General features: G+C 36.9%; 1 long non-coding RNA gene across 1 annotated transcript; it reads right to left on the bottom strand.

Annotated features, from left to right (window-relative positions):
- Positions 1 to 63,182: 63,182 nt before the first annotated feature.
- LOC140501257 (uncharacterized) lies at positions 63,183 to 114,350 on the bottom strand. Its single transcript, XR_011966118.1, has 3 exons — positions 114,282 to 114,350; positions 94,032 to 94,289; positions 63,183 to 63,561 (listed from the first exon to the last, which is right to left on the bottom strand). It is a non-coding gene; the product is annotated as an uncharacterized lncRNA (long non-coding RNA).
- Between the last annotated feature and the right edge of the window lie 29,829 nt (positions 114,351 to 144,179).

Raw genomic sequence — 144,179 nt, 5'->3', positions numbered from 1 at the left:
GTCCAAGATATTCATTATCAAATTAGTTATCGAATGATGACACATTTGGTAATACCGTCTCTTGAAAGTCATTAAGTCAAAATCATATAGGGAATGGATTTGCATTGGTTGAGGGAGTACTCACAAAAACAAAATTTTTGATTGTTGTGATAAAGAGTAGAAGTTTCACTTTCACCATTACATGGAGAGAACTCCTTTACACTGCAGTGTAGGTATTAAACCCAGGAGGTCTAGTCCCAGCCCTGGTCAGTGACTTATGGAACTGGGATGAGAGTGGGAATGGAATACAGGAGTTCTCTCTCTCTCTGGTGTATGGATATCAAGCACTCAGCTATGGCTCTCTTCAGTGAAGGCAGGAGGTCCTGCCCACAAAGATATAATTGCCGAAGATCCTGGTCCTGGTGATTTATACACCCAAAGGGAAAGGTTTTCCATACTGCTGAGCACAAGGTTAAGTGTCCTAGCTTTTACTTTCTTTGGAGAAGACAAAAGCAGCCTATTCCACCCTGTCTGTGGAGGTACAGTTACCAAGAAATAGACTGGTGTTACAGGGAGGTACTTGTGATTCAGGCCTGCCTTGTTATTCATCTAAGGCTTGCAGTTGGATTCTGATGAGAAAGAATGACTCTTAGAGACATTGCTGGCAACTTTATTAGTGGCACATTGACACCACTAAGCTTGAATCCATTTTCCACTAAAAACTCTTTGTAATGGTAGGAAATGGTAGGGGCTGGTGGTCCAGAAGTCATTGACACAATCAGCAAAAGTTACAGGAAGAAATAGAGAAACTGAGGAAAGGGGAGTAATGCTGGAGGAAGGCTTGTGGATGAAGGAAGATTCCTACTCAAGAAGTTAGGTGGTACTAGTAGGAGGAAAGAGCTGATCTCTGAGCATCAGATGAGGGTGGAAAAAACTACCGTGTTAAGGGACTGGCAATGATTACTCTGCTGACTAGGGATATGAGTAGAGCTTTTTAATTTTTTTTTTATTTTGTTAATTTTATTCTGAGCTTAAGAAATAAAGTAAGCATTTCCATGACATAGTAGAATAGAAAAAAAATGATTTTACATGAAACTGCTAATCTATTATGTACAACTTGCTATTGCTTTGAAGTATATATTAAAGTTATCATGCAACTTTTCCCTTGTTTTTCTTCCTTCCCCCCACCATCCTAGAGATGGCTACCATTAGAGGAAAATATGTATATGTAAAATCATTCTATGCATACTTCTATGTCTCAGTTCTTTGTCTGAATGCAGATAGGGTCTTTCTTCAGAAGTCCTTTATAGTTAATTTGAGTATTTATAATAATCAAAATGCCTCTTAATACAACTTCTGAAAGTTGTATTGAATTAGCTTTCTTTTTAAAAAAAAAAAATGAATTGATTTATTTTGAGTGGAGCTTTTTAAAGGCCTCTTCAGAGAATTTCCCTCTTCCATCTGCATGTTGGTGGAAACCTGTCTCCCAGTGTAGTCCAACGTTTTAATCTTGGACATCTCAGGGAGTTATGGCCATATGAGAAGAAAATGGGTAGGGGATGATCTCTTATTGGATACACAGTCATGGAAAGCCAAAGTGCAGGGTGGAAAGAGGAAGGACCAGTAAGTCCAGCTAAAAGATTTCCACAAATCAGAGTTCTAAGATTGATCCAGGAAACAAAATGGAGTTTAAGAAACATGAAAGGATCCCCCAGTAAAGCATATTTACATTAAAAAGATCCTTGATATCTTAATATCAAAATAATGATATGTAGAATTTGTGTAATGCTTTAGTATTTATTTGTGAGCATATAGGTGGATAGAGTGCCAGTCCTGGAGTCAGAAGGACTCATCTTCCTGAGTTCAAATCTGACCTCAGACGCTTACTACCTGTGTGACCCTTGGCAAGTCACTTAACCCTATTTGCCTCAATTTCCATATCTGTAAAATGAGCTAGAAAAAGAAATGGCAAAGCACTGTGGTATCTTTGCTAAGAAAACCTCAAACAGGGTCATGTAGAATTGAACATGACTGTGTTATTATTATGTATGCATTATGATTTTAAAGTCCTTCAAATACATTATTTCTTTTATTAGTCATAACTTTAAAGAGAATGAAATGAGCTTTCTAGGGAAGTCACTCATCTATTAAGATTTAATGCCAGTTGTGTAATTTAGGTCATTCAATTTGACAAGCAATTATTATTTACCTACTATGTATACAAAACTATAATGTACTGAGGATAAAAAGGCAAAAGAAATAAACAAATTAACCAAACAGCTCTGGCCTCCTAGGAGCCAGGCTGCTTTGTCTTAATTAATTAACTAATAACTCACTGAATCCATGTGCTATAAGACTAGTAGGCTTGAGAACCTTTTCTTTTTTTTTTAAAATGCTGCGTATACTCTTATCTAATACATAGCAGGAATGCTGTACCTGTTTGACTAAGTAATTGATTAGATGACTAAAAACAAAGCCAGTCAGCTGAATTAGTTTCCCCCCAAGCAGATGCTTCTTTACTTTACTAAGTAGGAAATAATGGTCCCTGCAAAAGGTCATATTTAAGCATCTACCCTGTAACCTGTATTCAAATATGATATGTTATGGTGCAGAAAAAAATGATCTTTGATGGAAGGAACTGGGATTTTTGCAAAAGTGCGTAAAATAAAATAAAATGCCATATTTTACAAAATGTAATTTTGATGGAAATGCTGGTTTCATGACCTGAGAAAACATGATAAAATAGATTTGAAAAGTACTTAGGAAACGATTAGGGAATCATGGACTATGATGAACACTTGCACATTTTATTTTCCTTTATTATTCAACAATTATGGTATTTTCCCAACATTTTTAATGAAAATAGTATTTTATTTTTTCTAATTACATGTAAATGTAGTTTTCAACAATAATTTTTATCAAGTTTTTGGGTTCCAAATTTTTCTCCTTCCTCTTCTCCCTCCACAAGATGCCAAGCAGTCTGATATAGGGTATATATGCACAATCATGTTAAAAATATTTCCACATGAGATGCATTATGAAAGAAGAGACAGAGCAAAAGAAAAAAGCAGGGGAAAAAACCAAAGAAAGTGAAAAAGTATGCTTCAATCTGTGTTCAGATTCCATAGCTTTTTTTCTCTGGATGTGAATAGCATTGTCTATCATAAGTCTTTTGGAATTGTCTTGGATCATTGTATCACTGAAAAAAGCTAATTCTATCAGTTGATAATCACACAGTGTTACTGTTACTATGTACAATATTCTCTTGATTCCACTCCCTTCACTCAGCATAGCATCAGTTGGCATAGGTCTTCCCAGGTTTTTCTGAAATCTCCCTGCTCATCATTTCTTATAGCACAATAGTATTACATTATATTCACATACCATATCTTGTTTAGCCATTCCCCAACTTCTGGTCATTTACTCAGTTTTCAGTCCTTTAGCACCACAAAAAGAGCTGCTATAAATATTTTTGTACGTGGAGGTCCTTTTTTATGAACTCTTTGGGTCCTAGTGGTGGTATTCCTGCATCAAATACGCAGTTTAATTGCCCTTTGGGCAGAGTTCCAAATTACTCTACAGAATCATTGGATCAGTTTACAACTCCACCAATAATGCACCAGCGTCCCAATTTTCCCACATCTTCTGCAACACTTATCATTTTCCTGTTTTGTCATGTTTGCCAATCTGATAGGTGTAAGTGGTACCTCAGAATTGTTTTAATTTGCATTTCTCTAATCAATAGTGATTTAGAGATTAGATTTAGAGATTTAGTGATTCATATGACTATAGATAGTTTTAATTTCTTCCTCTGAAAACTGCCTATTCATATCCTTTGATCATTTATCAGTTGAGGAATGGCTTGCGTTCTTATAAATTTGACTCAGTTCTCTATGTATTTGAGAAATGGGGTCTTTATCAGAAACACTTGCTGTAAAAATTGTTTCCTAGCTTTCTGCTTTCCTTCTAATCTTGATTGCATTGGTTTTGTTTGTGCAAACCCTTTGTAATGTAATCAAAGTTATCCATTTTGAATTTCATAATGCGCTTTGTCTCTTGTTTGTTCATAAAATTTTCCCTTCTCCATAGACCTAACTGGTAAACTATCCCTTGCTCTCCTAATGTGCTTATGGTATCATCCTTATGTGTAGATCACATACACATTTTGACCTTATCTATTCCAATATTTTTAATTAAACATGAAAGCATGAAATAATGCACAGAAAGGAAGCCCTGAAATTGGAAAGACCTGGGTTCAAGTCCCAGACGGGGGTGGGAGGATATTTTCTATGTCAGGGTATGTCTCTTGCCCTCTTAGTACCTGAGGCAATTTTCTAAGAAAAGAAGTTACACAGCAAATATTGACCTGTGCTGATGGAGAGAATTTCTTCTCTGGAAATTCCCTAATCAATGAAAGCACAGGTCAAGCTAAAAAAATAGAAACAATCAATTTTGCTTAGAAACTAGTCACATAAAGATTAATTCAATTCAATACATCACATTTGTTCTTTCCTTTGCCTTAAGTCCTCAGCAGGATTCTTTGTTCATTCATTCTCATTTACCTTTTCTTACATGATTATAATCAGATTTTTAAGATTCATTGCCATTGTTCCTTTCCTTTACTCTAGAAAGTCTTCTTTTATGGAATATCATGAACCAGGGACCACTTTGGAAAAGAAATAAAAGAGAACCAAAACCAGGGATTATACTGTACTCCATATTCTCTACACAAAGCTAATGGCCTTCTAAAACTACTACATTGAGCCTCTGCATTGTCTGTTCTTATGGATTTAAAATCTAAAGCATAATGGTGCATCAAGGTAGGCTTTTCTATTGGTTTCCATCAAGAGTTTATTTATTTTTTCCTGCAGAGGAACAAAAGGAGGGAAGGCAGAGTTTTTCCTTGCATGTGGTAGAAAAGATACATTAGAAACCTCCCTCATTTGAAGAGATATTAACAGGTATTTCAGCCTTTGCTTATGAGAAAATGGATTTCATTTTAATCTTCCTCAGTGAATAAGTTCTGACAAACTGATGGGGTTTATAAAATGTTAACTGTTCCCCACAAATTAAATGATTACCTAGCATGCATCTTCATAAAGAGTTACAAACTGAAACTAGACTTCACTTTAAGTTGAGTTATCAGAATGATTATCCACTAACAAAAGAGTTCTCCTACAGATATAATCATGGCCGCCTTTGTTTTTGGTTGGATGGTACAGGTTGGTGAGCTGAGGAGAGATGGTAAAGAATTACCAGTTGTATAGATCACTGAATATCAGCTTTATATTAATTTTGATACTTTGTAGATTATACTACATCTGAGGTGAAGTCTTTTTCCCTTCATTTATTAAAAGTCAGCAAACCCTGAATATAGCCCCAAACAAATCAAGCCGTATGTAAATCACCGTAGTAGGAATAGCATTTTAGTTTTATAAAGAGAAATTTATTTTAAAAGGCTAAATTTCTGATTGATGGTAGAGAAGGCTGAGAGCATGGCCATTTGAACAGGGAATAATAACAAGAATTGTGATTTATTACCCAGATCCACAGGCCACTGCACCATCAGGGCAGGAGAGCAGGAAAAGTGAAATCCAATCATGTTCTCCTAGACCTCTCAGCATGGGCTTGACTTGCTCATTAACCAGCATCAGGAGTTTCATAGCCTTCAACATGGGAAAGGTCGTTTCCTCAAACCAGGAGGCCAAACTCCGTGGTTTTTCTTTCCCTTTATTCATCAGCTGGGGATATGCCCTTTTTGGGTCATCATGAAGTTGCTGCCTTCCAAAGTGGGTTTACATTCCCTCTGGGTCTTCTGTCCATTTCAGCTAATATGCTTTCCTGATGTTTGGTTCCTGGGTACAAAAGGCAATGGGAAATACAGGCATTAATATACTTAATGCCTTTCCTCCTTTGTAATTATTCAGACACACACACACACACACACACACACACACACACACACACACACACACACACACACACACCCTCCAGAAGTAGACTGACAATGAAGAGGATAGCTGAAACATAAATAATTTATTTGTATGCTGCTTCAGTTTGAGTTTGTTTGTAAATCCTGAAGAGTTTCCATGAAAACAAATCCAGTTCCAATGCCTGTGGGCTTGTTCTGTGGCTTGGAGCTAAAGTCGGTGACACTTCCCATCTTCTTTCTGTCTTAGATCATTTCTACTCAAACTACAGAAACTCAAGCCTTGTGGTCACTCTTGAGCTCTCAAGGTCAAGATTCCTGTTCCCAAACCAGCGGAGCCTTTAAGTCAGAAGATGATGGTAATCTTTATCCTGAATTTCTTAAAAGTTACTTATCACCATGTCACATCAGAATCTCCTCCCCTAAATCATTTAATGTGAACTGTCGCTGATCCTGGTTGGGAATTGAGTTGGAGAAGGATAAATATTTAGGGTGGCCCTTCCTCAAGATTCTGAGATGAGCCAAGTTCAGAAAAGCAAACATATTTTTTTCATTAAGAAAATGACCTTGGCAGATGCGTGTAAGATGTTTGATAGAGACAGTAAGACAGTACTTGCTATTTTATTGTAGCACAGTCTATGAATCAGCAGCTAATGGTGGCTGTCTGTCAGCTCCTATCAGAATTCTCATCCCATAGCAACTGGCAGATGGAGTCCCAAAGTCCTATTCCAGTTGTGGAATGTGTACATCTTCTGGATAGAATCACCTCTGTCAGGGCACAGCTGGGATGTTTGGATCCAGGGCAAAGAGGGAGTCATCTTTCAATAGCCCTTAGGTAGAGAAAATGGCACTGTGTTACATCTGTTTATCTTTGAAAAAATGATAATAGACAAGGTTATAGATAAATGAGGGCTGACATTGGACTTCAGCAAAAATTGTTTTTAAATATATGTTAGCCTCTACAAATTTCAATTTTAATAAAATGGGTAATTGGTGAAGAAGCACACTAAGCAAACCCAGGCTTCTCAAATAAGTAGCTTATCCAAATTTGTGAGCTGGGGAGAGGTAGTTTTTGGCTGCATCTATAATGCAAGACGTAGATGCAAGGATACATAGCTCTCTTTGCTTTTCCCATTTGAGTAACAGAAGAAAACACTACCCTGTCCACCCTGGGGATGGAGGGATATGTGGTGCTTATAGCTAGGAGAAAGAAAAGAAGCCTGAGAAGGGAAGAACAACCAGAAAAGAAGGTAAGGAAACAGTTTTTATTCTCATTTTGTATTAGTAATATGGTGCCAAAATATTGGAGATCTATAAAGAACTGTTTCTACCTGCCCTGAGCAAAGAAGCATCTATTGCTTATATTACCTGGCTATGAGGAGCAGAAGGAAGGAGTGAAAGAAAATGAAATCTACCAGGAAAAAGAATGAAGGAGTAAGCATTTATACAGTGCCTTCTATGTTCTAGGCACTTTACTAAGTGCTTTTTTTTTTTTTTTACATATACCCCATTTGATCCTCACAACAAACCTGCAAAGTAGTTGTAATGATTATCTCCAATTTAGAGTTGAGCAAACTGAGAAAAATAATATTCTTGTTTCTATTTTTCAGTCATTTTCAATTGTGTCCAAACCTTTGTGACTCCATTTGGGGTTTTCTTGAGAAAAACACTGGAGTGGTTTGCCATTTTCTTTTCCAGCTCATTTTACAGATGAAGAAACTGAGGCAAACAGAGTTAAATAACTTGTCCAGGGTTGCACAGTAAGTGTCTGAGGCCTAATCTGAACTCAGGAAGATAAATCTTCCTGATTCCAGACTTGGGACTCTATCTACTGTGTCACCTAGCTATTTAAAATAATACTAATTATCATCATTATCATTATCATAGCTAGCTTCTATATATCATCTACTATATACCAGACACTGTACTATATGCTTTAGAAATATTTTCTCATTTGATCCTTATGACAGGTCCCAGGAGAGAAGTGCTATTCTCATCCCCATTTTATAGTTGAAGAAAGTGAGAAAAACAAAGCTTACTTGACTTGCCAAATATTACACAACTAGTGAGTGTCAGAAACTAAATTTGAACTCAAGTCTTCCTTACTCCTGGCCCAGAATTCTATCCCTTGCACTACTAGCTGTCTCTACATAACTATTCATTCACAACATACATATTCATCTCCCTAATAAACAGCAGGAAGCAGTGACTCGAAACAGGACTAGGGCATATAACCTAGGATACAACACCCTTAAAGTTCTGGGCTTACACGAGTCATATCTTGGGAGACTACCTGAAAAAGTAAGTTTTATTTGTCTCATTATGCCACCAGCTACAATTTGTTCAGGAAAACCTTAAACTAGAGCTTCTTTGCAGCTAGTGTCTACGTTTTTATGAAAGGTAACAGATCCTGTAAAAGTACTTATGGTAACAGTGATATCAGCCATAGGACAGTCTATTTCACCATACAAAAAGTACATAAAATGCATAAATAGATTTGTAATAGCTTATTAGAAACTGATACAATTTTCTTCTCAAGTGAATCCTGCTAGGAAGCATAGAATAGTGACAGATCTGACCTTAGAGCAAAGAACACCTGGGTGAAAGTCCTGCATACTAAGCTGTATGATCCTGGGTAAGTTACTGGATCTCTCTAGGTATTTCTCTAAGGCTATAAGATACAGATAAGGTACTGACCTGTGCTGGAAGGGTGAGTTTCCTTATTGGAAACTTTCACTACCAATGCAGTCCTTGTCCTTGTCCCACTAAATCTGTTTTCTATGAGGGTCATGTAGTCCATCCAACTAAATGTCACTCAATGTTTTGAACTCCTCTTGAATGGGAACTGAAATTAGTGTTGCCACTGGAACAATTCCACTTATATCCTAATGACCTTTCTCCCACAAGTTCCTTCCTACACAGTCTCCTCCAGACATATATTGACATTTTATAGTCTGAGCTCCACTGAAAGGGAAATAAAATTTGTAACTATAAGATAGACAATCTCCTTCCCTTCAAGCATGGACTTCTCTCTCATTCACTATAATAGTGAGGAACAAGGTAAATAACTTCTATCTCCCTATTCCGTGATTTTAATCTTTCACTGAGTTTATGGATGCAGAGAACATCTTTTCTCTCTAAGAGGTTCTCTGCTCAGAAAATCCCTCTTCTGTGGATAGAAGACTGGGTCTCTTAACTAACAAACTTTGGATTCCTCATGTGGCAGTTAACAAAACTGGTAAGATCTAAGAAATGTTCCTTCTTTGACCAGAAGAATGGATTATGGGATGATGTTCCCAGAAAATTTCTGACCAAAACTAGCTAGGAGGTGCGTCTTTAGGAAGATCATGAACTTGCCTCTGGAGCAAGTTGATGAGCACCTGTAATTTTCATATCCTTTTAGATAATGATCTATCCTTGCTATCTCTTGAGCCTGAAAAGTTCACTCTCATGTCTCTGATGTCTGTGCTGTGCTCATGAGTGGGTAAAAAAGAGAGACAATAGTCAGCCAGGAACTCTTTTCACAACACGTGGATGAGTGCAGAAAGTGTCTATATGCTTTTACCTCATTGCAGCCATTGATGGATTTAAGAGTTGGGAAGAGTTTCTCTCCTGTCTTCTCCAGAAGAAAATCTAGGAGTTGGGAAGAGTTTCTCTCCTGTCTTCTCCAGAAGAAAATCAGGAGGGGAAAACGAACAAGAAATCAGAACTTTTGGCCAGCTCCTTTTATAGGTAAGCACAAAGGGTGCTTCCCCCAAAAGAAGTTCATCATCCCATGAATCTAAACTAAACATCCTTCTTGGACTCAGTCCCAATCATTAAAACTCATGCCCAAATAGGTGCCAAGAAGTGACTCCAAGACAACCAATTCTTCTTTGGCCAGCCCTAGTCATGGAGGCTTAATTAAAAGCTGTCATTTTTCCTCTTAATAAGCTACCAACTGGATACAGACTCATCTTCTATGGGAAAATCAAAGGTTCCAGAGGTTTGTGTCCAGGCAAACTTATTAAATTTAGAACTCCCTTAATCATATTTGCCCCAACACACACACACACACACACACACACACACACACACACACGAGAGAGAGAGAGAGAGAGAGAGAGAGAGAGAGAGAGAGAGAGAGAGAGAGAGAGAGAGAGAGAGAGAGAGCTTACCCTCTTAGTGCTAGGCACCATGCTAAACAATGGGGATAAAAGGTTAAAAAAGAAACATTCCCTGCCTTCAACTTGGTCAATCAACAAGCATTAAGTACTTAATATGTGCCTGGCCCTGTGCTGAACACTGAGGATACAAAAGAAAGGTGAAAAATGTGGTCCTTGTCCTTAAGAAGCATACAGTCTAAAGTAGGTAGGAAGAAGGAAAGGAAAAAAAAGAAAAGAAGGAAAGAATGGAGGAAAAGAGGGAGAGTAGGAAGGTTGGAAAAGAGAGAGAAGTGGAGGGAGGGACAAAGGAGGAAAGATGGAAGGAAAGAAGCAAGGAATGAAGGAAAGAGGGAGGGAAGGAGGAGGAAAAAGGGAAGAGAGAAGGTAGAGAGGTTAGAAGGGAGTGAGGAAGATTGGAAAGTAGAGAGGAAGGAAGAAAGAAAGGAAGGAAGGAAATGAGAATTTATTAAGTGCCTACTATCTATATCATCTATATCTATATCTATATCTGTGTCTATATCTATATATCTATATCTATATATACCAGGTACTGTGCTAAAGTATGTGTATATATGTATATACCAGCTACTATGCTATGCTAAAATCTGCAAAATTTTCTCATTAGTGCCTCACAGCAACCCTGGGAGGTAGGTGCTGGTATTGAGGTTAAGTAACTCACCCAGGTTCGCACTGTTACCAAGGAGTTCACATTCTAATAGGAGAAGGCCCTCCACCCAAGGAGATCTCACTTGGGGGACAATAAGTGACTGGCTTTTACACACACTTTTGGGACTGATGGTTGCTCAAACTATCATTTCTATATTATTCTTTTAAAAAAATATTTTTGTGTTGCACTGATCCTGTTTCCTTATTCTAATAAAAATTTTCTCACCTAATATTGTGAAATATGTGCTTCCAAGTGGAAATTAGTCTTACTGACCCAGAAGGTTGTGGGTAAGGAGCTCCTACAAAATGTCTCTGGATCATGCATCACCAAGGAATCTCTGATACAAGGGTTACATTAAACACTCAAAGGCTCCATGATTTTGTTGTTGTCCATTGATGATGATCAAAGGTCCTCCATATGCTCTTCATGCCTATCCATGACAAAAGTTCATCATCTTTTGACTTGAGTGATAAGGCTCTTTAAACTTACCCCAGCTGATCCTCAACTGTAGACATGCCGTTTTTCCCTGGGCCAGTGCACAAAACCTTCTCTGTTTTGTAAACGATCACAGCTTATGCTCTGCAGGCCTGACCTTCAGGAAGCCAGAATAACCTCTATGCCATGAAAAGTTATCAGAGTGGAAGAACAGAGAAAGAGTTACATCTATATTTGTTTTCTTTTTTTTTACCAGACCTAAGATTCCATCAGCATCAAGAGCTCCCAGTGAGGGAGCCCCCTCAACCAGTGGGTAAGTATTCGGGCTGTAACTTACAAAATTAGAGAGCTGTCTGAGCACTGAGATGTTAAAGGATTTTCCAAGGATCACATGGTCAATGTGTGTCAGAGGCAGGATTCGAAGCCTGCTCTTTCTGACTCCAAGATCAGCATCTCTTTATCCATTATGACACATTGCCGCTTCAGGTCAGTAGAATTGCATAGCTTTTCCTCTAAGTTCTAGTTCTCAACTTGTGTGTGTGTTGGGTAGTTTGGTGAAGCATACCAACTCCTCAAAATAATGTTTCTAAATGCACAAAATTATATATATATATATATATATATATATATATATATATATATATATATATATATATATATATATATATATATATATATATATATATATATATATATATATCATTACCAAGCAAAGAATTATGTTGAAATACAATTACATATATGTATTATATAGAAATCTATATAAAATAATACTTGAGTTTCAGGAAGCATAAGCAACTCTCATATGCTAGCTATTAATAGTACCTATTATAAGCTAAATACCTGTGGATATAAATCTCTCTTATCTATCTATGGGTCATAGGGTATTCGGGGAAAACTGCTACCTCTGGTGTGAGGGCTGCTGAGCACTTTGCAGGGCTTTTGTGTCCATCTGACTCATTCAACTCTAAGCTGTGGCTCCAAGAGGTTGTAGCATGTGCAGTAGTCACATTCTAGTAAATGGTTTCAGAAGGGCTAAACCAGGTTGAGCATAACCAAGGGGTCTCAAACTCCTAGGTGAGTTCAGTGTCTCCCCAAGCTTGTCACGTTTTCCCCTGGTGGGACAAGCAGATGAGAATAATTTGTTCTGATGGCTATGAAGGCAGCTAAAGCAGGTGCTTTGGAGTGCTTAAAGCTTGGTTAGATATACATGATACCAAGGTCATCCACTGCATCCTGAACCGTCGCCAGTCACCTTGATTTTTGTCTTTCCTCTAGACTTCGATGATTCTGAAAGAAAGAGTGAAACCAATGACTTCATGCAACTCTGCCTCACTCAAATCCAATTTATGCACATCAAAAGACATTATCCAGTGATGTTACTTTGTTCCTTTTGGAGAACAAAGGACAGTACCCAACCCATCTATCTATCTATCTATCTATCTATCTATCTATCTATCTATCTATCTATCTATCTATCTATCCATCTGTCTTTCTAGCTCTTTCTCTCTGTCTATCAATCAATTCATCCATCCGTCTATCCATCTATGAAACTAAAAACAAAAACATAGACTCTAGGTTAGGAAAACATGCTCAAAGTCTCTCCTAATGGAGCTATCTAATCCTGAAACCTTGCAAGAATAACTTTTATGTGCTCACCTATATTTCTGCTATATGCTGCCCCAAAGGATACATTGACTTGCTTTGCAATAGCACAATGATTTTACTGTCTCAGATGCTTGACTGGTTCACATCATCTCCCCTTTATAATCCACTGGAGCTTCATGTGAAACATCCCTGGAAGGTTCTGTTTGGTTTTGCTTGCTGTAGTATCACACTTCTGTAAACATAGCTAGCGAAGTGAAATTTGACATTGAAGACTATCTACCTCCTGTCCTCTGTGTTCCCAGCTGGGCCTATTAGTCCAAAGTGTAAACAAGCAGCATGTTCATAAGCCTAAGTCCTGAAAGGTACACACACATACACATACACTCACACACACACACACATACACAGAGGGAAAGAGAGAGAGAGAGAGAGAGAGAGAGAGAGAGAGAGAGAGAGAGAGCGCTACAGCCGTCACTGGATGGAAAAATCAATAAAATCCAGCAGAGCTGTCTTTTAATTGGCAAATCCCCAGGTACTATACTTAGCTTACCAACAGGCCTTGTTAATAGCTAGCATATGGGAATTGCTTACATTTCCTGATACCCAAATATTAACAATCCATTTCAAGGTTCTCTGTGCTTAGAGCCTGTGTCATTTCCCATGCCATATTTCACTGACACAAAAGGACAACTTTGAAAGAAGATTAATCCATAGCTCTCTTTGGCAGAGTTTGATGAGTCCTCTATCTTAATGGCCTCTTAAACAATTTACATGAACTGGTGGGAAAGCCACCCCTCAGCATTTTCCCAAGTTGAGACTTAGCAGCAGGACAGAGGGTGGACCTTTTGGGGATATTTATTTAAAATTCATTTTGTTCAAGTTGGACAAACCAGACTCTAGAATATAGCATATATATTGAATATATTGTTCTTAACTCTGTAATGATGTTTTGTTTGTGATCCAGACCTGTGATTTCATCAGGAATGCTGGAACTCTAAATGAAGAAACCATTTCTATCAGAATAGATCAGGATCACTTCTATTGTGTAAGTTAATCTTAGCTGTCTGGGACACTAAGATGTTGAGTGACTTGCCCAGGGTCACACAGACAGGATACACCAGAAGTGGGACTTCCAATGCTGGGTCTTCTTGACTCCGGGGTCAGCTGCTGCCTCTAGCTTAAAATACAATAATAATACTACTGATAAGAATTAATGATAAGAATAATTACATTTTTAAGAGTGCTTATTTTGTGTCAGGTGTTGGGCTAATCACTTTACAATTATTATTTCATTTGATCCTTACAACAACCCTGGGAGGTCGATGTTATTATTATTTCTGTTTATAGATAAGGAAAGTGAGGCAAACAGAGGTTAAGTGACTTGCCCAGGGTCACACTGTGACCTAGTGTCTGAAGACTCAGGTTTTCCTAATTCAAGATTCACTGTGCCATCTAACTTCTAATAGAAGAATACAACTTGCATTTCAGATAGAAAAGAAGCAGGGGAAAGCAGGAAAAAATAGGTATTTACATGATAATTTTGTGGTATAAGTAAGTTGTGCATAATAACTTTGCAGCTTCATGGACAATCATCTTTTTTATTGTACTATGTTATGGACATGCTTATTTTATTTCATATATATAAATGTAATTTTTAAAAAGGAAAAAAAAGAAGTCATTGTGGATCTAGAACTATATCTTTGGAGCTTGAAGGGACCTTGAAGGTCACCTAAAACAATGCTCTGCTTTTATAGGTAGAGAACTGAGACCCAGAGAGGATAAGTGACTTTCCCAAAGTCATCTAGTTAGTGAGTGGCAGAGCTAGGATCTAAACTCAGACTCCACTTACAGCACATTTTCCTAGTACCACGGTGGTTAGCAGAGATGCACAAACCTCCTCTTTTTGTACTTCCCTTCTCCTTAGAAACAGAGAGGCAAGAACCCAGAGCTGGGATAAGGAATTTGGGGGACTTTGGCACATTTTGCACATTGTGACTCTTAGGTACTACTGGCTATTAGTGATTTGCAACCTTCCCTGCACCTGTGTGACACTTCAAAAAATAAATACATACTTGTCATGGAGAGTAGAATTTTCTGGCATTAAAATGTGTACCTTTCTACAAAGCAATAAGGGACTTTTTAAAAGTTTCTTGCTACTCTCCCTCCCATGCCTCCCCAACGTTGTGTTCTAAAACAATGGTGTTAAGTCAAAAGAGAAACAGGGGCTACTAAAGCATAGGTTGTGTTTGTACGTCTTTCTGGAAGAGGACCATGATATCAGGGAGGTGATGAGCTGACTTGCCGTTGACTTTGATTTGAGTGAGTGAGGTCTGTGCAAGGTCACCAGCCTCACTTTCTCCTCCAGAGCCATCAGCATCCAGTGGCCTGAAATTCATCAGGACCACTGGAGATGGCCCAGGATGCAATGGGAGACCGTAGCCCTTTTAGTCTAAGGACTTTTCAGGTACAAACTTTGAGTGAGTTAACACCCTTTCAGTGAATAGGTCTCTTTAAAAAGTGAGTCAAGGAATGGTCTCTTTAATAAAAATAAGTAAAATAAATCACACTAGAACGTGAAGACCTTCAAGGTTGCTGGTCAAAAGAGAAACAATAACTACTTACATTCATTCCAAGCCAGGAAGGCCCAAACGTGACCATTAAGCAATGCTTGGGCAGGGACCTAGTGTTCAATCTTTGACCTCCAGAGTGAGTTGGATTTAAGACTTGGTCTTTGAGAAAGAAATTGTAAGGCCAATGCAACACCCATAGCAACTACTATGGATATGCATGTGTATTTCCAGGGTAAATTCGCAAAACATAAACTCTCTTCCTCAAAGAAAAAGCCAAGACATTTATTCAAAAACCAGAAAGCCTAATCCATCACAGTAGCAAAGAAATCTATATACATTATCAGGCCTCCCCACAAACAAGCTCCCTTAGGCAAGATCACTCCCTCTCTCACTCACCTTAGCTGCTCTGCTCTACCAGTTGTCTCTCAGCTTTGCCTCACTCTCTCTTAGTTGCACCCTTCCTGCTCTACCCCTTCATCAATCTCCTCCCACCATGGACTTCATGTGATTCAAGCTGTAGGCTGAGCCAAAGCTCAAAGCAGGTCACATGGGCCTATTAAGGGGCAGGGAAGATCTTCAAATTCCCATACCATTACTGAAATCTAGCCAATAAACCCAAGTTAACTAGGCAGCTACCCTCAAGGAACTTGAATTCTAATGGGAAAAAACAGCACCTAAAAGGGATCCATCCTGAAAGGTGGGTGGGGAAAAGGGTGCTGGTGCCCATAGTGTAAAAGTCATGGGCTGAACCAAGTGAAGCAGCCATGGCTGGCATGAGAAGTTTTCAAATGGAGATCTAGGGAGGAACTGACTAAAAAATGGAGGAGGCTATAGAAGTGTTGCAAAGATGGAATGAGCTCTGTTCTCATGGAGTTTACATGCATTCTATCTTGCTCAGGCTGATAGAAATTCAGTCATGTGTCTAATACATTAAGAAAGCAGTATATTGAAGCAGGTCGTTGTGGGACATTCACTGAAAGTTTTTTGTTTGTTTTTATTTTTCTATTTTCTTCTAATTGCAAAACCGGCAGCAGCTCTTTTACAAACCAAAGGATGCCACAGAGCAGGTCCTTTGGCAAATAGAACCTGACTTTGTTAGCTATAGAGGTGAGTTCGCTTCTGGCCTAGCTTCCAGTCTGCATTCAAATCATGTTGCTCTCTACCATAGCTCTTCTAGGATTATCTGGGGAGATCATTTAGCCAGGTGTCAAACTGGACAGATAGTTGTGCTTGTGGGGACTCACCACAGCAAAATCATCACTGGCCATAAAGAGAACAAGGTCTCACCTAGGTCAACAATATCTGTCTTTGAGAGATTTGATGAACTTCAGAAATGTTCTTGAATGACTTCTCAAGATATCTTTGAGAAGTAAAAAGCATGAACTATTATCCACATTTGATATAGAAGCAAATTGACAACCACTGAGGTTAAGTGCCTAGCTCAAGGTCACATAGTAAGGCCAGGAATAGAAGAAAGTTCTCTCGATTTCTAATTCAGGGGCACTTTTTCACAGAGTCATGCTACCCTGGAAAGGAAGTGTGAATAACAACCTTAGGGAATTTTATACTCGTAGGTGCCCTGGAATCCAGCATCACTGAAAAACAAAATCCAAAAAACTGATGTTTTTTGTGGCCCACTCATATTACTCCCCAGAGTCATGGCATTTAAACTCAGCACTTCATTCATTGCTGAATACAGAAAAATAACTGAAATGCAAACAATTTCCTGAGGCTATTTCTTGCTGACTCAGGCAGAACTCACTGAGCCCATTCTGGTTGATTCATCAGATCATCTGGGCCCTGAAGCCTGACTTTCATTAGAGCCACTGCCTTTGTTTCCACTTCCATTTGGGAGCTCAAAGGGTCTATTAGGGATCTCACCCAAAGAATCTGGGCTTGTTGGATTTTCTTAATCTGCCAGGATTGAAGAAGCACTAATTGAGGGTTAAGTAACATTCAAGAGATTAATATCTTACTTACTTAATTAATTAAACTTTAGTAGTGAATTAAAAGCCTAAAACTTGATGTCAGGAAACTTGGGTTCAAATCTCACAATGGATATATGGTCCTGGACAAGTCACTTAGTCTCTTAATATCCCCAGACAGCCCACCATGACAACAAGCTGCAGAGGAGACACTGATCTGCTTCGGTAGAAAGGTTTTCCTTACTGAGAAGTCCTCTACATTGACTAAATCCTAGGTTGAGAACAACATATATACACACACATATAATGTATATATACACACATGTATGTATGTATATGTGTATATGTATATATATGTATATGCATGTATGTATGCGTGATGGTTGAAAGATGAAAAGACTGAGGAAATAAAGGTTCAAACTTCTAAGCATATCAGTTTATTAAGCAATGCATGCCAATTGCCTAACAAATCAAGACTGCTAGTCTTCCTCAGCTTTGTCACTGGTCCCTGAATATAGGAGAAGACAGATTTTTATACATTAAAAACAATTAATCAAATTAGACCAATTGGTTTAAAGAAAACAACCACTATACAAAATTAGGTCATCTGATTTCTAGTTGAAGGAAAGATTTGGGACTTTCCAAGTTGGGAGGGGGAGAACAAACAAGGACAATTTCCTGAAGTCAAAAAAAGAGGTGTCCTACTCCCCATAAATGTCTCTATACAATCAAAGAACACAGAAACAATTACTGATTGATCAGTACAGGGTCAGTTTTCAGATAAGTCATATGGTTTGATTGAGATGTACAATTGTGAGAAAACTCTTTCCATGAGTCTGTGGATCTTATTGGGTTTCTGGTCAGTATAACCTGCGTCTAAGCAGCAAACAGAGGTGGTCCAACTTCCCAGTCATGCAGGGCTAGATTCAAACAGTGCAATAGTTTTCTCATAATTTCCATAACTGACTAAAGTTTTTTCACAGGACAGAAACTAGACTAGACCCTTAATTGAATAGAAAGGGAACTGAGCTAGCTCCAGAATTAAGTCACAATATGTGGTTCACTCAGTTCTCACCAACACTTGATGCTTCAGTCCCCTCAATGTATGTATTTGGAGAGGTGAGGTAAGGAGTGATATTGCCTGCTGTGGTGAGTTACTGAAGAGCCAAGAGACATGTCTGAAGGAAGTTTTTAGGTGATGTGTATTGGAATTTCTTTTCAGAACTTGACTTTGGAATATATCAAGGTATGGCACAAGGAATAGAGCACTAAGCCTGGAGTCAGGAAGACCTGAGTTCAAATTTGTCCTCACATATTTACTGGCTGTATGACCCTGGACAAGTCACTAAACTTACTTTCATCACCGTGGTTGCCTTTTGGGACAATTTCTCATTTTCAATATCTTTCCTCAATTGTCCTGTCATCTTCTTATGGGATTGTTGGACCAGATTATTTAAATTACCAGAGTTCCAGAAAAGATATCTATTTCTGCTTCATTGACTACAATAAAGGTTTGTGTGGATCACAATAGTCGATGGGGTCATAAAGTGTTGGACATGACTGAATGACTGAATAGCAGTAACAACACTGAGACTGCTTTATGAATGAGATCCAAAAGGGAAGGAGTAGGGTTGCAGTGACTATGTTAAAGATGTGGGCATTTGTACCTAGAAAAGGAAGATTCTGCAGGTTTGGGGAAACTCTTCCATTTGTTTTTCTGAGATAAATGAAGTCTTTTAGGTCAATCACATGGTGAAATATTTTTTTCTTCTTCAAATACCTAGACAATTACCTACAAAAACATAGGACATACACAATTCTCAAATAGATTATTTGTTAATGTATGGGAAAATATGCCTATTGGTCTGAAAACAAAGTAAAATCTTGAGTAACACCATTTTGGATCTCAATTTCATATTTTACTCTGACACAGTAAATGTACCTACAAATCTTGACAAAAAGTAATAAATTTTAAACAATTCACCCACTAGTTCCATTTCTGTGATAAAAAATAACACTTTGGTTGGATTGGTTTCTAAAAGTGTCAACCACACTTAGGAAAAGTTCCTGCCAAAGAAAATTACCTCATGAGATTCATATATTTACTTGTTCAGGAATTGTGCTGGTAGACATGTCAGGCAGCATTCACATAGAATTTGAATTGTCTGAAACATTCTATGTCCCTTTTAAAGTAAAATCACTCTGAAATACAAAGCCTCTTATATGTATCCCTAATTGAGCTATAAGTGTCATTCCAAATTAGAAATAGCATTGATGATAAAATAGAAAGATCAGTCCTCCTGACTTAGAATGAACATTGTATTATGGGAGAGAAAAACTAGAAGCATCATTATATAGTAATTCAATTATCCACACTAATTGAAAGGACTGGTCATGCAGATAATCTAAACACCATTCATATATGGCTTATGATACTATTCAGTACAATTTGACTGTATAACATTTACCTTCAAGCAAATTTAATATGTATTTCTTAAGTACCCACTATGTTCACAGCCCTGTGCTTGAGTATGGGGTGAAATAAGAAATTTATATAAGACATAAAGTCTGTGCTCATAGATCTCAAAGTATCTTGTGAATTGTATTTTTTCTTACTATAATGTTATAATCATTTTGCACTGGGCACACAGGAAGTTACAGCATTTTTAGGCAGCATTAAAGCTTTTTAGGTAAAAAAAAGGAAAGCTTGCTTCAGATATTCCAAAATTTAGTGTAGGATGTAGTACTTATGACACTATCAACCAGCTCCTACTCCTAGAAATTTTGTTAATTAATAAAAGAATTTATTCTGTGGAGTTTGGATTCAGTCAAAGGGTCACCTCGAAGACCTAGAGGACCCCATGTGGCCTTGAGGCCACAGGTTCCCCAGTCCTATTAGATACTCTTCCTTCCCTTGAGTTTTGAGACTGCTCTCTCTTTCTTCTCCTCCTATCTGTCTGACCATTCCTTCACAGTCTCCTTTGCTGGATCATTATTTAACTTTCGAACTGTAGGTAACTTGAGCATTCTTTTCTATCTACACACTCTTTCAGTGCTTTGATTAGTTTTCTTGGGTTCAGTTATCATCTCTATGAAAATGATTTTCAGATTTAGAACTCTACCCTAAATCTATTGAATTACAGTCTCGTATTCACATTTTGACTTTGATGTCCTGCAACTGTCTTAAATGCAACATGTACAACATAGAACTCATTCCATTTTCCCCACACTCCTCGAGCTTGCTCTCCTCTAAATTTCTATGTTTCTGTTCATCTTTCTAGTCACCCAGGTTCACAACCTTAGAAGCAGGCTTGTGTTTTCACTCTCCTTGCTCTATATCTAACCAATTTCTAAGTTTAATTGGTCCTACCTCCCCAAAATCTTTCACACATACCCTCTTCTCTCCACTAACCCAGTCAGCAGTCTGATTCAGACCTACATTACCTCTCCTTTGTATTCCTGCAATAGTTTCCTTGCTTCCCATCTTTTTTTCTCCCTGATCCAATATCCACATAACTGACAAATTGATCTTTGTAATACAGATCTGACCATGTCACTTCTATACCTAAAAATCTCTAAAGGCTCCCTGTTGTATTTATAATAAAATGCAAAATACTCAACCTCAACATTTAATATGCCCTACAATTGGCTAGCTCCTATCTGTCCATTCTTGTTTCTTTTCATTTCCTTTCACAGACTCCATTTTAGGCAAATGGGCCTAATTTATTCTCTATGTATAATACATCATCTCTTGCTTCTTCATCTTGTCAAAGACCATTCTTCTTGTAAGAATACTCTCCTCACTTCCACTTCTAGTTTCCTGCAAAGCACCCATTCAGTGAATAGGTCTCTTTAAGAAGTGAGTCAAGAGATGGCCTCTTTAATTAAAAAAATTCAAACTGGGAGGGGAAGATCCTCAAGGTTGCTGGCCAAAAGAGAAACAGTTACGATTTACATTCACACTGAGGCAAGAGAGCCCAAAAAACAACCATTAAGTGGTGCTTGGGCAGGGACCTATTATTGTCCAATGTATGACCTCCAGGGTGAAATGGGTTTAAGGTTTAGAAAGAGAGAGTGAGAGGGTGAGAGAGAGAGAGAGAGGGAGGAAGGGAAAGAGGAAGGGAGGGAGGAAGAAATCTAGTCAATAAACCTCAAATTAACTGGGCAACTTTCAACCATTAAAATGTGTTACCTCACTTAAAGTGAGAACCTGAAAAGACCTTAACCTAAAAGGACTAGGGTCTCCTGTTGCCTTCTGGGCCATCTCCAGTTGTTCTGATGGATATCTGGCCTTGGGAGCCAGATGGCTTTGAAGGAGAAATGGACCTGAGGCTCACAAGCCTTCCTTCACTGAAATCCAAGTCAACTCCAAGTCATGTCATCATATCCCTGATGTCATGGTCCTCTTCGAGAATGAAAGAAAAACACAACAGCGTAGTATCACTTAAGTGTTAACTCTTATATGAGACCTCTTCTGGTCCCAGTTGTTAATTCTCTCTGCTGCTTGAAAACCCATATTGGATATTCCTTCATCTATGTGCATGTTGTATTCCCAATATAATGTGAGCTTTCTGAAGTCACTAAGATCCCTAAGTGGATCCACTCTGGAGGCTTTGTGGAAACCATGGACAAGAATTGCAAAGGAGAAGGAATGGAGGAATTGCAATCTACATTTTCCATGCCTATGAAATAAAGATGGATCCTAATAATAGGATCATAGCATCATAGATTTGAAGTTGGAAGAGACCTAAGAGACAATATAGTCCATGACTTTGCTTATCAGATGAGGAAACTGAAGCTGACCAAGGTTCACTGAATTGACCAAAGTCAAACAGATAGTAAATTCCAGAGGTGGGATTTAAACCCAAGTTCTTTGACCCCAGAGTCAGTCAATGTTCTTTCCACAGTATTAAATTTTCACTGTGGGCTGGTCAAATAGCCCTTTTATTTTTGATTACACATAAGCCAGAATACATACCCCAATAGCAAAAATGAACTCATCTGAATAATGGACTGAATAACGAAATGCAGATTAGATCAAATTTTTAGAATGATTTTTTTAATTAGAATCCATTTTTTAAACGGATCTCATAAAATCACATCATTTGAGAGCTGGAATAGACCTAAAAAAATGGCCATCTAGTCATACCATAGACCAGGGAATTTTTACTTTTACATACCCAAACAACTGGTTGTGCAGACTCTTCCTGAAGTTCTCTAAGGAGGAGAAAACTACCATGTAGTCCAGTGGTTCTCAAACTTATTTGGCCTATCACTCCCCTTTCAAAAAAAAAAAAAATTACTCAGTAGCTCCCTGGAAATCTACTTTCTTTAACCCATTAGTGATTTAAAAAAAATTGTGTCATTTAAAAATATATAAAATATTTTTCAGTGCTACATCTTAAGTATAGTAATTTACTATGAATTTATGGGTTTTTTCCTGCATTGAAATTTTGATGACACAATATTGCTTGATAAAACCATATAATATTATAAGCAAGTCATCACACACACACACACACACATACACACATACACACACACACATATTCCTGCTGATGCATGCTGGACTTCCCCACAGTGCATGATAAGCTCACCTGCCAACACTTGCATATTAAGACTTGTAGGCAGACTTGACCATTGATCAGTTATAACTTGCATTTTGAGTGTTTATTTGGAAAATAATGTAATCACTATGAGTTTAACTGTTACACAACAAGAAATTTGTAGGAATAGTTTTACAGAATTTTCTTCTCTTGTCTTCTTTCCTTATGTTTCCACTGCCCCCTTAGTTTTATTACATGCTCCCCATGATTGCACCTGAGATTACTACTGCCCCCCTGGGTCATTCCAGTGCATCCCAGGGAGTGGTTTCACCCACTTTGGGAATCTCTGGTAGTCAATATAGGCAGCTAGGTGGCACAGGGGTTAGAGTGTTATGCCTGAAGTCAGAAAGTCTTAAGTTCAAAATCAGTCTAGACACTTACTAGTTATGTAACCCTGAGCAAATCACTTGACATCTGCTTGCCTCAGTTTCCTCATCTGTAAAATGGGAATAATAATAGCATCTACCTCTGAGGGTTGCTGTGAGGATCAAATGAGATAATCATTGTAAGGTTCTTGCAATTACAAGTGCCTGGTACACAGTAAATGCTATGTAAATTTTAACTCTTTTTATGGGGAACTCCTGGTGAAGGACTTCCTTTACAAATGCAGATTCATAGCTTCTCTAAGTTTTAGGGAAAGTCCAACTTCCTAACTTGAACTCTGAGGTTAGTTCTCTGACCACTGTGCTATGTGTCCTCTCTTTCATCATGTAAGTAAATAACGCTAAAACAAATATTCTCAACATATGCACCAGTATATGGACTAACTTGCCCAATTCAAACAAACAAACAAGAGATGCATTCTTCAAAATTTGGAAAAGAGAGTAAGGATGAAGAAACTAGTGTCCTAGTTTCTTGTGTCAAATCCTGAAAGGATGTCTCCTTCCCTAACTAAGTGGAGCCTGCTTTAGAAACCTTATAATAGTCCTTCAGTTTCTTTCAGTACAATATTTGTTGTAGTCATAGACCATGTGGGTACTTCCATTAACTTGATCTGACTCCCTCTTTTGATTGTAAGAGGCCAGTATCCCCAGGATTTTTATATTTCTATTCAATGTCATTCACTGTGGAAAAGGTTGCATGAACTGGAAGTTCAAAAATATTATAAAAGACAGCAAGTTAGTATTAGGAAAGAACAAAGCCTTGTAGTAATATTGATTTTTTTAAAAAATCCTTTTAAAAATCCCTAAGCTTTAGACTTCAGATGAAAACAGAGCTACCACACATATTTCAGCAATAGGGAGAATATTGATATGAAAGTTTCGAGTAGACCCAACATGCATTTGGATTCCTCTGGGAAATTCAGAAGTGGAAACTGGCCTTTACTTTTTGATGACTGCAGTGTAACCTTAACTCACATTAATAGATTCTTTCAGCCTTCCTTGTAAGCCAGTATACTCTTCAGAGATTAGACCTAAACAGTTTGAGCAAAGCACCACCTCAATTACTCCATGTCATTCCATTAAGTGACAGACCATTTGTTCCAACTCTTCTTTGGCATTAAAATAATCCTAGCAAATCTGGGTATGGATAAATGCAATACAAATATCAGATGGTGACTTGGAAATGCCATCTCTCTGAGTACAATAATTTCAATTTCAATTTATTTCTTTGGAGATTTGGATTACTGCTTGTTTTTGGAAAAAGAATGTGTATGACCACAAGTATTGGGGAGAACTTAAAAAACAAATGGGTCAGAATTTGGTAAGAGTAAACTTAGAAAGATTCAGAAAGGCTCACACTAAGGAATAACAATTAAGCCCTTATTTTGTTCAGAGCATTGAGCAGTGAAAGAGACACAATGTTTAAAGAAGATGCTATCTCTACTTTAATACAGCTAACTATCTAGAAGCATTATGGGACTCACACACATACAACTATAATACATGATAATACATGACAAATACATGAGATTCAACAACAGAAGCATGTATTGATTGAATACTATGCAAAAAAAATATTATTCCAAATGTTGGGAATACAAAGATAAAAATGAAAAATCCTACCCTCAGTGAGCTTATATTTTATCAAAGGGAAACAACCTAAAAATATATAAAAGATGATTGAGAAAGACAAAAGAGCTAAAAACTTGGATCATCAAGAAAGACTTCACGAAAAGAAAACATTCACTGAGTATTAAAAGAAGATGCAGATTCTGAAAACTTGTGGTGAGGAGTGATTGCAGATATGGGGAATGACTTGGGAAAAGAGATGGAGGTACAAGATGGAATGCCAAGTTTGGGAAGAGGCTAGTTATCCAGTTTATCTGGAACATAGTGTGTATAAAGGAAAGCAATAGGAATTAGGCTTTAAAATGTAGGGGAAAGCATGAAGCTCCTTAAAATCTTGACTGAAGAAGCTGTACCCACAGACAATGGGGGAGGGTGTACAAATGAAGGCCTTTGAGAAGGGAGCAGCACTTTTGCCTTCAGATTATTTTAGCACCCATATGGATGATGGATTTAAGTGAGAGATTGGATATAGAGAGGGACCAGTTAGCATTCTCTGATTAAGACCTCCAATGAAGGGGAAATCTTTACTTTCTTTCCTTACCATTCCACTGTACTTTGCACAGCTCCAATTGTTAAGAGAGTTGTTTCCTTTCATCCAACTGAAGTATCTCTTTAAAGTTTCTACCCACTAGTTCTACTTTTTCCACTTTTAGGCTAAACTGGACAAGTCTAATCCATGCTTTTGAATTCATTTCCATTTCCTGTCCTTCTTCGTGTATATCTTTTAAAAATCTCATTTGTTTGGCAAATTCTGTTTAGGCAACTCCCTTATTATCTCTGTGTGGGAAATTTTTCTCTTTGTGATTTCAGCTTTTCTTTCTTCGGGCTGTCCTTTCTGGGATGCTTAACTATTAAAATATGTTTTCCCAGAAACCAGGGTTTATGACTGACTTCACTTTCTTTCACAAACTCTAAGATGGATCGCATATGTCCACTCACAAACTTCCCATCTTTTCTATCCAAGGAAGCAAAGTTCTCCCATTGCAACAATATAGAGGAGAGATGTTCAGAGTCTGAACTAAGATTGTGGCCTTGTGAATAGTGAGAAGGGGATGGATGTGATAGTATTGTAGAGGCTGATGGACAAGACTTGGCAACTGACTAGACGTGGGTGATGAGAGAAAATGGATATTCAAAGATGGCCCTAAGATTTCAAATTGAAGTGACTGGAATATTATATTTAAAAGAAACAGACAAGTTTGAAAGAAGGTCAGGTTTCAGGGGAAGATTTGAGTATGGGATAAAGATTCTAGCAGGCAACAGGTGATGTATTAGAGTTAAAAAAATATTTGAACTCTATCTATAGATTGAGAGTCATTTGCAGACAAGAAAATTAAGACAGTTGGAGCTGTATGATCAAAAGAGGATATAGAGAGAGGAGATAAGAGTATCCAGGACAAAATCTTGGATTTCAATCATAATTAGGGAAAAGCTAATGAGGAGCCAGGAAAGGATACTAAGAAGATGTAAAATACTATGTAAAGTCCAAGATGAAGGTATTCTGACTGGAGGTGAAATGGGTAAGAAAAGGCATCCTGGAGGAAGTAGCATTTGAGCAGCCTCTAAGATTGAGTAAAGAGAGAAATTCAACAGATGAAAGCGAATGAGGAGGCAATGACTTTCCTCACATTTCAGCAGAATAGCATTCACAAAAGAAATAAAGAAGAGAAAGCTTGGGTCATGTGTAAGGAATGATGAGTAGACTAGTTTGAGAGGGATGTAGACTGTGGAAAGATGCAATATGAAATAATACCAGAAATGTAGGGAGATGTTAAATTATGAAAATCTTTGAATGCCAGACAATAGAGTTACTTTAGAGAACTTTAGGGTGGGAAATGGGGAAATGCTGAAGAGTTTTAAGCAAGAAGCCAGAAATAACAAGGTTCATTTACAAAGGAGTTCATTTGGCCACAGCATGAAGAATGATTTGGAGGAAAGAAGAGTTTGGAAGCAGTAAGATTCATAAGCAGGTTACTACAATGGTCCAGGTAGATGGCAATAAGGGCCTAGGTTTAGGGTAATGAACTCCTGCAATAATGGGAAAGGGAAGCTGCTGGATGTGCCAGAAATGTAATTGGAAGACTTTTTGGACTACTTGGAAGACTGGAACTTTCTGGTAGAACAAATGGAAGGGAGGCACTGAAGACACATGAGAGAAACAGGACAATTGTTGGAGCAAAGTCCTAGGTGAGTTGAGCACAAAATGGAATCTAGACAGATGGCAGAATGATTGGTTGTACTTAGTAGTAGTGGTATATCTAAGACAATAGGGAAAGGTTAATGATTGCATATATCAGTAACATGGACTACAGATACTTTTAAAATTTTCACATGAATGTGACATAGAAAAGAGTAGAAAGGACAGAGTAACACACACCAGTGGTCTAAAATAAAGAAAAGTGAGTAATTATCATCTTTAGAATCATAAAAAGTAACACAATAGAAAGTACCTTCCAAGATGAAGGAGAAGTGATTTGTATAGATGAATTTTATTTCAGAGGAGAAAAGTTAAATGGTCAAAATTTCTCAGAATAGACACACTATTGGAAGTCAATCCTTCTGCAGTAGGGGTGTTGTCCAAAAAACACTGATTGGTTGGTTTCCACCACTATTACCCCATCCTAGATGATAAAATCAAGGAGCAGGTAACAGAAACAATGTGATGCTACAGTGTGAAATCAAGTACTAATATCTGTTTTCCTTCTGTTACCCCATTTATGAAGTGTGAAATCCTATTTGATAGAATTAGAGAACACTGAGCCTTTGGCTGCCTGAGGGATAGCTGCCATACCCCATTGGACTTTAAAGATTTAGACACAATCTCTCAGCAGAGACAGTAGAGGCAAAAAAAAAAAAAAAAAAAAAACTTTGGGGTGGGTGACCTGTATCATTCTATAGAGGATGCAGTTATGGAAGAACTCAGATTTTGAGAGGGGATGAATTATTATTTCTATTTCACTTCTATAAGAAGGCAGCATGACAGGACCAGAATTCCTCTTCTATCCCTGACTCCCATCATCAGAAGCTATAGTTCTTTGAAGAAGTTACTTGTCCACCGGGTGATATCCTAGTGATAGTAACTCCTGAGAGGAGAAAAGCCAAGTCATCAAGCTCTGACTAACAGTTGTAAAGGTATAAAGAGGAACAGGCCAAGGGAAACATGGCTAAATCACCTGAACTGTAACAGCCCTGTACTCAACGGAGAGCAGCATGAAGCTACTTCAACAAGAGGCAAGACATTGGAGTCTTTCCGCAGCAGAGGTGTGAATTTCTTTGGGCACATATGCTCCATGTGTTTGCCTCACTACCATCGTGTTTTAAGTTTGTCTTCACTCTTCCCACTGAAACTCTGTATTTCTGGGAGCAGGTTTATGAGGCAAATCTTTTAGAGTTGTCTTTCTTATTATACTCTCACTAAAAGCTTGTTTTCAGCTAATCGTATCTACTGTCTGACTAGTAAAGTTAAGCACACCATTGAGATGTGCTTATTGAGGGCTCATGACCTAATATTTTCAGAGTGTAGATCCAGAGAGTTCTTTAAAACTAAGGATATTTGCCCATCTACAGACCCAGGCTACAACATCTGAGTCTGAAGGTGGGGAGTGACTGCTCTTTTATAGCCTAGGGGATAGTTAAATTCTGGAAGCTGAATATATTTTTTGACTTAGACCAGCTCTATCCCACATCAGTTATAAAAGAAAAACCCAACTTTTGAGAAGGAATCACTCAGATTATCAGAACATCCAAATCTCTCAGATATATTCTTTTGAAGGTTGACTGTCATAGTTAATTTCTTCTAGAAATCATTCTAATCTAGCAAGAGGCATGTGGAACATCTAAATAAGGTAGAAATTTACCCTAAAGTATTTTTGTCACCTTACTGGAAGATAAGTTAAAAACCATATCTGAGAAATAAACATTGAAGAGGTGGGGATGGGCATAAGAAATCATTATTTTTTATTTTCATTGTTTTTTTAAATACAGGATTGTATTTTTCCCAATTATATGTAAAGATAATTTTTAGCGTTCATTTTTTTAAAAAAAATGAGTTCCAAATTTTCTCCCTTCCTCCTTCACCTCTTCCCTCCCTAAGAGAGTAAACAATTGGATATAGGTTATATATGTGTAGTCATGTAAAACATATTTCTATATTAGTCATGTTGTGAAAGAAGAAAGAGAACAAAAAGGGAAAAACAATCACACACCAAAAGTGAAAAATAGTATGCTTTGATCTGTATTCAGACTCCATCAGTTCTTTCTCTGGAGATGAACAGCAATTTTCATCATGAGACCTTTGGAATTGTCTTGGATTATTGTATTGCTGGGAATAATTAAGTCATTCATAATTCATCATTGTGTAATATTGCTGTTACTACGGACAGCATTCTCCTGGTTCTGCTTACTTCATTTTGCTTCAATTCATGTGAACCTTTCCAAGTTTTTCTGAAGTTAGTCAGCTCATCATTTCATATAGTACAATAGTATTCCATTACATCCATATACCAAGACTTGTTCAGTCATTCCACAATTGATGGGCATTCACTCAATTTCCAATTAGGAATTCATTACTTGACAACTAGAATTAAATGTTTGATTGATGAACAAAAATAGCAACTTTCATTTTTGAAGTATAATATTTCAGATGACTTATTTTAAGGAATACATACATACATACATACATACACACATACACACACACGTATATATATATATATATGTGTGTGCATATATATATATATATATATATCCTAAATTTTAAAATTAAGAATGTTAGGGAAGCTAGGTAACTCAGTGCATAGAGTGCTAGATCTGGAGTCAAGATGACCTGAATCAAAATCTGTCCTCACACCCTTCCGTACCGTGTGGCACTTAACCACTATTTGTCTGTAAAATGGGGATAACAATAGCAATCTCCCAGGTTTATTGTGAAAATCAAATGGGACAAAAACTGCAAAATTTATAGCACAGTGCCTGGCACATGGTAAGAGATATAGAAATGTTAGTTTTTATTATTGCTATTAAAATAGGTCATATCTTTAAATTAGAAAAAAAATCATTATTTCTTTTAGGTGGGGGAAGAGAGATGATGCAATTTGTTATGTGGAAGGAGTCTCCTTGCCAGAAGGCATGATGATACCATAATAGAAGCACTTGCTTTTTGATCTGGTTCAGAGTCATGTGCTACTACATCTGTAGATGGTTCAGCTAGCCACATAACAATAAGACAAACTGGTGATTGGCTGTCCAGCCAAAACTTGGATGCATTCAAAAAGCATGAGTCATTAATCTCTTGTCTTTGGCATTTTCCAGTCTGGCAAATATTGGAGAAGGAAGGCAAGTTGCTGTGGGGCACTGGGTAGGGAAGAGGCCTTGTAACTCATTCATCCAGAGGGAACATGAACAAAAACCTGACCTTGTTGCTGCTTCTGCCTCTCTTGTGTCTTATTTTCTGCTTTTAGATGAAGGAGATTGGAGATGGCTATGACCTCATGTACTTTGAAGGGTCAGGAGAATGAGCAGAAACTAGATTGGGAAGAGAGAGGTCCTGACTGACCTACCTGTTGTGGTCTAGTGCCGGAAGATATATGGACTTTCTGTCTATTGGCAAGGCCACATTTGGAAGGGAACGTGTTCAAATCATTAAGTTTGAACTGTTTCACGTTTGAGCACACTATCCTCAGGGAGTGAAATAGTCTAGGGGAGAATGGGCCCCAGGTGTTGGGGGAAATGTTTGTACTTCCATTTTTGTATACTTTCTCAGAAAAAAAAAAACACTAAAAATCTCTTCTAAGAGCTATTCAAGTCTAATTAACTAAAATGATTCTTAACTGATAACCTTGGTCTGTTTGGGGTGAGGACCAGTAGTAGCGAAAGCCAGTGATATTAGAAAATTACCTCTGACTCCTCAGGGGTACCTCTAGAAGTTTGAAGCGGGGATACATCTGAATTCTGAGGACTGAAATCATCAGTGGGAATGAAAGTTGGAATACAGATTCCCTGAGCTGGAATATTGGATTCCCAGTGTCTAATGGAGAGACATATCTGTTATTCTTCATAAATAATATGGAGTCAGGATGGTCAAGTGCAGGACTTACATGAGTCGAATTTGTAAGTTCACATGAATGGTCATATGAAGCATGATCACTTCCAATTGAGTGAAATTCTTTGTCTGATAGGGGGATTGGAAGTGAGAGGAAGGAGTCTGGAAGAAAATAAGAAAAGAAGCTGAGAAGTATGACAAAAAGTAGCAGTTCACAGACATGACTTATAGCGATATTAATAGATTAATCTACTTCATGTTCTCTGTGTGTGTCTAATTCACCCAGTTAATTCAGAGTGAAAAATATAAATTATCAACATCATTTCCACAGAAAAATATTGCTGCCTCTTGGCTTCATAATAAAATGGATTACAAATATTATATAATTTGACTCTGTCAACAGCTCTTCTATTATTGTCCTCATTTTACAATTGAGGAAACTGAGGCAGGTAGCTGTTAAATGACTTGCCCAAGATCACATAGCTAGTATTGTTTTAGACAGGATTTGAACTAAGGTTTTCTTGACTCCAGGCACATCTCTCTCCTTCCTAGCTATGCCTACCCTACCAGCATCAAGAAACGAGAACATCTTGTTTATTGCCTAGGTAGTAGTTAAATCCTGGAAGATGAAAACGCCTTTTGATTTAGGCACACAGCTGTTCTCTTTCAGACTCCATCACACTTGAATTTAGTGAAGAATCTAATTCATCCAATTTTGAATGACATTCCTATTTTGAGAAACATGCAAAATCATATACATGAGGTTTTGTACAGCTAACATGTTAACCACCAGAAGAATGGTCTTACTAATAGTGTTCCCTAGATCTCAGTGTAAGAAGGAAACTTTTAACCTCAGGTTTTCCTGTCTTGTCCAACTTACAATTGATCATTTTGACCAACAAAAAAACCAAAGCATGATAAAATTCTGTAGATAATCCCTTTACCTCATTTCATCCCACAAAACTGAATTAACTATCCTTTAAAATAAGAAAGGATAATCTCAGATGCACTAATTAAGAACTGTCCGACTTAAATTTTGATTTCTGATTCTCCCCACTAATGTGGGCAGGGTTATTTGCTTGATATCGTATTTTTTGTAATGTGCAATAAACACTTTATTTGTCACACTCGTATCATTGAAATACTTCTGCAGCTCTGTAAGGAATGTTTTATCACCCTTAAAGTTAATGATGTCATAGGTTTTCATGTTATCTCTTGACAGGCTAGAACTAAGGACCAAATACAATAAGATAAAATTTAGTGGGAATAAATGTAAAAGCCTGAATGTGTATTTTAAAGATCAGTTGTACAAGTCCAGTAGAAGGGATCAATGGTTAGATGATGCTCAGGGTATCTCTGGAGCATTTGTTGGATGATTTTCTTTGTGTGCTGGTGTTTATTACCCTGTGTCAAATATTCCTAAGAAATGTCTTATGCTCAGGCACAGAGAAACACCAACAAACTTTGTTATACTCCAGCAATCAATCTGCAAGCATTTATTAAGCTCTTTCAAAAGTCCAGGCTCTGTGTTAGGTACTGGAAATACAATGACCAAAGTGAAACAACCTTGCCTTACCTCAAGGAACTTACATTTTGGATGGCAGAGACAATAGGTACACATACACAATGGAGGTTAGCACATGTGCTGAGTGCCTTTGATATTACTCCACATGTGGAAAAACAAAACAAAACAGGCGTCTGTTTCCAGGAGAGCTGCCATGCTGTGTAAAGGAAATACCTTGGAGGGACTTTGGAGCTTTCTTACATATCCTGTTCTTCTGGCTGTGGGTTAGAAGGAACCTTTTCATGTAGCTGTACAGCTGGAACTGGGAGTGCCTCCAAAAGGCCAGTCATAGCCCTAATCATGTTCTTTGTCTGGTGTCTTTTGGTGGGTCTCTGCTCTTGTTTTGACTTCCTTAGGTGAAAAACCAAATTGACTTTGCTTGGTGCCTAGAAACCAGTTCTTGGTCCTAAGGGGCTGAGACATTTTACTCTCTCGCTTTTCCATTAGGGGAACCTCCTCTGCTCTGGACTCATATTAGCAGAGCATGTTGAATTATTGAATCAAATCCAAAGGAAAAAAAAAACAATCTTCCCATCTAAGGAAAATACTGGAATACTGGATCTGCTCACCTACAGTCCCAAATGGTCTTTAGTAAATGGGAGATTTTTGATTAGCTGCAGATGTATCACAAAGACATTGATCAGTCTCTGTCCCTCTCTCAGTGAATCCAAGAAGAGTAAAAGTGCCTGGTCAATTAGTGTCTGAAGGCTATGCTCAGTTCCACTTAGGCAACCATATGAAAGGAATTATTCTAACCACGTAGCCAGAAGACCAGAACCAGTCACAGAGTTTCTACACATGCTCCAATGTGTCTGGGAGACATTTCTATTATACCTTGTCACAATTCTCTTAAAAGAAGGCTTCATATTCTGTAAAATAGCATCAGGGACACTGTGATCCCCATGATACAAATAGGCACATATAGAGTATATACAAGATGAATACAGAGTAGTTTGGGGAGAGGCTGCAGGAATGGCTGGGGGGGACCAGGAGAGGTCATCAACTTTGACAATACCAGGGGACTTTTCCATTCTCTCAGGTATGCCTGCCAGAGGTAGTTGTTGTGTTCGTCCGTTGCTACTGAAGAAGACCATGCCATCAGAGAAATGATGACATGACTTGCACTTGACTTTGTTTTGAGTGAGGAAGGGCTGTGCAGGTCACCAGCCTCACTTCTCCTCCAGAGCCGTCTGAATCCAGTGACCAGATATTCATCAGGATGACTGGAGATGACCCAGGATGCACTAGGAGACCTTGGGTCCTTTATTCCAAGGTTTATTTAGGTACTTACTTAGGGTGAAGTAATGCCCATTTGTTGAATAAGCCTGTTTAAGAAGTAGTCAGGGCATGGCCCCTGTAATGGGGCAAAGAAAAAGAAAGATATCAGGCTAAGGGAGAGAGCAACAGTTACTACTGATAATCAGGTGGATCTAGAATAAAGACTCAGAGAGATATCTATAAACAGCATCCAGAAACAGAATGAAGAAGTAAATAATTTGGGTCTCTGGAAGCATGTGAGGTTTTAGATGTTTCATAATGTTGGCTTGATTAGAGATATGATGCACTGATGATAGGTGATAGGACTTCTAGCCTATGTTGTTCCATTCCATATCTTAGCATCATATATTTGTGTGTGTATATGTATAAAATTAGATATTTCCCAATTATATGTATTTTTAACTAATCATTATTTTCAATTTTGAATTCTAAATTCTTTGCCTCTCTCCTGCCCCTCCCCACTCCTTGAGAAGGCAAGCAATTTGATTTTGGTTATGCATATGAGGTCACTTCGCATGTTTCAAGTTTGTTCTTTGAGTGGTATACTGTAGTGGTAGTCTGTGTACTTGGAGAGCTTGGTAATGGGCCCTTGTGAGAATAGGGCTGAAGGGCCCCACTCACTTGACCATTTTTCTTATATGCAAAGCTTCTTCTCTTTATAAGATTCTCATTTGTTTACTGTTAATTCAATTTACTCCTCAGGAAGTACATTGTCTACTATTCTCTGTAGAAAAAAATAATTTAGAAGTTTGTTGAATTCTGGGTTTGAGTATTTAAATATAAATAATAAAAAAAGGGATACTCAAAGATTCCCTCCCAAAATCTTCTAAAAACCCAAGAGTTTAGGGGATTATTTCACTTTGGTCACTTTCACTTCTTTTATACCTTTTGTTGTTTGTGCCGACAAGTGACCTTACATCAAAACTGCAAATACCATTTATGATCTGAACTTTTGGTCTCCACTCTAATGGTAATAACCAAGAAATACTGTATTGTGCTCAATCAGTTTTCTAGGCTATTTGAAAAATATAGAGGAGATGTGATCCATATCTAATGGATTTATGGTCTAAATCTTTTATATATTTTAAGAAAAGAGAATAACAAAATATAGGTTGGAAAGGGAATGAAAATTATTTAGGTATTCTGTTTTCAAAGCATTTTGTAAAAATAGGATAGCTTGTTTTTAGCACTGTTATAGCCATGAAATATATATTTCAATGCCTACTTCATGGATCGGTGATTTTTTCTGGCGGTGGGGAGTGCCCTTCATCCATTTAGAGCGCAAACTTCCTTAACTCAGGTAACAGTCTGAATTTACTATAGCAAAAAAAAAAAAAAAAAAAAATTAAGAAAAAACCCTAGCATTTTATAGCCAGCCTGCTGGTGAGCTTCTCTGCTTAGTCAAGCTTAGCCTATTTGTCCTAGATGTAACCTCCCAGAGCTGGCATGTTGCTAGCAAAGTCTTTTAGAACCCTGAGTCACTTACAAATTACAGTGAAACAAGAGAAGGAATTTGATGGAGACTAATGTATTTTTAAAAAAAGATTTTTGGTATGGATCTCTCTTGTCATTGACATGAAGAAACTACCTCTATTACCAAGCTTTCTGCTTGAAGTCTTTTATAGATGCCTACTACGCTGAGAGATAAAGTGACTGACCCATGGTGGCATAGGTAGTATGCGTTAAGGATACAGCTTGTACTTCTAATTCTGAAATCAGCTCTATATCCCCTATACTACCCTGTCCTTGTATTATAATAGTGTGTGTGTGTGTGTGTGTATATATATATATGTGTGTATATATATATAATGTACATGTACTTATATATTATATAAAATAATGTATATATATAATAGTATAGAAACCAGCCTTTGTAATAAGGGGCTCTGTCTCTGTCTCTGTTATTCTGTCTGTGCCTCTCTGTCTCTCTCTCCTCTAAGTAAGTACAAATATGAATTTTTAAATGAATTTTTTAAAAGTTTATACATTCATATGACTATTTATTTGAATGACACTAACAAAATGAGAATTTTTGCTATTAAAAAAATAATGTTCTATATTGGGAAAGACATGATGATTTTTTTCTTCATTAGAGGCAGATAATGTGCTTGATACTTATTAGGTATTCTTAGAATCCTAGAGTCAGAACATTTCATTTCCAAAAGAAAACACTAACTACATTATGCCAAGTTCTTGACTCAGACATTTTAATTAAAAATAAGAAATAGGATTTAATTGGAAACATACTTAGGTCCTGTACATATCTGAACAACAATAGTCTTTCTTCTGCCTTTGTTTCCCCTCAGGTTCATGGCATATTTTGTTTTCTTAGTCGGTCCTGATCCATGATCTATTTGTATTGATTTGGGAGATATATTATATTACAAAAGTGCAAGTCAAAGAGCAATTCTCCAGTGGATAAGTAATCAAAAGATATGAACTGTCTCCAAAGATTTGTAAGCTATAAACAACTGTATGAAAAAATGGTTCCAATCATTCATAATAATAGAAACAACTGACCAAAACAACTGAAATCAAAACAACTGATGTTTCCTTTCAAATCCAACAAATTGAAAAAGATGACAAAAGTATATGTAAAAGTATAGTATATGCTGGTGGAGTGGTGGAAAGACAGGTGTACTAATTTTTTGGGGGGAGTGTTATGAATTTGTTTAATCATTGGACTATCGCTTGAAGTGATTACAACATTCATGTCTATTGACCCAGAAATTCCAATACTAGGCATATGCCTCAAGGGAGTCAAAGATCACCTACATACATACATACACACATATGTTTATTATGTGTGGTTAATACATAAACATATACATGTTTATTTAATAAACATACATGTACACAGACATATATATATATATACAAATATGCATATATGTGTTTGTAACAATATCATAATAACTAAAATATTCAAAGTTGTACTTCAGTGGTAGTAAAGAACTAGAAACAAAACATATGTCATCTGTTGGGAAATTGAGAAACAAATTGTTGATCTTGAATGTAATGGGATATTAAATTCAAAAATGAGAATTCAGAGAAGCAGGAGAAAACTTATATGAACTGATGAAGATGAAAGGAAGTAGAACCAGGAAAACAATGTATCCTGTGCAAATGAAAAGAACAAAGATAATGTAATTAAAAGCTATATAATCAAAATGACCAAACTTGGTCTCAGAAAAGAGATGAAAAGCTGTTCTGCTTTCTTCTTTGATGAGAAGAGGGAATATATATTATAGAAATTTGTATATGTTGTCAGGCTTCATTGATGTGTTGGTTTATTTTGCTAAGCTTGTTTTCATCATTTTTTTAAAAAAATGTTTAAAAAAGTATTGTAAGGAGGATGTATTAGGAAACACAGTAGATACAAAAATAAAACATATCAACAAAATAATATTATATGTCTCATATGTAATCATATCTTATATATAACATGTTGTTCAGTCATTTTTAGTCCTGTTCTACTTTTTGTGACCCCATTGGGGTTTTCTTAGCAAAGATACTGGAGTGGTTTACCATTTCCTTCTCCAGCTCATTTTACAGGTAAGGAAACTGAGGCAAACAGGGTTAAGTAACTTGTGCAAGGTGGTCACACAGTAAGTATCTGAGGTCAAATTTGAACTCAGATCCTCCTGATTTCACTGTACTACTTAGCTGCCCTAGATGTAACTTACATGTATATGTACACATACATATATTGTAAATATTCATGCCTATATGTATGTATATACACATACATACATACATACATAGAGTTGTACTGTGAAATTTTTGTTTACAATATTCTTTAAATACTCCATAGGAAGATCTACTTAATATGTGGAGGCAAAGTGACATAGTAAAAATAATAGAAAATGAAAACTGTATGAGGTCAAATTCTACTTCTGACATACAGGTAATTAACTGGTGTTATTTTCTTCTTCCTGGACATTGGTTTCAACTATTAAGATGGAATAATAATATTTGTAGCAGTTACCTTAAGTAGTAGATTTTGAATGAATGTATAGAGGAGAAAACAATTCATAAACTTTAATTTGGAATATATTTGTAAAAGTCATTTTTAACAAATTGTTTACTCCATCAAGAATAGTGGAAGCACTGAGATGCTAACATCACAGCGTTTGACAAATCATTTCGACACGTTTTGTGGCTTTCTGTATTTCTTTTTTTCTCTCCATTGATAGCGGACGGTTGGACCTCAGGGGTAAACAATCAGTAGCTGTTCAAATAATAGATCTAGGCTCTGTGTTATGCGGACATGGCTGTACAAATAACTCTCTGCCCTTTATCTTGTAGCAATGCTGGGGATGGAGGAATACATAGCAAGGCGGCATCTGGATCTCCCTGCCTAGGTGTTTGTTTCAGGGAGTAATCTTAAATAATCTGAATAATTAAATTCAACAAATATTTATAAACACCTGCTATGTAGAAGATGCTAAGTTAGATTATGCAAAAAAAAAAAAAAGAAGAGAAAAGAAAAGAAAAGAAAACAAGTCCTTTTCCAGAAGAAGCTTTCATGATATAGGGGGAATAAGAAAACATGATAATTTGAGGAGGGAGAAGACCAAGTGTTTGGCTCAGAAGTAGTACTTGAACTGGACTTGGAAGGAAGCTCAGAATTTGAAGAGACAGAGGTGAGAAGGGAGGCCATGCTAGGAATAACTTATTGCTGTTCAAAGACATGGAGGTGAGAGAAGATTATTTGGATTGGAACTAGCAGTCCAGTTTAGATGAAACAGAGTGTGCAAACAGAAACAATGAGCTTGGAAAGATAGGTGGACGTAGCTTATGGAAGGCTTTAAATACCAGACTGAGGAGTCTGATTTTTTTCCTTTAGGCAGGAGGAAACCATTAAAGATCATTTTAAGCAGGAGAATGATACAGTCAGACCTGTGCCTTAGGAAGATCATTTGACAGCTGTGTGGAACGCAGATTGCAGAGAGATCATAGTATCATATAGATTTAAAGTTGTAAGGGACCTTAGAGGCAACTGAATCTAATTTTTTCATTTGGCAGATGAGGAAACTGAGGCACAGAGAGGTTAAGTGACTTGTCTAAGGTTACCCCAACCTCCAATAGTCTTTATCACCTCCTTAATTCCCTGAGGATCATTCTCTATCTTGAGGGGAAAGACTGGAAGCAGGCACACCAAATTAGTGGATTATTATAGTACTCAGTAAAGGGGATATGAAAACCAGAAGTAAGGTAGGGACCATATGAGTACAGAAAAAGAGGTGAGGTAAGAGACTTTGCTGAGGTGAAAAGAATGAAATTTGGCAAATGATTGTACGAAAAGGAGAGGACAGGAAGAGTCAAAACTGAAGCTGGTATTACAGACCTGGGCAACAATGGATATAAGTACTCTCAACAGAAAAAAAATAATGGAGGAAAGAAGAGATTTTCAGAAAGATAATTCTTGATGTAATGAATATGAGATATTGATAAGATGTCTAAATTGAGATTTAAGGAGTGAATGATAATTTAAGATTACAATTCAGGATGGACATTAGGGTTAACTATATAGATTTGACATCCATTTGGATAGATATGATAATTGAACTCATGGGAGCTTTTGATGTCACCAAGAGAGAAGGTATAGAAATAGCAATGCCCAGGACCAAGCTTTGGGAGCCAAGGCTTCATGGGGAGGACATGGAGGGTGATCCAGTAGAGGGGACTTTGAAGGAATGGTCAGACAAGTGGGAAAGTCATAGATTCAAAGCTTGGAGAGAACTTAGAAGTCACCAAGTTGAGCCTCATCATTTTGTAGATAAGGAAACCAAGGCCCAGAGAGGTTAAGGGACTTGTGGAAGATCACACAGGTAATAAATATACAGAATTCAACCCTTAGGGCTCTGATACCCTATTTAGTGCTACTTGCTCCCTGAACTGGGAATTGCTCTCTCTTAATTCTTTCCTCACCCCCAATATCATTTTTTGCCCTTCATTCATCTTGCTTCAGCACCCATCCTTATAAAACAAAAAGAGAAAATAGCAAGAAGAATTGGAAAGGACTTCAGAGGACATCTAGTCCAACACTTTCATTTTACAAAGTAAGAAACTGAGGCTCAAAGAGAATTTGCCCAAACTGGAAAGTACATTATTGGTGTCAGAGGTGTCATCAACCTCAGAAGTTTCCTCTTCCAACTCCCCTCATTTCATATTCAAAGAAACTGAGATCCAGGGAGATAATGGTAGTAGTGGCTGTGGTAGGAATAACGAATGATAATGATAATAATGGCTAGCATATACATACATACATACATACATACATACATACATACATACATATATATGTATATATATATATATATATATATATGGTACCTACTATGTGCTAGGCACAAGGCTAAGAACTGTACAAATATTAGTTCATTTAATCCTCATAACAATCCAAGAAGATTGTTGCTATCATTATCCCCATCTTAAGGTTGATTAAGGTAACAGCTAGTAATTTCCTGAGGTTGAATTTGAACTCAAGTCTTCCTGACTCTCCACTTTACCACCTAGGTACTTCTTGAGCATTTATTAAGCACGTACTATGTGCCAGGCACTGGTCTAAGCTCTTTATTAATATCATCTCACATGATCCTACATTTTCTTTCTATCTACTTCAAATGTTTGAGTTTCTCATAGCAACATTGCAATTCAATCACTGAAGGTATTATTATTTTAATACCTCATGGGATTATTGTTGCCAAAGTGATATTACTGCTTCTATCAAGAATCTTGTAAAATGGCATTCTCTCCACTAATTAAAAAAAAATTAATTTAAATCCTTTCTGCCTAAGAGAAGGTCATCTTATGTGAAAGTCCTAAAACAGAAACAGTTGTTCATTAAGTAAAGGAATCAAGTGTCACTATGTGTGTGGATCTATGCTAATCAATGTGAAAAAATATAAAAGGTATTGGAAGCCTAGTCAGTTTGATTCAATGAACATTTTTATCAATACTATGATGAAGATGAGAGACAGCATGGTCTAGTTGAGAAAGGGCTGGCCCAGATTTCAAAGACTTGGGTTCATATACTTGCTGTGTGGAGAAGGGGGGGGCCTTCCTGACATTCCTCTCTGCTAGGCCTCTTCCTTAGGAGATTGCCTTACACCTCCTCTCTATCAGTCTTGTATGTACATAGTTGCTTGCATGTTGTCTCCCCTAGCTGAATGAGCGTACCTAAAGGTCATGGACGTTTCAGTCACATTTCTTTGCATCTGCAGCAGTTAGCACGCTACCTGGTGCATTGTAAGTGCTTGGTAAAAGTTTGTTCAGTAACTAAATCACCTGATCTCTCAGTAGCACTATAATTTCTCTTGGAAACATTACAGCTAAATTAATGACATATATTGGTAAAGGGAGCTTCACCAGATAAATTGTGAAAGATACTATGCAAGGTACTAGGGGTACAGAAATAATAACTGACATTTAAGTGTTTTTATAAAGTTATTTCATCTAATTTGATTCTCACAATAATTCTGTGTGGGAGGTGCTATTTTTCTAATTTTACAGATGAAGAAACTGAGGTTAAGAGGCTTTAGGACTTGCCCAGAGTCAGAAAGCATGTATGAGGTAGGAACTGAGCTCAGTTCTTTCAGATTTCTGTTCTTTACTGTTGTTTTTGTCCTTTGTTCTCAAAGAGGACCGTGACATCAGGAAGGTGATGCCATGACTTGCAAGTGAATTGGATTTAAGTGAGAGGGGGCTGTGCAAAGTCACCAGCCTCACTTTCTCCTCCAGAGACATCTGTGTCCAGTGGCCAGAGATAGATCAGGATGACTGGAGAAAGCCCCCTGTTCTTTATTGTCCATAAAGGTAAACACATCTACTTTAAAGGGTTTTGCAATCTAACGGAGGAAGAAAAGATAAACCACACAACCAAATGTTACATAAGGTAATCCCAATCTCAAGGAGTTGGCCATCTACCTTACAGGTGGGAGAACAGTGCACAAAAATAAATAAAATAAAATGAAACATAAGACAGAGACTGAACATTTTAAAAAGAAAAATGCAGGGTGTGTCAAAGGTCTTTGTGCAGTTATCTGAGGAGGAGAGGCCTTTGGGACACTGTGTATACAAATGCAAATTAACAATGCAAATTAAATACGTACTTACATATCTAAGGATGGATACTAAAGAAAGAAGTAATTATCAAGTTATCAGGGAAAGTGTCTGCAGGAAGTGAGCCTTTTCTTGAGAAGTGGGTGAGTGGAAGGAGTTGAAAACATTTGGATTGGCACAAGGAACAGGGAGGTTACTCCAGTTAAGAGAACTGAGAGAAGAGTGCCGCAGAGTTGAAATTAAATTTTTAAAATGAAAATATAAAATCTGATTAAAAATCAAGAAGTAAAAAATACATTATATGTGGGAAGTCATTGAAGAGTAGGACAGAATGAAAAATTCAGGGCAGATATTTTCTTTTTCTATTTTCCCAAAACAATACTAACTCAAACTACATTATTACTTAAGGGAGGCAACACAATAAATTGAAAAATGTCTCTAAAGTCAGAGACTCCCCTCCCCACCTCCATGTTTGCACTCATTGTGTGTTGCTTGGCAAATCACTTAATTTTCTTGCACCTCAAATCAGTGAAGGAGTTGTATCAAATTTGCCTCTGAGGTCCCTTCTTACTTAAATCTATGGTCTTACTTGGAAACTTCAGGAAACTCTTAATAAAATACCATTATTGTCTGACTGAAAATACTGAACAATAGTTAGAGCAGCACTAATAAAAGAAGGGTCTACCAGCCTTTGTTCCTTTGAAGTTCTTCAATCAAAGTTGATTGGATAGTTAGCCTAGGGTTGGCTGAACTTTATAAAGTGAGCTTGCAGATCTCAGGCAGGAGGTACTCTGTCAACCAAGGAATCATCTCTGACACACAAGAGCATCTAGCATCATATATGGAGAACTGGAAGGGACCTTAGAGTTCAATTAGTCCAAACTTTTTATTGTGTAAATGAGGAATTTGAGGTATAGGGATTTTAAGTGACTTGGTAATGGTCACATTGGAAGCGAGTGACCAGGCTGAAATTTGTATCAAAGTCCTCTGACTATGGGCAGCTTGGTGGCATCATAGCGCATTGTACTGGACCTTGGGTCAGGAAGATTCAAATCTTGCCCCCCCACTCTTAGTTCTGTGATCCCCCAGGCAAGTCACTTAACCCTGTTGGCCTCAGTTCTTCACTTGTAAGATGAACTAGAGGAGGAATGGCAAACCACTCCAGTATTTTTGTCAAGAAAACCCCATGTGGGGTCACAAAGAGTTGGACATAACTGAAATGAGTGTACAACAGCAACCACCTCTAATTACATTAATATTCAGCAACCCTTCAACTACATCCTTCCTTGGAACAGTGACCCAATATATCAGCAATAGCTCCGCAAGACTCATGTTGATGGTAGGAACTGTGTTCTCCTATGGCACATGTACCTGGTAATAGGACGATATATCTAGAATCAAGTTAGAGAAATCTGTGACCCTGCACACATCTAAGTCCTTTCAGCGGGATAATTTTATCTGGTTTTTTTTTTTCTTCAGGTTAATTTGAAGGAATAGTCAAAGTAGGCTTTGATAGCTTCCCACTCCCTATTTCAACATAATTTTCCCCACCCTTACTGCCCTGTTTTGTTCTCTCAGTGCCATTGTGCTGCCCCTAGTTTGCCTGGAACCTCCCACCTTAGAAACTTAGCTTGTGAGTGATTCCTCACAATTAGCAAAATTAGTAAGCTAGTAAATTTACCTTCCACCCATCTCATTCCCTCCTGGTTACCATATACAGCGCAGAAATTGAGGGAGCTAATGCATAGATGCAGTGTTAGAATTTGCAAGAAACTTAGTAGTATCTGGCCCTATCCCCTTTAGTTTACAGATGAGCAAGTTAAGGTTCAGAGAGGAACAGCAATTTGTCCAAGGTCATATGAGACCAGCACTAAGGTGGGCAGTCGCAAATCTGAGTGAGTGTGGAATGTAAAAACATGGGTCAGGTGGGCCTCTGAGCTGAATCCATTTACTGATCTGAGGGTCAAGGCTTATATACTCTCTTACAAGTAAGCAAGCAGGGTTATTCCCATGAGAACATTTTTAGTTTACTTCTTTTACTTCCTTATCTTAGTTCCTTCAGTGAGACAACCTCAGGGTGCACAGTCAGGGTCAGGATTTTCTCATCCTTGCCTATCAGGAGTGGGATGGTGAGCCAGCATCCTGAAAATGACAGCCCTAATGCTAGTACAAGCCTCAGGTAAAACCTGGACAGGACGTCACATTCCAGACTCCATCAGTACTGGCCCTCTATAGTCACGCAACTGATTAGCAGAAAAGCCAACACTAGGGCCCAGGTCTCCCAACTCCCCTACTAAGGGCCCTTGTGCTATATTAATTCATGCTAAGGTTTTTAAAATGACTAATGAAACTTTTTTTTTTTTTAAACATTTAACAAAGAACTCAAATAGAGCCCTAGCCCTTCCTGCTGAGCTGCTAGAATGGGGTTAATCAGTATCACAGTCTGGTCCAGAGCTAAGAAAATTAAAACTAACTTATTATACAAGATGATTTGAAATTAAGTTGGGAGTAACAAGCAAGGGTCAGATATGTGGAGACAAGGATTTGGAGGTGAAACAGATGTGATAAATAGAATGGAAGTGAGATCAGAAACACATTCAGATCAGGTTCCTAAGCCAAGGTCAGGACACAAGAGGGAGGAGTCAGTTTTGTTAAGGAAAGATCGGTCAAAAAGAATATGAGAAATATGTTAGGACACATGAATAGGCTAGAATGGATAAAAGCCAGATCCCCAAAAGATAATGTGGGATCATCTCCTATTTTTCCCTCTTTTCTACCAATCCTAATTTATAGGCCAAATCTTATCACCTCATTTTCATCTGCCTTCCAGAATTCTGAAACTAAAAATTCTCAGGGGACTAAATCTCTAACACTAGAAGCTTAGGCCTATTAACAGACTTGCAGGGAAAATATTTGGGTTTGGTTTTTAGGGAATCTCAAATCAGACCAAGACGACAGTTTAATCCATCCATGTTCAGTATAGGCTGTGAATGCCACTGCCACATAAAGAGCGTAGATAATATAGGCAGCTAGGTGAAGTGGCTGGAGCCAGGAAGACCTGTGTTCAAATGTGACCTCATATACTTACTAGCTGTGTGACCCTGGTGACAAAAAGGTCCACAAAATGAGCTGGAGCTGCCATGAAAATATCAAATAGTGTCACAAGGAGTTGGACATGACTGAAATGACTGACCAACAGCAACAAAGTTAACATACAGGCCATCATCACTGATAATTAAGTGAAGTCCTACTGATAATGAAAGGTATACTGTCAGACAATTGCAATGGGCACTTCTCATTCAACAGTAGCATTCTGTTGTCCTGTGAATGTGATTTTTAAAAATAACCTTTGGGTTCCACATTTTAGGAGGAACTTTTGCAAACCCAAGTATTCCCAGAAGAAGGTAATAAGGATTCTGAGAGGACAGGCAAAAATGATTTCTGAGGAACTGAGAGGGTGTGAGGAGGGGATGGGGTAAGCCTAGAGATGAGATGATTTGGCAGCCAGGTGGCACAGTGGGTAGAGCACTGGGGTCTGGAATCAGGAAGAGCTGAGTTCAACTCCTCAAGACACTTTACTAGCTGTGTTATCCTGGGCAAGGCATTTAACCTCTGTCTGCCTGTCTCTTCATCTGTAAAATGAGGATAATAATTGTACCTATCTTTCAGAGTGATTGTGAGGATCAAATGAGATAATTGGGAAGCATTTAGCACAGTAGTTGACACATAGTAGGTGCTGTTATTATTATTATTGTCATTTTTTTACTACTTCTACTAATACTGCTAAATACTAGTCAGGTGGAAGGGGAATTAATTTGTTCTGCTTGGCACCTCAGGTCAGATGTAGTAGAAATTGGCAGCAGCCAGGGGGTCAGATTTTTAATTCATTCTAAAGAAACACTTAGCAATTAGAGTGGTTGAAAAGGGAAACAAAGTGAGAGACAGTAGGTGGTCTCTTTTGAGAGGTTTTAAAATCCCTCATCAGCCATATCTTGGAGGGGATTACCTGTACAAATGTGTTTTGGAATATATGACTTCGCTGGCCCATTCCTACTCAAATGCCATGATTTTTTTGTTGTGGTTTTACATGCCTTATTTGTGGCTCTGGCAGGGAAAATGTGTGAAAATATTATAATAATTTAATAACCATTTTCCAGCCAAGAGGAACCTTTTGTAACAGCCAAGTAGACTTCCATTGAGGAATTCACTGCAGATGGCAGCGCCAGTCATGTGGTTGTTCCAATAGAATGGCCATACTCATCACTGAGTGGTTATTCTATTAGATCCATGTCTGAATTCCTTAAGGGACTGAAAAAGAGAGACTATATTCATTATTTGGCTACAAGGAAATTCACCATGTGCCATTTGTCTAACAAGGCAAAGGCGATAAGAATTCAGGGCTCTTTATAGCACAGAAATCACTACCACCACCACCACTCAGTCAATTGTAATTCTATGTCACTCTGTAATAGTACTATGTCACTGTGAATTGGACATTGTGGCATTTTTGTAGCAGGTAGGGTCTCTCTGATCACCCTGTATATCATGAGGGTGTGATGCTTCAAAAGAGTAAGGTTTTAAAATTGATCATAGGCCTCAGAGAGGCTAGGGCAAGGAAACACTGCCCCTGTGCTATTCCCTTTGTTTAAATCTGTTCCAACAACACAAACACTATTTTTTGCATCTTTACCAAAGCTAATATAGCAATTGCTTTCTAGCACTCACTGTCAAGCTGTTTACTACACCAAGTGGCTCTTAATACAGGGAAAATGACTCATGTACACAGTGCATGTCTTAAATTATACAAGGTCATATTTTCTTGTCACTGCAGTTTGAGTCAGAAATTTGTTGAATCCTAATTTACTGTGCAAATGGGACCTTAAAATGGACTGCAAAGCAATTGATTAAACTTCTGTAATGGAAATCAAAGCCTTTTTTTGTCAGTGCGCTGTAATAGTTGGATTTAGGAAGGCAGGATTGGCCTGCTATTGACTTATCTTATTGAACCAACTTGGGTCTTTTAGCTTCTAATTTAGAGGAAGCCCTTCACTCAGTCATGGGTTGTAGATTTATGATCAAAAAGTCATAGAATATGATGAATGACTGAACACATAGACATACATGCTTTTTTTAGAGGGAGGGATGACATTTTCTACTACAAATATGGTCTAAAAAGGATGAAGTATTATGGATATTCCATTAGGGAAGATCTGTGTTGAGAATTCCTTTTCAGAAAGGGACTATGGAATATCAGATATTATGACTTTCCCAATGCCATAGCTTTTTGAAAAATTGAAAAAGAACTCTTTTGAGTAGAGTGAGGTGAATTTAAACGTTTTGTTTCTTAGCAATATCAGTTTTTCACTGGAAAAAATTTTGATTCAGGTACAAAGAAAAATAGATTACCAAAGAAGCTTTCATTTATTTATTTCAGAGCAGCCCCATTTGGATGAATTATACGTTTTGTACCTCTCACTGTATTGTGGGTGTTCTGTTGTTTATTGCAAAAAAGTGTCCATCTTGTCTACTTCAGAAAAAATATAACTCTATGGTTTTTGTAAAAGTCTGTATCATCTCTTTCAATGCCATTAAGCTGGAGAGTGAAGGGCATTATTAACATATTATTGCATTTAACTGGAACACTTTCTTCTTTTGAGAAGAATGCTCCCACTTTTTTTTCTTTTTTTAAGAAAACACATCTTCCAGGGTGGGACCACTTGTTTATGGTAACCTGTCCATCTTGATTTAAAACAAGAGGGAGAAGGACGATGGAAAGACACTAACACTCCTAAGACTAAGTTTGAAAATCACTCTGTTTTAGAATTGTATTTTTAGTCTGTATTTCACCTGGTGGGTCTTCCAACTGAGCTATAAAAATGCCAACATCAAGAGCATCCCTAACCCCTATAACAGCATGGTGCTTAGATTTTCTGAGCTGTCATCCTTCTGACCTGCCCTCTTTTTTTTGGCCTTTAGCAATCCTCAGAATTTTAGACAGAAATGGCAATAGGAAAGAAATGATTGAGGGGCAACAGGAAAGGAGCTTGCCAACATTTAAGGAAAAAAAAAGTAATGACTCTTCACTGGTGCCTGAGTATCTAGGGATTAATTGCCTACAGAAAGACCTTATTTTTTTTTTTTTATTCCAGATATCTCTTCCTACGTACAAAATTACAACTCTGAGAGCAAGGATTTTTTTGCCTTTATAATTCATGGAAAAGTGCACTGTTTTTCTTATGACAGCTTTACTCTTTAAAGTAAGAAAATCCCTTGGGACAGAAAGTAACAGATCTTCTGCCTATAGTTATTGAAAAAGGAGAAAGTTTGTTCTTTAAACAATTCACTCCCACTAAACTATAGCTATCTAACAGAGTATGTATCTAACAGAAACAGTGTCAATGTTTTGTGTTGTTGAGTTAGATAAAATGGAAGAATGACTTTTTTTTAACTGTTCCTTGATAAATTCCTGAGATAAATAGCCATTACATTAGCTTTTCTATCTTAAACTGATGTTTAAAAATTAACAAAGCCCCCAAATGAAACCTAATTATGTTGTTCTGAATTTTAATGAAAATACTCCTCTTTAATGGAATCAATTCTCATATTTTTCTTTCTCAAAATAAAGTTAAAAAGTGAGATCTTACATATGATATGAAAGACCAAAGGGGAAAAAAGGGAGGGGGGGTATTTCATGTTTTTATGGGAGCTATTCAACGAAGACCTCCCTGGTAATCCTTCCTAACTCCTTTCCTCTCTATCAGAAGGGATTTTTCCTTAGATCTGCCAGAACATCTAAGACTCTTTACTTATATCGTATTCTGTGTTACAGTTATTGCTTATTTGTGTATGTATCTGTAACACAGGATACTCTGAACTAAATTGATGAGTGGTCAGGCAGATTAGATTTCACCTGTATTCGTTTCCTTAACAGGGAATAGTTCTTAGTCTTTCAAATTTGAGTCTTTTCCCCATGTATCTTAGAAATGAGACCTTTATTGGAGATACTCATTGAAAAGATTTTTTCTAATTATGCATTTTTCTTCTAATTTCTTACTATATCAGATGTTTATAAAAACCTTTTTTAATCTCATAAAACCAAAATTGTCTGTCTTGTTCTATTATATTCTCTATCACTTATTTAGCTATGAACTCTTCTCCTATTCCTAGATCCAAAAGTTAATTTCTTCTTTGTTTCTGTAGTTTGCTTATGATATGATTTTTCATACAGCTAAGTATTCATTTGGAGCTTATTTCTTCAGTACATAGTGTGACGCATTGGTTTGAAAGTAAGTTCTAGCAGACGTCTGTCTGCTTTTCTCAGCAGTTTTTGTCACATAATGACTTTCCCTCCCAATAATGGAAGTCTTTGAGTTTATCAAATTACAATGATCTGGTCCACTGATAAACTTCTCTCTCTGTTTTTCACTTGTACCAAATACTTTACTTTTACTAAATTGTAGCACAGTTTGAGATCTGGTATTAATAGATTCTATTCATTACCATTTTTCCCATTATTACCTTTGAGGTATTTGACCTTTTGTTTTTCTATATACATTTTTATATTTTAGCTTAATTTTATAAATTTTGGAATATTGCTCATAACTGTCACTTTTCGGGAATTTTCTATTTTTCATGTACTTTGGTTTTTAACCCACCAGTTTTTAGAATTACCTTAGTCTGCAATTACATTTTAGTTCTTTATGGACCCTTTATTTATATAATTTATATTGCATTCTGATCAGTAAATGACATATTTACGTTTTCTGCTTTTATGCACACACACGTGTATACATGTGAATATGTATGTATATGTACACATGCATATGCACATACATGCACACATGTGTTGTTATTGCCTATCCTTTGGTTTCTAAGAGGACCAGTGACATTACAAAGTAATGTCTTGACTCTTGAGTGAATTGGATTTAAATTAGTATGAGTTGCACAAAATCATCACCTTCATTCTCTCTTTCAGATTCATTGAAATCCAAGACAAAAGTTAAGACATCTGGTGATGGCCCAGGATGTAATGAGTGACCTTGGTGTCTTTGATGTCATTTCAAGCTTTAAGTTCCCCACAATGCCTGCTTTAAGCACCTTCAGAGCCTTTGGAAGAAATTGTTCTTATCTACCCATTCCACTGGGAGAAGTTTCACATGTTTGGGGTAGACACCCCCCTAATTCATCTATGGGTTTGAGGTCCACTGGTTATCCTCAACCTGGTTTAGTCCATCTGCTGAGATGATTTATCATGGTGTGGCTGCTGTACATGCTACAGCTTCTTAGAGGCACAGGTGAGAGTTGAATGCCAGATAGACACTAGAGATAGATGAGCAACACTGAAAAGGGCTCAATAAGCCCTCATAACAAAAGTGCAGTCCTCCTTGAACACCCTATACACCTCATACACACACAAATGCATACACACAAACACACCCAAGAGAGAGAGATGTCTATCTATCTGTCTGTCTGTGTCTGTCTCTCTGTCTGTCTATCTATCTGTCTGTCTGTCTGTCTATCTAATCTATGATCTTCTTCATGCCCAATAGATGGTCTATTTTTTAAAGGTGTAAATTTCTTTTCTCATTCAGTAATCAACAAAATCTATCATCTCTGATTTTTTTAACAATATTCAGGTAATTAAATTATTTCTCATTTATCAAAAGAAACAGTATTAGGTGTTATTTATTTCTGTCTCCAATTTGTTTAACTTTTTCTTTAAGTATCCAGATCATTTACTTTGAATATACATATATGTGTATGTAGATGTGTATATATGTGTGTATATGTGGGCATATACATATATATACACACATGTATATACATATATGCATATGTATACGTATACATTTACATATACATATGGAGAGAGACTAATGATATTCATTCACTGTCTATGGTAACTTTAAGTAAAATTCATTTTCTTTGCTTTTCTCTTTTTTTTTTATCATGTCTATATTTACTTTAGCCTTATTCAAAATCAAGATTGCTCAACTGATTTTTTTTGTTCAGCTAAAACATAATATTTTTCTCCAACCCCTTATTTCAGCTCTTTATGCATCTTTGTTTTTCAAGTATGTTTCTTTTAAATTGGATTTTGTTTTCTGAACTGCTTTGCTATCCTGTTCCATTTTATTAGTGAATCCATTCCATCAGTACTCACAATGTTAATACTCATAGCGTCTGTCATTTCCCTCCAGCCTGAACTCTGTACTTTCATATGTTTTTCTTCTTTAGAAGTAAGAAGATGGTAAAAGAGTGAGTGTGATGAACACTTTGTATCTTATAATTTAAATAGCCTATTTCTTCTCTTTCTTTCTCTCTGTGCCGTCCCCCTTCTTGTGTGTGTGTATGTGTGTATGTGTATGTGTTTGTGTAGGGGGATTCATATATAATTATATTCAATCTTTATCTACTATGTGAGGTTTATAACATTCCTATTTCCTCCACCCTTTCTTCCATGACAACATACTTTTCATTTTGTGAACCTCTAGTATATACATATATGATAGTGATCTTAATCTTCTACCTTCTTACTTTCTCAACATCATCCCTTGACCCTCTCCTTTTCTTTCTTTATCTAAAGCCATTAAAAGAGAATAAAACCACTTATAGGTTTCTTGTCATTTACCTTCTTTACCACCCTTAGAGCTATCCACCTCTTGACATGTAAAAAATTTATCCTCATATATTAACTTTCAATTAAGTATGCATCCTTTTCTTTGTTTCTCTTGATTTCTGCATTTCCATTTGAAAATTTCTACTCATTTCTGAAATTATCTCAAGAATGTTTTGAAACAAGTTATTCTACTAGTTTTGGTTTTTTTCCTCTAGAATTATATTTAGTTTTTTTTTTCCAGGTAAGTCATCCTTGGTTATCACTTGCCTTTTGAAATATCTTATTATAAGCTTTCCTCTTCTTTATAGTGACAGCTGTTAAGTCTTTTGTAAACCTTATTTTTACATTCTTTGTTGCTTCTTATAGTTTTTTCTTTGACTCAGAAACTCTGGATTTGGTCTATGATATTCCAGGGATTTTTCATTTGGACGTTTCTTTGTGCAGGTAATTGATAGATATATTTCTGTTTTCACTTTTTCTAAGAGCTCTTGGCAGACTTCATTTATAATTCCTTATATTGTATCTAGATTTTCTTTCGGATCATGATTTTCAAAGAGTGCCATGCTTCATGCATTATCACTCGTAGATCTCTTTTCCAAGTAGGATGTTTCTGGGATAAAATTTCTTACATTTTTCAATATTTGATTTTTTTTTATCATTTTGTCTTTTCTTATTAAGTCACTGTTTTCTCTTTGGCTTAATCTAATTTCCGGGTTTCTAGTTCTTGGATGAAGTTCTCCACAATCTCTTCTAAGATAACAGTTGTCCCTGCCATTATTCTCTCCCTAGTTTCTCCATTCCAAATGTCTTATTTCATTTCTTCTAGGTACTTGTGTATTAGTCCCTGTGGTCAGAACATTTTTTTTTTTTTTATCTTCCAGGCTTTAGCTATGTTTGCTTTGTGGTTTCTATTCTCCTCAGGGTTTGCTCCTAAGCATCTTTATAACCAAGGTATTTCCTTGTATTCAGAATATTCCAGATGAGGAAACATTATATTCAGAGTTTTTCTGGGTCTGTTCCTCTTATCCCCCTTATTATCTAAGTTGAGGAACCTATGTTACATCAGTCTCCTTAGATGGATGTCCTGGAGAATGCCTGCCTTGTTGTCAGTATAATAGCCCAAACTAGTAGGTCCCTCTTTCCAGGGAGTCTGGGGCTACTCTGGTTAGTCCTAGACTCCCCTTACCATGAGGCTCCAGGGGTCGTTCCTCTGCTGCTGCTGGGCTCAGGGACTATTCCCCTACTTGGCTCACACAATAGACTTATAGCTACTTAGGCTGGATTTTGCTTGTGAAGTTACTCCTTTGCCTGGGCTCAGTTATGGTAACTCACTGAACCTTAGCCATGGAACTGTTCACTAAGACTAGGTTCCCATAGCCACAGGCCTTAGGGACCATTCTGGATGGACGTGGGTCACTTCTGGGCTCATTCCAGTATTATCAATAGATACTCCCAGAGCCTTTCAGGGCTACCTGCTTTCCTTATATTCTGGCTTTTGGAAGGCTCTAGTGATCTTTTTGCAGATTTGTGTATGGATGAGTTTAAAGGTCATTCTTCTTATTTTCTTTTATAGAGTACTGTATTTCCAAGTCCTTATGAGGTATTTGTGGGGAGACCTGGGCTTTTCTATTTCATAGTATGCTACTTTACTCCAAAATTCTACCAGTCACTTTCTACAATTATTTCAACCATTCTTCAATCAATGGATACAGAATTTGTTACCAGATTTTTTTCTACCACAAATAATACTACTTTCAATTTTGCTACACATGTGACCATTCTTTGTTCCAGTTGTCTCTACTGGACATATGAAAGTAATAGAAATTTAATTATTTTTCTTACATAATTCCAAATTGTTTTCTAGAATAGTTGGACAAATTCGCACTGTTTTGGGAAGAAATTGTAATGATGTGAGAAAAGTAGCTAAAATGTTCGTACCCTTTAATCCTATGATCCTCCTACTGGATATATACCCTAAGGAAACCACTGGCAGAAAGAATGGCCCTTCATTCACTAAAGCATTCATAGTATTATTACTTGTAAATAGTACAACAGGAAGCAAATTATGTGTTCATTGATAGGGAACAAAGAGAGAGAATGCAGAGAAAAAAATAGGGCATAGGACAGATAATTTGTGTATATTCTTGTGAGATGTGGATGAGGATCCATCGAAGGAGACTGAGAAGTTGTCTAGAGGGAGGGAAGGAAGGAAGGAAGGAAGAAAAAAATATTTATTAAGCACCTCCTATATACCAGGCACTGTGCTAAACACTTTATAAATATTATCTCATTTGATCCTCACAATAATCCCATTGTTGCAATCAACCAAATGACCCTCTATAGGTATTATAGATGCTATTAGTACCCTGATTTCACACCCTAGGAAACTGAGGTGGAGAGAAGCAAATTGCCTAAGGTCACATAGCTAGTAAACATCTGAGTTCATATTTGAACTCAGGTCTTCCTGACTCCAAGCCCACGTCTCAATTCAGTATGTCACCTGGCTGATACTTATAACTAAGAGAAGGGAGAGAGACAGAAAGAGAGAGAGTCAGAGAAAGAGACAGAGAGAAAGAGGGAGAGCTGTGTCACTAACAGCTAGACAAGAGACAGCATCCCAAACAAAGAGGATCATCAACAGAGTTATGTGCTGGAGAGAAGTCAAGATGAAGAAAGACTGAGATACTCCTACCATTGGCCAACAGGAGAAACTATTCTCAGGTCCATGCAGTAAAAGCATGATTCTTTGACTGATCAAGAGCTTCCAGTATCCTGGCCTCCTTGTTCTCTAAGTTTGTCTTGCTCTCTAACTTCCTTCCATGAACCTTGGCCCTCAGGCTTCTGTGTAAGTCATCAGCTCCACCTGATAAATGGAGTTGCTCAGTGGAGGCTTTACAGACCCTTTCATAACCAAGGTAAGTAGAATGTTACCTAATCCTAGAGCCAGAAAAGGGCAGCAGACTTCATCTAATCCTCTCCCCTCAGTGTGGTACTATGGGAAAGAACACATAGAAGCTGCAGTCAGAGGATCGAGGTTTAAATCAGGGTTTGGCTCCTTACTTCGTGGTGCAACGATGGAAAGCATGCCAAATAAGATCTGAGTTCTAATACAGATTCTGCTGTTTACTACTTTGGGGTTCTTGGGAAAATCACTTTATCTCTCTGGGCCCCAATAATTGTATCTGTAAGATGAAAAAGGTTGCCCTACATTACTTCTAATACCCCTTCCAGATTCTAGATCCTGTGATTCCCTTATTTCACTGTCAAGAAAACTGAGACCCAGGGAGCTTAATGAATTTACTTAAAGTTGCTGAAGGAAAAGTTGACTTCCTACTCACTAGTTAGTGGCAGGGCTGAATCCCAGGCCAAGCTGACCATGCATTCATTTCTCTATACTTTACTGTCTCCTTGTGAATGAATGCAATGTTGAATACATTTTGAAGTCCACAAGGCCTTACCCAGGTAGGTACCTGTATCACTGAGCACCTAGGCTTCATCCTATACCCCCCAAAAGAAACTTTTTCCTAAAAGTAATAATGTCCTACTCTCTAATATGCTGCATGCATCTAGATACTTGAATGGTACCTGGGATCTTTTAAGGATCTGTTCTAAAGAATTTAATAGCATATTTTCAACTTGCCTTTATAACCTGCTGCTGTTTATGTTCCATAATGAAAGCTTCAAAGAGAGAGGGTAGGCAGCGGGAAGAAAGCCAATTAAACACTTTTAGGGTCACATTATTGGAAATGGGGCCATCTGGTTGATTGCAACAGTGGGCATTATAGAGTACTAAAGCATTTGAAAAACAAAGTAGAGCATATAAAGAAAGCATCAGATAAAGAATAAGTCAGCCTCTTTCTTTTCTTTTTATAGTTAAGAACAAAGTTAATAACTTGGCCTGCTCATTGTTATAAATTAAATGACCAATTCTTTGACTAAATGCATGGCGGTTATCAGAATCTTAATACAAGATTATTTCATTTGAAGAAAACAAAACAAAACCAAAAAAATGTTGGGGCAGAGAAGGTTTCAGCAGTCCAGAGGACAGTCTAAACACAGGTGCAGTTGTACGAGAAGAGAGAACTGGCCCCAGAAGAGGGTTATAGCATGATGGAGATCTTGGGAACAGTGTCTGGAGACCAGGGAGGAGAACTGGGTTATGCTGCACTGTACAAGCCAGTGGAGAACCATGAGGTGAAAGTAACAAGGGATGGGGAAGATCTGCTCTTGGGGGGAAGTATGCTTCTTCAAAGAAGATGTGTTTCAAAATGCAAAACCTCAGACCTCAGTTGCCCTGTTCAAGTTATGTCTCTGCTAATCCTTGTTCAAGAGAAACATTGATGCTTTCAAAAAAGTAACAGAAAACAATAAATAACAAAAAGCTCTTCTTAAATTAAAGTAGTAAATGTTTTCAGGCAACTAAGTGGCATAGTGGAGAAAGTACCTGGCCTGGAGTCAAGAAAACTCACCTTTGAGTTCAAATCTGACCTCGCATACTTCCTAACTCTGTGACCATGGCCAAGTCACTTAACTGTGGTTGCCTTAGTTTCCTCATCTGTAAAATGAGTGGAGAAGGAAATGCAAAGCACTCTGGTATCTTTGCCAAGAAAACCCCAAACGGAGTCATGAAGGGTTGGACATGACTGAACATCAATACCAACACCAGAACCACCAACAACTGTAAATGTTTTCTCTTGAAACTTACTACAAACTTTAAAAATTAATTTTATTTATTTTCAATGTTCTACAATCACTCCCATATAACTTAGATTTTTCCCCTCCCTCACTCTCCCTCCCCTCCCCCTCCCCAAGACAGCATATAATTTTATATAGGTTCTACACACACATTCCTATTAAGTACATTTTCACTATAATCATGCTGTGCAGAAGAATTAAAATGAATGGGAAAAATCATATAACAAACCAAAATGTAATACATACACAAAAATGATCTGTTACATTCTGCAATTGAATTCTAAAGTTCCTTCTCTGGATGTGGAAGGCATTTTGCCTTAGAAGACCATTGGGGATTTTTTTAAATCCTTTCATTGCAGTGAAGTTCCAAGTCTACCAGAAAAAACTCTCATACACTGTGGTTGTTGATGTGCTCAAAGTTCTCCTGGTTCTGCTCCTTTCTCTCAGCATCAGTTCATATAAGTCTTTCCAGGCCTCTTTGAAGTCTTCCTATTCATCATTTCTTATAGCACAATAGTATTCCATTGCATTCATATGCCATAATTTATTCAGCCATTCCCCAACTGGTGAGCATCCCCTTGATTTCCAGTTTTTGGCCATCACAAAGAGAGCTGCTATAAATATTTTTGTACATATGGGATTCTTTCCAGTTTTTATGATCTCTTGGGGATATAGTCTTAGAAGCAATATTGCTGGGTCAAAGGTATGCACATTTTTGTAGCCCTTTGGGCATAGTTCCAAATTGCTCTCCAGAATGGTTGGATCAGATCACAGCTCCACCAACAATGAATTAGTGTTCCAACTCTCCCACATCTTCTCCAACATTTATTATGTTCTGTTCTGTCATGTTAGCCAATTTGATAGGTGTGATGTGGTACTTCAGAGTTGTTTTGATTTGCATCTCTCTAATCAATAGGCATTTAGAGCATTTTTTCATATGACTATAGATATCTTTAATTTCTTCCTCTGAAAACTGCCTGTTCATATCCTTTGACCATTTATCAATTGGGGAATGCTTATTACAAACTTTTAAAACTATTTGAGATATTTTGAAAGTTGAAAAAAAAAAACCACCTAAGCCCTAGAATGATCTCTTGATGATAGTGTCCTAAATTCTTTAACATGAATTATATATTGGGTGACAAAATGCCCCCTTTCCTATCTATTGTTTTGTCTGTGTATGGCTTACAGTGTAGAGTCAGTATATTTAAGAGTCACACAAACTATAGCTAACTACTCAGCCAAAGAGAGAGGTCACGAACTAGCCACAGAGTGAGAAGGTGAAAATCTTGTGCTATTGGACCACACATAATCACAGATGTTTCTTGGAAAGTATGAATTGACTTTGCGATGTCTGTCAATCTACTCAGTTAATGATATAATAAATTCAATTCATTGATTCATTATTAGTGATCCCCAAAAGTCTCCTTCAATTAGAAACAAGATCCCTTCCTCTGTTGGATATGTAGAGGTTCAATAGTATGGTTAAGCATGGATTTAGTCAGTGTGAATTGAAATGGAAAATGTTCCCTAGAGTACTCTCTGTTTTTAAATTAACTGACAATTCTTATTTGCAGTTAGTCAATTAACTGTGAATGCAACAGAGCTCTGGTATCCTGCTATGACGACAATAGCAACAGAGAAATTCCTTAAGGTCATAAACAGAGACTCCATATTGATAATCAAGGCCCTTATAGTTTCTTTAAAAAGTAGATGCCTCCAGTGCTCTGCTCTTCCTCATATAAAATTGAATAATAATTTGAGCCTGTTTATTTTTAAGAGAAAATTTTCTTGGTCCTTCAAATTAAAAAATTGTGGAAGGGTGGATGTTTTCCCCATTTTTCTTTATGGAAAAGGAAAAAAAAAATATTGGTACCTATTTCAGAAAAGCTGGCTCATGGCTGATGGATTAAATTCCTCCAGTTCTGCATGCATCACTCATGCTTTGGGTATAATGGCTAAATTTCTTGCTTTGACATTCATGGAGCTACTATTTTTTAAGAAAAGTCATAGAAACATGATCATGAATTGGTATACAAAGACAAATATTTTATGAACCTGGATGAATAATAAGCAGTGTCAAAAATATTAGAGATTTTCCTAATTAGGGACAGAACCAAATAAGAGAGAATCTTTTGGTTTTGATTTTATTAATATTCTTAGAAGTTTTATTTTGATTTGGTTTTGGAGGCAGCTAGATGATTTAATAGACAGAGTGTAGAACATGGACCAAGGAAGACCTGAGTTTAAATCCTGCCTCAGATTTACTAGTTGTGTCATCCTGGGCAGGTCACTTGACATCTCAGCCTGAGTTTCCTCATTTGCAAAATGGAGGTAATGATAGTACTGGCCTCCTAGGGTTGTTGAGAGGATCAAATGAGATAATATTCGTAAATGCTTTGCAAACCTGAAAGCACAATATAAATGCTAGCTATTACTATTATTAGCTAGTTTTTAAAGCCTCTAACTAACAAAGACAGCTAAGTTGCATAGTGGATAGAGAGCCAGGCCTGAAGTCAGGAAGACTCATAAAATTCAGCCTCAGACATTTAGTAACTGTGTGATCCTAAGTAAGTCCCTTGATCCTGTTTACCTCAGTTTCCTCATCTGTAAAATGAATTGGAGAAGGAAGTGACAAACCACTTCAGTATTTTTACCAAGAAAACCCTAAATGGGTTCATGAAGAGTTGGACATGATAAAAACAGTAAAATTTTCACTTGAAACTTACTATAAATGGTTAAAACTAATTCATATTTTAAAAGTTGAAAAAAAAAGACAGAAAAAAAAATACAACAACTAGCAGAGAGAAACAACATGACTCAGGACCTCTAGGCTATGGAGTCACTTACAACCAAGATTCCTGTGATTTAGGGCAGAGATGTCAAACACACTGCTGCAGGTCACATGCCACCCACAACACACCAGAGTGAGGCTGAAGCAAAATAAAAAATAGTTTCTATCTGATTTCAATCTATCAACATATTAGTAACAAAGAAACATATAAACATATGTGATCAACATATAACCAGTAGGGATCTTCCTTAAGTATGGTTTCATGGTGTCCCATTTTTTTTTATAAATTTTATAAATTAATTTATTTATTTTTAGTTTTCAACCTTCACTTCCCATGATGATGTGCAATCTGGTATAGTCTCTAAATATGCATTTTTATTAAACATATTTTCACATTAGTCATGTTGTGTAGAAGAATTAGAACTAATGGAAGAAACCACGAGAAAGAAAACAAAAAAAGTCAATAAAACATAACAAAAGAGAAAATAGTCTGCTTCAGTCTGTGTTCTGATTCCACAGTTCTTTCTCTGAATGTGGATGGCATTTTCCATCATGAGTCCTTTGGAAATGTTTTAGGTCCTTGTACGGCTAAGTTTATCAAAAATAGTCCTCATACACTGTGGTTGTTACTGTGTACAAAGTTCTCTTGGTTCTACTCACTTCACTCAGCCTCAGTTCATATAAGTCTTTCCAAACTTTTCTTATAGCACAATAATATTCCATTACATTCATATACCACAACTTGTTCCTCAACTGAAGGGCATCCCCTAAATTTTCAGTTCTTGGCTACCACAAAAAGAGGTGCTAAAAATATTTTTGTACATGTGGGTCGTTTTCCCATTTTTATGATCTCTTTGGAATATAACCCTAGAAATGATATTGCTGGGTCAAAGGGCATGCATATTTTTATAGCCCTTTGGAGATAGTTCCAAACTACTTTCCAGAATAGCTAGATCAGTTCACAACACCACCAGCAATGCATTAGTGTACCAATTTTCCCACATCTTCCCCAGCATTTGTAATTTTTCTGTTTTGTCATGTTAAGCGGCCCCCATTTTTATCTGAGTTTGACATCACTGTCTTAGAATGTCACATCTCAGTAAAGCAGAGTAGAGGTAAAGATGATTTTTCTTTGTTCATTCCCTCTAATTCCACATCAGAATTCTGCTTCTCCGTTTGTTATTACTTTTCCCTATTGTATGGTTGTAGCTGGGATTTAACACCATTTAGAGAAAGAATTAAAAGGAACACAAAGAAATATGGAAAGACATAAAATTATTCATAGATGGCAATGCAAGAGACTGAAGAACGAAGAATCATATGTTTTCAGTTTTTTTTCCACCATATCTAGTTCTTTGTGATCCCATTCGAGGTTTTATTGGTAAAGATACTGTAACAGTTTGCCATTTCCTTCTCCAGCAGATTCAACAGATGAGGAAACTGAGGCAAACAGAGTTAAGTGACTTGCCCAGGGTCACACAGCTAAGAAGTCTCTGAGGCCTTATTGGAACTCAGGAAGACGCATTTTCCTGTCTCAAGGCCTCGTACTCTGGTCACTTCCACTGTGCCACCAGCTGCCTTTATCTTCCCCATGGGCTGCTTTCTATTATTTATCTTGGGTGACATTTGTCTAAAACTTCACATAAAAACATGACATTTAAAAGACACAGATGTGTTCAATTTCAGAACGGATTTTTTTTTCAACAAAACATGAGATAGGAACCCAAAAGAGAGAGAACCAATTTCTTTCCTACTTGACTTTTTGTCTCTCTCTCTTCAGCTCTTACCTTCCCAACTCATAACAAATGAAACATTTAAACATAGAGTACATTTTATAGTTTCAAATAGGCACAAATCGAGCCCTTTCCCCCAAAACTGATCAGCACTAGTATTCAAAAATGACAGGCTGTGTTTATTTGCTATGAGGACTTCAGAAGATTTTTTTTTTTCCTTTGATCAACACAATATCATCTTATTTGCTTGGTAGTGCTGTGTGTACATGCGTGCGTGCGTGTATGTGTGTGCGTAGCATCTTTAGGAAAACCTTATTTTTTCAAAATGTCTAATGAGTACAGAAAAAAACTAATTTATAAAAAGGCGAATGCTACAGTCTGCATGACTAACATAACCTAGTAAATATACTAAAACTTGACCAGTTGACATTTTGTGCAGGAAACATTTTTTTAAGTACTCAGTTAACTAAGGAAATTATATCACACTTGACAGAAAGAACATACTATTCTCCAGGCAATGATTAGATGATTTTTGTGATCTTTGTACAGAGATGGATCTCCTGTGGTTAAGTTGCTAAGCTCTTGGAACACTGCCAAACTACCAGCCTTTTCTCACAGTTGCTTTGTGACATTGGGTGGGACCTTGGTAGAAGGTGGATAATGGAAGTGAATGGCAAACTAGAAATAAACAATTGCAAAGAAGTATGGGTAGATGGAACCTCTCTTGCTTCAAGCAAGAAAGATGTGAATGTTGCAGCCCAGACCTTGACTTCTCAGAAGAAAATTCTTGAAAAAAAATTTTCTTGAAATTGTGCATTTCTTGAATTGCACAAGAGATGAAATGTTTAATTTTGGGTAGAGATAATTTATCAGATAAAAACTTAGAAATGTAAATCATGATGGTCTTGCAAAAAAAATGACTTGCCACTAATTGAGGACTGCATATGAAAAAGAAAAGTCACATCGATGCATAATTTGCAAGGATGTCTTTTTCTATAGAATATAATTGTTGAACTTCATTTCATGAGCTATAAAACTTATATAGGTATATCTAACCTAGCATTGACTTTTCCTGTGAAAATACAAATTTAGGTAAAAAAACTATTGAAGGAATGAAGTACTCCTATGAGAACAACGTTTTATTTTATTTTAAAGAGGAGAACAAGTGGGATTGACTCTGAGAGTATGGTTAATCTTATGGGGTTTTAAGCAAATCTACATCATTTTCTGTGTCTGATGATGAAGGACATAATAGCATGGAGTTACTGTACTTCTTTTTTCCATTTGTGATCTATCCTCCAGAAAGGAAACTCCCTCTGTCAGTACAGGTAACAGATCATCAATAATAAACATTTCTTAAGCACCTGTGTGCCAGGAACTGTGCTAAACACTAGGGACACAAAGAAAGACAAAACACAGGCTCCCCCAAGGAGCTCACTTTCTAAACGAAGACAAATACAGGATACATCAGAGATAAGCAACTTAGGAAAAACATTAACATTTAGGAAGACACCTTGCAGAAGATGGGTTTTTAGTTAAGACTTGAAAGAAGCCAAGGAAACCAGGAGGCAGAGACAAGGAGGGAGGAAATTCAAGGAATGGTAAACAGCCAGTGAAAACGTCCCAAGCTAGAGGAGTTTCTTGTTCAAGGTATAGAGAAGAAGGCCATTGCCACTGGATCTTTGAGCACATGGTGAAGAGTAAGGTGAAAAAAGGATTGGAAAGCTTAGGGTGGGAAGATCATGGAGGTCTTTCAACCTCAAACAGAGGATTTCATAGTTGATTTTAGAGGTAATAGGAAGCCACTGGTGTTTAGTAATTAGGGATGTGTGACATATTTAGACCAACCCTTTAGGAAGATTGCTTTGACAGCTGAGTGGAGACTAGAATAAGGATATATCTGAGGCAGGGAGACCAACCAGTAAACTATTGAAATAGTCCAAGTGTGAGGTAATTAAGAGCTATTCCAGGGTGGTCACAGTATCAGAGAAGAGAAGGGGGTGGGGTATATAGGAGAGAGTTTTGGTGGTAGAATCAGCACAAGTCGGGGACAGATTAGACGTGGGAGGTGAAGGAGCTGATGTGTAACACCTGAGTTGTGAGGGTAACTGTGAGGAGAGGAGAAGAGTGACCTTGACAGTTATAGGGAAACTAGGAGGAGAAAATGAGCTTAATTTTGGATATACTGAGTTTACAGTGTGTACATGGCATGCATTTTGAGATATCCAGTAGGCAGTGAAAGATTCATAATTGGAGAGAAAGCGAGAAGTCAGAACTAGATTCGTCAATCTAAGAATAATCCACATAGAAATGATAACTGAGTCCCTGGGAGCGGGTGAGATCACCAATTGATGTGGTGTAAAGAGAGAAGGGCCAGGATGGAGCCTCAGGGACACTTTAGAAAGTTGCCTTTGTCCCTAAGTGCTTAAGAGACTTGCCCACATAACCAGTATGTTTCAGTGGGACAATCTGAACTCAGGTCTTCCTGACATTCAAGGCCAATGCTCTTCGACCTTACATCCCATGAAGCCTGTTTGATGAGTATCAACAATGTTATAAGGAAATGTTGACTCAGGAGGATTTGACTTGGGGTGTGCTCACACATTGTGGAATGTTCATAGGATGTTTGAGGGAGAATACACTTGTCTTTCTACTTGCACAGTATAAAATTATAGCCTGGAACCTTCCTTTATTTAATTATCTAACTTTCCTTTGGGCAAAAGTGTTACAGATTAAAATGGAGGGAAGAAAGAAAGGCACATCTTCAGAAGGTTTTCTATAAGCTGCTTTTTAGATTCCACCAGACATTTTCTGTCTTTCCTAAGGAAAGTTACTGGAGCACCTTCGGGCTTGTTTCTTTCCAGCCTTCTGTGGAGCAAATATGCTTGATATATTCTGCAGTGGGAAAAAAGATAATACAGAAAGATTTTACTTGAGGTAAACAGTAATATGGGTGTCTCTTATGCCACAACTCATTGGAATACAAGACAATCTATTCCAAAGGACAGTGTCTGTCAAGTTGTCCTGGATCACCTAAAAAGTACAAAAAAAAAAAATGACATGCTTCTTCGCACATGCCCAAAATGCTTTGGTCATTCAAGAAAATTTCAAATACTAGTAACACTATATCCAGAGGATGATCTAAATTATCAGAGCTGGGGAACCTGCAGCCATGAAGCCTTTTAGGTCCTTGGGTATGGCCTTTTGACGGAGTCCCAGTTTTACAGAACAAGTTCTTTTACTAAGGAGATTTGCTCTATGAAGTTTGGATTCTATCAAAGGGCCGCATTTGAGGGTCTAGAGGGCCACATGTGGCCTTGCAGCCACAGATTTCCCACCCCTGATCTAAGGGACAGGAGCTATTAGAGAACTTCATATGAACTATAATGTTCTGTACACACAACCCCCAAGTGGGAAAAAAAACAAAAAACAAAAAACCATAAAAGGAAGGAACAGAAAATCCTCCAATAATGGTAGATTGGTCTTGTTAGATTTCTGCAAAATTGTTACTAATGTCTAATAAGAGAGTCAGCTTGACACAGCGAAAAGAAAGCTGGGCTCAAAATGCCAGGAAGAAGAGTCCAAATCCTGTCCCTGACACACACTGGCAGTGTGATCCTGGGCAAGTCACTTAACTTCTCACTCTTGGGCAATTCTCTGAGCTGCAAAGGAGGTGTCAATCTGTTTTAATAGACAATGTCCTCATCTGGGAGTTCCTTATATTAATAAAAAGACAGTTCCTAATCTGATCCGTTTCATTCCAATATGGTATTTAACATCAGAAACATAACCGTGCAATTATCCTTTTACACCTGATTAGTTATTTGTGAAATTTAGAGAATAAAGTACGCTACCCCAAGGCATCGAACATTCAGGGAAGCATTGGCTTGTGCTCATTCCTCAGGTATGAGTTTGACTACTTAAGTAGAGAAGGAAAATGGATAGTTCCTTCACCTTATTCTCTTCTAATAAGTTACTTCAGGGATGGAATTCAATGCACCCTCAGGAGTAAGTAGAACGATAAGGATCTGATCCAACAATCTATGCAAATAGTGAAGAATTAGAAAAAATAAGATCTCTCCCTTTGGGACCTAGGTTCTCTACTAGTCCTATCTACATTCACCGAAGCTTCACAGGAGTGGCTTGGGATGTCTAAAGGCCTCAGCAGCCTTTACAAGACAGACAATGATTGGGTGGAACTCAATACATTTTATTTGACAAAAAAAACCTTACTTCCCCTGGAAATTTAACTCAGGGAACATTAATATTAGTATCTCCAAAGTGGGGAAAATGGAAAGGATTTGGGCTACCTGCTAGACGGTGATCAATCAGTTCACTTGTGTGTATCAGCCACACACTTTCCCAGGCTGTAGTTTAATTGCATGGCATTTTTGTTAGAGATTTTCCTCTACAACCTAAATGCAATGTGGGTAATGCCCTCAGTAAATAGCATTTGGCAACTGAATAATTGTAAGGAGAATAACTGCATCTAGGACATCCCTTCCTTCTGTTTCCTTCTTGGATTTCACACTAACAACCCTCAAAGGATTTGTTCCTCATGTAACTTAAATCAAAAACTCAGTGATGAGGCTTGCCTAGGAGAGCTTGTGGCTAGTCTGTGTACTAAAGATGCCATCACAGAGGGAGGAAGAAATGATATTGTTATAGGTTGTAAGAACTCCAAAACATGGTACAGTAGGAAGAGCCTTATTTCCACATATCACTGAATCATCAATGTGATATACATGTGGGACTGAGAGCTTAGCACTGTGCCCTGGAACTTACTAGGTGATTAATGAATACTTGTTAACTAAACGTTCATTGACTAATTTTTTTTAACTATATGTCCATGTTCTGAACAAATACTAAAAGTATAGGGCTTTCCCATACCATAAACACTGCTGCTCTAGTTCTTTTTCCAAGGGACACTGAACTCAAGTGTCTGAGCTTGAAGTCAAAGGGAAGGCCTGAATTCAATCTTGACCTTTGCCACTTCTGCCCATGTGACCTTGGGAGATTCCTGGGTCTCTGTTTCTCAAATGTAAACTGAAGGGTTTACGTGAGATGATTTCTAAACTTCCCTAGGAAGCAGCTCCTGATGGTGAACTGAGGATCACAGGCTCAAAGATCCTGTATGATACTCCGACCTATGATTCTATGATCCTCAGGCAGGACTCCAGGCAGGTCAGTTTATGGAGCAGAATCAGTGATCAGGCTAGAAGTCATTGAGGTAATATTCCCATCTGATGATTGTACCTCATGAAATGAAATATTGTACTACCTCCAATAAGCTTACCTCTTTTACTACAGAAATATTCCTTTAAATACTAATATTATTGAATCTAAAGCATTAACTAAGAGGCATAACAGTCAATTTAAAAAGGACTTTATATGCACCATAATGTTCTATAGGGCCTTATTTCTACAAATTACTATAATCTTACCAATGTGAGGGATAGAGAGCATGGCACAGTTTCCTGGGATTTAATAGATGATTAATAAATACTTATTGACTGACTAATTGCTTGTTGACTAATTTTGTTGACCATATGCTTGGCGTCTGAGCAAATATCAACAGTGTAAGCCTTTCTAATACCATAAAACTCCTGTTCTAGTTCGTTATCCATAGAATATGGAAGCAGTTTTTGTTTCATTCCATCAGTTTCGTTCTATGAAACCAGTTTGCATAAATATGCCATTGTACTTAAAGCAAGAGGATCAATGTCTTCCCTAGGCACTAATAGATACGTGTACCCATTAGTGCCTGGTTAGGAAGGGCAAAAGCTGGAATATCAAATAAGAGCACAGATGACTACTTCCTTTACATTAGGAGGCTCATTGATTTAGAACTAGAAGGAACCTTTGGGTCCTGTCAAGTCCAACCCCCTCAGATGAGAAGATTTAAGACGCTGAGTGGTTCAAATGACTTTTTCACAGACATAAAGGCAATGCATGTCAGACTTGGGTTTTGAACTGATTTCCTTTGACTCCAGATCCCATGCCTTTTCATAAAGTGCACCTTGCTGCCTATTATATCAGTCATAATTTTATTTTCTAGAAACTAAGTCGTAGCCACAAATAGCTAAATGGAACTTTAACTAAATCTAAGGTGAGACCTAGTCTGAAATGCTATCTTTGAAAGACTTTTCGTATTTAGCTTTAGTTGTTATTCAGTCATTTTCAGTCATGACTGACTTTGTGACTCCATTTGGGGTTTTCTTGTTGGAGATACTGGAGTGGTTTGCCATTTACTTCTCCAGTTCATTTTACAGATTAGGAAACTGAGGCAAAAAAGTTTAAATGATTTGCCCAAAGTTACACAACTAATAAGTATCTGAGTCTGGATTTGAAATCATGAAAATGAGTCTTCCTGGCTCCAAGCCCTGTGCTCTATGCCACCTAGCTGCCCTACAGCATTTAGCTGTACTGGTGCCATAAATAGTTCATTACAGATATTCATTATCTGTTTCCTGAATCCTTCTGAGGTTTCATCACATCTTGGCACTTCAATGATCTTGGTATTAAAGCAATAACCTCCATGTGGTTGAGGAACTATTCTGTCAGCATTCTTTCCTATTGCTGTCCATGGACAAGCAGTGTGGTGTTAGGGATGGAACTCTATAAATAGTCAGGAAAGCTGGGCTTCAATTCCTCCTTATGCTTTAAGAAACTTATGAGCAAATCAGTTAAAGTGATAGCAAGGTACAATGGAAAGGGCATGGGCGCAGGAACAAGTCACTTAATCACTATGGGTCTCAGCTTTCTCGTCTGAAAGAGATGGATTTAATGATTCTCAAAGTTGCTTCCAGCCCTCAATCTATGAGCCTCCTAATGTAAAGGAGCCTTGGCTTATTCTATCTTTTTAGTGTTCTTGTCACTCAAAAAATGTCAGTTTCCGCATCTGTAAAACTGGGATAATAGTACTTGTACTAGCTATTTCACAGATTCTCCATGGGGTAAACATGTTGCAAGCCTGATGTGATACAATGTGAAATTACTGAAATGATTTACCAACAACCAGAAATGAATGGACCTTGCAACATGTCTGTAAGATGTTCTTGTTCTGCAGAGAAAGAAAATATCTGTCACCTTTCAGCACACCAAAGTTTTCTCATTAATGATAAATAACAAATGAAGCTTTTCCTGACCACATGATCACAAGAATCTCTGTGGGAAAACATTAAGCTTTTTAGAGGAAGGAGTATTGCATAGTGGATAATGCTGGAACTGAAGTCAGCAGAATATGGGTTGCAGTCCCAGCTCTGACATTTGCAAGCCATGTAACTATGGACAAGGCATTTAATACCTCTATACCTTAGTTTCATTATCTTTCAAATGGAAATAATAATAAGTTTAATGCCTTCCTCGCAGGGTTTTTATGAGGCTCTGAAGAGATAACATTAAAGGTTTTGCAAACCTGAAAAATGTTATATAAATAGATCCCAATTATTTGTTTTGTGTAATTTTCTAATGAATTTGAATATGAACTTAATTATCTAATTATACCTATATGAAGTCAGTTTCCCCACCCCCTGTCTCTGTCTCTTTCTATCTCTGTTTCTGTCTCTGTCTCTTTCTATCTTTGTTTCTGTCTCTATCTGTTTCTGTCTCTCTTTCTTTCTTCCTCTCTGTCTATCTCTGTTTCTTTGTCTCTGCCTCTCTGTCTCTCTTTCCCTGTCTTTACCTCTGTCTCTCCCTCCTATTATGGTAGGAAAGGGAAAAAAAGGGAAGAAGGGAAGCTGTATCATACAGGTATATGAGATATGCACAGCAGTGATTTTGGCAATGCTTATTCCTATCATGCATCTCCAAGACTGCTTAGATTCCAGAATGGTTCTGTCTAGAAATTCTATAGATATAGCTATTCTACCATGGGTGAGATCTCCACCCCTTTAAAGTCTTAGACAGAAGGTAGTAGTGATACAGAGTGAAACTTTGTGTAGAATGGCACACAGAACGACTAGAAGCATGGTTAGGGTTGTGTTGATAAGGGCAGAGAAGGGATGGGGTGTTCTTTTAGATAACTGGTTACCCCAAAAGATATCAAGGAAGAAGGAGAAGGAAAGAAGTCTCTTTTGACTCCCTGAAATGAAGTGATTTAAATGTGCCTCCCTGTAGTCAAAGGAAGAATTGAATTTTATGCCCTTAATGCTTTAGTAACTCTAGTGGTAAGATATTGTCAGATATTAATCTGGCTTAATGAAGTGTTTAGTGGTACCTAAAGTGAAGAGCAGTTTAGCCCAGAGATGGAGAACTGAAAGGAGAGAAATTAACCAGCAATGCAGAGTAGAAGTTATGATTTCTTATTCTCTTTGAAGTTAAAGACAAATTCTTCATACTGAATTTTCTCATTAAAAGAACATTTTTCTTAATCTGTGTATTGAATTTCTTAAAAGTCTACCTCCAGCCACCAGGTAAACAAACATATATTTCAGAAACTTTTAAAAATAGCTTTTCTATTTGCCCAAGTCACTAGAAATATTTCTTCACTGAACTAGCCTGGATTCTGGAATAAACGTACATTTAAGCTTTTTCTTTACTCTTCAAAGACCTCTTTTAATTCTTATTTTCAAAACACAAGGATTATTGTGCATTTAATGCTTGCCAAAATTTTCTTCTTTCAAATGAAAGCTGTTTTGACTTTTATGAGTGCAGAAAAGCATCACTACCTACGTCAACAGCTTGTTGTTGCTTTTTAACTAATTTAATCATAAAATGGTAGGAACAATTTTGTTACTCTTGGGGGAATTACAACATTCCAAGCTGAGAAATGACATGCCTAATTTTATCCCAGTAAATGTTTCAGTTTAATGTAGAATTTTCTCAAAGCAGCAGCACATATAAAGTTTCCCATCTAACTTTGACTTGAGCAGTACAATTATGCCCCTTTAAAGTTGGAGCTAATAGTCTTGGAATGTTTATCTGGGGAGGTAACCATTAATAGTCTTGAGTTACAGTCTTTCGCCTTTGGTTAGGATGTCATAACCAAATGTTGGCAGAAATAGCATTTTTAAGAGGTAGGAGGGACTTAGAGCTGGAAGGGAAGGGCTTTAGGGTTGACCTGGTATACCTAGTCATTTTACAGGTGTAGAGTTGAGAATGACCTAGGCCTAAGGAAGGAGATAAATGGGAAAGGAAAGAAAGGGAGGGGAAGGGGAAAAAGAAGGTAAAGAGAAAGAGGAAAGGGTGGGGGAACAGTTAGGGGAAAGGAAAGAGACAGGAGAAGGGGAAGGGAAGAGGGAAGAAGAAAGGGAAAAAAAAGAGAAAAAGAAGGGAAGAATTTATTAAGGGAAGATTTATTAAGTACCTACTCTGCGCTGGGCACTGTGCTTAGCACTTTACAAATATTATCTCATTTAATCCTTATAGCAGACTCTGAGAGGTAGTGGCTCTTATTTTCCCCATTTTACAATTGAGGAAACTGAGGCTGAGACAGGTTAAGTGATCTGTCCAAGCTCATACAGTAAGTGTCTGAAGCAAAATTCCAAGTTTTGCTCCAAGTCCTTCACTCTGTCCAGTGCATTACCTAGTTACCCTTAAGTAAATGCTCAACATCTGCAAGATTGGACTTTTCCATCATAAACTGACTACCCTTCTGAGTTTTTCTGTAATTGCTAATGATGTTATTGTCTTCCATATTACTTTACCTCCCCAAATTTGCCATTCTCCTCCAACATTTCCTCTGGTCCCCAAATCACATAAGTTTAAAAATTCCATTGTCTCTTTTCTTTTTATCTTTCCATTCCTAGGATCACAGACACAGATATGAAAAGCCCTCAGAAGCCATCTAGTCCAACTCCCTTCATTTTACAAATGTGGAAGCTGAGACCTAGAAAGACTCAAAGCCACATAGTTAAGTAGCAAAATCAGGATTCAAACTCAGTTCCTCTGACTCCTAATACGGAATCTCTTCCATTGAACTCTACTTCTTCCTTGCCTTCCCACAATTATTAATCTCATCACTTTCATATAAATCATATCATCAACTTCCTATTTGACTTCCCCACTTTCTCAAATTGCTCATTCCACATAATAGACCAGGATGAATTATTTCATCACTTGATTTTTCACTCACTTGATTAAAAATGTTTTCTCTCTTGAGCCAATCTTAACTCTTCTATTAACCAATAATTATTTAACGTTTGCCTAATACATAGTTAATACTACAGCGGATGCTATGGATAGAAAAGAAGTGTAAGGTATGATCCTTATGCCAAAAGCCTTAGGTTCCACTTGGGAATACAAGACTAATATACATAACAAACTAATTAGTGCACACTGAAGACAGATCATAATTAAATGAGAAACTGTGTACCATGAATTGTAGATGCATAATGGTTCTGAAGAGAGATTTAAAAAAGCAGGAATGAGCTCCCTTCACTTCTCTCTTTTTCTCAAAGTTGTGTCCTTTGATTGATCATGTTGTTCATATTTTTCTAGTCATTGTGTTTATTGTTCTCATACTTCATGCTTCTGCCTATTTTATTCCATCAGTATTGCATTTATATGTATATAAATATTTTTCATGTTTCTCCAACTTTTTAACTTTATCTTACCATACTAGAAAATAGTATCCTCTTCTATTTATGTATCATTTATATACACTTATGTAACTTTTTCAGTTATTCTTCAATCAATGGACATCCCATTTTTCTATAGTTCTTTGTTGGCTTGAAGAGTGCTACTATGAACATATTATATACATGTAAATATGTATGTATTTCCATCTTTGATTTCTTTGAAGCATATGAGTTTGTGTAGCATTTTTGAAAACTGAAAGGACATGGACAGTTCAGTCGATTTTCTAGAACAATTCCAAAGTCATATCCAGAACCATTGGATCACTTTGTAATAGATATTAGTATATCTATTTTCCTACAATCCTTTAAAAATTGACTATTATCCCATTTTGTCATCTTTGAAAATTTACTTAGTGTGAGGTAAAACATTAGAGCTCTTTTGATTTCTATTCTCTTATTGTTAGTGATGTAAAGCAAGTTTTCACATGGTCACTTATAGTTTACAATTCTTTTGAAAACTATTGAGGCCATTCTTCAATGCAGAAGTTGTCAAAGTGCATTAAGAAAGAATTTTCAAAAGAAGATTGCAAAATATTAATAATTACCTGAAACACTTTTTCAAATCAAAATGTGATGTATATGGAGAAGCATATGAAGACATACAAACTGATGCAAAGTGAAGCAGAAAGAACCAAGAAAACGATATTAAATGAAGACCAAAACAACATAAATGAAAAACAGGAACAACAAAATCAAGACTGAATAAACTAATTTTGACCCAGGAAAAGAGATAAGAGAATGTACCACTCTAACTTCTTCGCATGAGGGGAAATGGGCTATAGAAGCAGAACACTCCATTTACTGTTGGAATACATTGATGTGTTGATTAATTTCCTGAAATGCTTATTTTTCTTTGTTGTTATATGTATGTATGTATATATATGCATATTTATCTATATATCTATGTTGCTTTGAGTAGGCATGGGGTGACTTAAATGTGATTTAAAAAACAATAAATATCAATGCAATATTTTAAAAACTCTATTAATTTGTATACTTTGAGTTATTGGGTAGTGGTTTTTGGTATGATGTATATGCATGTGTACATATATATGTACACAGAGAGAGAGAAAGAGAGAGAGAGAGAGAGAGAGAGAGAGAGAGAGAATTTATATATTTGTGCCAATTCCCTGGATGAGTTAGATATCATACGTTTATCAATGATATATGATTCTAATATTTCCCCAATTTATTTTTCTCTTATAATTCTATAGTAAATGGTTTTGTTCTTGAGAAGAAATTTTAAATCACATGACCCAAACTGTCTATTTTATGATCTTTATTATCACTTGATTGGCTAAAAGTTCCCTTATCCTCATCCAGCCATAGTTGTGAAAGGTTCTTGCTCCTCTTTACCTGTAATTGTTTTATTACATGGCTTGTTGAATTCAGTTCATATAAGCAATTTTAGTTACCTGTGGTATTACTGCTATACTACATTACAAAAGTGATTTATATTTGACACTTCCATGTCTTCATCACTCACTGTCTTCAACCATTTGCAATCTGACTCCCAACTTCACCAATTTATTTAAACAACTCTTTTTATTGTTATTAATAAATGACATGCTAAAAACTGCTTTTTCAGTCATCATTATGCCTTTTCAGCTTTTGGTCCAGTTGATAATTTCCTATCATTTGATTCTGCTTCCTCCTATAACATCTCTATGGGCATCAGGAAATGCTTCCTGTAGGAGGCTGACCATGAGCTCACCCCTGAAATATGCTATGAATTCTAAAGGGACAGATGAGGAGAAAGACTGTTACAAGTATGGAGGACAGATAGGTAATAAGTAGGCCAGTTTGACTGGGGGGGAAGAGAGTTAATGGGGAATAAAGTGAAATGAGCCTGAAAAGTTTGTCAAAGGCTTTGAATATCAGCTAAGAAACTTATATTTCATCCTAGAAGCAATAGGTAGACACCAAAGATTCTTGACCAAGGAAATGGCATTGTCAGACCTATACTTTAGGAATATCAGTTTGGTTACTGTATAGGGAATGAATTAAAGAGGGAGATCAATTTGCTTATTAATATCGTTGAAGCCAGAGGTGATGAAGGAGTGGTTTTGGTGCAAATAGAGGAAAAAAGGAAGAGATTCAAGAGAGAGAATTAGAAGTAGAGTTGATGCAATTTTACAAATAATTGAATAGAGAGTAAAGAGCTGATCACCACATAAGTTTGAAAACCTGAGTTACTGAAAAGAATAAAAATAGGGAAGTTAAGAAGAGGGGTAGGTATAAGAAAAAATATAACAAGCCCTGTTTTCTATATGTTGAATTTGAGATGTCTATGGAATCTCCCAGTGGAGATGGTAAGCAAGTTGTTGGTGATTGATACAGGACTGCAGGTTTAAGAGAAAGTTGAGAGATGATTATGTAGATATGGAAATTATTTGCATACGAATGACCATTGAAACCATGGGAACTGAGGAGATCACCAGGAAAAACAGTACAAAGAAGAAAGAAGGCTTAAGTCAGGGTCTTAGGGTATACCTGCATATAGGGAGTGGAAAATAATGAATAACACTCCAAAGGATACAAAAAAAGAGTGTATAGACAGAAAGAGGGTGAAGAGAAGGTATTATCATGAAGCTGAGGAAGGAGAGAATATCTAGGAGGAGGGGACATGTGATCCAAAGGGTCAAAGTCTCTACAAAAAGTCCCAGATTGATGAGGACTAAGAAAAGGTGAATGGATTTAGCTACTAAGAGATTGTTAATAACCTTGGACATTGCAGTTTCATTGGCATGGTGGGTTCAAAAGTCAGATTGCAGGGGTCAAGAAGCAAGTTATATAGGAGGAAATGGAAGCTATAAATGACCTATTTCCCAGCAGGGTTGGCTATTAAAAGAAAGAGAGATAAGGCAATATATCTTTCTTGAGGGGATGGTAGGGTAAGTGCAGTTTTCTTAAGGTTGGCACATACCAGTGTATGTGTATAGGTAGCAGAGAAAAAGTCCAAAGACAGGAAGAGATTTAAGATTCAAGGAAGAAGCAGCTCAAGGAGGGTGATGAATAGGGCAAACTCCAAGACTGGAACAAAAGGAAAAGACTGGTGAATAATGTTGGGCCAGGGACTGTTTAGGAAAGGAGTCAGGCCTGAGAAACCTAAATTTGTAGATATCAAAAATCAGTCAAGCAATTTTTAAAGTTTCTTCTATGTCCTCAGCTGTGATTTAGTCCACCTTGTGTCATGCTATCCAGTGTTGTTTACCACTTGCTACTCATAGATCATAGATCTAGAAATGAAAAGGACCTCAGAAGCCATTTAGCCCAAAGCTCTCATTTTACACTTGAGGAAATTAAAGTTCATGGATGTAAAGTGACATTCCCAAGGCCATACAGATATCAGAGATAAGATTTGAACCCAAGGGGGCAGAGCCAAGGTGGCTGAGCATATACTCTAGTGCTTCCCCCACAGCTCACAAAATACCTGTAAAAAATGACTCTCAACAAATTCTAGAGCAGCAGAAGCCACAGGAGAACAGAGTGAAAGATATTTCCAGCCAAAGGTAACTTAGAGGGTTGACAGGAAAGGTCTATCTCACAGGACACTAAGCAGAGCAGAGCCCAGCCCTAGCCACTCAGCATCAGGAGGAACAGGACCTGAACAGACATCCAGGGCAGAGTTCCCAGCAGGGAGGGTCCCAGATCCTTCAACCTAGCTGATCTAAACCTTAGCCTTCAGTGATGGCCCTGCCCCCACCCAAAACCCCAGGGAAATTGAGCAGCTGAGTCGAATCTCAGCCTTGAACATGATACTGTAGAAAGGAGGGCCAGTAGGACTATCCTCTTGACAAAGGATTCAGAAGTCAAGTAACTGGCTGAGAAAATGCCCCAAAAAGGGAAAAAATAATAAGACCATAGAAGGTTACTTTCTTGGTGAACAGGTGTCTCCTCTCATCCTTTCAGATGAGGAAGAACAAGGTATACTGTCACAGGAAGTCAAGGCCCCTCCCTCCAGGGCCTCCAAAGGGAACTTAAATTGGACTCAGGCAATAAAAGAGCTTGAAAAGCAAGTTAGCAACTTGCTAAAGGAAAACCAAAAAATGCTGAGGAAAATAACACCTTTAAAAAGAGGCTAGAATTAGAATTATTAGAAAATTAGAAAAAGAGGTCCAAAAAATCAATGAGGAGAAAGCGACATTAAAAAGCAGAATTAGCCAAATGGAAAAGAAAGTTCAAAAGTCACTGAACAAAATAGTTCTTTGAAAGAGAGAATTGAGTTTAGGGAAAAGAATGATTATGAGATAAACCAAGCAGTTAAAAAACAAAATCAAAAGTTTGAAAAAATAGAAGATAATGTGAAACATCTCATCGGAAAAACAGCTGACCTGGAAAATAGATCCAGGAGAGACAATTTAAAAATTATGGGACTACCTGAAAGCCATGATCAAAAAAAGAACCTAGACATTATCTTCCATGAAATTATCAAGGAAAACTGCCCTGATATTCTAGAACCAGAGGGCAAAATAAATATTGAAAGAATCCACTGATCACCTCCTGAAAGAGACTCAAAGAGAGAAACTCCTAGGAATACTGTGGCCAAATTTCAGAGTTCCCAGGTCAAGGAGAAAATAGCACAAGCAGCTAGAAAGAAACAATCTAAGTATTGTGGAATGCAATCAGGATAACACAGGATTTAGCAGCTTCCACATTAAAGAATCTAAGGGTTTGGAATAGGATTTTCCATAAGTCAAAGGAACTGGATTTAAAACCAAGAATCACCTACCTAGCAAAACTGAGTATAATACTTTAAGGGAATAAATGGTCATTCAATGATATATAGGCCTTCCAAGCGTTTATGATGAAAAGACCAGAACTGAAGAGAAAAAAACACAAGAATCAAGAGAAGTATGAAAAGGTAAACAGAAAAGAGAAATCATAAAAGAGTTTCTAAAGCTGAACTGTTTGCATTGCTACATGGAAAGAAAATATTTATAACTCTTGAGACTTTTCTCAGTATTTGGGTAGGTGGAGGGATTGTACACACACACACACACACACACACACACACACACACACACACACATAGAGAGTACAGGCTGTGTTGAATCAGGAGAGATGATATCCATAAAAATATATACATAAAATAAAAATTAAGGGGTGAGGGAGGAAAATACTGGGAGGAGAAAGGGAGAAATGGAATGAGGCAGGCTATAACTCATAAAAGAGATAAAGAAAAGTCTTGTTCAATGAAGGAGAAAAGGGAGAAGGTGAGAGGGGAAAAGTGAAGCTACTCTCTCCACTTATGGCTTAAGGAGGGAATAACATGTTCACTAAATTTTGTAAGAAAATCTATCTTACACTACAGGAAAATAAGGGAGGAGGCAACAAGTGGGGTGAGGGGAATGTTAGAAGGGAGGACAAATGGGAGAAGGGAGTAACAGAAATAAACACTTTTGGTAAGGGACAAGGTCAAATGAGGGAATATAAAAATAATAAGGGCGGATAGAGTAGGATACAGGGTAATGTAGTTAGTATTACACAACATGATTATTATGGAAGTCTTTTGCAAAATGACGCATATATAGCCTGTATTGAATTGTTTGCTTTCTCAGTGGGGATGGGTAGGGAGGGAGGGAGAGAGGGAAAGAAGGTGAAATTCAAAGTATTAGAAATGAATGTTGAGAATTATTATTGCACATAACTGGGAAATAGGAAACACAGGTAATGGGGTATAGAAATTTATCTTGACCTACAAGAAAAGAGAAAAGATTGGGATAAGGGAAGGATGGGGTGTGATAGAAGGGAGGGCTCATTGAGGGAAGGGGTAATCAGAATGCAAGGTATTAGGGGGTGGGGGGAGGGGAGAGATGGGGAGAAAAATTGGACATGTTAAAAAGTGATATAAAAGCAATTAGTATTAAAACAATTGACTGAATTAATTACTGAGACTAAATCAAAGACATCTTTAGTTTGGGGAAAAGAATTTTAGTCTAAGTTTTCTAGGAGCAGGTAACTTCAGGTAAAATTTGGCTTTGATGGAAAAGTTAAGGTTTTAATGGTAAATTTGATTTTATGATTGTTATTTAAGCAGGAACTAGAACATGTATAGAAAGGCATGTAAACCACTTAAGACTTGCCTCAGAAGATGTTCCTTAGCCAATGTGAAATTATAGTCATATCTGAAACATGGTTATTGGAACTTGCTATTTTAAGATGCTCTGGGACTATAAACTGACTATTCTTTGTCTAACTCCAGGTATGGATAGCAACAAAGGTGATCTGAGCCTCCAATCCATGATGCCAGTAAGCTTGTGAGATGCTAGTACGAACTGCAAAAGGTGATCTCATAGGAAAGGTGGGAGAGTGGCTGTTCAGCCTGGGCTGAGGTAGGATTCTCCTCATCCAGTTTCCCCACTGACACCTGGCAGACTTTAAGCCTCACTGAATGCAAGGTGACAATCTACTCTTGCCTGGAATTGACATGAAGTTGGAGAGATACTGTTTCCTTGCAATGTCCCTACTCTTAGTGGCGATTCCCTATAGTCAAAAGGTTTATAAACTTAATACCAGATCTATTAAATTATAGATTGCTGGTAAGAGAACATCCGAGGTTGAGTCTAAAATTAAGCTGTTAGGTACAGGACTTTAGACCAACAACAATAAGTTAGGGACCTTTAATTCTTAATAATAGTATGGAGACAATTAGGTCAAGGGCTTGTGAAGTTAACATACATAATTATCATGTGTGTCTCAGTTGGTTAATGTTAAAAAAATATTCATTTGTGGTTTATATTGTAAATGCTTTTAAAGAAGTATCACCTGACCAAAAGTTGGAATTGTTTCATGTTATATGATGTGTTAAAAATGAAAAATTAAAAAAAATGTAAAAAGCATTTGAACCCAAGTCCTGTGACTCCTAAGTCTGTACTCTTTCTCTTGTATTATGGGGTTCCCCTGGCACAACATGCTGCTGTTTCACTACTCCACCCACTTTGTCCCGCATTGGTCTTGCAATAATTGTCATTTCCCCACCATCTGTCTTTTTCTTTAGTTCAAAGATCACCTGTGAGTCTACTTCTTACAGGAAGGCTTCCCTGAGTAAATACATGGAAATAGTGGACTCCTAACCCAAAATGCAAAATCTACTCTTTGAGCTCAAGAGCTAGTCAGAAGTCAATTAATACAACTATATACATTAATGATGAGGGAGAGTCAGTGATATATGTTATCCACTTAAAAATTATCTGCATTCATATTAAGGGAATTAAAATATCCCAGGTATCTTTTCTCTTTTAAAAAGAACATTAGACTCAGAGTCAGCTTGACCTCAAAGAAAAATGTTTATGGATCCATGACTGCCATTTATCTTTCATACTCTGTCATTTAGTAGCAAAAATATGAATGCTTACTAAACTCTCAGTTATCTACAATTCTTGGGATCTTGTAAATTGCAAAAACCTCCCTACTTGGGGCTTAATGCACTTCATAGAATGTCCAAAAACGGAATGTCCATATTACTACTACAGGGTATTCAATATTCAATCCCTCATGAAGTCCTCAGCATTCACTATCTCTTGAAGGCTAGTTTGGCTATACTGGTTGGTTGGCTGTTGTCCTTCATTCTTGAAGAGGACCAAAATGATATCACCATGATAAACTCAAGTTTCATTGTGTCCAACTGTGACTAATCACACCAATATGAGTTCTGAATGCTATACCACAGATGGGGCACAGATAGTCTGTGTGAACAATTGAGGTAGATACTCCAAATTTGCACATCCTAAGTTTACTTTGTGCTGTCTCAATTCTGCTTTGCTCATAAAGCACAGCTCCCTTTCTGATGTGGGTACACCATGCTGAGAGGTCTTGTGCAGTGTCTTCCATGTCTCACAATCAAAGTTCTTGAGAGAGACCTTGAGAGTGACCTTGCATCTCTTCTTCCAACCACCATGTGATTGCCTGCCTCATGTGAATTCTCCATAAAATAGTCTTTTTGGCAAGCATACATTCAGCATTCAAACAATGTGGCCAGCCCATCAGAGTTGCACTCCCTGAAGCACAGTTTAAATGATTGGCAGTTCACCTCAAACAAGGACTTCACGGTCTGCTACCTTATCCTGCCAGGTGATTCTCAGAATCTTCCTAAGACAGTTCAAATGGAAACGATTCAGTTTCCTGGCATGGCACTGGTGGACTGTCTGTGTTTCAAAGGTATAGAACAATGAGGTCAGCAGAAGGGCTCTGTAGACCTTCAGTCTGGTAGTCAATCTAATACCTCTTCTCTCCCAAACTTTTCTTCAGAGCTTCCCAAACACTGAGCTAGTTCTGGCAATGCATGTGTCAACCTCATTGCCAATGTGTTCCCGGAAAATGCACTACTAAAGGCAAGTGAACTTAAATACAGCATTTAAAACTTCTCTATTTGTTGTAACTGATAGTTCCATGTATGGATGGTGTGGTGGTGGCTGATGGAGCATCTGTGTTTTCTTGGTGTTAATTATTAGGCCAAAATTAGCACAGGCAGCAGAGAATTGATCTATACTTTGTTGCATCTCAGCTTCAGAGGCTGCAGTGAGTGCACAATCATCTTCAAACAGAAAATCATGCATCAACACACCCTCCACTTTGGTCTTGGCTTGTAACATTTTCAAATTGAAGAACTTACCATCAGTACAGTAGTTGACCTTGATGCCGTGTTCATCCTCATTGAAAGCACTTGACAACATGGCTGAAAACATCATGCTAAAAAGCATGGGAGCAAGCACACAGCCCTGTTTCACTCAATTGGTGACTGGTAAGACACGGGAGCTTTGTCCACTATCCAAAACCTGGGCAAACATGACATCATGAAATTGATGTACAATGCTGATGAACTTCTTCAAAATTTTGACATAATTTTCCATAAGCCCTCACAACAAACAGTGTCAAAGGCGTTGGTCAGATATACTAATGTGTACAGATCTCTGCTCTGCTCCTAGCATTTCTCCTGGAGTTGTCAGGCAGAAAACGTCATGTCAACTGTTCCTCAGCCCTTTCTGAAGCCACACTGGCTCTCAGGTATATGATCATCTTCCAGGTGAAGGATCAGTCTATTAAGGAGGACTCTAGCAAGAATCTTGCCAGCAATGACTAACAGAGATCCCACTGTGATTGTCACAGGACAATCTATTCCCTTTACCTTTATAGAAATGGACAATGGAGGCATCCTTGAACTCCTGGGGGATAACTTCCTCTTACCATATAACCTGGAAAATTTTGGTAAGCTTTTTTATGAGCAATGGTTCCCCTACCTTATAAATTTCATCTGGAATTGAATCAGCATCAGATGTTTTGCCACATGAAAGGAGCCTAACGGCTCTCGAAACCTCTTCTTCAGCTGGAAGTTCAGTTAAGGAGGGATTGACTTCAACCAGAGATAAATGGTCAATGGCCTCAGCATTGATTGATGATGGTCTATTGAGAATACTATGGAAGTGTTCAGTCCTTCTCTCTAGGATCATGTCCTTATCACTAATCAATGTGGATCCATCATCACTGAGTAGTTGTGATGCACCATAGGTTTTTGGTCCATAAATAGTTTTCAGGGAATCATAAAAGCACTTTGTATTGTTACTATCAGCATAAAACTGAATTTCATCTGCCATCCTACTGAGCCAGGAATCCTGCATCTCTTAAGCTTTCCTGTACTTTCCTTCAGATGGAATTAAATGCTGCCTTCTTAGAGGTGGATGAACTATCTGTACTAAGACTCCTACCAAGAAGTGTAGAAGCAATCACTCCACAAACACACCCATGTGACAGGCACTGTACTAGACCTTCTTTGAATCTATGTCAAAATTACAACGTTTTTGCACATAAATCAAATGGCCATTTTATTTACTACATTTTCCATTAGATTTGAAATCTATGGTTTTTAATTAGCATTAACATATTGAAACAAATTAGTCAATTGTAATGATAAGGTAGGGGTGTAATGAGTGAGATATAACAAATCTTTCAGGTTACTGGGGAAAAGCAGGACAATGGGGTAATTTAGGATGTAGTGGAATAAAACAATAATAAATGACAGTAATACAGCATGACATTTACATACTTTAAGATCACTAAGGTTTCTTCCAGATCTAAAACTATATTTCTATGATAACCAATCATCTCATTTAAGCCGCACAATACCCCTATGAGGCAGGTACTCTAGGTATTCTTTCTGTTTTGTTGATGAAAACATTGGGGACCAGAGACACCAGTAACTTGCCTCTAGTCACATAGATGAGTATTGAAAGTGAGATTTAAATTTAAATCCAAGTTTTTCTGGCTCTGAGCTCAGCACTCTGTTTTAAGTATCAGAAGATTTGGACAAGTTGAGGCTTTCTGCTTTTTACTAGCAGGAAACCTTATACAAGTCATTTAACTTCTTTAAATGTCAGTTTCTTCCTCTACCCAGTTGGAAAGATCAGATGCCTGTTCAACTCACTTGATTATTGATCCAACCAGACAGTGTATGTGACAGTTTTTTGTAAACTATAAAGTACCATACAAATGCAAGCCTTCCAAAATGTCCAGTCTAGGCACAGTCTACAGTCTATGGAGGATCTTAGGTCTGGCAGAACATCTAGTTCCAAAGATTATTGCCATTGAGAGGCTACATGATATAATGGTATAATGGATGGAGAGCTAGCTTGGAGGTCAGAAAATCATTGGTTCAGTTCTAGGTGGCTAGAGTTCTAGCCATGGAGACAGGAGGATCTGAGTTCAAATTCAGCCTCACTTAGTAACTATGTAACCCTGGGCAAGTCACTTAGCCCTGTTTGCCTCTGTTTCCTCATCTGTAAACAAGCTGGAGAGGGAAATGACGAACCATTCCAGGATCTTTGCCACGAAAACCCCCAAATGGGGTCACGTAGAGCTGGGCAAGACTAATAGACTAAACAACCACAACCCCCAGGCAATTTTCTAATATTTACTTAAAGAAGAGTTGCTAATTATCATCTGTGGAGAGAATTTCCATACCAAGACTTGCCCATTCCCATGAAATCACCATATATATGAAATTACACACATATATATTACGTGTTAACATATGTGTGTTTGCTATCATAGAGAAAATACTGTCAGGCTCTGCCACAAATAAACAATGGGAAAGCTGCAATTAAATGAAAATTTCTCAAAGTCAATGTGCGTTTGAAATCAGACTGGGCCAAATAAGAGTAATTTATTGTCAGTTTGATTTATTGCATTATGAACCTTCTGCCAGGTTCCCAGGTCATAGACTCTGGAGTCTCTGTTCTGCTCAGACAGTTCAAAGAGAAGGGATCTCCAAAGAACCATTAGATGCCTGCCTGAAGGGTCTGGCTGTAAGGGAAACCAGGAGATAGCTGGCAAGACTCGTCTAAGAGAAAGAGTAAATATGGCTTGGCAGGAAATGCCTGGAAAATGTGAAGCAGGGAAGGAGTGAGACAGCGTCAAAGCAAAGGCTGTGTTTATGAAATGAAGTTAAAATGATGGTAGTACCAAACCCCTTCCAAACCAAAGGAATTAAAAGCATGGAACAAAACTGGCTTCAGGAGGCTTTAAATAAATGTGCTGTCTTCCTAGCAACTGGCTGTTTACAACCTTCACCTGCAATATTATTTGCACCTTTGTATTATAATTTAGGTTTATGGTTTGTATTCACAGATTTATTGCAAGCTGCTATAAAAATGAAATGTGTATGTATTTAAACATAGAGTAGTGAAACTGAAGTGGAAAAGTATATAAATAAAAATAAGGAACAGGATGCAGGATTATATTTATGGCCTGAATACTTTATGTAGGGTATGGGAAGTGAGTAAGGCAAGAGTTATTCTAGGAAACTTATTTTTTCCTGGTGATGACAATTTTTAAAAGCAGAAAAAATGCATAAACACACATGCATCTATATATATATATGTATAGACACACAATAGATACATATGTGCATATGTTTGTATATATATATATACATACATACATATGTGCATTCTTTTCTGCTTTTAAAAACTGCCATCACTGGGAGAAAAATATACTTCTTGCCTTGCTCATCTCCCATGAGATAAAATATCCAACATATGAATATGTGTGTATATACATATATACACACATATTGTATATATATATATGTAAGTATATATGTATATGTATATATATATATGTGTGTGCTGATTTACTATATAATTTTGGAGTTCATTTAGATTCAATTTTGAGTGGCTGCTTTAGGCCATATGTCGATGGTTATGACTTGTGGTTTAAGAAAAAAGTGAAATCTTTCTGAACAGCAAAAAGTAAACAGGCTGCCTTCGCAGACAGCAATGTAATTCAATTGACATTAGTGCCTACTGTGTATGCAAGACAATATTTAGGCACTAGGAGAAATAGAAAGATGGAAAAGTAACATGCAATCTAATAAGGGATGAAACTACAAATGTGTAGGGTACAAGCTAGACTGTAATGAGGGCACTGGTGAAGTCCTTACAAAAAGTGACAGTAAACTTGGAGAAAGAGGAGGTATTTGCAACCTGAGAAGACTTAAGTAGGTTTCATCGTTATTTTTCAGTCATTTTCAGTCATGTCCAATATTTCATGACGTCATTTGAGGTTTTCTTGGCAGAGAAGTTGGAATGGTTTTCCTTTTCCTCCTCAATCTCATTTTACAAATGAGGAAACTGAGGCAAACAGAGATAAGTGACTTGCCCAGGGTCACCAAGCTAATAAGTGTCTGAGGCCTAATTTGAACTCAGGAAGATGAATCTTCTGACTCTAGACATGGCACTCTATCCATTGTGCCACCTGACTTCCCCTTAAACTTCATAGAGGACATGACAATGGAGCTGGAACTTAAGAGGAGAATTTCATGAAGAAGATGTGAGAAAAGAATGCAGTCTAGGTGTGGAGAATGATCAACATTATATCATGGAAGTGAGGAAGGGCAAGATGATTTGGATAAACAGCAAGTCCAGGTAGAATGGAAAACATAGGATACAACAAAGAATAAAGCATGTCTGAAAACAGAGGCTGGTACTCTAAGTTAGAGAGCCATGCCAAGTTAAGGATTTGATAGTTTGATTATAAAATATCATCTTATTTTATAATATTGCATATATGACATTTTATGACTTATTTTAAAAAATAAAATATTTTATATTTTGTCAAAAATTTAATAGTTTATTCTTATGTTCTAGGTAGGATGTGAAGAGTTACTAAAGGTTGTGAGCAGATGGATGGCATGGTCAGATCTGTACATTGGGATGATTAAATTTGAGTAGTTATGGGAACTGAATTAGAAAAAGGAGAGACTGTAAGCAGTTTTTTTTTCCTGTGGAAAATTGGATTTATGTAACTTGTCTAGAGCCAGACAGTCATATCATGAGGAATCTGGGAAGATAACCTCAATCTCCTAAATCTTAGATTGCATATATACCCAAGTATCATAGACCTAATTATTTCTATCTTAACCATCTAATCAGAACACTGTATAGTTGTTCTTATTGACCGACTACAGTTGAAGGATGCCCTTGTGAACTCTGCTCAGAATTTCCTAAGGAATCGTATCAGTGCTGATTAGATTAACCCACAGAGATTATCTGATTATAATCCCTTCCCATTAGATAACTCAACAAATTCAGGGGATTAGATAAAGTGTTGGACTTGAGTGAAGTTGGAATCTTGCCTCAGACACTTAGGAGCTTGGCAAGACACTTAGCCTCTCTCAGCTAAGTGACACAGCAGATAGAGGAAGATCTGAGTTCAGATCTGACATTTATTATCTATGTGACCTTGCATGAGTCACTTTACCTCTATCTGCCTTAGTTTCCTCAACTGTAAAATAGAGATAAAAATAGCATCTTCCTCACAGATCATTGTGAGATCAAAGGAAATAACATATGTAAAGTATTTGGCCAAATTTAAAATACTGTAGAAATGAGCTATTAGTCACTGTCAGTCAATAAATCTTCTTAAGCTTTTACTGTGGCTCAGGCACTGTGCTAAGCTCTAGGAATACAAAAAGAGGCAAAAGATAGTCCCTGCCTTCAAGGGGCTTACAGTCTAATGGGAGAGACTACATACAAACAAATGTATACAAAGAAAGCTATGTATAAACAAATAACAAAAAAGAGAGGAAAAGACACTAGAATTAGGAGGAGTTGGGAAAGGTTTTCTCTAAAAGACAAAATTTTAGTTGGGAATTAAAGGAAGTCAGGAAAGTAAGCAGACAGCGAAGAGGGAGAGCATTCCAGGCATGGGAAATGGATCAGAAAAATGCATAAAGCCAAAAGGAAAGCCTTATTCATGGAACAGCAAGGAGGTCAGTGTCACTGGATTATGAATATGTAACAAGGAGAAAGGTGTAAGACTGGGAAGACTGGTTTAAAAAGGCTTAAAACAGAGGATTTTATATTGAATGTTGGAAGTGATAGGGAGTCAGGGGAGTTTATTGTGTAGGGAAGTGACATGTTTGGTCTTATGCTTTAGGAAAATCACTTTAGTGACTGAATGGAGGTTGGACTGGAGTAGGGAGAGACTTGAAACCTGCAGATCCATCAACAGATATTTATAATAATAGCCCAAGAGTGATTTGGACCTGCACCAGAATGATAGTGGTATCTGAGGGGAGAAGGGGGCATATTTGAGAGATGCTAGAGAAATGAAATTGACAGGTATTGGCCACAGATTGGATATGGGGACAAGAGGAGGAGGATAGTTGATGGAGAGACATAGTGAGAATCAAGAATAATGCCTAGGTTGTGAGTCTGAGGGAGTAGGAATGTGCTATTGCCCTTTATAGTAATAGGGAAAGTATAAAGTGGGGAGAGTTTAAGTGAAACTGTAGTGAGTTCAGTTGGAAATATTGAATTTAAGGTATCTGTTCAGTCATTTTCCAGTCATGTTTGACTCTTCATGACCCATTTTGGTGTTTTCTTGGCAGAGATATTGAAATGGTTTGTCATTTCCTTCTCCAGCTCATTTTACAGATGACAAAACTGAGGCAAATAGGGTTGAGTGACTTGCCCAGGGTCACACAACCAGTAAGTGTCTGAGGCCATATTTGAACTCAGGAAGATGAGTCTTTCTAACTCCAGGGCTGGCACTCTATACACTATGCCATCAAGCTGCCCTTAAGATGTCAACTGAACATCCATTTTGAGATATCTGAAAGGCAATTGGAGATACTATTATTTACTCAGCACCTACTATGTGCAAGATACCGTGCTTATGATTTTGCCTCAATTGGAGGAAATAATGCACTTAATTTAGGTTTTTATTTCATCATATTCCTCTAAGGGCTCCTGAAATTTGGTCCTAAGAGTATGTTGAAAATTCACCTACATTTGGATACTAGGTCCTAGAGTCAATGTGGAAAGTGAAAAGAAAAATCAATCTTTCATACTGGAAATAAAGGAGAGCTGAATTAGAATGCTGGCACTGTTGTTCACCGCACAGTACAACGCTAACTAAAGATTCAAATTTAATCTTTGACAAGTAATTTAGCCTATATGGGTTTCTATTTTCCTCACTTATACAAATCATCAGATTATAATGTAAGAACTGGAGAGAATTTTGAGATCAAGTCCAGTCGTCTCATCTTATAAATTAGAAAAACTGAGGCCCAGACAGGCAATGTGGAGCATTTTATAGAGTGCTAGACTTAGAGTCAAGAAGACCTGAGTTTAAATTTCACCACTGACTCTATCTATTCAACCTTGGTCAATTCACTTAAGTTCTCTGTGCCTCAGTTTCCTCATGTATAAAATGAGGGAGTTAAACTCAAATGGCCTCCAAGGTCCCTTCCAGCTGTAGATCTATGAGGTTTCATCTATTTAGTTATCCTATAATTAATCCCATTATCCTATAATATCCTATAATTATAACTAATCCCAGGTTGGATTAGTTTGGATTAGTGGATTCTTAAAGTCGAAGATCCGAAAGGGTCTTCATAGGTCCTCTAATTCAACCCAAACCTTAAAAGGATTCCCTCTACAATATATCTAACAAATGATCATCTACCACCTGCTTGAAGACCTACCTTGTGGTGGTTGAGTTGTATGCTTTAAGAACCTATTTCATTCTAGTGACTTCAAATAGTTAATACATCTTCTTAAATGCATAACTTGCTATAAGGAAATAGCACTTAGGCACTGATATGAGGCCACTTAAAAAAAGAAAATTAAGAATGTGATAACATGATAAATTTAAGGGTGAGTCAAAGTAAAGCAACAAGGGGATCAAAGCTGGGTAAAAAGGTTTCCAGTTGACCTAATTTAAGAAAATCAGCTAGTGTGTTCATTATCAGTATAGATTTCTTTAAACATTAGAAGCATAAGCTGATTAAGAACAATTAGTTTTGCATGGCATTGTGGATATCAGAACTTGCTTTAAAATACTTCAATGAATTTACGTACAATAAATGTATACCCTTTGTGCTACTGACAGGAAGATTGGGTTAGAGTTCTCTTTATCTCACTTGAAAACATTGAATTAATTCAGGTAGTCTAGTTATATGTATGTCAGTTATCCAGAAAGAGTTGACAGCATATCAGACATGTGGATTGGCTAAAATTCCTGTCAAATTAATTGATGAAAAAAGAAAGCTAGATTGTATATTTTGACCTTGTCCAGGCACAACCTCAGAGAAAAAGCAAACACTTATTGAGGCCATAAGGGAGAATTCCCAAGATCAAAGATTGAGAGTTGGAAGGGACCTCAGAAGTTATCTCGTCTAAGCCTTTCATTTTACTGGTGGAGATTAAAGTTAGGGAGATGAAGTAATTTGCCCAACGTCACACAGTTCATATCAGGGACAGAACATGAGGCCAAGCATCATTCATCTTATATGGGACTTGTCAGGTCCTCTGACTGCAGCCAGTGTTCCTTTCAATGTTCCACACTGTTTGCCCAGAGATGACTGGTCCTCTCCAAAAAATGGTGCTGGTGAGTATTTGATTACTGTTATCACTGCTGCATTCTGTATACCACGGGATGCCTTGGTAGACTAAAAAAAGTCTTAAACTCAGAGTTTTTTTTTTTTTCTAGATTGGTGCTTACATACTAGGTACAATATAGCTCATTATCTCAATTTATTTTAATATCTGTTGAGGAAATTTAGCTTCAGCTTAATTTGAGGACTCTTTTGTTTCTTATTTCACAGCAAAATTTTCCCACACATTGTAACCTACAACCTATTTCACAGTCCCTCTGTGATGGGGCCTTGAAACCTTCACTGAATCCATTAGTTGTATCAGCTCTTCTTGTTACTTTTGGAATTAGACATCAGCCTTTCTCTCCCACTGGGAGTGTAGATAAACATTCCTTTCTGTTTCCCTGAACAAAGCATACGAATCTATCCAAAGAGAATGTTTCTTATTCATGCATTTCCAGAAAATGCACTGGAATGGAGCACCCATAAATGCAATTCAGTGAAAACTACTCTCCATTGAGAATACCTAAATCCAAGAGCTGAAAGGGGCCTCATTGGACCTCTAGTCCAATTCAAGCCTTAAAAGGATTCCATCTACAATATACACCACAAATGATTATCTACCAGCTGCTTGAAAAACTACGTGTGTGGAATCACTCTGGCACCTGGTTCAAAATACCACTGCACATATAGACATGCATGGAGCATCATCTGAGGTCATTTCCTTTGAGACTTCTCATTTCTACTAGGAACAAATGAAGGGGACAACTAATAGTTTGTTTGGGATAAAATATCAAGGATATGGCAAAGAATAAAATAAAATGAGAGTAGAATGATAGGTTTGAACTATATTGAGGTAAAAACTGTCCTGTTAGGGTTGGTATTTTACTCTATAGCTAGTGGAGAGTGACTGAAGATTTCTGATCAGAGATCAGAGACCTATACATTAGAAAGATTATTTGGATGATTCTCTGTCTCTCTCTCTCTCTCTGTCTGTCTGTCTCTCTCTCTCTCTCTCTCTGTCTGTCTGTCTGTCTGTCTGTCTCTCTCTCTCTCTCTCACACACACACACACACACATACACACACACATATTTAAAGATCCAACACAGAGGAGGAGAAAGTCTGCAGAGTATAGAACTGTTACAATAAAGCTAAGATATGATTGGATCCAATTTACCAGTAAAGATGTTTGCAAAAATCAATATACACAGTTGAAAAAGCTGACGATGCTGCAGTAATGTTTGCAACAATTTCCCTACACAGTTCTTGTAACAGGGCACTAAAACATTCTACCATTAAGGGGGAGGGCCAATGAAGATGCTTTCCCCTGGATGTACCTGCACCTGTGCACCTGTGCTCTGTACACACTTATCTATATAGCATTCTGATAGAATATGCAGGTACATGCATATTCACAAAAGCAAATGGAAACTGGCATTTATGACTCATGATACTTTCATGTCCCTGTTATTATTTACTAAACCTTGGTAGAACATAATTTTCTTTTTAAGTCTAGGAGCTAAAATAAGTATGTGTTCTCTATTCCAGGGAATACATAGATAGCTGATCTCCAGAGATGTGGCGGGGGGGAGTATTTTATTTTATTTTTTGACTGTTTTCTTATACTTTAAATGCTTTATAGTTGTGTATCATTTTTGAGCAGTCAAAGAAGGTTTGCTGCTGTTTCGCTTTTGATCTTTTCAAAGACTCCAGGAGGTAAGTAGGACAGGTGTTTTCGTCCTCCTTTTACAAACAAAAGTGTTGAGGCCCAGGTGGATTGTCACCCAACCCTTGTCTTCAAATGCATATCTACAGTTAGCCATTCCACATCACGACTTTCCCCATGGGTTTCAGTATATTGTGGGTTGGCATAAGAAATTAAATGGGAATTTTTTCAGAGTTTTGTGGTAGCCACAGACAACACGCAAAGGCCAGAAACTGACAGCGTCCAAATACTCAACCAATTGACGAAATACTTAATGACCAAATACTTAACTCTAATTGTACAATAAGGTGCTGTGAACATGTCATAAAAAAAAAAAAAGAATAGAATTTAGACCTTTTTCTCTGGTACAAAGGAAAAGCCAAAACATTTTACCCAATTTTCCAGATTGTGGGGGCACCTGCTCCTAACTCCATGATATGGAAGGGATAACTGAAGGTATAATCATATCAAAATAAACATCAAAGGCAGCATGAATGATGAAGAAAGATGAAAAGAAGTGACCGAACAGTAGCCAAAGCACTGTGGTTTCAATGTTTAGTGGGTTGCTTTCTCTCCTCTACCATTTTTGTTGTCATTCAGTCATTTTCAGTCACATCTAACTTTCTTGACCTTATTTGGAGTATTCTTGGGAAAGATACTAGAATGGTTTGCCATTTCCTTCTTCGGTTCATTTTACAGATGAGGAAACTGAGGCAAACAAGGTTAAGTGACTTTGCTTAGGGTCACACTATTAGTAAATGTCAGGTCAAATTTGAACTCAGGTCTTCCTGACTCCAGGTCTGGTACTTCATCAGTTTAATCACCTAGATGCCTTAACATGCCTTCCTTAATCTGTCTCTCCTTATTTCCATTCTGATATCTCCCCAAGTTCAATCAAGCTCAAGGTCCCCAGAAATGTGGAGCCTGGGGAAATGGGCTAGATTCTCAGTTTTCTGGGGGCAACTCTGATACAGGTAGTGGGTATTTGGGGATGGGGAAAAAAACAAGAACAGATATGGAGGTTCAAAAAAATTGGGTGGGATGCTATAGTCAAATTTTCTCTATGCCATAGCTTTTGTTACTGCTAATTCTGGCTAAATAGTCAAGGAATATCATTTGGAAGGAACATCAGACATCATCCAATTCAATTTCTGCTTAAACAAGGGTCTCTTCTATAGCATCCCCACCAAGTATTAGCCCCACAAACCCCAGATGCCAAAATTGCTACTTAGAGCTCTGCAAACTACTCCTTTTCAAGGCACATTATTTTACTTTGTGACATATCTAATTATTAGGAATCTGTGTCTAATCACTCATTCATAGATCCTAGTTCCACTGTCTAGGACGAAGAAGCAAATCAGTACCTCTTGCTGAAGGACTTTCTCTAAGTCCTTCAAATACTTGAAGACATCTATCATGCTCCTTACAAGTATACTTTTCTCCAGGCTAAAAATTCCTAGTTTCTTCAATGAATCCTCATATAGCATGAGTCTGAGACCCTTTACCATTCTAGTCCCTTTCCTCTGGATACTTTCTAGCTTAACCATGTCCTTTATAAATTGTAGCACCCTAAATTTCAAATAATATTCCAGATGTGGTCTGATCAGGGCAGAGTACAATTGGATTCTGATTTCCCCAATTCTGGATGCAATAATTTCCCTTTCCACATGAAATTGCATTGGTATTTTATGCTCCTGATATCAGATGGCTGAACTGTATTGAATTTATACTCTATTAAAGCAACCCTTTCTTTTCTACATGAACTATATGTACTGGAAAGTTGATTTTTGACTCCATATATTTGACTTCACTTTTATCCCTTTAAATTCCATTAGATCTATATTTGGCCCACTATTCTAGACTATCAAGATCTTTTTAGATCCTGATTATTTTGACCATCCAGTGTGTCGCCTATACAACCTACCCAGTTTGGAGTTGAGCTCCATAGAAGAACAGATGTAGGGAACCCAGATGCATGAACTACCCAATAAAGATGTGGATTCCAGAGCAGAGCAACAGGAAATCACCACAAGAAGAGAAAGTTCATGATCCTTACAGTAGCAGAGGCATGAATTATGTTGTTTATATACATTCCCTAAAGGTATGTACACTATTAGCAATGTTTAATACCTTTGTTCCCACTCTTTACTCTGGTGCTGTGTGTATTTTTTTGTATTTGAGCACACCCCATGCCTATGAGAGTAATATTTAAAAGCTACTATTATTGTCATACCATTTTAGTAAATTTCTTTCGTTTAAATTAATTATGGCTCATGACTATTAAAATTGCATCTCATGGAAGTCCATGAACTATAGTTTCACAAGTGTGGAACCAGGGAGTGTCTGGAATCCTTGGATAGGAGTCCTTGAGGAACCCCTCTAGAGTTCAAACCTAAGTGAGTACTAAGATGGGTGGGAAGTCTAAAACAGAAACATTGGCAATTTATAGCTACATCATTTTCTATTATTTTGAATCTATTAATCCCATGAAAAAAGGAAACAAGGCTAATCTGGCATAATTTATTTTTGATTAAACTATTCTGCTCATTTGCGATTGTAATCAATTTCTTCAATAATGTCCTATAGAATTTTGCAAGAAATTGAAGTCAAGATTGCTTGCCAATCAATAGTGTACAGATTTCACTCTCTTTCTTTTTTAATCAGATCATTTGCCTTTCTTTAGTCTTATAACTTCTCACACATTCCCCATGATATTTTAAAGATCACATCGATTCAGCCAATAGAACATCATGTATTTATCCAGGGTTAGGGAACCTACAGCCTTGATGCCACATGTAACCCTCTAGGTCCTCTAGGTCCTTTGAACCCAAACTTCACAGAACAAATCCCCTCAATAAAAGGATTAGTTCTGTCAAATTTAGATTGAGTCAAAGGGTCGTACTTGAAGACATAGAGGGCCCTATGTGACCTTGAGGTCACAGGTTCCCCATCCCTGAATACCAACATGTCTGGCATAGTTGACCTTATTATCTCACATTTATAGACTTTTATGATTTATGTATGTCATACGTCATCTCAATGATCCTCCCCAAAATTCTGTGAGGTAGATAGTATAACTATGAAGAAATTAAAACCTGTACATTTACAGATGCAGAAATTAAGGCTCAAAGAGGTAAAAATAATTATAATAGCTAGTGTTTACATGGTTCTTTAATGTTTAAAAATGCTTTTGAAAAAGCTTTTGAAAAATACATATGTATTTATGTGTGTGTGTGTGTAATTTCATAAAATCTTCACAATAGATGTGTGTTAAGTTGAATATTATCCTCGTTTTACAGATGAGAAAACTGAGTTTGAGAGACCTCAGTTTAGTAACTTACACAACTAGTAAGAATTGTGAGACAAGATTTAAATCTAAGTCTTCCTGACTCAAAGACTAGAACTGCATCATCCACTGTGCCACTCTGTTGCCTGGATAAATGACTTGCCCAAGCTCATATGGTTTATGTGACAGATCCAGAACCCACACTCAAGTCATTGGATTCCCAAACCTGTGTCCTTCTCATTTCATCATCCTACTTTTCATCGTTCTGGTTCCTCCCAATTATACACTCAGTCAAATGACTGTGACTTACTAGCTTAATTGAAAAGAAGAATCAGAATGCTTTGAGATGGTTTTGCCACTGTCTCACCACACAAAGAAAAGTTGTAGGAAAGAAGAAAAGTAATGCAATACCGTGGCTTCAGGATACCAAAGAATTGAGGTAATTATACAGATTATGTTTAAAAAAAATAAAGAAAAGACCTACCTCCAATTACTCTTGACATAATTATTCAAGATATTTAAGATAGAAAACCTTTGGAAAACTAGAACTTTCTGGATAATAGACTCAACTCTCCAATAGATTTTACTAGTGTTTACCTACCCTTTGTCACAATTTATGGTTAAGGATTTTGAATTGCTGTTTAAAAAAATGTAAAAATAAACTCACTGGGGAATTTTATGACATGATTGCCTCTATGAAATAATTTGCTTTCTAGTTTATTGCTCCCCAACGTGGCAGATTATGATAGACACCTCATTCTAGTGCATGGCAAGTAGGATAATGTTAAGAGAAATAACATATTCTCATATTTACTCATTTATATTTCATATTACTATATACATCTTGGCAGTTAATGTCTATAAAGCAGGGGTAGGAGAACATTCCTTTTCTTTACTGTCTAAAAGTCATGTTTACCTTCACAAGCTGACACATTAACTTTGTCGAGGCTCTTTCTTTTTGATTCCTTCCCTTTCACACTCAATCCATAGGCTTCTGCCAACTTCTGAGGACTGGACAAGAGATCAATAAGTTCATTTAACAAGGTGACTTCTTGATGAGAATTCTGCTCCTTTGCCTTCTTCAGTACAGCATACAATTTATTAGGTCCACCAATACTTGGGAGTGTTTCTCTGGATTCTTAGGATCAGTAACCAAAGGCTCTTTGTTTTTATCCTGGGAAGATAAAAATAGGGAATAAAAGTGAATAGGATAATGCTATACTTTTAGGGTATTAACATGTTAGCATATATTCAGTAGTAGGATATAGCAGAATCTCTAGATTCCATTGATCCAAATATATTTCTCATTTATTCATTTCATATCCAGAGAAACGTTGTCTACAACCATAGTCTTTGTACTTTGCCCAGAGACAAGATAGTGGGCTAGAAAGAGATCACCATATTTGGTGCCCCAGTCCCTGCCATGCCAAAAAGAAAAAAAAAATCTGTTGAAATTCCAGGGAAAAATCCTGTTAGTCACCAAAACAGGGTAGTAGTAAGCAATTTTTCATTGATCCAGATGTGGAAGGAAATGGATACTTTTAGCTTTAGCCCTCAGAGAGCATGGATTTCAATGGATATACAAATATGGATAGATATCGCCATGAGATATAGAGATGACATAAGGAGAGGGTTGAAGTTTGTGACGGTTCCATTGGCCACTCACTGCAGTAGCTAGGCTTAGGGTCAGGAAGACATGGGTTCAGATCTTCTCTCTGCTACTTAACTAGCTAGGTTACCATGAGTAAAGTCCTTGATTTCTCTAAGCCTTAGTTTCTTTATGTACAAAATGAGAACACTAGTACCTATGGCACTTGCTTCAAAGGATTGTTGTGAGGCTCAAAAGAGATTTGTATAGTAAAACATTTTTCAAACTTTAAAATGTTTATATCAATGACTAGTATGCCTTCATGGAGATGGTAAGTCAGAGAAGGAAAATTTTATAGAACTATGGAAGGGAAAGGGGAAAGGAGGAAAGTAAGTACCATCATTGTTGTACTTCACCTTTGTCATGTTGTGAGTGGGGGGAAGGTGAGGGAGAAGGAACATCAGAAGGTGGGCAAAATTCATGAGTCATGTCTTTCCAAAAGCACATCTCCTACTGCCCGTATCTTGGCACAACAAAATTTTAACCAATAAATCCAGTTAGAATGTTCCTGAATTGTGGCATACACAGTCAGGAAATATAAATGACAGAGAATGTCAAATAAGGGTCCCTACCTATCACTACTCATATGAAATATGTACTTTTTAGAAAAAATAAGAACATTTTTTTCCTTTCCAAATAGATGCATATATGGCCTCGAGGTCACAGGTTTTATATAATGCCAATGTATACGTTTTCCTTTCAAAAATATATCATTTTTAGTGGTATGGACACTATCCTGAGTCAACCTGAATTCAGATACTAGTGAAAGATAATATAATATTCATCTGGTGATTATTTCCTATTTATCCTGTAATAGCTTGTTTGAACATATCCTATATATAAGACTTTTACACCTTGTCTCCTCTGTTAGACTGTGAGCTCTTTGGGAATGAGTACTGTTGCCTTTTGTCTTTATTTATATCCCTAGCACTTAGCACAGAGCCTGGCACATTGTAGGTACTTAACAGATGCTGTTAACTGAGTGAATTTGTTTGCAGAGTATAAATGTTGTCTTTTGTGTACATCTCTTATGCCTTACTGACAGTGTAAAGGGAGTGTGATGAAGGAGAAAACGCACTGACCTGAGAGTCATAGCACCTGAGGCTCTGCAGCCTGCTGCTTTTCAACTCTTGTGCAAATTATTCAGGACTTTGGTTTCTTCTTCTAAAAAACTTATAGAGTTGAACTATATAATTTTTTAAATAATTTAATTTTAATTTATAATTTTAAATAATTTAAGTTCCCTCCCATTATAAGATATACAGTTATCCCTTCCACATGGTGAAGGTTAGGGAGGCCTAGTGGCCCCACTACCTGGAAAATCTTCATAAAATTTTTTGGCCCTTCCTTCATACCAGAGAAGAAGTCTGAATTTTTTTTTTCTTTTTTGTTTTATGGGCTGTTTAGAGTACCTTATTGTAAAAGTTGGGTTAAGTATTTGGTCATAGGCTCTGTGTCATCTGTCGATCTTCTAGTGTAGTCTGTGGCCACTGCAAAACTCCCAAAACGTTTGCATATAATTTCTTAGGCTGACCCCTGATATATTGAAACCCATGATGGAGAAAGTTGTGATGTGGAAGGGATAGCTACAATCCTATTATTTAAGACTGACAGTGTGCTCCTTGAAAACAGAAACTACCTCTTTCTCCTTTTCCTTATACATACTCTTTCATCAAAATATTAAGTTCCTTGAAGGCAAATGCCATGTTTTTTACCTTTCTTTGCATCCTCAGTACTTAGCACACTGGATATAGTAAATAGATAAGTGGATATCACATATAGCAAATGCTTAATAAATGGTTGGTGACTGATCATAATACTACATGTGCTAAATAGGCACTTACGAAGTAGCCAGTTATATCAAGTATAGTGCTCAGCACACTCAAGCATCCATCTACCATTCAGGATTCTAGCACAATGCCAAGCAAGTACTAAGTATTCAGTCAATATTTAATGAAAGAAATGAATTGAAAGGAAAGGTGAAAATTGCCACCACTGTATCTAGACCACGTTGTGATAAGGGCAAATGTTCCCACGAAAGAAACATCTTCCAAATTTTCACTTGGAAAGACATAACCAACATCTGCCCATGGGTAAGGAATGCCAACATTTGAATTATCTAAGGAATCCTAAATATAAAAGTAGAGCTCACAGAACTTAGGACAGTTGCTGGCATACAGCAAGTGCTTAATAAATGCTTGTTGATGGACTGTTACTATGCATAAAAGAATATATTTTGGTTTGTTACCTTGGGACATCATGTTTCCTATAAATATGGAGGTACTTAACATGTTTCCAACGTTGACTATCTTTTCAAAGTGAAAGTATGCATTACAAACCTGGAGCACCTAATGGAGTTTATATTTTCAAATATTTATAAACAGGCCAGAAATGAACAGCAATGGCCTCCAACCTGAAACTTTTCCACTGCTTGCCTGCAGCTAACATCATTTTTGACTCAGGACCCAGAGATGTACAATGCCAAGCTAAACAAGGCTAAGACAAACAGATGTGTCATCCACCAAATCCTGGACCCCACGAAAGCTGGCGCCTGGCCGACCACAACAAGGAGCAAATTCCATTGGTGAGTCATGGCAGCCTCCAGGAATACAGTGCGAGGGATGGATTGGATGAAGAAAAGTCAGGGGGAAGGTCTGCTCTCAGAGAATAGGCATTAATGGCAATACAAGGAGGACAAGTGAGACAACTGCATGAATAATAAATAATAATAAATTAAAAAGGCTGTGCTTGCTTAAAATACTCAGATAATTGAGATAAAATGTAAATTTAATTTTTAAAAAAATATTTAGATAATTCTCTAAGCATTCTACTTTACTCTGCAAATACAGCCTTGGTCTGAGTTAAGTGATTTCCTTTTCACTTTGGATTTTAAAAAGAAAATATAGAAAAATCAAATGTTTTATTGGGATAAAGATATATATATATGTATATATATATATATACACATATATATGTATGTATGTATATATACAGAGAGAAAGAGGGAGAGAGAGAGAGAGAGAGAGAGAGAGAGAGAGAGAGAGAGAGAGAGAGAGAGAGAGAGAGAGAGCCTACTCTTTTTTTTCCTCCAGTGCTGAGGAATGTCTCCTTCATAGTGAGAAGAGAGGTCAGGGAAGGTGGTACAGGGGAAAGAATACTGGCGCTAGAATCATAGAACCTACTTTCAAATGTTCTTTTTGATGATTGCTACCTGTGTGACCACTTAACCTCCCTAAGCATCAGTTTCCTCATCTGTAAAATGGGAAGTTTGGACTGGATGACTTCTGAGGTTCCTTAAGCATCAGCTGAGTGGTCCAATAGAGCACTGGAAGTCTGGCCTCTGGAAGACTCGAATCCAGCCTCAGCCTCTAACTGGCTGTGTGATCCTGGACACTAAACCTCTTTGCCTCAGTGTTTTCAGCTGCAAAATAGCACCTGTTTAACACTTTTCAAGGTTGTTGTGAAGATCAAATGAGATAATATTTGTAAAGTATTTATGACATGGTAGGTATTTGATAAATGTTTCCTTCCTTCCTTTTCCCCTTCTTCCTTCCTTCCTTCCTTCCTTCCTTCCTTCCTTCCTTCCTTCCTTCCTTCCTTCCTTCTTTCCTTCCTCCCTTCCTTCCTTTCTTCCTTCCTTCTTTCCTTCCTTCTTTCCTTCCTTCTGTCCTTCCTTCTAGTTCTACATCCATGATCCTAAGTCTGAAAAAGAGAGAATAGTGTAAATACAATGAGGAGGGACCAGAATGCAGACAGTCATAGCTGTAATAAGGCCAAGAGGATCCTTGGTAGAAAAGGGCTATTGGGGAAGCAAAAGGGAAAGGCAGAGAGAAATAGGATTTACAGGATGTCATATACCTGTAATCTCTTCTCTATATCAGTATGTCATGTAAACAAAATAGGACTATAAGTTATTTTTGTAATAACCACTAAGCTAAGTTTGCTAACTGCATGTGATAGCTTGATGGCATTAGGGACAGAATACCAGAATTGCAGTAAAGTAGATCTGAGTTCTGGTCCTGCCTAAGACACTTAATATTGTATGATCTTGGGAAAGTAATTTAACCTCTCTCAGTCTCATTTTCCTCATCTATAAAGTGGGGATAATAATAGTACCTATACTTCTGATGGCTGTTGTGATGATCAAATGTATGTAAAGGGCTTTGAAAACCTTATAGGACTACATGTTATTTATCACAATTGTTATTTTATATATATTTATATATATTGTACCCTAAATGCTAATAGAAGAGAATGTTCTAATAGATAAATCATAGATAATTGAAAAGCTTGTCTCTGTATGGGAAAGAATCACAAGTAACTTGAGTATCCTGGACCAGATAGGAGGTGTTCCTCCTATGCTCTGTCCTGTTGACATTTGAACTATTGGGTGCAGCTCTGGAAAAAAAAAAACATCAAGTTGAAGACTGTCCAGAGGAAAGTACTGGGGGAGGCACAAAGGTTAGATCAGGCCATGGGCCAACCTTCCTAGATTTTATGGTCTAGTACAAAGATAACACCATACACAGATAAAATCATTACCAGTGTGTGGGCTATGTGATGTGAGGAGGGAAAAAGTGCCATTTCATTTGGGATTTCAAAGGATAGTTAGGAATTCAACAGTTGAAGAGGAGGAGGGAGATCATTTCAAAGGAATTATGTGAACAAGGAATTATATGAACAAAGACATGAAGAAAGAAGGCATAGGGTGTGTTCAGAGAACAGACATCTTTTGGGAATAGAGAGAAGAAGAATATGAAATAAAGATGGAAAGGTGTATTGTTATACAACTGTGGAAGGCCTTAATTACCAGGAAGAAGACTTTGAATCTGATGTAATAGACAGTAGGGAGCCTTTGAAGAGTTTCTGAGTGGAGAAGTAACATGACCAGATCCAAGCAAAAGATAAAAATGTATGCATGGAATTCGACTTATCCAAGATTCTATGGTCCTTTTTAGGGAAGTGGTAGAAATAGGGAAGAGGCGACAGGTGTTAAAAAGACAAATATCACCGAGATTTTTACCTTCATTGAAATTACTATCCCAATAACCAACATTTAGCATGGAACCTTGCACATAGTAAATGTGCCCACTGAGCAACTGAAACTGATCAGTTCAAAGTTACCAAGGATCCCTTAAATGCCATATCTAATGGTGTTTTCTCATCTTTTTTGAAGGTTTATTGAAATGATTCTTCTGAGGTATTCTTTCCTTTTCTAGATACATTATAAACTTCATATTCCTGTCATCACATCATTTCCCACTGCCCCTTTATGCTTATAAAGAACAATCAGACCTGCACATAATTCTGATTATTTAAAGAAAAAAGCTTGCTTTTCTACCTAATTTAGCAGTTTTTCTATGCCTCTACTCTTAATCCTTATCTGTATCCCTATAGCTGTAACCCCTACAACTAAGGAGATTTCAATCTGTCACAGTGATAGCAATACCAAAATGCTTTGAATTAATTGTCCAGTGCAAAAAGTATATACATGAAGGAGTCAAAAAAAATCTGGTGCAGACAATGTACAATTAGCAAGAAGAGTGGCAACTGGCACCATAAAATGTGGATCATCAAAATATTTATTGCTAATTGCAGAGAAGCCCTGTGCCAGACTCCATAGGAGTTGCAAAAAAAATGCAAGACATGACCATTATCATCATGGAACTTACAGTATTCTTATGTGTTTGCCATTCTGATTGATTTTTTGATTTACTCTTCCATAAATCACTTTATGATTTCCAAAGTCCCATGTGACATTGTTGGATGTAGACCTTGCTTCATGGTGCGGCTGTCTCTGAATGGCCACCAAACTAGTCATTCTGTGGTCAGTTTGATGTTTTTTGGCTTTTCTGATTAACAATTTCTGCATAATTGATTTCCTAAGTGTAGGATTTAGGACACTATAGTTATTAAAACAGTTGAAATGATCCATTTGACTCTTTTACAGTTTTACTATTTCAGTGGAAAAGAGAGTTTATGACTGATTTCCTATTTATTTTCAAATATGTATTTATCAGTACATGAAAATTCACAGATGCCAAGCCCTGATTTCACAAGATAAGACCCTATTCCAATATTAAGTAAGGTACTAGCTTAAAAAAATACAGAAATATCATTGATAAGGAATTGGAAATCTTACCTATTTCACAAAATAGTTCTACCTCTAAAGGAAAGATATGGGCAGCATAATATTAGAAGTAATTCAGAAATCGACCTCACTAAGAAAATAATTCTTGCACTACATTCAAATGACCATTTTGTTTATAGGCAGCAGAGAGCATTCTCTATTTCTCCAGCTCAAAGTGAGCCCTGAGGGCTTCAGATATGCACCCCACTGGTGATTTAATTAAAAGATAAATGAAGGCTTAAAAATCGAGAAAGAAAGAAAGACTTTGATAAAAAGTAAATGCAGAAATGGGAAGGGAAGGGAGCTGGAAAGAAGAAATAGCTTGGGTGGGAACAAGGAAACAAACAGGAAGAAACCCTTATAAACAAGGACAAAGAGGAAGCAGATCTTTTAAGACTAACATCAGAAACAAGTAGAAGCAAATGTGCATTACATTATGGTTCAAGTTCACAAGATTAGAATAATAAAATATTTAAGAAAATGTGTCAAATTGTATTGATTCTTATTTACATGTCATGTCTTCTATTTTGGTTCCTGCAGTTTCCTCCCTTCTTGGCAGATCATAGCCAAATGACATCCAAAAAGCACATTTCTACAGGTATGGCAGCAATTGTTCCATAACAGCTCTTGCTATAACTCTCGCTTTGATCAATTTGTCAACTATCACTCCATTTGGGGTTTTCTTGGCAAATATACTGGAATGGTTTGCCATTTATTTCTTCAGCTCATTTTACACATGAGGAGACTGAGGCAAATGGATTAAGTGACTTGCCCAGGGTCATACAGCTAAGTCAATGTCTGAGGCAGGAATTGAACTCAGATCTTTCTGATTTCCTCACTCCAGACCTGTGTGCTAATCCACTACACCTAACTGCTCCAACTGATAAGTTAAGAGACTATAAAGTGTAAAGATCATTCTGAGGAGTTTCACTGAAATTTACAAAAGAACAGGTTGGAAAACCTCTCAATCACAACTGTTCTAGAAAACAACTTATATTTATCCACTGTATAAATTATTTCCTTCCCCCTTCAAATTCTCCCCTCTTACTTAGCTATCAACCTTCAAGTCTCCTAAGTTCATAACATTAGCATTGTCCTCCACTTCTCATTCTTCCTCATATGTTATCCCATATATTCCTTTAAGGACCTGATCTTACTTATTCTTTCTCTATAACATCTCCATAGCTGGGCCCTTCTGTTCAGATCTTCATGTTCTCTCATCTACATTATCCCAAGACTTGATTATTGCAAGATATCTTCCTGAAATTCCTCCCCACCTCCATCTATCCCACCTACTACTGCCAAAGTACTTTTCCTTAAATGCAGATCTAACTTGTGGCTCCTTACTCTGATTGTCTGGCTGCTCCCAGAACCTCCATTATCTGAAGGATTCTCAGGCCAAACATTACTGTATTACTTACCAAGCTGCATTCTTGACTCAATTGTCTCTATTATACCCCTCCCATCACCTCTCCTTTCTATCTCACTTTTCTATATTGTCTTCCCTTACTAAGGGGAAGCTGGATGGTACAGTGGATAGAATGTGCAACTTAGAATCAGGAAGTCAGAAAAATGTGAGTTCAAATACAGCCTCAGACACTTACTGGTCATGTAACCCTGCCTAAGTCACTCTACCCTCTTTGCCTTGATTTTCTCTTCCATAAAATGAGCTGGAGAAGGAAATGACAAATAACTAGTACCTTTTCCAAGAAAACCCCAAAGGGATCACAAAAAATCAGACCTGACCAGAAAAAATGACTGACTTTTTTACTAAAAAGTATATTTTCTGAGATCAGGCACTGTTTTTCTTATGAGTGCATTGGCATGGTGCTTGGCACATCATGAGCACTTGATATTTGCTTGTTGATTTGATTTGACTTGACTTTGTATCTCACCAATTAGCAACCAGGTTACTGAGACCCCTATAGGGGAAGAAAAACCAGTGAAGTTCCAGTTTTTGCTTTTCCTCTGACCCCAGCCATTCCACTATGGCTTTTCCTACCCCATGGATGAGTTAGGAGTCACCACCTACAAGTCTTCCAATGAGGTGAAGGACCAGAAGGTCTTATCATGCATCCTGCTACTATCCTAAAGTCCTCTGGATCTTACCATCTGACCTTCATTTGGTTCCTTTCCATGTCATCTCCCCATATTAGAATGTGACACGCTTGAAGGGAAAATTATTTTTTTTCTCTTTGTACCCTCAGAGTTTAGAACAGCACTAGATGCTTATTCATTTAGTAATTCACTCTGTTGTTAACCTATTCAGAAACTAAATTGCTGCTTAGAAAGTCTATAATTGTTGTGGACTACTAGATTGTTTTTAGGGCAGCTAGGCGGTACAATGAAGGCATGAGTTAAAATCTAGCCTCAAACACACTTACTAGCTGTGGAACCTGGGGCAAATCACTTAAATGCAAATTAAAGCAACTCTGAACTTCTACATCATACCCATAAAAATGAGAGAGAGAAAGAGAGAGAGAGAGAGAGAGAGAGAGAGAGAGAGAGAGAGAGAGAGAGAGAGAGAGAGAGAAAGGGAGGCAGGGAGAGAGAGAAAAGATGTAAACAGTAGAGGGGGTTGTGGGAAAGCAGGTACATTAATATATTGTTATTGAAGGCTATGAATTGGTATAGTCATTCTGAAAATTAATTTGGAACTATGCCCAAGATGTCACCAAAGTATACATATTCTTTCACTCAGTCATGCCTTTTTTATGCCTAGGCTCTAGACAAAAAAAGGAAAAAAAACTATTTGTAAAAAACTACTCATAGCATCTCTCTCTTTTTTTTTTTTTAGTGTCAATGAATTGGAAAGAAAACGAGTGCACATCAACTGGGGAGTGACTGAGTAAATTAAGGCATATAAATATAATTTAAAAATACCATTGTGCTAAGGAGATGACAAAAGAGAAGGTTCAGAGTTACCTAGGAAGGCTTCCATGAACTAATGCAGTTAAGTGAGCAGAGCCAGGAGAATAACTTCTACAATAGCAGCAATAGGTAGATAAACAACTTTCAAAAGCTTATAGCTCGGATTAATAAAAAGGTCACCCATGATTCCAGAGATCTGATCTATATCTACCTCCTGATTTGGAAGGGATGGACTCAATTTGCCAAATGAGAAATACATTTTCAGACATGGCCAAGGTAAGAATTTGTTTTACTTGACTGTACATATTTGTAATGAGGATTTCATTTTTCTTTGCTTTTTTTCTTTCCTTTTAAACTGCTTATGGGATGGAATGGGAAGGAGATAAAATAATGCTTGTCATTTAAAAAATAAAATAAATGGAAAAAAATTCGTTTGATTTTTGGTTAGCTTTACTATCCCTTGATACAGTTCATTTCATCAAAGAAGATAAAGGGTTCTGAAGGTAGAATTGTGCCCCGGAGGTGTTTCCAAGTAACCAACAGAAACATTTATACTGTGTTAATATTTAAATGGCTTCCATTATAACCCTAAAAAATAGCATTTCTCTAACGTTAAATTATAGGAGGGCTGCATTTCAGCATGGAAGACTACAATTTATTAATCTTCCTGTCATTTTAAGATTCCATTACAATTGCATTATAATTATGGTGATTATGCTTCAAGATTTGATTTTAATCCCGTGAAATATCATCTAGATTCTACCTCCAAGTTAATTGTGCTGTTAAATATTTCAGATCACAACATCCACACTAAAGTACTTTGTCGAAGTGAAATTCACCAAAATGAACAAACATGATTAAACAGAAAGTTTCTCAACATTACCCAAACTTGTCAAAAATAAAATACCCCGTCCTTTCTCGTCACATTCTGGAACAACATATGAGGGAAGGAGATGAAATGGTCAAATTTTCAAATAAATAAGGGAATTGAGTCTACATAACGTGTGCCAACAATTACGACATTTTTTTTTCCTGGCAAAATTCTAGAATATCTTATTAAAGAGGAAGTTTTTGAGAATCCAGAAAAGGAAGCAGTGATCATGAAATACTTTTGTAGATTCAACTTTAACAAATCTTGCCAGACTAACCTCATTTCTTTTTCTGAGAGGGTTATTAGGACAGTTGGTTGAAAAACTTCTGTAAGAGTTAAACTGGATTTTATCAAGCATTTGATAAAGGTTTCTTACTATTCTTTTGAAAAAGACGAAAGGAGTAAGACTATGCTATAGTACCATTAAGTGGATTCAGGATGGTTGAATGGACAAATGAAACAAGGAGAGACTTGATGGTTTTATGTCAACTTGGAAGAAACAGAATGCCCCAGAGATCTTGGGCTTGGTCCTAGGTGCTTTAATAATTTTATCAATAACTTGGATAATGGTATAGAAATCAAAGACACACATTAAATTTCCCAGTGACACAGAGGTGAAAGGGATAAAGAATATATGAGATGATGGAAGAGGAAATAAATTATTTTACTTAGAGAAAGAACAGATAATCAACAGTGTGAAAAGCATCAGAAAGGTGAAGGACAAGAACTGAAAAATGTACATCTAATTAGGCAATTAGGAGGTTACTTGTTATTATAGGGAGGATAGTTTTAGCAGATATTACCAGGGGCAGAAACATAATCTTGGGTTCTGGAAGGATGTGAGCACTAAGTAGGAGCTCCCAGTGTAGTGAACCTTCTCAAGAAGTCAATATGAAGATACAGAAAGTACTGTAGCTGAGTGATCATAAAAGAGCCAAAGGAGGGCTCTTTCTTAATGACTGACAATTTTAGGAAGCTGGAAAGAGGTCAATGGAGAAGTTACTAAAGTTGAAAAAAAGATGAATGTAGGAGCAAAATTTGCAAGAATCAAGGGAGAAATGGGTACAAGCTGAGCGGGTTTATACTGAGGAGTTATGAGAGATTTTCTTTTATTGCAGAAAAAGATAGATGAAGTTCATGACATTGTTCTTTCAGTTTAATGAGCATTATTAACACCTCCTGCATGCAAAGCATCAAATTGAATGACCTCAGTCTTCTCAGTAAAGTAGGATTATAGGTTATCTACTGTACTCTTGGAAGGTACAGTGGGTGGTTAATGGAAAAGGAAAAGAAAAGTTTTAGAATAGTCACTCTAGACAATTAGGTAAGTAAAAATCTTTCTTTAGATCACTATCCTAATCAAAAATCTTATGAGGCTGTCACTAATTATAGACAAGAGTTTAAATTCACTCTTATTTATACCCTATTATCCAGCCAAATAGGACAACTCATTTTTCCTTGAATACACACTATAATTTCCCACCCCCATATGTTTGCTCATGCTGTTTCCTCTGTCTTCAACTTCTTTTCCTATCTTCACCTATCAATATTCTATATACTCTTCCAGGCCTAGTTCAAATGCTATAAATCATATGTAATGAAATAAATAAATAAAACACCACAAATTCTTCCCTGAGGCATCTCAACATAAAAGTAATCTCTTCCATTTTCCTATAATACTTTAAAAATATATTTTGTGTGTGTGTGCGCTATCTGTCCCGATGTCTCCCTACCACATGCACACACCAAAAAACAAAGGAACCATGACTTGTTCATCTTTGTATCAACAGAAATGATATCTCCTACCCACATGTTGACTTAGAAAATCACAAATTAACATTATCTGTGTTGTATGGTATTTTTTATTTATTTTATTAAACATTTACCAAATATATTTTAATGTTCTGGACAGTAATAGGGAGTATTGTTGGCAACTTGCTGCCCCTAGAGGGTTGTGTGTTTGACATCCCTGTACTACAGCACTAGGCATCATGCCTTGAACATAGTAGGTATGTAGTAGATATTCCTGGGTTTTGTTCTACAGGGTAATTGTAGCATTGGGACATAAGCTGAACTAGATCACCTCTATGATCCTTGCCAGTTCTAAATCTGTATGTGTCAATACCATTTCCCTGAAGCACTTGTCAAAAATAATACAGTCATTAAAAGGGCATGAGGGGAGAGAATAATAGTACCTCCACTTATCTATCAGCTTATAGTTTCCAAAGCAATATTTCATTTAGTCATTTTAATAACCCTGGAATGTCAGTGGTTCCAACTGCTTCATCTCCACTTTCTACATGAGGAAAACTGAAAGTGGGAGTAGTTATGTCACTTAAAAAAGGTCACACATTAGATAAGAAATAGGGCGCAGATTCATACTCAGATCTTTGTCTCTATATGCATTACTCCATTTATTCTTTCCTCAAAAAACCCCACCTTTTTTTTTTTTTTTGTTAAAGGTCTACTCCCAATGGGAGTGTAGGTGGCATAGTAAAAGATCACTGGACTTAGAATCATGAAGACTCCTTTCATGAGTTCAAATCTAGCCTCAGATACTTATTAGCTATGTGACCCTGGGGAAGTCACTTAATCCTGTGACTTTGCCTCAGTTCCTCATCTGTAAAATGAGCTGGAGACAAAACTAGCAAATTGCTCTAGTATCTTTGCTAAGAAAACGCCAAATGGGGTCACAAAGATGCAGAGGTGATTGACAGAACTCAACAACAAAATATTTCCAATATGGTGAGTGTGGTTGTAAAATGAAGAAGCAAAAGGTTTCTTCTTTGCTTTTTCTCTAAATGCCTTCCTTTTTCCATAGTATAACTCCACTGTCCTCCATTTCTTTCTGTTTCAAAAACAAACAAACAAAAAATGAACCAGATCTTAGTTCCAGTAAGATATCACTTCAAAAAAACAAAAACAAAAACCAAAACAAGAAAGAAAACAGTGTCTTTGTTGGGAATTTGCACCCAGAAAAGCAGAAAGATGACAGATAATTTCAACGCCGAAGATAACAGCTAACCAAAAGAGAAAATGCAGAACATTAAATCATTCTAGGTGGCTCTGACAAATAAGGAATGATTCAATTCATGTCCCCTCATTTTTTTATTGAAAGATCTTCATTGTAAATAATAATTAACATGAGGACGGAGTAAACAAAACAAACAAAAGAAAATCTCTGTTAGTCTTGAGTACTAAAAATCAATGAGGCACAATCTCCACTATAGATTGATGTCATGTTAGAAAAGAGACAGGGAATTACAGATTCCGTCTTTGGGAGTTCTGCAGGATCCTGTTTGTCTTGTCTTAGTTAAGTAAAAACCCAGTAATATCTAATTTTGGTCAACTGTGTATTGTTACATTCATTTCCTCAGAGTGATAGAGAGATGCTACAAAAGCAATATCTTGCTGAGGCAACCCTACTGTCTTTTTTTTAACCTAAATGCAGAAGATTTATGCACATGTTCAATTTAGTTCCCATTTTTTAAAATTATTGTAGCTGTCTATACATTTAAAGTCTGTAGCTCTTTGTTTAGGTTAAAGGTTTGAATAGAGAACAAGTATCACATCAGTGAATGACACACTAATATGCTAAGGATACAAAATCAACTTTCATTTAAAGTAATTGAACATAGGGTTGCATAATAATGAGGATGATAAATTATATAAAAAGATCATGATTGAATCTAGTTTTGTTGGTAGAGGGAATTCCAGTTAAAGAAACTCCCTCTATAATTTAGAGTCTTAGAGGTTGTGTAGAGCTTTGAGAAATTAAATGACTTACCCGGGTTCACAAAGTCATTTTATGCCAAAGGCGGGACTGAAAACCCAGACCTTGCTGACTTTGAGATCAGCTCTCTATCCACTTAATTTCACTGCCTGTCGTTTTGTTTTATGCAACATGGAATTTCATTTCTTTTTATTTTTCTCAATTACATGTAAATTTTATGTATACACATATAATTTTAGTTCCAAATTCCCTCCCTTCTGCCCTCTACTCCCCTTTCCTTAAGAAGGAAAGCAATTGAACGTAGATGATAAATGTACATTAATGAAAACATTTCCGTATTAATCATTTTGCTAAAGAAAATGCAAACTCTCCTCCACTCTTACCCCAAAAAAAGAAAAATAAAAAAGTTTTCTTTTTAAAGTGTGTTTTAATCTTCATTCAGACTATCAGTTTTTTAATAATGATGGATAGTATGTTTCAACATAATTCCTTCAGAATTGTCTCGGATTATTACGTTGCTGAAAATAGCTAAACCATTCACATTTGATCATTCTATACAATATCACTCCTACTGTGTGCACTGTTCTCCTGGTTCTGCTCATTTCACTTTTCAACATTTCATTTAAGCTTTTTAAAGCATTTTCTGAGATGACACGAGGATCATTTCTTAAAGCTCAATAACGTTCCATCACAATCGTATACCATAAGTTGTTCAGCTCTTCCTCAACTGATAGACATCTTCTCAATTTCCAATTCTTTGCCACCACAAAAAGAGATGTCATAAATATTTTTGTACATACAAAACCTTTTTCTTTTTCTTTTTTTGATCTCTTTGGGATACAACTCTAGTAGTGGTACTGCTGAGGCAAAGGGTATGCGCTATTTTACTGCACTTTGGGAATAATTCCAAATTGCTCTACCAACAGTGCATTAGTGTCCCTATTTTTTCACATCCTCTCCAACAGTTGTCATTTATCTTTTTAATTATATTAGCCAGTCTGATAAATGTGAGATGGGTGTTTTAATTCTGAGTTGGTTCAATTCAAATTTCTCCAATCAATAGTGATTTAGAACATTTTTTCACGACTATACATAGCTTAGATTTCTTCTTCTTAAAATGGCCTGATCATATCATTTGACCATTTATCAACTGAGCAATGGCTTCTATTCTTATAAATTTAACTCAGTTCTCCATGTATGTGAGAAATGAAGCCTTTATCAGAGAAGCTTGCTATAAATTTTCCCCCAGTCTCCTGCTTTTCTTCTAATTTTTACTGCATTGATTTTGTTTGTTCCAAACCTTTTTGATTTAATGTAATCAAAATTATCCATTTTAAATACTGTAATACTCTTTATTTCTTGTTTGGCCATAAATTCTTAACTTATTCATAAATCCAATAGGTATAATTTTCCATTGTCCTCTAACTTGTTAATAATGTCTAAATCATGAGCCCACTTTGATCTTATCTCAGTATACACTGTGAGGTGTTGATCTATATTTGGTTTTTGCCAAGCTGCCTTCTAGTTTTCCAGCAAATTTTATCAAATAGTGAATTTTTGTCCCCAAAGCTTGGATCTTCGGGTTTGTCAAACATTAGGTTACTATAGTCATTCACTACTATGTATTGTGTACCTCATCTGTTTCACTAAAACCCCACTCTATTTTTTAGCCAGTATCAGATTGTTTTGATGATTGCCATTTTGTAATATCGTTTGAAATCTGGTACTAGTAGGCCATCTTCCTTTACATTTGTTTTCATTGATTCTATTGATATTTTTGACCTTTTGTTCTTTCAGATAAGTTTTATTATTTTTTCTGACTCTCAAGTTTTTTTTGTAGGTTGATTGGTATGACACTGAATAAGTAAATTAATTTAGATAGAACTGTCATTTTTGTTATATTGGTTTGTCCTACCAGTTGTTTAGATCTGACTTTAATGTGTGAAAAGTGTTTTGTAATTGTGTTCATATAGTTCCTGACTTTGTCTTAGCAAGTAGACTTCCAAGTATTTTATACTGTCTACAGTAATTTCAAATGGAATTTTTCTTTCTATCTTTTTCTGCTATATTTTGTTCATAATATATAAATGCTGATGATTTATATGGGTTTGGTTTATATCCTGCAACTTTACTAAAGTTGTTAATTATTTCCACCATTATATATATAAAAATATATAATATTTTTAGTGGATTGGAATTCTCTAAGTGTACCATTATATCATCTGTGAAAAGTGAAAAGTTTTGTTTCTTCATTGTCTATTCTAATTCCTTCAATTTCTTACTTGTCCTATTGTCATATCTACCATTTTTAGTACAATACTGAATAATGGTCATAAAATGGGAACTTTCTAGCTTATCCCCATTGTAGACCATGCTAGTCAGTGGTTTTAGATAAATACTACTTATCATTTTAAGGAAATAATCACTTATTCTTATACTTTCTAGTATTTTCATAGAAATGAGTATTATATTTTGTCAAAACCTTTTTCTATATTTACTGACATAATCATATGATTTTTTGTTGTTACGTTCAACCATGCTGATAGTTTTCCTAATATTTAACTAGCCCTGTATTCCTGGTAAAAATTCTACCTGCTCATAGTGCATAATCTTTGTAATACCTTGGTTAATGTACCTGCTAATATTTTATTTAAAAATTTTGTACTAATATTCATTAGGGAAATTGGTCAATAATTTTCTTTCTCTGTTTTGACTCTTCCTGATTTAGGCATCAACACCATATTTGTGTCATAAAATGAATTTGGTAGGACTCCTTTGCCTATTTTTCCAAATAGTTTATATGGTATTGCAACTAACTGGTCTTTAAATGTTTGGTAGAATTCACTTGTGAATCCATCTAGTCCTGAGGATTTTTCTTTAGGGAGCTCATATATGACTTGTTCAATTTATTTTTTTTCTAAGATAAACCTATTTAAGTATTCTATTTCCTTTTCTGTCTGGGCCATGTATATTTCTATAAATATTCATCCATTTTACTTAAATTGGTAGATTTATTGGTATATAATTAGGTAAAATTCTTCAAATAATTGCTTCAATTCCATATTCATTGGTAACGGATTTACCCTTTTTATTTTTGATGCTGGGAATTTGATTTTCTTCTCTTTTTATAAAAATTAAATTAACCAGTGGTTTATCTATTTTATTGGACAACTTCACTTCTAAAATAGGTTTGCTATTTAATGGGAAAAGGTAGCTATCACTTCAGAAAAGTTATCGGGTAGAATTTTAAAGAGGCATTCAGTTTACATATTAGAAAACTGAATAACAAGAGAGGTAAAAGGACTTGTCTATTATTACAAAACTAATTAGTGATAGCGCCCACCCTTGCTCTTTCAATCTTCTTTCTCCAACAGTTACCAAGTATTAGGCAAGTCAAGTAACTTCTCCAGGAGTCAGTTTTCTCATCAATAAAATGGAGATAATGAAACCTACAAGGTAGTAACTTCATTGTAGGATTATTGTAAGGATCAAATGAAATAGCAATAATAACCCTCATGGTGACAAGAAAATATGATTTCTATAGTACTCTAGTGTTTCCAAAGTGCTTTACATAGATTAATTCACTTAGGTGTTATTAGTTGGAATAGTTATTATTGGAACTGATATTTTTCTCCTATAGAAAACTGAAGCATGGAGAGTATATGAGTTGCCTAGGGTTGCATGGCTACTAAGGGTCTGAAGTAGAGTTTGAACTCATCTTTCTGACTCCAAGTGCTACTCTATCCATTGTACCACCTAGAAGCCTCACCTGGATGTGAATTGACTTCTAAAACTTTAAGTGTTATAACAATATGATACTTTAAAGTTTTTAGAAAGTCACATATACGTATGTATATGTGTGTATGTATGTATGTATGTATGTGGGAAGAAGTAAATAGGACACAATCCCAGTATCTTTGGCAAGAAAACCCCAAACAGGGTCACAAAGAGTTGGAACAAAGAGTTGGATAGGACTGAACCACAATATGTGTATGTGTATATATGTGTGTGTGTGTGTATGTGTGTAATACATATACATACATACACATATATGTATGTGTGTATATATATGCATATATATACATATATATGTGTGTATATATCTATACATAGATATATATATATATAAAACATTGTTTTCTCATGAGTCCTACAGCAACCCTGCAAGACTGATTCTACTGGTATTATTATCATCTCTATTTTGCCGATGAAGAAACTGAGACTCAGATAGTTCAGATGAGTTGTGTATGATCACACATCCAGAATGTGTAAGAGGCAGGATAGGAGCCCATGTCTTCTCAATTACAAGTCCAGCACTGATAAAAAGAATAAAAATATTAGCATTTATATTGTCCTTTAAGGTTTGCAAAATATTCCAAGAGTATTATGTCATCGGATCCTTACATTGGATCCTGGGGTGTAGGTGCTATTATTATCTCCATTTTACAGTTAATGAAACTGAGGCAGAGGTCAAATGACTTCCTCAAGGTCACCTAGATGGTATGTATCTGAGCACTCTGTTCGCTCTGGTGCCTCCTAGCTATGTTGGCTACATGGTGCCCCTCTTCCCTTCTTATGTTCCTGTAATACTCAGTCAGGATTATTATTATCATTATTTTTTGCTGCTGACATTTATGTAGAATTTTAAGGTTTGTAAACAGCTCTGCATACATATACTGATTAGCCTTTTACCACAGTGCTAGGATAATCATTGAGAGGTATTGAGTTCTAGGCCAATGCCATTTCTGACACATACCAGAAATTTGCATAATGGCTTGCGAGACACACAGTCTTTCTGAGTCTCAACTTCCTTAACTGTCAATACCTGCAGATCCTAATTAATAGATGCCAACAATAACCAAAACCCTAGGGAAGACTAATATTATAGCATTAAAAAGTGAAGTATTATTTTATTAAACCAAGCAGGGAACTCAAATATTACCTTTCAGGATTTTTATAGTGATTTTTAAAATATATTTACATATATAATATAATATGTAATATATATTATATATAAATATATAAAAATTTTTTCTATATTTATACTGAATCAGAGAATGCCATATCTAGAAAGGACTTTAGACATCATCTATTCCAGTCTCCAGAAATAGAGGCCCCAAGAACATAAATGACTTAATTATCCAACCGGTAAGCAACAGAGCATCTAGTGCTCTTTCCACTGTCATTTAGAAAATATAATAATGCAAAATGTTAAATATTGAATAATGCAAAATTCCCTCATTCCCTAATTTAAAAAAAAAGTTTCTTGTTGACAGGAAACTAGGGATGTAGCAAGCTATTTTGCATGAAGGTGAATTCTAAAAATTGTTCTTTCTTCTTCTATTATTTCTATGCTACATTCAGCTATCACCATTCAGCTTTCTCCATTCTGCTTTTAGTTCTGCCTCTGGAGGATGGACATGATAAGGAAGGTTTCTTCTTAGGAACTTTCTGAGGTTCTTTGAATAACTGTCATAGCACTATTTATGAGGGTTATGTTCAGAGCCCAGGACTAAACAACTATGAACCATTATTATTATTCATTTGTCTTAGCTCCATTATATCCCATTCATTTGTTGTATGGACTTGGTTTGTATCTCCAAATGCTGAAATCTTTCTTTCTTTGGAGGCCATCTTCAGGTGCCATCTCATTCACATAAGCTTCCTGATTCTCAGAAAAATAGAAATGATCCCTCCAGTCTGAATTTCTCATGTAACTCTCTTTGACCTTGACTATGAATTTATTTCATCTAAGTGGCAAAATGGACAGAATGTGGAACTTAAGAGTTAGGAAGATCTGAGTGGAACCTCGCTTGAGAGGTCATCCCTCTGGGTGATCCTGGCCAAGCCTCTGAATCTCTCTGTGTCTTAGTTTCCTCATCTATAAAATGAGGATAAATAAATAGGACTTACCTCATGAGATTATTGTGAAGTCCAAATGAGTTAACTAATGGAAAATGCTCTGCTCACTTTAAAGTACTCTGGGAACACTCCTTATCATTATTTCATCATAATGGCAATATACTTGTCTCATGTCCCATTAGATTATAAGATCCTTAATGATAGAGAGGGACCTTTCAAACTTTTCAGCTCTGTATTCCCAACACTAACACAATTTTGACCCCTGGTGGCCACTCCATAGATGTTAGCTGAATTGAATTGTTTCTCCTTTGGCACACTAAAGTCAAGCAGCAGGTATAAAACTTCATGAACTTGGTTAGTCAAACTTTTCTAAATCATTAGACTAGAGGTAAATCTACAGGTAAACACCTTCGAAGGTCCGCTAAAGACAACATAATCGATCCTGCCTTGTAGAATCATAATACATGGCAGAGGAATGCCTGCTTCAGGACTCCTCAAGCATTTTAATTCTGAGTTTTATATACAACAAATAGCAAAACGTATGTGTTCCCATCCCCCTGAAATCTTTGGCAGTTTAGTACATAGTTAGTACTTACTATGTTAGCCCAGTTCTCAGCTTGAGACCACTTGAAATTATATATCTCTGTTATATGAGTGCCAAGAAATCCCTCTCCCCCAGACTAAATGTTGTATCAATTCCAAGTAAGATAGGGTAATAATAACAATAAATCGTGACTGAAGCACTTTATCACTTAATTGGGTGGTTACTTACCAAAGTCACAAGGTATTGAGTGATATGTCTTTCTAATATTTTTTACTTCAGACCCACAGGCTTTATTCTGAGTTTTCTGCATAGGCATGGTATCTTATATGTCCTTTCCTTGGCCCATAAAATGTTCTTTCTCTGACCTATTCATGAAACTTTTTGATACAGCTCTAAGAAAACTAGCAAAAGAAGGGAGGAAGAAAGGAAGGAAGAAAGGAAGGAAGGAAGGAAGGAAGAGAGGGAGGGAGGGAGGAAGGAATAAGAGGGAGAAAGAAAGAAAAAAGGCCCACAACATATTTAAATTTAATCTGAATTTCCCTTCACTTTCTTAAATCTTTACAATCAATCAAACAATAAATCAAGCCCTGATTTCTGAAATGAAAATGCCTACACTGAAAACTTTTACAATCAGCTCTTGTAAGTCAGTACTAGCCAGCCCAAGATCATAGCCACCATGGTCTAAATACTTACAAGTCTGTGCGCATTCGTTGTCCACAGTATACAAATCTAGCTTCAAGAATCCGAATAAGTGGCATAAAATAAAGACACATTGCTGGGCTGGATTTTGTCAGGTGGGGATTACTCTGAATTACTATCCAAATAAAGCCCTGCCTACCAGTCTTCTACCTTCTGCTTAATAATGAGTCCTCTGCTTAATAATGAGTCTGAAAGTCCTCATTGTCGTTGATGACTAGTAAGCACCTTTGTGATAATAAAATAATAAGTACTATTTGTAGTAATTTGGCTAATCTCTTCCCCAGTTCTACCTTTCTAACAAAATGGATTAGTGTGCAACCCATAGCCTGAGAGCTATAGACAAACACATCGATCTTGAGGAAATAATAAAAAAAAGAGTTGATCAAATAGAGCACATTGCAGGGTGCATCCAGACATAAAATACGTAGAAGAAATAGAAGACTATGCAATCCTGGGAAACGTCTTTATGGGGCCATTTTTTTTTCCTGCATTACTTTATATTGGTCAGTCTTTTTCTCTCTTCTTAAAGTCACAGATAGAACCTTTCATTTCTCTGGTTGTGATTAGGATTTATATTAACAACCACTTCCTGTCTGACCATGCCAAATCACTCAGGAATTGTCGGGCCATTAACTGAACTACAAAAGTTAGTCTGTATTTGCAACAATAAAATTCTGTTCAACTCCCAATACCACTCCACAAGACAAGGATAAAGTAGAAACATAGTATTTATTGGTTTTTCTGTCAGCCTTATTGTTTTTTGTTATTGTTTTTTATTTTGTCACGTATATTTGCTACCACAGAAATAAAATTGCCATTGATAGGTGGAAAAGAATCTTCAAAATCTCCAGTGTTAGCCTAAAAGTTGAATATATAGAATGTTCTGAAATTCACAATGGTCTTTTTATTCTACTTATATGTCATCTATTTTAGACTGAAAGTCATATATTTTAGAGGTATTTTCTTTTTAAGGTAATATTGTACATATCATAACACTAAATCTTAGCATCACAAATTATGACCCACAAGAGAACACAGAAGTCATCCAAACCAACTCATGTGAAATAAAGCACCTTCTATGTCAGTTTTGACAACTGGTCATTTAGTCTCTATTTAAAGACCTGAAGAGTTGAAAACTTATTACACTAGTGATTGATTCCACTTTTGTAATTATCAAACTATTCTGGGTGCTATTCTCTGTCTCTTCTCTTGCTTCTGAACATTCTTACTAAAACGTGACATTGAGAACTTAATTTAATAAGGAAAGTGCCATAGTTTGATAGATCTAGCCCTGGTTTTGGCATCAGAGAATCTGCGTTCAAATTCTGCTTCTGCTGCTTAGTATCTCTGCAAGTTCTTGACCTCTCTGGGCTTTTGTTTGATTTTTGTGAAAGCAGCCTTTTAAATTAAAATTTGCTTGCTGTGTGACCCAGGTCAAGTCACTTAACCCTGTCTGACTGTATAAAAGCTTTGTCATCTATAAAATGAACTAGAGAAGGAAATGGCAAACCACTGGGAACCATTCCAGTAGGGTCACAAAGAGTCAGACCTTAATGAAAAATAACTTAATTTATTAAGTATATCTATTATCTATGCCTTTATCCAAGTCACCAAAAAATGCTGTATAATACAAGATCATTCCTGCAGATTCCTGAGATACTCTGCTGGAAAGCTCCCTTCCAAGCTGACATTGAACCTCTAATGCCTACTCTTTTCCCCCCAAAAAACAACTAAAACAACTAAAATTAAAAGATCTTATAAAAGAATCCTTTAAAAGAAGGACTCCTGAGATCCTTCTAACTATAGATCCTATGATACTCAAGGTATCGTATGAACAGGGGAGACCAGTGGAGAGCTCTATGGTCTTACTAGACACTATATATTATTTTTTTATTTTCAGTGTTCTACAGTCACTACCACATAACCCCAATTGCCTCATCCTGGGTCATCTCCAATCATCCTGATATATATCTGGTCACTGGATTCAGCTGGCTCTGGAGGAGAAGTGAGGCTGGTGACCTGCACAACCCTCCCTCACTGAAAAATGGAGTCAAGTGCAAGTCATGTCATTATTTCTCTGATGTCATGGTCTTCTTTGGCAATGAAAGACGAACACACCATATAACTTAAATTTTTTTCCCTCCCTCTCCCTCCTCCCCACCCTCCTCATCCTTCCTCCCTCTCTCCCTCCTCCCTCCCCGAGATGACATACAATTTTATACAGGTTCTACACATACATTCCTATTAAATACATTTTCACCAGTCATGTTGCACAGAAAAATTAAAACGAATGGAAAAAAACAATATAGCAAACTAAAACGTAATACATAAGAAAATGATCTCCTACATTCTGTGATTGAATTCCAAAGTTCTTTCTCTGGATGTGGAAGGCATTTTGCCTTAAAAGACCATTGAGAATTTTTTAGGTCCTTGAATTGCAATGAAGTTCTAAGTCTACCAGAAAAAATCCTTGCACACTGTGGTTGTTGCTGTGTACAAAGTTCTCCTGGTTCTGCTCCTTTCACTCAGCATCAGATCATATAAGTCTTTCCAAGCCTCTCTGAAGTCTTCCTGTTCATCATTTCTTATAGCACAATAGTATTCCACTACATTCATATACCATAACTTATTCAGTCATTCCCCAATTGATGAGCATCACCTTGATTTCCAGTTTCCAACCACCACAAAGAGTGCTGCTACAAATATTTTTGTACATGTGGGACCCTTTCCCATTTTTTTTATGATCTCTTGGGGATACAGTCCTAGAAGTGGTATTGCTGGGTCAAAGGGTATGCACATTTTTGTAGCCCTTTGGGCATAGCTCCAAATTGCTCTTCAGAATAGTGAGATCACCTCACAGCTCCATCAACAATGAATTAGTGTTCCAGCTCTCCCACATCTTCTCCAACATTTATCATCTTCCTGTTCTGTCATGTAGCCAATCTGAGAGATGTGATATGGTACCTCAGAGTTGTTTTGATTTGCATCTCTCTAATCAATAGTGATTTAGAGCATGTTTTCATATGATTATAGATAGCTTTAATTTCTTCTTCTGAAAACTGCCTGTTCATGTCCTTTGACCATTTGTCATTTGGGGCATGACTTGTATTCTTGTACATTTGACTCAATTCTTTACATATATTAGAAATGAGACTTTTATCACAGACACTAGTTGCAAAAACTCTTTCCCAATTTTCTGCTTCCCTCCGAATCTTGGTTGCATTGGGTTTGGTTGTGCAAAAACTTTTCACCTTACTGTAATCAAAATTATCCATCTTGTACTTTATAATGCTTTCTATCTCTTCCCTTCTCCATAAATCTGATAAATATACTATTCCTTGCTCCACTAGTTTATTTATAGTAGCAATTTTTATACCTAGATCATGTACCCATTTGGACTTTATTCTTGTGTACAGTGTCAAGCATTGGTCTACACCTAGTTTCTGCCACGCTGTTATCCGGTTTTCCCAGCAATTTTTATCAAACAGTGAGTTCTTATCTCAGAAGTTGAGTGGACACTATATTTTGATTAGCATAACCAAAGTTTTATTTAATTTTAGGGGCCTCACTGGCTCGTATTGAGGTTGTAGTGTATTAAAATTCCATTACTTTTCACACGATTGTTTGACTTTCATGGCCCTGTATAATTGATTTTTTTCCAAAATGCTGGAATTCATATCACAAATGTTATGTGTAGTTGCACATAATAGAGCAACAGAATAGCTAAAAAAATTAAAATTATGGATGAACCAAGAGCAGTGAAAAAATACATATGTTAGGTTTAAGTATCATAGAAAGATAATTTCAGTTAAAAGAGACATCAATCATTTACTTCCACCAACCTATTGTCTCCCACCCAAATCTTCTGTATTACATATATTAAAAAAAACTTGGCAAGGTTTTTCCTTCAATAACTCCAAATAAGAGGTATAACACAGGCTATTGAGCATCTCCATGTAGATTTTGGAGCATGCACAGACGTTCTGTGACTGGCCGTGGGCCAAAGGTATTCAAAAGGCACTAAGCAATCAGGATGACTGTTGGTTTGTCCTGTCTTTCTTGGCTGTATTTAAAGGAAGAGACAAGGACTAAGCTTTCAGTGTGGAGAGACACCTCAGGCTTTTATCTCCCAATAGACAGCATGTGATCCATGAGTGCATAACCTTGTTATTACTTCTGTCTGTGCTCTGTCTATTATTTCCTGGTCTTAGGTGAAGGAGATTGGAAATGGTGATAAATTTGTGAACTTTGAAAGGTTAGGAAAAAGAACTGTCACAAGTCTGGAAATTAGAGTCTATGTCAGGATTTGGCAGAAATCAGATCTTGTGATGCAAAATATCCCAAGTGACCTTCCTGGAGCAATCCAGCAGTAGCAAAGATTCAGAATTATCCCATCCATCCATTGATGGTACGACTTTTGGAAGTGAACTTGGTGGGCCTAGTGACATATATAGAAACTACTTTGAGTATGAACCCACTGTCTCCAGAGCGTGACATGTTAGAAACAAGACAGTACGCTCAAGGTTTGTTTGCTTTGTTTTGCTTTGCTTTTGTAGGGTGTGGGAAGTGATATTTGTGCTTTCTTTCTGTATGTCAGTGAAGTAAAGATTTCTTTGTAAAAGTTAATTCACGTTGAATGATTATATGGAACTAATGACTGTGGACAATGGTAAAGAAAGGAGTCTTAAACTGATAGCATTACAGAAAGCCATTGAAAAGGAGATTATACAAATTTATATTTATTTCAACCTACTCTGCAAGAGTAAATCCTAAATTTCACTGCAATGAGAATCTGTGCTTACAGAGACAGACTATTGCCCTTTTGGATAGCTTTTCCTCTTATGTAGCTTTTCTTCACACCAAGACTAAAATTTCCTCTATTGCTCTGCACTCTGAGGCCAAGCAGAGCAAATCTTAACCTTGAATGTCTTTATAATTTCCTCTCAGTCTTCTATTTTTCTGGGTAAATATCCCACCTCCAGTTCTCCTGCTAATACTTATTTGGCATTATCTTGTGGCACTTCATGAGTCTGGTTCTCTTGATCTGGATGCTCTCCAGGTTATCATTGATTTTCCTCTAATGTACCACTCTAAAATAAACACAATACTTCAGATATATTAGTAATAGGACAGAATATAATGGAACAGTCTTCTGATTCCTGGAAGCTATCCCTTTCTTAACGTAGTCCCAGTTCTCATTGGCTGGTATATCAAACTACACACTTATATCAAACATACAGTTCCCTTAATTCCCCAGACCTTTTCTGGAGAGACAAATGGCTATCTTTTTTTTTTTTTTTTGGATGGAGGAGGCAAGGCAATCGGGGTTAAGTGACTTGCCCAAGGTCACACACCTAGTAAGTATTAAATGTTCGAAGCTGGATTTGAACTTAGATTCTATTCACCGTGTACCTTGCTGCCCCTAAACTGCTATATTTTTGTGATTGTAAAAATCTAAATTTTTGAACCCAAGTTTAAACCCTCATATTTATTGCTATTAAATTTCAGTGTTCTAGCCTAATGTTCTAATGTTGTCAAAATCTTTTTGAATGTTACTGTTATTCCATGGCTTGCCTATTCCTGTTACCTACCTAATAATAGCAGTAGCAATAACAATATCTAGCATTTATAGAGCACCTACTACAAATCATATCTCATTTGATCCTTACAAGAACCCTGGAGTGTTTGTTGTTTTAGTTGTTTTTCATTCAGGTCTGACTCTTTGTGACCCTGCTGGAGTGGTTCCCACTGGTTTGCCATTTCCTTCTCCAGCTCATTTTATAGATGACAAAACTTTTATAGAAGCAAACAGGGTCACACAGCAAGTAAATGTCAGAGGCCAGATTTGAACTTCGGTCTTCCTGACTCCAGAACCAACACTTGATCTACTGCACCACCTAGGGAAGTTGGTCCGGTTATAATCTTCACTTTACAGTTGAGGAAACTTTGGAAAGCAGAGGTTAAGTGACTTGCCCAGGGTCACACAGGCAGCATATGTCTGAGTTCTGAATTAAACTCAGGTCTTCTTGACTAAAGGCCTAGCACTGTGCCACAGCTGCCTCAATACATTTGTTAAGTATACTTATTATCTATGCCTTTATCCAAGTCACCAAAAAATGCAGTATAGTACCATCTCTTTAAGAAAATTCCAGAATTCTTCTCGGAATTGACAGTTTATTGGCCTATAGTTTGCACATTCCATTCTCTTGCCATTTTTTGAAAATCAGGATATTTATCCTTCTTTAGACCTTTGCTCCATCTGCTATTCTCTATAATCTTTTTGATATCACTATTAGCAATTCAACAGTCAGATTGACTGGTTATTTCAGTACTAGTGAAGAAGGTCATACATTTGGGCCAATTAATAAATTACCATGGTTTACCTATTACAATTTTTTCTTGAAATTTTGCTTCCATATTTAGTCCCCTTTATTTCTATTCTCTGTATTCCCTTCTCATTTTTAAGTTCACCCCCTTTTCTTACCTGTACATACATCTTTGAGCCTGGGTGTACTAGCAATTGGTTGCTTCCTTGATTTAGGGAGGATAATGATGAGACTATGAAGTGGCTCACCTGGATCAATGCCTATAATAAACTCTGATGGAAAAGAGCAGCCCCAGTTGGGTTTACAGTCTCTTGTTTCCTAAGTCATGGATGTTCTTTCTTGTCTTTTCTTTATGATTTGTGACTTTGAATTTTTACTTCACTCCCTGCATCATAACCTATTTTATTCTAATTGGTTACTTTCCTTGACTGGGAAGAAACAGTGTTTCTTGTCTTTTGTGTGACTGAGGGCAAGATTCAAGGCAAATCATTGCCATGACATGGAAAGGCAGGAATGCCTACAGTCATAATAATTATAGAACACTTTAAAGTTTGTGAAGTACTTCATATATGTTATCTCATTGGGTCATCACAGCCATCTTAGCAGGTAGGAACTATTATTATCCACATTTTATGGATGAGGAACTTGGGGCAGTTGAGATCAAGTGACTTGTCCAGGGTCACATAACTAATTACCTAAGGCAGGATTCAAGTTGAAATCTTTTTGTTTCACGGTTCAGTACCTTATCCTCTGTGCCACCTAGCTTCCTTACTACAAGCCCATTGTTTGTTAAAACTCGCTGTACCCCAAATATTGAATAGCTAGGGAGAAACGGGCATTGATTGGGATCTCTTAAGCATTTTTAATGTTATTTCATGAAGTTTTACCTTGTTCAAAGTTTCTACTTTTTTATCTTGTGGATTAGGCTATATGTGATGCATAACTTTTTTTTTTTTCCAGAGGGCTTTGGGTTGTTGAAAACAACTACCTCATTGCATAGACAAGAATAACAGGTTAAGAAAGCACAGACTGGCTATGATTTGTATTACTTGGGAGAATACTCATTTTGGTGAGGTCACAGGTTACCAAGGTATTGAAGTAAGCAGGAATTACATCATATGTAATACAACCCATGGTTGCAGCTAGTCAAAATGTTTTTGGATATCTACTCTGTCAGTCAATGTATGAGATAACCCTTTTAGCTTGATATTGTATAAAAATTTGACAAGCTGCTATTCATACCTTCACCCAAATTACTAATAAAAAGAGTGAACAGACCATGGCTAAGAAAAGAATACTCTCTCGTTTTTATGCAAATTATCTTTGAAGGTCAATGTATTTATTCCTATTAAATCTCATTCATTTCTGTTCATTTGATATTTTTAGATCTTGACTGTCATCCAATTCATTGTTTATTCCCCCTAGCTAGGAAACAATAAGTACTCAGTAAATATTTGTCAATCAATTAATGATTGATATTATACATCATAAATTATATATAACAAAATGCAAATTTGTGACAGTAACTGATAGAATTATGGATAGTCAAGAATGTTCAACATGATAGTTGTTCTGGGAAGAGGGTTAGAAGTAAATAATCAAATAAATGGATAAATAGATAAATAAATGATCAAATAAATTCTAAAGACGCTAGGCTTTTGTCTTGTAGATACTAAGCACTGTTGGTGAAATTATCTTACTGACTGAGTCTTCACTTTGGGATAGAGGAAGAAAACTCAAGTCAACTACTTTTTCCAAATGCTGCAGAATGAGACATAAATAATGTACTGTTGAGTCTTGTACTTCTGGAGAAAACAATCTGAATGAGACTTAAGATAAGGAAAAGGTAATTATACAGCTCTAGAGTAAATTTGCTATAAAGTAATAGGTTTAAATGTTATTGAAAGAAGTGTGGACATTGCAGGAAATTAATTCCAAGAAGTCTAATTTCTATTATTGAGTGAATTTGGCCAGGAATGATTTTCCATGGATTCGGGAAGAATCATCTTTATGAACTCAATTCTGGCTTCAGATACTTATTGGTTGTGTGATCCTGGGCAAGTCACTTAACCCTGTCTGCCTCACTTTCCTCATCTACAAAATGAACTAGAGGAGAAAAATGGCAAAACATTCTAGTATCTTTGCCAAGAAAACCCCAAATAGGGTCATGAAGCATTGGACATGTCTAAAAAATGGCTGAACAACAACAATATTTGTTAAAGACGTACTAGTATTTGTTAGACATTTATTTAGTACTTGCAACAATATATATGGTAAGGTGATGAGTAAGGTATCAATGAAACATTTAAAATCATAAAATAGTTTATGAGTCATCCCTTTAAATATCTTTATACTTGCTTGGTGAAGCCAAGATGATAAATTAGAGGCAGTGAACCAGCTGAACTCTTTCAACATTTCCTTCCAAACAATTTAAAAATAATTCATGGAGTGGCAGAGCTGACAAAAGTTCAGGATGAAACATTTGTCAGGCCTAAGAAAATTTTGGTCAGGAGGAAAGGTCTGTGCCACTTTCATAAAAGATTGTGTGGCAAGCTAGAGGCAGCAGCAATAAAGGCAGCAACAGCTTCAGAAGCTCTTAACCCAGAGACAATAAGGAGGTCAGAAAGAAATCAGAGGGGACTTTTTGCTAGTGCTGGGGAAAGCTGTTGCTGATTCTCAACTTTATTACCCATGACAGTTTTGGGCTGTAGTTCCAAGCTGGGGGGAAGCACTGGTGGGCAGTTCCAATGAAGCAGGTACCATGGTGTCACTTCTAAGGCAAAGAACAGTGTTGGACTATAGGCAACCTGGGTAAAAACCAGAGCACAAGCCAGGAGAACCATGACCATACCTCTCCCAAGATTACACCTTGGAAGCACCAAAAGCTTGTAGAACCCAGAAGTAATTCTGAAAACATCATGAAAACAGCATGAAGAAGATTGGCTTGCAACAGTGCCTCCCTATCCCCAGGTAAACAGAGCCTTATTTTAACATAAAGTTCAAAGTCAAAAAAATAAGCTGAAATAAATGAATAACAAATAATAACAACAAAAAAAGAACTTGACTATAAAAAGCTACTATGGTGGCAGGGAAAACCAAGACATAAATTCAGGAGAAGACAACACTGTGGAAACAGCTACAATCAAAGCCACAAAGAGAAATGCTAATTGGACCAAAGACTAATAAGAATTCCTGGAAGAGTTAAAGAGATAAGAGTGAAATAAGAAAAACTGGGGAAAGAAATTAGAGTGATACCAAAAAATATGAAGAGAATTAATACCTTGTTAAAAGAGGCACAAAAATACTGAAGAAAATAACATCTCATAAAAGCTGAATTGGCCAAGTGGAAAAAGATGTACAAAATCTTACTGAAGAAAAATAATTCCTTAAAAATTAGAATTGGGCAACTAGAAGCTAATGATTCCATGACATATCAAGAAACAATAAAAGAAAGTCAAAAGAATCAAAAAAATAAAAGGAAATGTGAAATGCTTCATCAGAAAAACAACTAACCTAGAAAATTTATTGAAGAGAGATAATTTAAGAACTATGGGACAACCTGAAAGCCATGATCAAAGGAAATTCATATGCTTCATAATGCAAGTAATTATAAAGGAAAACTACTCTAGTACCTTAGATCCACAGGACATGATAGATATTAAAAGAATCCACCAATCACCTCCTGAAAGAGATCTCATAATGAAAACTGTTAGGGATATTAGAGCCTAATTCAGAACTTCCAGGTCAAAGAGAAAATATTTCAAGCAGCCAGAAAAAATTCAAATACTGTGTGGCCAAAGTCAGGATCACATGAGATTTATCAACTTCCCAGTTAATGGAATGGAGCAGAGCTAGAATTACAACCAAGAATATCTACCCAGTAAAACTGAGCATAATCCTTTTAGGGAAAATGGATGTTCAAACAAATAGAGGACTTACAAGCATTCCTGAAGAAAAGATGAAAGTTGAATAAAATAAAAATGATGTTCAAACATAAGACTTAAGAAAGGCATAAAAAGGTTAATATGAAAGAGAAATTACAAGGGACTTAAAAAAAGTGTTTACCTTCCTGTATGGCATCATGATACCTATAACTCCTAAAAACTGTATTGTCACTGTCAGTTAAAAGGAGTTTGTACAGACAAAGGGCACAGGTATGAGTTGATTATATTGGAATTATCTTCAAAAGAAATGTTGGGCTGAGAAAGAGGGATGCACTGGGAGAAGGAAGGGAGAAGTAGAATGGGGAAAATTTTCTCACATAAAAGAGGTACACAAGGATGAGTTACAGTAGTGGGGGAAATGAGAATGTTTCAAGTAATGCTTAAACCTCATTCAAATCAGAATGGGTTCAAAGAGGAAAGAATACATATACACAATCAGTTGTACATAGAAATGCAACTTACCCAAGAGAGAAATAGCAAGAGGAATGAATAAGTGAAAGAGTAGAAAGGAAGATGATAAAAGGAAGAGAGGATTAAGGGAGACAGTGGTTAAAACCCAAATAAACATTTGAGGAAGGACAGAATAAAGAGCGAGATGAGGAAATAGCAATCATAATTGTGAATGTGAATGTGATGAGCTCACTCATGAAATAGTAGTGGATAGTAAAAAGGTTTAGAAACAAGAATCTTACAGCATGTTCTTTACAAAAAATGCACTTGAAAAAGAAAGAAACACACACAGAGTTAAAAATGAAGAGTTGGAACAAAATCTAATATGCTTCAGCTGAAGTAAAAAAAAAAAAAAAAGGCAGAGCAGCAATGATCTCAGAAAAATCAAAAGCAAAAATAGACCCAATGAGAAGAAATAAACAGGAAAAGTATATTTTCTAAAAGGTACCACAGACAATAAAGTAATATCAAAACATTTTACAGCAAGTTTCTCTGATAAAGTCCTTATTCCTATACAGGGAATGGAGTCAATCTTATAAAAATAAGAATCATTCTCTAATTGATTAATGCTCAAAGGATATGAACAGGCAATTTTCAGAAGAAGTAATCGAAGCTTTCCATAGTCATATGAAAAAGTGCTCTAAATCACAACTGATTAAAAAAATTCAAATTAACACAAGTCTGAATTATGACCTCATACTTATTTTAAATTCTAAATGCAGGAGGGGATGAGAGAAAACTAGGTACACCAATGAATTGGTGGTAAACTAGTTGACTACTCAGACCATTCTGGAGAATAATTTGGGACTCTGCCCAAAGGGCTGTAAAACTGTGCATACCCTTTGATCCAGTAATACTACTGTCAGGTCTCTATCACAAAGAGATTTGAAAAAAGGGAAAAGGACCTATATAAACAAAAATATTTATAGTAGGTCTTTTTGTGCTGGTAAACAATTGGAAATCGAGGGCATGCTCATCAATTGAGGAATAGCTGAACAAATTATGGTATATTATTGTGATATAGTACTATTGTGCTATAAGAAATGATGAGGGGGTTGGTTTTAAAAAAACATTGCAACAACAAATGCAAAGTGAAGTGAGAAAACTCAGGAAATCAGTGTGCACAGTAGCAGCAATGTTGTAATGATGATCACATGTTAAAGATTTGATGACTCTGATCAATATGATGATCCAAGACAGGTTCCAGTGACTCAGGATATAAAAATGCTATCCACCTTGAGAGAAAAAAACTGATAAACTCTGAATACAAAATGAAGTAAAATTTTCTCACTTTCCTGATTTTAAAAAATATGACCAATATGGAAATATACTTTTGTGATTTCACATGTATAACTGACATCATACTGCCAGTCTTCTCAGGAGGTGGGGAATATGGTAGGAAGTAGGGATATAATTTGAAACTCAAAATTTAAAAAGTAAATAAGGTTTGCAAAAAATAGTTTTTAAAAAAGTTCTCTATACTCAATAATAAGAATTTATCTAGATTTAAATGGTCAAAAAAAGCAACATAGCCCATTTTTAAAATGTGATACCTGGACACTTAACCTCATTTCTGTGTCACCAAAACTCAAAATACTGGGTCAAAGTTCACAGATTTGAGATTCTAGAAGATCAGAGGTAGACTGGATCTAATTACTTTATGAGAGCCAGTTCTTAAATTCTTATTATAACAATAAATACCACAGATATTGGCAATTGCTACAGAGTAGGGCAAGTTCCACACCCCTGACTAGGGTCTGATTTATTATTATTCATTATTTTATTGACTATCTAGACTTGTGAAAGTGTATATAATGCAGATTAAGCTTAAAAAATGTGTATCTTTCCTTCTAGAAAGCCTAATTATTAAACATATACCAGCATAGCCCTGTGTAATATCCTGCCTAAATATAAATTCTAAACTTAAGCTCTTTGCTAACCATTTTAACCCAGAGGTTCACAAACTTATTTGGTCTACTAACCCCTTTAAAAAATTACTCAGCACCCCACTGGAAATCTACTTTATTTAAACCTTTTCTACTTTATTTAAACCTGTTTTTTTTAAAAAAATTTACATCAATCCAAGAAAAATGATCTTTTAAAATGACATATCTTAAATTAAATGATCTACTGTAAATTTGTGGAGGGTTTTCCTCCATTGAAATTTTGATGACACAATATTGAATCATGTAATCATGTAGTATTGAACTACAAACAAGTAGTTACACACACATATTCCTGTCAATGCATGCTGGAGTTCTGTCAATACTTGCTTGTTAAGATTTGCTGACAGATTTGATCACTGGTCAGTTATAACTTCCATTTTGTGTATATATTTGGAAAGTAATGTAATCACTATTACCATAACTGTTACACAACAGATGAAATGTGCACAAATGATTTTTCAAAATTTTCTTCTCTTGGAGGCGGAGCCAGAATGGCAAAATAGAAAGATGGACCTGCAGAAGCTGTCCTCCTATAGCCCATAAAATACCTGTAAAGATGACTCTAAACAAATTCTAGAGCAGCAGAAGTGACAAAAAGACAGAACGAAACAGATTTCCAGCCCAAGACAGCTTGGAAGTTTGACAGGAAAGGTCTATCACACCAGGCTTACAGTGGAACACAGCCCAGTGTGGGCTGTGCTGCATGTACGGACAGTACTGGAGCAGGCTTCAGGACACAGAATCATGGGAAGTTGCTGTGGGTTCCCAAATTTCTCAACCCACAAACACCAAAGACAGCTTCAAAGGTCAGTAAGAAAGCTCTTTCACCTGGGTGAGAGGGGAGTACAGTTGGGCTCCAGCCCCAGGGCAGCTGCAGCCACTGCAGCAGCAGAATACACTTTTGGAGCCCACAGCATAAAGACCCTGGGGGAGTCAAGCAGTTGATCTGGGTCTGAGTTCTGAGTGGTGGTCCTGCAGGAAGGAGAAGTGCTGGCAGGGGAGCTGGTGGATGTGGAATAGGAAACTTACTCACAGTTCCTGGGAAGAAAAGAGTGCTTTTGCTTGCTCACAGACCAGAGTACAGGCCAGGAGAGGAGAAAACTCCTCTTCCTTGATTGTGCCATCTTGGAGGAAATGAGAACTTACAGGTCCCTAGAGATATCTTAGAGAACAGCTGCACAAAATCTCTGAAGCCTAGGGTAGTATACCCTCTATTTGATAAAGGACTTAAAAGTCAAGTAACTGGCTGGGAAAATGCCCAAAAGGGGGGTGGTGGGAAATAAGACTATAGAAGATAACTTTCTTGGTGAAACGGTATTTTCTTCCATTCTTTCAGATGAGGAAGAATGAAGCATGCCATCAGATGAAGTCATCAAGGTCAAGGCTTCTGCATCCAAACCCTCCAAAAAAATATGCAAGGGTCTCAGGTCATTCAAAAAAAAAAGGATTTTGAAAATCAAGAAAAAGCAACGTAAGAAAATCATGAAAAGTGAGTCAAAAGCTTCCTTAAAGAAACCCCCAAAAAGGCTGAAGAAAATAACACTTTTAAAAAGAGACTAACTCGAATGAAAAAAGAGGTACAAAAAGTCAATGAGGAGAAGAATGCTTTAAAAAGCAGAAGTAGCCAAATGGAAAAGGAGGTTCAAAAGCTCACTGAACAAAATAGTTCTTTAAAGATTAGAATGGAGCAGATGGAAGCTGATGGAGAAGATGAGAAACCAAGAAATTATAAAACAAAACCAAAAGAATGAAAAAAATAGAAGACAATGTGAAATATCTCATTGGAAAAACAACTGACCTGGAAAAGAGATCTAGGAGAGATAATTTTAAAATTATTGGTCTTTGTGAAAACTATGATCAAAAAAAGAGCCTAGACATCATCTTCCAAGAAATCATCAAGGAAAACTGCACTGACATTCTAGAACCAGAGGGTAAAATAGAAATGGAAAGAATTCACCAATTTCCTCCTGTAATTAAATTCCAGAGTTCCCAGGTTAAGGAGAAGATATTACAAACAGTTAGAAAGAAACAATTCGAGTGTTGTGGAAATACAATCAGGATAACACAGGATTTAGCAACTTCTACACTAAGGGACTGAAGGGCTCTGGAATATTCCAGAGGTCAAAGGATATGGGATTAAAACCAACAATCACCTACCCATCAAAACTGAGTATAATACTTCAGGAAAAAAAAAATGGAATTTCAATGAAACAGAGGACTTTGAAGCATTCTTGTTGAAAAGAACAGAGCTGAATAGAAAATTTGACTTTCACATACAAGAATCAAGAGAAACATGAAAAGATAAACATGAAAGAGAAGGATTAAGGAACTCATTAAAGTTGAACTGTTTGCATTCCTACATGGAAAGATGTAATTTGTAACTCAAGAGATCTTTTTCATTATTTGGGTAGTTAGAGGAAATATGTGTGTATATGTGTGTGTGTGTGTGTGTGTGTGTGTGTGTGTGTATGTAGGGGCACCTAGGTGGTACAGTGGTTGGGCAAGTCACTTAATCCCAATTGCCTCATCCTGGGTCATCTCTAGTCATCCTGATGAATATCTGGTCACTGAATTCAGATAGCTCTGGAGGAGAAGTGAGGCTGGTGACCTGTACAGCCCTTCCTCACTCAAAACAAAGTCAAGTGCAAATTCATGTCATCATTTCTGTGATGGCATGGTCTTCTTCAGCAACAAAGGATGAACACACATACGTATATATACATAGGTGTATATGAGTATGTATGTATTTATATATCATACATGTGTAGGTAGTATATGTACATGGGTGTATGTATGTATATACATATATACACACATAAATATAGACAGGGCACAGGGTGAGCTGAATATGAAGGGAAAATACCTAAAAAAATAAAATTTACTGTTGAGTAGAATGTACTAGGAGTAAGAGAAACGGAGAGATAGAATGTAGCCAATCATCTTACATAAAAGAGGCAAGAAAGAGCTTTTATAATGGAGGGGAAAAGGGGAAAGATGAAAGGAAATAATTGAGCCATACTCTCAAAGAATTTGGCTTAAAGGGGGAATAACACACACTCAATAGGATATGGAAATCTATTTAGCCTTACAGGAAGACTTGGGGGAAGGGATAGGAGAAGAAAGATAAAATAAAGGACAGCAAATTGGGCAAAGGGATAATCAGAAGTAAACATTATTGTGGGAAGACAGTTCAAAGGAGAGACTGGAATAAATGAAGGGCAGGATAGGACAGAGGGAAATGTGGTTTGCATTTTTTGCAACATAACTATTATGGAAGTGTTTTTCATTGTCACACATTAAATTGCTTATTTTATCAATGAGGGTGGGTGGGGAGGGAGGAAGGGAGAGAATTTGGAACTCCAAACTTTAACAATGAATGTTAAAAATTGTTTTAGCATGCAACTGGAAAATAAGATATACAGGCAATGGGGTACAAAAATCTATTTTGCCCTACAGGAAAATAGAGGGGAGGGAGATGGAAGAAGAGGGAGTAATAGAAGGGAGGATAGACTGGAGGAAGTGGCAGATGGGGTGCATATGGTCCTGGGGTGGGCATGGGGAGAGATGGGGAGAAAATTTTGAAGTCAAATTCTTGTGGAAGTGAATGTTGAGAACTGAAAAATAAATAAATAAATAATATATTAAAAATATATATATATATATATTAAAATTTTTTCTTCTGTTCTTTCCTTATGCTTCCATTCTACCTCCTTATTTTTATTTAATGCCCTCCAATTGCACCCAAGTCTATTACCACCTTCCTGGATCATTCCAGCACCCCTTTGCCAGGGTGAAGTATCTCCCACTTTGGGAACTTCTGACTTAACCTGAAGAAATACAGAGTAAACAAAATAAATGGAAGATTTTCTCACCATGACAGTAATAGAACCATAGAGATCTGTTTGGTCAAATAAAAATCATCTGTATCTGTATACGCTAGAAGCCATATGAGTTGATTGTCTTATACTTCATTATACATTCATTTTTTTCAAGAATTCAATTAGGAATAACAAGAATAAGTAAAATAGTAAAAATAGCTAGAATTTATATAATACCTATTCTCTATCTATACATGTATGGATACATATATGTACACACACATATATGTATATATAGCATATATCTACATATGTACATGATGTTTCCCTTGAAAGTATGCTTCTTCAGTATTAAACTGTTTCACTTTTGTCTTTGTTTCTTGGCATCTAGCACAGTAATTTACATGTAGCTGGGGGCTGACTAAGTTGAACCTTGAGGTGAGCTCTAGATTCCAAAATGTAAAAGTGAGGCTGCAGTATATTCCAGTCTTGACAGGTTGTATATGGTGATGATTGGAAATGGTATGGTCTTCTTTGGCAACGAAAGACGAACACGATGGTGATGATTGGACATGATGACACATGGTTCAGTATCTGCACTGGGGCAGAGGCTGGGAGACCACTTGTTCTCTGAAGTTGTAAGCTGCAGAGGACTAAAGCTAATTGGGTGTCCACACTAAGCCTAGCACCAATGTGATCAGTTCCCATGGGCAGAGGGCCAACACACTACCTAATGAAAGGCAAACCTGGTCAGGTCAAAAATAAAGAAGGTCAAAACCCCTCTGTCATTTAATTGTGGGGACTGGTCTGTCTGCGTGAGATAGGGAGACTTGTATAAAAAAAATAAACAAATAGATGACTATCGAATGCTGAGTTTGGGGAATGCCTAGTAACTAAGTTATTTAGCATTAGAGAACATAGAGGAAAAAGATATGAACTAAGTTGGGTGACAGACTGAGGCTGGATTGTTGAAGCGTTTGAGTACTAAGGTGATTTTTAGTTTATTCTAAAGATAACAGCGAACAAATGCAGGTTTTTGAGTAAGGGAGTACTGACATCATAAAACCTATGTCTTGGGAAGATTGTATGGGAAGCTATGTGCAAGATGAATTATGGGAAAGACTGGAAGTAGAGTACCACTTACAAGGCTATTGCAATATTTCAGGAATGAGATGAGAGCACAAATAAGGATTGTGGCTATGTGAATGAAGATCAAGGGAGAGATAGAAAAGGAGGTGTTCAATTTGATTCAATATGACTTGGTGCCTGGTGGATTTGGGGGGTAAGAGGGAATGAAAACCCAAGAATGCATTGAAGTTTTGAGCCTGAATGACTTGAGAAAATAATGGTGAACTCAAAAGAGATAGGGAAGTTTAGAAGAATAGGGTTTAGTCAAGTAACCAAGCATTTATTTTGTACTTACTATGAGTCACACTCTTTGACAAGCAGTGATGATACAAAGAAAAAAAAATAAATTACTGCTCTGAAAAAGTTCACAGTCTAACGGGGAGATAACATGCAAACCCTGTACAAATATCCTATACAGGATAAATTGGAGATAACCCAAATTTAAGGGAAATCCATCCAGAAACCCTTTCTTATGGTAGGTGGGATTTTATCTGAAACCTAACAGAAGCCAGGGAAGTCAGGAGGCAAAAATGAAGATGGAGAGAGTTGTAGGCAAAAGAAATAGCCACTGAAAAGTGCCTGGAGTCAAGAGATGGAGTAACTTTTTCCAGGAATAGCAAGAAGGTCAGGGTCACTAGTTTTCAGAGTATATAGAAGAAGGCAAGGTATAAGAAGATGGGAAAGGTAGGAAGGAGTCAAGTAAGGAAGATTCTGCTTTGGAATTGACTATTAATCCTTTTACTTTAGAAACAACGGTACAAAGAACAAAGAAGGAAATTATTTCCAGGATCAAATTTGACTGGCTTACAGGAGATTGTTTGCCTTTGCCATTGTAATGTAACTGGGAAAGTTACTTAACCTAGAACTTGCCATTTTGGAAAATAGAATTTTTTCCACTAAAATTTCCAACTTATAAAAACATCTTAAGGAATTATCAGTTTTAGTATTTTCTGTATATACCAAAATTTCATTGATGAAAAAAGAAAAGCTTCATGTATATAAAAATATTTATAGAAGCATTTTTTTTCTCCGTAAAAAGAACCAGAAACAAAATAGATGCTTATTGATTGGGGAATGGCTTTTGAAAAAAAACGTGTTGTGTTATAGGAAATGACAAAGATGAGGATACAGAGAATCATGAAAAGGCTTACACGAACTGATATAAATTGAAATAAACAGAGGCTATACGCACATAATATTATTTATATAGAGATAGATATATTTATGTATACACACATAATATTATATATATATATATGTATATGTATACACAGTGTCTACCACAATGTAAATGAAAAGAACAACAACCACGAAACAGCTACGTTGCAAAACTGGAAAGAAAAAGTTTGATCTTAAAGAAGACTATTAGAAAACATCTCCCTTCACTCCTTTAAGTGGTAGGTTTTCCTCGGATATGAAATATCGCATATATTTTGATTCTTTTTCCTCTTCTTAATTTTTTTCTTTTAAAAATGTTGTTACAAGTGAAGGTTGTCTGGAAGCAGAGATACATAGAAGAAGGGATACATAGAAAATTTAGGTGGTGTAATAACACAGATTTCAAAAAAAGTTATTTTAAAAGATCTGTAATGTTACAGTTTACAGAACTCTTTTTTAGATGATACAAACAATTAAAAATGCCCATTTTACAGATGAGAAAACAGGCTCAGAATCATTAAAGAGCATGTTCAAGTCACATTGCTAAAAAGTAGCAAAGCTAAGACTTAAAATCAGCTCTCCTCTTTCTTCATCCAGTACTCTTGCTTAGAGAATGAAATTGTCTAATAGAGTAAAAGAAGAATAAAAAAATGCACTAAGTCTATTCCTTTCAGTTATGACCTCTTGGCACCATTGCATCCTCATTGTGAAGTTTAATTGTAAGTATTTGTAATACCTTTTCCACTTTCATAGTTTCAAATAAATGTGGTTAAAAATCTGAAATATTCCTTCATGAGCTATACAGAGAATCAATGGCTTTCATATAAGTTTTCAAAAACAAGTTCAAAAAGTTAATTCTATGAAGCTATGGATAACCATAGCAAAATTTCATGTTCTCAATTATTTTTCTTACTCAAAATAAAAAAAAAGTAAGGTATTTTTAATTTCTCTGCTGAGGTAAGAGACATTCTCTGCTAAATAAGAGCTTCCAGAATCCCTACTGGCCCAGAGAGGTTGTTAACGAGGGCTTCTTTCCAACAGGTTAGTACTTGTAATGTGCAGCTGTTTCACCGTTCCCTATAGGTATTATTGTTTCTAGTGTCTTTTTGGCTAAAGAAAAAGAAAATAGGGTGAATCATCTGAAGGCATAAGGGTGAATCTGACCACCTATGAAGACTTTTCTGATGTTCTATATTAAAAGCAAATGTTAAATATGAGGATGGAAGGAGTGCAAATTGGTCTGAGCAGTGAAGTAGAACTGTTAGCTTTTACATGCACCAGAGCTACCAGAGAGAGAATTTACACCCCCAAACTCCCACCCAGCCAATCAATGAGAGCCAGAGTGATTTAGGTTTAAGGCATGGTCTTTAAGAAAGAAATCTAGCCTGTAAACCCCACAATATCTTGTGAGGTTTCAGTGATCAAAACTTATATTCCTTTGGTTCCCTATGTGGACAGAGGGAGAAGAAGGTGACTTTGAATAGTCTGGTCTTCCTTAGATCCAATTCGCTTGCAAGTCATGACATCACCTTCCTGATATCACAGTGCTCTTCAAGAACTAAAGACGAACAACAGTCTGTATGCCCAGCACTTAGCATAGTAGTTGGCACATAGTGGTAGTACATGTTTGTTGATTGACTGTTTTCAGAGAAAGAGCAAGGCAGACAGGGGAAGTTGTATACAAGTAATTGAAGGGCAGGGACATTCTTCTACTTTTATTCAAATAATTCTCCAGGAATGGAATCCCTCCCTTTTTTCCACGGCATTTTTTTTGTACCAAGTACAAGATGCCAAACACTGGATAGACTATGGTTTTTCAAAAACATAGAACATGGCCCCCGTTGTCTGGGGCCTTCTGGATATAGAGTTAGGCAAGTTTTCACTCACTCCTACACCAATGGATAGTTAAGTTCCAGTTGATCCATTTATTGAGATTGAGCTGAACCATGAAGGAGTGCTAAAACTGAGTGGATTAATTGCTTGGGTGGGCTGTGCGGGAAGTTTTCTCTGGGTGTTGGGGAATGCTCTCTGCAGGTGAAAAGGAATACTGTCTTTATAAAGAGAAGGCAGTCAGTGACAAGGGAGGTGATAAGATTCTTGTAATGGATACATCCTAGATTCTTGAGGTGGCTAGCTGTATGGGAGATAAGGCATGTATAAAAATAGCTATAATAAAAAGAGTTTATGAGAAAAGTAGGAACAAGCTTTGAACTATATGAGGGTAATATGACTGATCAGGGAAAGCTTTATGAACTAGGTTTTGAAGGAGGGGTAGTTTCAACTGGAAGAAATGCAGCTGGAAAAAGGAATGGCATTCTAGTCCTAGAGAATGATATGAATAAGGCAATAAGTAGAAAGGCATAGAATATTTTCAGAGAACCTTTAATTTAATTTAATCAATGTAACCTATCCTAATTTCTCCAAAGTACAGAGAATATGAAGGGTAGTCATTTGAGATAAACCCAGAAGGGTCAAAGGATTCAAACGTAGGGCTAAAGACTTTGTCCTTATCTTGATAAATCAACTTGTAGCTAGTGAAAGTTTTTAATAAGGAGTGTGACATGATCAGAGGAATATGAGAAAAAGTAATCAGACAGAGGGATGTAGGATGGAGGTTATACATCAAGGTCCAGATTAATGTGAATAATGAAATCCCTTAAGCAGCTGCATTATTTGAATTTACTCTGCATATTTCCATTGAAGTAGAACAAATTATCAAATTTTATACAATTATAACTTTAAATACTGTGAATCTGAATGTATGTGGTCACTTAAGGAGATTCAGCTTTCACTCTACTCAGGATTTAGCTGTAATTATTCAGATGAAAAGTGATAAGGGTCAAAACTCCTGTGATAGTAGGTGTAGGTGTGTTCATCCATTGCTGAAGAAGACCATGCCATTAGAGAAATAATGACATGCATGATTTGCACTTGACTTTGTTTTGAGTGAGGGAGGTCTGTGCAGGTCAGCAGCCTCACTTCTCCTCCAGAGCCATCTGAATCCAGTGACCAGTTATTCATGAGGATGACTGGAGATGACCCAGGATGAGGTAATGGGGGTTAAGTGACTTGCCCAAGGTAACACAGCTAGTGAGGGTCAGGTGTCTGAGGTAAGATTTGAACTCAGGTCCTCCTGAGCACTGATGCTCTATCCACTGCACTTTGCTTAAGAAGGGACAGATTCAAGAGGAAATTGGTAAGCAGTAGGGGTCAAGGGAGAAGAAGGAGTTAAACATAACAATGACATTACAAACATATGTGGCTAGGAGAAGAGCTTCATGATGTTTTGATAACGGATATCATAGAGGCCAGTATAAGGACGTAAAAGGTAACTTCATATCATGAAGTATGATTCCATGAGGTTGTAGACACTGTCCCTTTCTCAGTGGTTAGATCAATGCTTCCTAAGAATATTCTAAAAGTACAGGATCAAGGTTAATCTGCCCAAATAGTAGGACATGGACAACTTCAGAAAGACTGGACAGTAATTATCTCACTTTAAAACAAGATCCATTTAAAAATATTAAGCACCTATTTTCTTCAGAGCACAAAGCTGGGCAAAGTATTGACATAAATAAGACAAGGTGTCTCCTAGGACATCCTTGTGTATATCTGCATAATGTTTTTCATAATTTTTTTCTCCTCAACTAGATTATAAGCACCTTTAAGAGAAGGGCCTAGATCTTTCCAATTCTCACAGTGTTTCATAGTAAGGGATAGGGGCTGACCTGTGATTTCATAATATAGACAGCTCTCAACTGAGGTAACTTCCTTCACTAATGCAGGTCAGCAACTTACAGTCTTATAAAATTAACTAAATCATGGTATGGTTAAGTGACTTACCCTGGGTCACATAGCCAATAGATATCAAAGGCAAGACTTGAATCTACATCTTTCTGGCTCTTGCACAAGTTTTTTTTATCTACTGTACCACAGCCATCTTCATAATAAATGGTCAATAAATGTTTGCATTGTTGTTTTGTCAATTTGATTTTGCTATCAGTCATGTAAGCTCAAGTAGTCAAATCATTAACTGAAATGGAGAAAGAAGGCAACAGAGTGCTCTCTACATTGCCACTTCCTTCCCAGGCCAGTAGTCAGTTAGCTGCATCTTTTCTGTCTTGACTTTCACTGCCCCAAAAGGATGCAACTCTGCCTATCAGTTCTAGTCTTCCATGGCTTAAATGCTTAGGTGGGAGGTAACCTTTCTTTGTCACTGCCTGACTATGTAGACCGAAAAAATAGTCTATCCCACTGAGTGCTTTATTTAGATTTGCCTTCCCAATAGGAAATAGGAAGATTGTTACTGGAAAAAGTGGTTAGAAGTTGGCCTGGTAACTGAAATGAGTATCATCTGGGTGTGCCTGCTTTGTAAAGGCAGCTCTCGGTTGCCTTGGAAACAACAGGCGATGTATATGAAGCAGGACATTTTGTGGCTTTTTGGTGCTGCAATCAGGCAAGCAATGTCTAATTCATACATACATGTATGAAATTGCTGGGGCTAGGCATGGTTAGCAATGAAGGCTGGGGATTTAAATGTTGTAACATGTGACATTCCCCATTAACATATATTTTCAAAATATTTCCTGGGCAGAGTAAATATTCCAGGGATTGCATATCTGTAAGATTTCCTTTTGAACACATATACCTTAAAGAGAATACTATATTAAGGACAAAGTGTCCCTCAAAATCTAGGCCACATTTTCCAGTATTAAGCTTGTGTTTTCTGAGTGTGCTGTGTAGATGTGAATCTTAAATTTGTTCAGACCTCATTTCTGTTAATCTTGAAGCTTCATTTTCAAAGAGCCATAAATACTGGCCAATAGGAATCTGATGTTATCACTAGGAGAAACACTAATGCTCAGCTTGGGAAAAGCAAAAAAACATAAACTGCAGAGGATTTTACCCATGTGAAAAATCAGGAAATTTGAGAACTGCTGATTCCAAAACAATAGCTCCAAAGCCTTCAACTCTTCCACAAGGTCATTCAGCTCCAAAGCTTTTGTGTGTAATCTTGTGAGTAAAATGAGTGATCAGACTCCTTGATTTAGAGCTAGTAGGTAACATAGGTCGTCCAGTTCAACCATCTCATTTTACAAATTAAGAGACTGGCCTAGGGAGCTTAAATGGCTTGTCTAACATCACAGAGACACTAAATGGATCAGTACATGGGCCTTCTGATCCCAAATTGTATGTTTTTTCCACTCAGCAACAGACAGATGCAGTTGGAGATCAGCACGCATGTACAAGCAACTTCTCTCTTAGATCCTGGTATGGTTCTTAAGTAACTGAGTGCACTGCTATAAAACTTCACATCAGCCACTGCTCAAGAACTAAGAATTTTGAAAGATGAAACTTTTAACTGTATTCTAGGGCGCTGTAGATTTCCTTTGTTTAACAAAGCAGAATAGTATTAGTAGGACCTCCTTCTTTCCTTTGTACAATAAGGGTGTGGAACATTGCCTGTTTCTCTCAGACGAGAATAATGTATTGATAACTTTTTCTCAGCTATATACTTTCTTTTTTATATTTAGTTTTTACAAAGGATGACTGGGGGTGGATGGGACATATTCAGAAATGAAAATATTATGAAAAGATACCAAATTTTTTAATATCTAAAAAATTAAGCTTCTTACTGGTCTGAAAGAGCAATACTGCACTCTCTGTCACCCTCCCCCAATGCCTTATAATCAGATGAGTAATTTATTGACATGGCAGTATTAAATTATTCAATGATATTTTCAGATAATGACTTGGGGTCATTCTTTTGGTAAGATAGAAACATTTCCTTAAAATGTTGTTGTGTCAAATACATACTTTCCCTCCTCCCATATAATCTTTGAATTTTTGCTTCAAAAAAGACATATTTTTATTAAAATTTTAATCCAAGGCATGATGTCACATTTTTAGACCATCTGGAGGATGGCTATGAGCTTGGATTTTAGGAAAATCTTTCAAGTAAGGCAGTACCTGAAAATGGGGAAAATGAAAGATCAGTTGGGTCTAAATGAACAGGAAAACCATAGTTTACATTTTCTGTGGTGACATCATTGTCCACTAATTCCCAAGGAGCTACATGTCAGATGGCATGCTACACAGTGTATAGACATGTCTGAGTAGTTGTCAGTTCTTCTGTATAGGAGTTCATAGTAAAGATAAGGAGGCACCTGGATGGCTCGGTGGATAGAACACTGGGCCTGGAATCAGGAAGACCTGAGTTCCAGCCTCAGACATGCACTAGCTGTATGACCCTGGGCAAGTCACTTAACCTCTGTTTGCCTAAATCCTCTGGAGAAGGAAATGAAAAACTTCTCCAGTGTCTTTGCCAAGAAAACTTCAGAGAAGGTCACAATGAGTTGGATATGACTGAACAAAAACAGAAAACGCAAGAGAAAATCAAGTCGTATATACATAGGATTGAATAGATTATAAATATATAGCAAGCATAAATGCATGATATATACATAATCAAATAATCATGGCACAGACTATGGTCATCTTAAACTATCATACATATGGTATATGTCATTTTTACAAATTGCTTTGCATTCATTCTCATCTGATCATCAAGAGACTAGGTGGTTTGGTGGATAGGGCTGTACTTGGGAATCATGAAGACCTGAAACTGAATCAGTTTGTTAACTTTGTGATCTCTGGACAAGTCATTTAGCATCTTCTAGACTGTTTCTTCATCTGTAACGTGAAGATAATAATGGTGCCTCACAGAATCGTGAGGATCACATGGGATAGTAATATATGTAAATCATTTTATAATCCTTAATGCACTATAGAAATGGGAGTTAAAATTATCTGCTTACTCTGTGCCAGGAACTGTAGTAAATGCTGGGGATGAAAATCAAAAGCTGTCCCTGACCTCAAGTGGCTCACATTATTCTAATGGGAGAGACAATATGTACATATATGTGGTTATATATACACATTGCATATCCTCTCACACACAAATTAATACAAGGTAATTTTGCAAGGGAATAATACAGCTGCTGTGGATCAGCAAAAGTTTCATATAGAAAGTGGTACTTGAGCTGAGTTCTAAAGGAAATGAAAGATTCCAAGAGGCAGAGAATTTCAGGCATAGGAAACACAGCCTGTGCAAAGACTTGGGAAATGGAGTATTGTTTTTGACAAACAGCAAATAGTCCAGTATCGTAGTGTGGTGAGTCATGTATAAAAAAAACACGGATGTAGAAAGCATCCAGGTTGTGTAAGAGTCCTTAGGCCACACTTATTTTTATTCGGTCTTTTCCAACTCTTCATGAATTCATGGACCACATTGTCTGTGGAGTTCTCTTGGTAAGGATATTGGAGAAGTTTGCCATTTTCTTCTCCAGTGGATTAAGGCAAACAGAGGTTATGTGACCTGCCTAGGGTCATAACTAGTGAATGTTTGAGGCTGGATTTGAACTCAGGTTCAAAATCTAGACTCCAGACTCAGTACACTATCCATTAAGCCAGGTAACTGTCTAAGTGTCATATAGTGGAGTTTATATTTCATTTTAAAGGTAATAGGGTACCTCTTGAGTTTATTGAGTAGTGAAACAACATGGTCAGACATGTGATTGAAGAAAATCTGTCTGGCAGCTTTGTGTAGGATGGATTAGAATGGAACAAGACTTGAGCCAGGAAAATTACACAGAAAATGAGTTATCCCTATTTTACAACTTTTTTTTTTGGTGAAAGCAAGAGGAATTGAGTGACAGCTAATAGAATATTAGAGCTAGAGGGGCTTTGAAGATCCTAAAGTTCAATATACTTATCTGCCAGGCCTAGAGGCCTGAGGGCTACCCGAGTCTTACCTTACCTATCGTAGGTCTTCGGCTGGCCAAACCGGATAAACGTATGAGAGAAGAGACTTTCCGGAGTCGAACAAGGGTTAGGCTTTATTCAGGGTCCTGGTTACATGTGCAGGGGGAACTCTTCCTTAGGAGAGAGAGAGAAATCTCCCAAGGAGGCAAGATCTTACAGTAAGAGAATGAAAGCAGAAGTGGAAGTGGGGAGAGAGGGGGGGGAAGAGCGAAGAGAGGAAAAGGGGCCTTCTGTCCTGTAAGGGCCCCTCAGCGCTAAGAGCGCCTTCGGGCTTTCCTGACCCTACTTAAGATCTCCTGCCATATGGTTTGCACCTGAATACCATGCCTGTTAGATAACAATAGGTGTGCCCAGATCCGCGCCAATCTCATAATAGGTATGCTCAGACCTGGGCCAATCTCGAGGGCGGGGAAGCTCTCTCCCATCACGTTTCTCAAGGGAAGAGGCGGAAATGCACGAGATCTCACTCCTCAATTCCCTGCTGTTTCCTGGGGGGCCTCATGAGAACTCTAAGATTTAGAAGCTCCCACCTTTACCCGTCTGAGACTGTCCACATGGAACTGAGCTTACACCCCCAACACTTATCTAAACAAATAAGGAAACAGGGGTACAGAGGAGTTAAGTGACTTGTCCTATAAGTTCAAGGATCTGGACCCAAGTAATGACTCCAAATGCAGAGATCTTTGTATTATTGTAACGCCTAACCAAGGTCACATAGAAAGTTAATGGCAAAACTGATAAAACTTCCTGGAGACAACAGATTTCAAGCTGGATGCAGAAGCATTTAGGGGACACATATAGGAGAGGATCAAAGGATGCCATGAAGAAATGTATATCTGTGAGGACTGATGCAATAAGAGAATGAAAGGCATGTTCAATCAAATAAGTAAACAATGCCTACTATGTAAAAAATATTGTGCAACAAGTGAAAAATTAGCCCTTAAACTCATGAAAAGCTCATATTTTATCCTTTATGCTTAATCTAGTGATGGGGAAAGAGGCATTGGGAAAACAAGGTATAAGAGGGGGTTGAATTTGCATTCTTGAGATGCTATTTGGTTGCAGCATAACTGATAGATTGAATTGTGAAGAGACTGTAGGTGAGAAAATGTAGAAGTACAATAAGGAGCAGGAGGAAGTAGAGGAAAGAAATCATTCTTCCAGATTTCAGTAATTTTATTAGAAAATCCAGTGAAATCTTCAGCAGTAATTTGATTGGAAAGAGAAGTCCAAGGAGGGAATTAATGTGTTTTAAGTTAACATGGGGTGTACCTTAAGCCCTAAATCAGCCTAACCACTTAGGCATTCATCCTCTCTCTCTCTCTCTCCTATACTGGAATAATTCCTCCAACTCTTGGTACTGAAACTTATTTTCTCAAGGTCATCAACAGCCTCCTAATTTCTAGATATTGCCTTACCCTCTAGAAGGGAGAATGAGAGAATAGGATAAAGGGGGATACAGAAGGGTGTTTAGATTTATGAGAATAGGATAATAAGGGAGATATCCTTGGAAGGAGGTAGGATAAGTAATAGGAGGACAAGGTAGCAAGTACAAATACAATAGAGGAGTCAGGAGAGATAGAAAATAAAAGACATGCACAAACACAAAAACAAAGATCAGGACTATAATTTATTAGAGAAACTATATGTCAATATATGAATTGTGTGTGTGTATATATGTATGTATGTATATATGTGTATGTATATTTCTATATATAAACATGTCCACACTTAATTGAAGCCTTTGAGGGTGGGGAGGTAGAAAGAACAAAGCAAAAAGTACACAGCAGACAACAAAAGAAAGCTTATAAGAAACCTAAGAAAAGATGGACAGCTTTCAAAGCAATGTGTAGTATTTATTATACAGGCTTTCTTAAAATAGAAATTTATTGCTATATATTTTGAATTCTTTCATATTCTGCTATGCACATGATGAGCTTTTCTTTTCTTCCTTTGTATTTAAATTTCAATATTTAAGTTTCTGATGTTCCAATTTCTCTACTGTGTATTTGAGTTTTGGTGTTTCAGGCTAAAATAATTTTTTAAAAAAGAAAAGGCAAGCAGTAAGATATCAATTAGACATGCAAAATCATAGAGGAATGATTTCCATAT

This window comes from Notamacropus eugenii, chromosome 4 (genome assembly GCF_028372415.1).
Source record: "Notamacropus eugenii isolate mMacEug1 chromosome 4, mMacEug1.pri_v2, whole genome shotgun sequence".
Taxonomy (NCBI): domain Eukaryota; kingdom Metazoa; phylum Chordata; class Mammalia; order Diprotodontia; family Macropodidae; genus Notamacropus; species Notamacropus eugenii.
The sequence above is the reverse complement of the archived record's forward strand: the minus strand, read 5'-3'. Positions and strand labels throughout refer to the sequence as shown.